General features: G+C 46.8%; 1 protein-coding gene across 1 annotated transcript; it reads left to right on the forward strand.

Annotated features, from left to right (window-relative positions):
• Positions 1-12,141: 12,141 nt before the first annotated feature.
• LOC138467355 (maestro heat-like repeat-containing protein family member 1) lies at positions 12,142-108,162 on the forward strand. The gene is made up of 4 exons (XM_069607320.1): positions 12,142-12,205; positions 62,688-62,810; positions 107,818-107,928; positions 108,013-108,162. Exons 1-4 carry the CDS (start codon positions 12,158-12,160, stop codon positions 108,160-108,162), a joined length of 432 nt encoding a protein of 143 aa, XP_069463421.1. The 5' UTR covers positions 12,142-12,157.
• Positions 108,163-144,179: the final 36,017 nt, after the last annotated feature.

The following is a 144,179-nucleotide window of genomic DNA, read 5'->3' on the forward strand; positions in this document are numbered from 1 at the left end:
TATTGCACGCTTGCAGGGTGTGTGGCGACAGGGTTTGTGGGGAGCAGGGACAGGCCAACAGGGAACATAATTCCACTACTTCTTTTCATACGCTTCGACCGCTGATGCCACAGTAAGAACACATTTACTTGCTGACTGCACAAGTGCCCCCAACATCCCCATGTAAGAATATAAGAACACACATCATGTTGTCCTTGCCCATTGTGTGAGTAATAAATGCCATGCTAAAGAAAGAAAAGGCCCAGTCTGTCGGCCCCATTCCCTATTGTGCTTTAAACCCCCACCCCTCCTCCATGCAAAAACATTAATCATGTTGGCTTAGCCCAAAAATACCAGTAAAAGATGTAAGAAAACATTGCAGATTCAATGCCCCAGCCTTGCGTGCACACATCCATACCCATTCAACCAGCAGCCACTCACCTATTGGCGGCTGAAGATTAAGTTAATTGGAAGGGTGTGAATATTTCCCTCAAATAGAGCATGTGAGTGTAGCGAGGGAGTCCGAACCAACCAAAAGTGGTTCAGGCTGGGTCAGGGTGCCTTGATCCCCGAAAAATATTTTTGAATGCTAAGATAAAATAGTGTGTTATATAGCACACTTTCTGTGCACAACTGGCTAAAATGCCATACAATTTTCAATTCGTTTTTATCCAAAAGTCCAACAGATGCAATTCACCAACAGTGCACAGGGGAATTTCAATAATGCCTTTGCCCACAATATATGCCAGTAATAAAATATGTTCACGCTGGCTGTGCCCATACGTGTCCACTTTGGCAGCACCTATGTATATGCCAGTACTCCCACATAAGAACATGCTCATTTTTGCTTTGCGCATAATGCCAGTAATGATACTATAAGGAAATATGCCCAGGCTGGCTCAGCCTTTCTATGCCAGTATCTGTGTGGTAGACATATGCCTGGTGGCTTCGCCATGCAACATGCCATGCCACAATGAGAACATATGTCCAGCTATCTGCATAAAAGTGCCAGTCTACTCACGTAATGAGACTTATCATGTAATAACATATCATGCTTGTTTAATCATGGATGTCCATTCAAAAATGTCATGCCACAGTAAGAAGTGGCTAGACTGACTGCACCCAAATGCCAGTCTAACCAAGTAATAACACTGCATCTTTAACCTGTTACCTTAGTTTGCACACAATCACATGTGTCTACCCTGTTTGTTGTTATAAGCTAGACCGGTATTGGGGACCCATCAACTAGCAATAAGAGATAACACAAATATCCTCCTGGCTAATGCTTGTCTCAAAAAGGTAACAACGACCAGCTCACAAATTGGTTTTCTACCCAGAGAAGATATACCAAGGCCGGTCAGCATTGTGCAAATTGTCCGTTAATGAAGACTTGAACCAATATTCTTGCTCTACTGTCCTTATAAACTGGACAAAAAAACATAAAATGTAGAGTATTCTCCACTGCCCCACAACCAAAGTAACACACCTTGCCCTCACTGTCCCCAGACCATCGGGACAATGTGGATCTTATTGGAAGGCAATTACATCGTACTCGGGTTAGGAGGTTTCTTGCACCAGGATTATTTGCCCATAATAGATAGTTTTGTATTGCATCCATTGAAATAATTGCCAGATTTCTATTGGTACCCTTCTCTATTTCCATATGTTCGCTCTCAGCCCTAGAAATAGAAAATGCTTGAAGCTTGAGCTGGGTCGCAACAGCTTTGGTAATTAGCTTAGGATTTTTCAGGTGATGTTCAACATTCAGTTTTACCAGCCACTTCCTTACCTGTGACAGCCATGGGACTTTCTTAGATCGACCTCTTGCTCTCAGATATTTAATCAAAAAGTATGCTTTCGGATTTGCCCAACATTTGAGCCAGTGCAGGATTGGCTCCAACTCTATTTCATCGCTCAAGAACAGCATCCCCAGCTCCGTATGGGTGCCAAAATCTGGAGCCGATTGAGGGAGCCCGAGGATGAGTTTTAAGAAATAGTTCTCAGCGACTTGGATGTGTCGTGTATTCCCTTAGCCCAAGAGTGATGCTCCATATTTTGCAATTGCTTTTATACACCGTCTTTATCAGATCTAGTGGCTTAGAACTGGACATCGACATAAATCTCCTTACCCCCCTCCAACACCCACTCCAAGAGATTGATTGAACCTGACCCCTTGCTTCTCAATATGAGCCTCTTGTTTCAAGTTAGGGGTGAGACGTATCCCCAAGTAGTCAAAAAACATGACTCTCAGGATTATTACAACCTTTCTACAAATTGGTACAATTTCTGGGCTCTTCCTGCTCAAATTGCAAGACATAATAGCCGACCTGGCAGCATTAATCTTCAGATCCAAAGATGACATAAAGTTTGTGTATTTTGTGACAAGGTCCTGCAAAGCTCTTGGCATGCGAGCGATCAGAACTGTATCAATGGAGTATGCCAAGACCGGCTATAGCTTCCCATTAATTTTCGGCACATCAGTGGTGGCTTGCATCAAGGCCCCCTTAACTCATTGATGTACAGAGAGAACAAGACATTAGCCGTTACACATCCCTGTCCTACTCCCGCCTGGACCTGGAAGTAAGCAGTAAAATGGCCAGAGGAACCACTTCTCACACAGGCCTGGGTACGTTTGTGCAAACCAATCAACAAGCCCATTATCTCCACCGGGCAACCCTGTGACCCAAGCACAGCCCACAACGTGTTCCTATTAACCTAGTCAAAGGCTGTGCTTGGGTCCATGAATGCAAGATAGATAGATTTGCACTTCAGAGTGAATTGGGCAACATCAAATAGAGGTTTAGGATTTGCTCACTTGTCCTGGAAGAAAACCCCATTGTATCTCATTAAGAGTACTGCTGATGTTGATCCAAGATTCGATGTTGCCCAGCCGCACTCTTCCAAATATTTTAAACAAGGAGTCAAGGAGTGAGATTGGTCTATAAGAGGACGGAGTGTTTTTTGGACCCTTTTCGTAGATGGGTTGAATTACTGCCTTCCCCCATGATACTGGGGTCCACAATTCTACCTCTTCTCTAAACAGGTCAGCCGGAATGCTGTCTGTCTGATCCTGGCGAGCGACCGTGTTTTTGATGGGAAATTGCAACTACTACTTCTTTTATTGAGAATTATACCAATTGCCCTTTCTCTCTCCATTGCCATGTTTCTAGCAGCTGGGTGCCTCATCAGGGGCAATGTTTTCCACGCCCAATACCACATTGAAGGGTTATAAAGGGTGGCAAAGTGCTCGATCCAATCTGCATTCGCAACGTTGGTTTCTAACCCGTCCCCCAATCTTTTATGTTTGGGCCCCAAAGAGACTACATTCCAGAATGTATTGGTATCAGTGAATTTGGCAGCCAGCACCAGCTTGTCCTATCTTCTATGTCCAGCTCTCGCTTAAGCTCTTATACCACCTGCTTATAGTTTGCTCTAGCTAGATCTTAGTCTCTTTCTTTTTTAGTTCGGCAAGCAAAGATAGTTTTGCTTTCTTACACTTCTTATTAAACCAAGAGGCCTGTTTTTTTGCAAGTAATTTTAGTCGCCCCTTTCTGGCACCCGGCCATCAGTTTCCTGCATAAAAGGTCAAAATCATCCAAAATGTTGGTTCTCCACCCCCTCCACCCCCCCGGGTTTATCCTTCTCCTCTAGCATATAGCTAAGGAAATGTGCAGCATTATTATAAATGCTCTGCAACAGTTTGCTTTTATTATCCAGGCACCACCTTATCATACGCTTGGCACCCTCCAATACGTTTGCCCCGAGGTGCCAGATGATGCTGTTCTCCTGCAACGTATTAATCGCAAGTTCCAACACCAAGGGATGATGATCACTCAGCTCATCCTCCAGAACATGAAAATCCTTGATCATGTTCCAAAAACGTATTGGGAGGCAACAGTAGTCAATAGTTGTGCTTCCATTGGTTCCTTTTGAAGGTTGATTTTCCTGGTCTTTCACCCTTGCTCCGGCCATTGGTTGTTCTCAGACCCCATTTGTGCAACCAAGATATTAGCCTAATCGCATCCCCACACATTTTGGGATCCATCATTTCTGGTTCTTGGACTCCCCACAATCAATCCTCTGTGTCATCTAGTAAGGGTGGTGGGGGCCCACGGCCACATTTAACATTAAAGTCCCCCGCCAACAGAACCATATGTGTCACCAATATAATCACCAACGAGTTGCTTAAATTGAATTAGGCACTGCCCCTTGTTGGATTTGTGTGGGCTGTTATAACATTTAACCAGGACTATACTGATATTAGCATCCAGGCTAGCCTTTACCACCTGCAAGCAGCATTTTCCTACATTTAGTTCAACATGGTCTTGAAGATTTGTATGAGGACTTGAAAAAAACTGCCATCCCCTGGTATGACCGTCCCTGTGTATTCTTTAGCGCTGCGATCTGGGATGATTGGAAAACATCCAAGAACCGTGTATCTTGTGTATCTTGTCCAGCCACCAAATAACTGGCTGGTTCGGTATGGGAATGTGGCCTCTCAGGATATAACCTAGGGTCCCTTCCTCGTACAATCCTGTTTTCCCATTCATGTTCAACCTCTTCTCTATGGACCCCTGCTCACCTAGAACTGCTTTTGTGACAAGATATGTGTCACAAATGCATAGACTTTCTCTCCCGACTGTTTAGATACTTGACAGTTTACAAGGGTGGCCTGCCTAAGCCTCTGATCTAGTCTTGTCAGGTCAATGATTAGACAGACATGCTCAACAGGTTTTCCTTTTTGCTCCTTCCCTCCCCCACTCTACGTTGGTTGTTGCAACTCGCCTAGAGTGCCACGTTCTATATGCGAGGAGTACCATGGCATGTTTATGCTTTTAGATCCTCGAACACCTCTATCCCCTTCATTGCCAATCCATATCTACAGTTTAGTATGCTCTTACGAAAATTTGGATTCACAAAGCAAAACAAAACATTGCACCCATTACAGAACATACAGTCTGATAAAATACGAATGTTCGAAAATAGCTTAAACGAAATATCGCTCAGACCCAGGGCCTCTGATAACGCCTTTGCCAATGCTCTTTTATAGCCATTTTTATTACCATGCGTAAGGCCCTTAAAACAACAAATTAAGTGCATATTCCTCCATCCTTCCAAGGGGACCAAAATGTCCTTGTTGTTGCCTCTTTTCTCTGTGTGAAAGCAGTTAGATTCCTGCTGTATGGGATGAGTTTTGGGCACCATCCTTGCTTGAGCTGGCCTTATACATTTTCTTACAGTCACTACTTACTGGCCAATTGCTATATTATTAGCTCCTTTCCTATGTTCTAGACTGCTGTAAGACATTAGTATTTTTGTTATCCTTTTCGTTCGAGAGTTTAATCCCTGTGGATACTCCTGCGGTTATTCCTGCATCCCCTTTGATTTGCCCTGAGCCCTCCTCTGGTTCAGAAATTGATGCTACCATGGCCTGGATCTTTAGGTTACCCATAGGACCCTCAGGTGGGTATGCATCAATAGTGTCACCCCCACCTGGACCCCCTTGGCAGCAGTACTTTCTCCTGCCACTATACTTGTTATACATTTTGGTAGGGTGCTGATAACTCCCATGCATGTGTCTAATTTCTCGGCATACCATTCAGACCTGCCCAAGAGCTGTCTATATACATCTTTCATCTCCAGGTATGCATCAGAGAGTCTATTAATGTGCCTCTAAAAGTGTAACATTCCCTCGATATTTGCACTCCTGCTCGGTTCTTCATGCGGTTCGCCTCCAAGGATCAGGTTTGGATCATGGGAGTCCGTAGGCATAACATTCTGGGAGACAGAGTGACAAGACAAACCAATTGATCTTCGCACCTCCTCTGCTATGCTTTTATTTGAACAGCCAATTATACCATCTGCATACTCCAAAAAGGATGACTGGCCAAAGGGTTGCACCAGCAATGGGTGCCCCAACAGTGTACGTCTTGCTCTATCCACTGAGTACGCACTTGCGTGGTAGTCACAGAATGGGTCCGTGATTATCATAGGGATGGGTGGAAGCTCTTTCAGGTGATTTCTCGTCCGCCTACTTCTTCCAATGCTATCCACCTCATCATCTATCCGGCAAACCAAGGTATTAATCAACACTGACACTGGCTCCATGGATGAGCTAACCTCCAGATCGTCCATATCCATGTCAATCTCATTATCTGGACCACACTTGCCTGCCCTTTGGGTTTGACACTTCACCTTCTCCAATGTGTCCCCAGCTGCCGTGTGCAAACAGTTCTCCGCATAGTAGCGGTCAATTGAGCGATCCAGCACTGCCAGGGCTGACCTATCCGAGTAACCAGCTACGGCCACCAAAGCTGCTGGATCCTGTGCCCAGGTGGGATCCACGTCGACTTGCTGGTCTATTTCAACAGGGCTGCATTCAGACCCTTGATTCTGTGTCAGGTCAGCTACCACATGATGTATGTCAGGAGCTAAAGTTACTACAGAAGGATCCATTCTTAGAAGTGGGCGCTGTGTCTTGTTGTTTGTATTGCTTACCCTCATCACCACCTCTTCGGGGCTAAACTAACACTTTCATAGAGTGCTTGTGCATCAGAGTTGAACAGTGCTTTACTAGCATCAGCGGCATCAATTGCGGTGGCAGCATTGCCCTCCCCCAATTAATTCAGGCATCCCATCCATCACCACTACATCGTGCTGGCAGGAAGCACAATTCGCCACCAAGTCTATTGTTGCTTGCCTAGACTGTTTCCCAGGTCATGTGATTGAGGCTCCTCCCTTTTTTACGATGGTCTTCCACACTCTGAATTTTGGCACCATGCTGCATCTCTATTTAGTAGCAGCAACCCTCTACCAGCTGCCAAACATTCGGACTACCGGCACAGCACATGCCGGGTCACCACCCTCCAACCTCCCAGCAAACTAGGGGGGAGTGATTGGAAGGATCGAGAGACAAGGAATGATAATAGAAAACAGGAAAACGGGAGCAAGGGAAAAGACAACAGTAGAGTTTTTTTGTTTTTAAGGACAGTTGCCTCTGGTTACCTTTGTTTACCTCTTGCAGAGAGTTTTGCCACTAGTTTTGTCTTTCCTTCTAGGGAGGGGGGCCCTGACCCTGTTTTCCTCAGGGTGCAGCTTGCACTCACCAGGACCAACACTCCAATACCCCTCTTCTTTACCACTTTAGCAACACCAGCACCAAGACAGCTCCACTCCCCTGAGCTGCTCCTCCTCGCAAGGACCTCAGAGATGTTGTGGGATGTGGGACATAGGTGTGGACCCTACGGCAGCCCGCCAAACAGCTGCCAACCTGGATGTCTCCCAGCTTCTGTGTCCCCGAGATGCAGCTCCAGTAAACCAGTGAGCGAGGGAGGGAGGAACTAGAGAAAAGGACCTCTGCTGATACGCATCAAGCCGTTGTGCAACAGGAGGGTCGCAAACCTAGCAGCTGCTTCTGACGTTCTATGAGATTTTCATGTTTGTCTGTGTTGTATGCTGATCCTTCCTGCACATTGTACATACACGGTGGTCCAGGCTTGCTTTATCATACATGCCCAGTACAAAATGTCATGCCACAGTAAGAAATTGCTAGACTGCTTGCACCCAAATGCCAGTCTAGCCAGCAAATAACGTATCATGCTTAAAGGTTGCTTTATCATGGATGGATGCACAACAATGCACATACTCCTTGCAACATACCAAACCTTTCCCTCCTGCCATCAAATCTCTCCCCTTAACCCCCACCTGTCAAAATCAGCTCCTCAGCAGCTGTCCCAGTAAAAACTCACTTACAGATGCACGGAATTAATTTGGCCGGAAAAAGACGAAGCTTTGCTTCGGTAAAACATGTTTTGCCAGAGCACCATTCAGCGTAGACCCGAGGCCAAAACCTCCCCAAGTTGAGGAAGCTTTATGCCGCTGACTACCGCGAGTCTGCTGATGATGTGAGTTTCAATTTGCAATGCGTACACCAATATCGCCTTCACAAACTGCATCTGAAAGCTGTTCTTTGCTCACCAGGACAGACCAAACTCAAACATTGAAATAGCACAAAGCTGTATGTATGTGATGCAGGAAATGCATTGGTGGGACAGGGCCTCCATGTCCTTGTCCTGTACTTCCTTATCATGTGTGTTCTGTGTTATTGTCTGCACAGGGGTCCAGTTGGGGGCCCTGGCAGTGCAGCTCCTCCTCTTCTTGGTTGTGGTGAGCAGAGACCCTTGGGATACACTTATGGCACCCATGGGTGGAGGCACCACCCTGTACCCCTAGTATATGTTTTTGGTCACCTGTGCGTTGCCTTCAGAGCACGGTATGGGCTGGTGGCAGGTTAATGCTGATATGACAGGAGCTCAGCGTATCCTCCATTGTGGGATACCCAGGCCCTGCCATAGGAATAAGTGTATTGCTGATAGAAGGCCAGATGGCCCCTGGAGACTCTTGGTTTCTATTGCCTGTTACCTTGTTTTCCCAATGTCCTCGGAAGCCCTGACTCTGTCCCTTCCCCTGGCTGGCTGTTGGGTGGAAGAACCATATATGGTATTGTGGGGAAGTCCAGGCCAGATTGACTGGAGCCTTGCCAGTGACTGTATGTTGTAGGTACACCCTTAGGGTGGGACCTGTGTGAATAGAGTGTGTGACCAATATGCATTACATTCTATATTATGGGTGTCTGGTTTCTGTGTGTGTGACACATTGAATGAGACAGCCCTGCCTGAAATTGACATGAATGCAGTGTGGTGTGCTAAAAGGCTGGGTGCTTGCCCCAATCCACATTCCTTGTTATGGTTGTCTGGGTTTAAGTGAATGGCCTGAATGCATGTGAGCCTGATTGGCTGCCTGCCTGCATTAATGCCCTTCTGTGGGATTGGCTGACTGAGCCTGGCTCAGCCACAGTGAATGAGGGACAAATGTGTATATCTGGGACCTCTCACTTACCAATTTGTTCAGAAGCGGAAGTTGAAACTGCCTGGAAGAAGAAGTATTGCTGCTGCATTTCCTTTGACGAAATCTAAAAGCTGTCGAGGACTAATCTGATTCGAGAGAGGACCTGGCTAGGCAACAGAGCCGAGCTACGAGGGACCATCGTGCAAAATCTGCTACTCTTCACCAAGGCACCCTAGAATCCAGTCCCGAAAGGCTGTCGACCGGAGAAGGGGTCCGCCGAGAATCTTGAAGAGAAGCGCCGTGAAATCGGGGCCATCGAAGTCCATTGCCGTAGACCGGGGGTCAGAAGATTTCTGTGACCGCTGGAAGCCTTTTGAATCATGTCGCCCAGAAGCAGAGACACCTTGATGCCATGCTGCTCGATGACCGGAGCCGCTAAAGCTCCACCTTTGCCTAAGAACTTTTGAACAAGGGTTCCCTTGCCACCACCGTCGACCACTTTGTCCCGCCGGAGAAAGTCAAGGTCGCTGGCCACCGAGGAAAGTCAGCTGGTGGATTTCCTGCCACCCGACGCTGACAAAGTCGTTGTGAGGACACTGACAGAGTGAAGATCCGAGGTCCAGCCCGTGGTCGAATCCCAATCGCCGGAGCTTTCCCGAGGTACGTGCTGCGGTCGCAGAAATGACAGGACAGAGGACTGACGAACGCGACACACGATGCCCGGTGCTGGGCCTACATTCATCACTGAGTCCTCCTTACGGCACCGAACACTTTGCATCAAGATGGACCACACGCCACACCTTCCCAGGACTTCCACGAACGATCGTCGAAGAGCACCGCAAAGGTCAAAGCTGCTGTCTCAACGCCAGTGTTCCACTTTTCTTCAAGGAAATCGACGCCCTGCAGGTTCCTGCTTTAAAGGGAGTCCACCCTTGAGGGATCCGTCGATGAACCACCGAAGAAACTCTAATCTAAGGAAATGGGCCAGAACAAGCTGCCACAAATTGTCTTGCTGGTGCACTATTCTGTGTAGACTTGAAGCCAAAGCCCCCCCCGCCCCGCACATCCCCAATTTGAGGAATCTCTCTGCCCCTGACTGCCGCCGGGCTCCTGAATGCACAAAGCTTTCAGGAAATTGCTGCAAGTCTGCTGATACCCAACCACCGGGATTTCCTGACGCAAAGATGTGTTCAGTGGCGGACTGGCCATGAAGCCTCGCCTGCCCACTGCAGCACGCTTGGGCTCACGAGTAGCAGCCGCGGTTGGTGTCCAGCGCTTCGGCATGATTGCGTTAATTGCAGGGCGAGCAAAGAATTGAATGAAATGTCTGTAGACAGCTCCATATCAACTCTGCTTGTTAAGCCAAGTAAATTTACGAGCAGATATGTTACCCAAAAGCTGCTCACGTACACCAAGCAAAAAGTCACTTACCACAGTGGCATGCCCTGCTGCGTTGCCGAGTAGTGCCGCTGCCAATGAAATCTTATTGGTTGGTAAGTCCTACGCCTATAGTTGGTGGACAAACATTCCCCAGTCGTTGTTCGGCAGGTAGTCAGATCCTCAGTGCCGGTGACACATAAGTCATCTATGCATATGTATCATACTAGCCATCATACTAGCCACAACTCACGCTGTAGGGTTTGATTATATGTGATTATAGTAAACATACCAGAGGAAACCCGGGTCCCTGTAGAAATCTATAGCTTATTTAACAAGGCATGTAATTGCACAATCTCCTGACAAATCAAAACACACAAAATGTAAGAGCTAAAGTTGAAATAACAGCTTCAGAAACCACGTGAGTGAGCACAGTAGGGCGAGTAATCAATGATATTGTTGGATTGCCTCATAGCTACGCTCAATCTTCCATCCCAATCATATTACTCAACATAGCACTCAGGGCTCCATTGGCCCTTTCGAATGCATTTCCTAAAAGTTGTCAATGAATCAACTATTACTTGGTTGAGGATTAATCGACATGTTAGAGCCAAGTCTAGGTGGAGATTTCCATTTTTAAATAACCCTGGAATAGGAGTTCCCAAAAATCAGATATTAGCAATCCCCCAAAATGTCGGACCACTATATGCTGTATAAATGGGGGCTTAATGGTGGAGATGGATGCTAATGGTCGTTGCAAAAGGGGAGGTGACAGGTCAGTGGTATGAAGGTGACACAATGGACAAGCCATGTTTTTTATTTGAACAATTTAAGGAATTTTCAGCTTGTTTGATTGTTTTATGTATTTATAAGATCCTTCTACACTACCTGAGATGAAGTCATTTTGGAGAAGATGGGGGAATGTTGAACAATTTGCCTAGCATTCGACAATTTCCTGTTTATGTTTGTATGGATTTGTTTCAAAGGTGATCTTGGTACCAAGCGGTGGTATAGCCAGGATTGTGCCGTGCTTTTACATCATGCATAAGATTGGTTTACTGAAGTAAGAGGGCTTTCCAGTGGCTCCTCCACATTCTCATCTAATTTAACGTCTTGGCCCTATTGCCCAACTTCCCTTCTGTATTTACTCTCCCTTTTTGTCACTCACTGAGATGCAATTTTTGGTTTGAGTGATATTTGCTCATTTTCAGACCCTTTTGCCAGATAAACTAAGTAATCCAGTTCCATGGACCTGGATGAACAAGGTCGTGTGCATGCTTGTTTAATAACCGGGTTTCCACTGGACAGACGCCATGCATGCCTGAATGTCTGTATTGTTTTGTAAGGATTTTCTGAAGTGATACATACATTACACACTGGGATCTGAGAAATCTTTAGTGTCAGAGATATGTTGAGGCAGTGGGGATGTGGTGAGTAGGTACATTGCAAGAGGTTCGCGCTGGGGGTTTGAGTTCTGTGAACCTGGTACTTGCCATGGCACTGTGGATTATGCTTCCATCGCCATGTCAGTTGTAGGGGCACTTTCCTGGTTGACATGGTGTCACATACTCCCTCTTTTCGCAATTATACACATCTCCACAGGGTGCAGAGGGTATTTTCCAGGCACTGCACTGAGGATTTTGGTAATCTCTTTAAAGTTAACCTGCTCAATATCAATAAAAATGGAGCACACTGTCAAGGCTCTTTTAGTCTTAATGGGTACCTATTGGGATAACTTTTTTTTATTTTTTCCTAAATTTCCAATCATTAGATTTACATCCTTTATAGTCTCTGTGGATGAATGGACCATCTTGGTATGTTCCGTTGCAGTGTCTGTACAGCTGTGCCCACCTATGTGAATTTTAACATGATTGACCTCTTATGCATTGCTCTTCTGCACCCTTGAGTGTCCTATCTCCTGCCTTCTCTTTCAGTGGGTGTAATAAGGAACAAGATGGTGGTCAAGTTGGTTAAGCTGTCCCTGCGTAGCAACATTCCTACGGTAAGGAGGACCAGAAGCTTGTCTTGTCTTATTGGTGAATGTGCTAAATGGTTTGGGCTTATAGTGATGTGTCCAGTATCAGCATGCTGCATTTAAGGAAAGCTTTGACGACTCATTTATTTCAGAAACCTCGCAGATATGCCAATATTATTTTATCAAATAACTTTTGGCTCAGTAGGTTTGGTGCAACAACTTTCAGTTTAGGATCCTATCAGGACCCTATAATATTCATGTAGAAATAATAGAATTCTAAAGAATTCCTTTTTAGTTATGTTTTCGAGTGTTGTAACTATGTTTGCAGAGTAATCAATGAATTTGGATTTCCCCGCTTACATTAAAGACGTTTCTGTTCTGAGAAGAAACTAACATGCACAACCATTCTGGAATTTCTTTTTTTTTATTTTTTAATAATTCTGTTTATTACGTTTTAGTAACACAACAACAAAACAGACATGAATCAAAGGCATACATCAGATCATGGTAGTAAGGCAGTTTTCAAAAAAGCAAAAGGAACCCAGTCGGGCCGGGAGCCATCAGGCATTTGTGGGATAAGGCAGGTAACCAATGTTAACAACAGTACATTTCTATTTTCAACGGCACATTTCAGTTAGCGTCCAGCCATTTACCCCATATTTTTCTGAATTTGCGGGGGCAACCCCGTGCATTATAAATCCGGCGCTCCGAGGCTGCGCATCTGTCCAGCTCATTGCTCCAGCGGTTCACAGATAGAGGGTCGGCAGAGCCCCAGCTAGTCGCGATCAATCTTTTGCCTGCCCCAAATGCCAGTGCCAGAAATATTTTTTCATATTTCGAGAGATCCACTTCACCTTGGATTCCCAACAGTATCATTTTGGGATCCCTGGGGATCGGTGTCGCCAGGGTGGCTGCGATCTTGTTGATACAGTTCTCCCAGAAGACCTGTAAGACTCGGCAGTCCCATAACATATGGTAAAAAGTGGCAGGTTCTGTTTTGCACCTGAGGCATGTCCCGTCTTCCAGTCCCCCCCATCTGGCCATGGCAGTGCGTGAATAGTATGTGCGGTGGAGGATCCTCAGTTGTATAAGCCTGAGTTTGGAGTCTATACCTATTTCTCTAGCGGACATCAATGCCTCTACCCAGTCCTCTGTTTCCATTTGACCTATCATTCTGGAATTTCTAAGAGGCAAGCAGTAAGGCTAGTTCTAATGAATTCCTTCCTCCCACAGATTTCTCATCTACCGTCAGCTCCAGCTGTCTTCTGAAATTCTTTTGCTACTAGGGGGCTCATGTGTCCATGTCAACAACGCCCGACACCGGTGCGTGCCCCATGCCGAACATGACATCAAGGCATGTATATATGGAGCCACCATGCCCATGATCTCAGTTCCTACGTTCCATGCACTCAGTAGACTTCTGGAACACGGCCTAGATGGTTGTAGCTTGCTGGGACATAGCTAATGGCAGATGTCTATGTCGGACCCACCCAGGGTGTGTTTATATTGCCTTGTGGAGGACCATTCCTGCCAAGCAATGCATTCTAAGGCCCCCAGAGAGCATGCTGCTAAATCCTTTACATATGGTGGAAAGCAAACACCTTCCAAGTACCATGGTCGTATCCGAGGAAAATGGTGGTTGAATAAATGGAGCCCTCCCAGTTCATGAAGAACAAGCAGAAGAAGGAAGGTAGGGATCTCCCAGTGACTCTTCCAGACATTACTCTTCTTTGTCTTCAAGGAATCCGCGTCATCACTCGTGCTCCAGAGATACCTCACTGGATTCGCCACCTACACCTAAGGTACCATTCCCCACTAAGTCTTTTACTCTGGAGGAGTGGTCGACTTTCCGCCAGCAGATACCTTTACATCGGCTCCTTCCTTCTCAGTACTGTTGGCGCTGTCGGGGTTGGGGCATCATTAGAATATGCCCCTCCTTTGAGGGGGCATTCTATGGTCACTGAAATCTTTGATCTGTTGGGGAGATCCGTGAGGTAGGAGAGAATCTTTGAGCTTCACTCAAGACCTCCAAGAGTAGTGGCTTGGGCATTTCTCATGAGCTGTATAGTCTTCCAGCATCTTTGTCTAGCAAACCCCACTGTTTTTTTCAAAGGACTTTTGCCAGAGACTTTATGGTTGTCCACACGTACTAAGCCAGAAGTGCAGTATGACCTGATGGACATTTTGGATGAGGGCCATCTACGAGAGACCCTCTTTGTCTTTAGTCCAGTTGGAACGACACCTATTTTGTTATCCTTGGAGAGGCTGTCGTTGGTCCCTGCGGCGGATCCGACCTTGCTAAGAAGCATTGTGTGCCCATCTCAGATCCCAGTTTTCTCTCATCACACCACTCACCAGAGACCTAGGTGTTGCAGCCCATGATAGCAGGCTGAAGACTACATCCTTCCCCTCCCTGCCACCTGACAAGGAGAGCAAGAGACTGGATGCTATTGGACACAAAGTCTTAATGTCTGGCAGCCTTGCTTTGGGGGCAGTCAATGCCACTTGTGCATTGGCTAAATATACATTTGTTCGGTGCAGTGTGATCTCCAAAGCAGCAGACAACTTGCGTAGTGAAGATATGGAGCATCAACCCTCTTGTTGGATAAGGAAGCCACACGTAAGATCTTGCAGTCCAGCCTGGCACTGCTGGCAAGGTGGCGCATGCAATAAGTACTGTGACTCTTCTTTGTTGGTAGTTCTGGATGAGATCCTTGGGGTTTGCTGCTGACGTCCAGTCCAAACTCGTGGACATGCTGTTTGACAAGAACACTCTATGTAGGACAATGACTGATGAATTTCTGCAGAAATTCCATGCCTCGAAGACCACGGCTAACTCCTTGCGATTGTCCATTTGGTAGCTTCTACCTCAGGTAAGAAACATCATTTTTGGCCCTCCCCTGCTTCCATTGATCATGGAACTGGTCAGACGAACCGGCTCTGCCATACCCCCATGGACGCCCAGTGGCAAGTCACTGTGAATTGGACTTCGTCCATTTGACTCCTGTGGGAGGGAGGTTACCTCAGTTTGTCAAGGAGTGGCATTGCGCAAACTGTAACCCATGGGCCTCACAGGACGTAATTCAAGATGTAACTCAGGGTTACAGTCTCTCATTGCTCATGCAACCACCTTGCCACCCTCCTTACACTGCTTCCTCTCCTCCAGATTCACCCCTGTTGTTCCATTTAATTTCTGGTTCCGAAGAAAGATCTGGTTTCTATCATAGATCTGGGGGTCTTGTTTACCCTGCTGAGAGCCTCCAGACCCTTGAGCTGCAGGACTGGTTGGTGTCCTTGGATTTCGAGGACACCTACTTCCATGCGCCTTTCCATCCCAACCAAAGGAAGTATCGATTGTTTGTGGTTGCCAATGCCCACTGCCAGTTCTTAGTCTTGCCATTGGGTCTTTCCTCAGTGATAAGGGTTTTCACCAAACTGTTGGTGGTGGTTGTACTTTGTCTTAGGAAGGAAATAATCCATGTCTTCCCCTACCTGAATGATTGACTCATTCAAGCCCAACTGAATGCCTGATGGTGGAACATATGTGCTTAATATACAGTCTGTTACATAGTTTGGACTTTTACCTGAACTTTAACAAGTCATATGTCCCACCGCCCCGGTCCCTCTGCTTCATTGGAGTGGTCTTCGACACCAGCTTGTGGAGGACTTTCCCTCCGGGGGTTGGGTTGTGAGCATCCTTAACATGGTATATGTCTTGCATGCTCGGAGGCTGGTCTCAGCCTTCTGGGCCTAATGACCTCCTGCATTTTGGTGGTGCCAGATGCCTAGTTGTGCACACGGTTGCTAAAGTGGCTTCTTCGATGTCAGAGGTCTTCGTTGCAGTGCAACTTGCCAGATCTTTTGTAGGTCTTGGACAGTGCATCTCGAGATCAGTAATTCCCTATTTTTGGGACCCGTGCCCGGTACCCGGTTTGGGGGTAGCCATGCCGCTAAGACCAGCATGGCTACCTCCAAACTCGTAATGAGGCCCATTGTGTATAGAATCCCCTTATGTCACTGACACAGTAAGACTGATACCAGCTTTGCTCTGGATGGCTGTCTGGGCCAGGCTACAAGTGGTGGTCAGTGGTTACATGGGTCCTGAAAAGCCAAAATTATATTGCTGGCCTGAAACCTTTTTTAGGATATAATATTGTGATGAACGTTGGATAGTGAAATTCCATCGTTCTGAAATTGAGGAAAGGGCACATTCGTGGGGAGGGGGTTCAGAGGGGTCTGAGCAGTCCCCCCGATCATGTAGATCAAGCAAAGCAAAAATGTAGAAAAAAGAAATTGCCAGTAATGCAGATTTATGTGCATAAACATCATGTGTGGTTTAAACGCCTCTAGATGGCAGTGCAGGATGGCATTTAAGGGATTAGATTTACTTGCTTGGAACGAGTGGAAACTTTTTCCCAGCAAATTTTGAACGGCATTTCTAGGATACAGTGGTTTAAAAACGATGAAATCAGATACTGCATGCATGTTTTATGCATTCCCTGCTAGGTGGGGTGTTATTCCCTGGGGCGGATCCTTAAGGAATGCTTACAGATCTTTGGGCTACGACAGATGGTCACAACATTCGAAATGATGTAAAAGGCATCATCCTTAAGGGCCACTGCTTGTCATTAAAGGACATGGCCAGAGAGTAGGAAAGACTCTGGAAGCCAGCACATCGATTATACTTTGCTTGAAATTCCTGTGCATTATACAAAGGGGACCAGGTTTTGGTAGCACATTCTATGCATTGGGGCATGCCTGAAAGTAATACACTAGCAGGTTACTGTGACCAGAAACTATACTGCAGGCCATTCTATTTTCTCTCATTGTTTCTGAAATTAGGAAACAATAGTTCACTCCTTTTTACAAAAACTTAAATGTACACAGTAAAGATGATGGGCGAACCTTTGACTTGTAATGGTATGGAATGGTAAATTTGGAATGCATTAAGAATACATAAGCACCTGCTTGGTGAAGATGTAATACTGCAATGCAGCCGTACATTTCAACGGATGTGTTTTAATTTAATACATATTATTTCATTTGACTGGAAAGTGCAAGTTGGCAGGGTATTCATTCTTTGGATAAGGAATGAAGAAAGGAGATTGTTTCATTGCAGTTTTCTTTACTGTGATAATTTCTTTAAGCATGATTTGATAGTGATTCTGCCACTGTGTTTTATTGCATGCTTTTTTGGTACATAATGTCTTTTTTCAAAGCGCACTCAATCATTCATTCATTCATTCATTCATTCATTCTCCTTCTCTGGGTCTGGTCTCAGCCACTGAGCTATAGCTCTCAGCAGGCTCCTAGCTTTGACACATACTCTCAGCGAGTTCCTTTCGGTACACCCCTCTCTTCTCGGCTCTTTCTTGGGTTTAACCCAGTCTGTGTTCTAGAATACCTCCCTTTATCCTTAAGCCCAGGACCCTCATTTTCAGAGCTCCGCGCTGTATGAATTCCTCTTCTGAGGAGGGGGAGAAAGAACTGGACGGCCTATGACTATGACGTGTTTGATTAGACACAGGGTGCTTATTATTATGGTCATAGCTACCCACACCTTGCCCTTGCCATCATGCCCAGATAACCTCTGGTAACTCTGTAGCTCAGATGATCCGACAAGCTGTTTCTGATGGCCTGTAGCTGGTGGAAGCCTTTTAGGCTCACTGCAAGAATTGAGAGTGCAGTGACCTACTCAAACAAGGTCCATCCTCCTTCAATTCAATCACAAGAGCCTTCATACATCATACAAGGGGTCGCTTCACAGGCCCGTAAAGACCTGCCTCTTCTACCCCACCCCCTGGTCATATGCCATTCTTCTTGGCGTGACCCAAAGTCACTTCAAGATGGAGGGCATACACCTGCTCAGTGACATTTTGTAGAAGGACAATTTGATGGTGTGTCTGGAAGGCCGTCTACCTAATGGTGCCTACATTTCATGAACATAGGCTTTTTCTACAATTCATATGAGAAAAGAATGTTTGAGAGATAGTAAGCCTACAAACACTGTGTTGCTTCAGGAAGCTGATGAGATGTGTGCCTATGGCCTTCAGAGCTCAAAACATGCAACTTATTATTTTTCCGACAACATTATTCAAGTCGCAAGAGAACATATCAGCGCTTCTACAAAGTCAAGCTCCATGATCAATTGCGTGAATTCATACTTGATCTCCTCCAAATAATGCAATGTGTTCGCTACCAAGTAGACCTGACTGCAGCTTCCTTGCATCTCAAAAGCAGGAATGTTCACAAGGTAAAGGGGGGTTTCACATCTTGATAAGCAGTCAGATAAGCAATATCTCCAGAGCCCTGCAGAGAATGGATATATACAACACGTCCACTAGATTCTGTCGCACAATGACTTGGTCCCTCTAGATCAGGAAACGAGGATGGAACCACACTGCTCACTTGACCAGATTGGAGTTTTGGAAGGTTCAGGCTATTTCTGTCTCTGAATCTAGTGAGACAGATAAGAGTAAGTTAGGCTAGGGCGCTCAATGAGGTGAGGCTTTTATGGTCAGCAAAGGGTTCACGTCCAAGCTAGCCTTCTGTATCATTTGTCTAGAATTCCTTGTGGGATTGCTTATGATCTGCAGGGATAGAGTGAATGACTGCATTCTTCTCAAAATGGTCAGTGAAATGAAATGAAATGATATTTTATTTATATTGCTATGACACTCACCTGTGTCTCTGCATGAGCGATGGACGAGCCTCCCTTGACCCAGAGTCTTCACTTCCCCTGTTTCACCCGGAGGAATACCTTGATCTTTAGTATGGTGTGCACTCCATCCTGCATTTGCAGGGGCGCGATTCACTCATGTGATTGCTGCCAATGTCTGTAGGCTGAGTTCAGATGCCAAACGCTGTTTTATGCCTTCACAGCGAGGCCGAGAGTTCAAGGCGCCAATTTCTTCACTGGCTAGAAAGTCCTTCCCACAAGTGAACGTTGCTCAGAGAATGTTGAGTGTCCAAAATTGTCCGTATTGTCTTTGTTTGCTGGTATTTTTGTGGGTGAGTATCGCTGTGTGTAGAAGCTAGCTGCTGGTAGGTTTGCGCAGCGCCTTCAATTTCAAGCGCGCCTGGTAATATCTCTCCCTTTCCCTTGCAGGAGAAATTATGTGGTATTAGCGCCTCGAGTCCGGGTTCAGCGCTACTGGAGACTTGGTGGTTAGGTAAGTTTGCACGGAGGCTTTTGGTAAGTATCACAGCGTAGAGAGAGAGCGCAGTGAAATAAGTGTCCGCGTAATTGTAGCGAGCGCAATGAATAATGTGTCTTCTTTCTTAAAGAGGTTTGTGCTCTCGTGCAACTAACCTGGATTCCAGCGTCACGGGAAGATTCGGTGAGTATGCGCAGCGTTAGTGATGTGCGCGTGTTAACACTGTTCTTCTTTGTTATTACAGGTGCCGGTGTAGAAGTCCCCTTTTGACTGGAGATAGCTGTGGCGTGGAATAGGAACCAGGTAATCTGAAGCTGAATGATCCGGAGCGGGTAAGCAGAAGGAGGGTGATCCGGAACAGGTAAGCAGAAACAGGATGATCCGGAGCAGGTAAGCAGAAGCAGGATGATCCGGAGCAGATAAGCAGAAACAGGATGATCCGGAGCAGGTAAGCAGATGCTGGCTGATCCAGAGCACGGCAAGTGTGTTGCTGATCCAGCTCACAGTAAGCAACACGAAGCACTGGAAGAATCTTGGGTGTGGCTTATATAGCCAGCCACACCCAAACACTAGAGAGCTCATGAGTTATCATGCACTTCCTGTTTGGCAACAGGAAGTGGTAACCAGGAAGTTACTACAAACACTAGGAAGGAATGAAAGGAGGGATTTCTTATGGGTTCTTTGTGTGCCTATGCCAGGCCTGCCAAGCCTCCACCCAGCTTGCCCCAACTACCTGCCTGATACCCATGACAGTCTTCCCCCTCAAGACCCCTCCCAATGGTGTGTATGAGGGCTTTGGTGTCTCAGGATGGTCCTGATGGAATTTCCGCATCAATCGGGGAGCATGCACCTGCGTGCTGGGTTCCCATGATCTTTCCTGGGGTCCGTACCCCTTCCAGTCAATCAAATAATACAGGGTCTTTCGTACTTGTTTGGAATCTAATATGTTCTTTACTTCATATTCTGGTGCTTCTTCACCCACTTGTATGGGTGCGAGAGGTGTGGAAGTTCTGGTTCTTGAGTGTGCTGGTTTTAATAGTGACACGTGAAATACGGGATGTATACCCATATGTTGTGGTAACGCTAGTCTCATGGCTGCTGGATTAATTACTTTTTCTATTGTATACAGGCCGATGTATCTAGGCTGACATTTATTGGGACCCTTTAAAGCAATGTGTCTAGTTGCCAGCCAGACCGAGGCTCCCACTTGATAATCTGGGGCTTTTCGTCGATGGCGAACAGCGTTTCTTTTCTGTGTTTCTTTGGCTTGCTGTAGGTTCCTTCTGGCTTCTCTGGCTGCTTTCATGATGCTGGCATGTAGATACTTTACTGCGGGCATTTCAATCTTTTCTGGCGAATCGTAGACCGACGTTCTGGGGTTTCGCCATATATAGTAAAGAAGGGTGTTGCTTGGGTTTATGAATGTGTTGAGTTGTTGTAGGCATACTCTGCCATCCATAGAATTTCTGTCCGGCTTTGGCTTGTTTGGTGTAATAGACAGCGCAAATACTGTTCCATGGTCTGGTTTGTGCGCTCGGTTTGGCCATCTGTTTGAGGGTGGTGACTAGAAGACAGATGGACTTCTACTCTTGTCAGGGCACAACATTTTTTCCAAAAACGAGATACAAATTGGCTGCCTCTGTCAGAAATGATTACGGTAGGGAATCCATGTAACTTGACGATTCGGTCTAGAAAAACCTGCGCCAGGGTCTGAGCTGAGGTAATACATTTTAGAGCTATGAAATGGGCCATTTTGGAGAAGAGGTCCACTACTACGAGGATGGTATTATAACCTGAGTTAGGAGGTAGATCAGTGACAAAGTCCATTGATACTGTGTGCCAGGGTGCTGGCGGAATGGTGATTGGCTGAAGGAGGCGGGCTGGTTTTTGCCTGGATGTTTTGTATTGTGCACACACCTCACAGGTGCCTATGTAGGTGGCAATATCTTCTCGCCAAGTTGGCCACCAATAAGATTTTATTACTTTCTTCATGGTTTTGGCTATACCCAGATGGGCTTCTAACAGCGAATCGTGGTACTCTGATATGATTGCTTGTTGCAGATCCTTAGTTGGAACGTAGAGGCGTTTTTGATAGTATGGTAGTTTCTCTTGAATGGTGAACTGATCTCCCTTTGTGTCCCAAGCCAGTAGGTCTTGTTCAGACATATTTTCTTTTATTGTTTCCTGCAGAGTATTTAACGGAGATGGGCCGATGTAGAGGCCAAAAATGTTATGGCTGGGTATGATCTCCACTGGGTTAGGGGCATTGTAGACTTCCTCTCCTGTGCCAATGCGGGATAATGCATCCGCTTTCCCGTTCTTAACTCTGGGGCGGTTGGTGATTACAAAGTGGTATTCCATTAAGGATAGGGCCCAACGGAGCTGCCTAGAAGACTGAGCTTTTGCTGAGTGTAAGTATTGCAAGTTCCGATGATCTGTTATTATTGTGATGGTGTGTTTTGCTCCTAGTAAGTAATATCGCCATTCACACAGTGCGCTTTTGATTGCTAGGAGTTCTTTCTCAGAAATTGCATAGTTTAATTCTGCTGGGGAAAATTTCCTTGACCAAAAGGCAATGGGATGAAGGCATCCGGTTTCAGGATTTTGTTGAGACAATACAGCCCCCATGGCAATGCTTGAAGCGTCAGTTTCCATGATGTACGCTAAATTGAGCTGTGGGTGTTGCAGAATTGGGGCTGAGGTGAATTTTTCCTTGAGAGCTCGGAAAGCTTCTTCCGCCGCTGGTGTCCATTCGAACTTTCTGTGTTTGCGCAGCAAGGATGTTATTAGATGTACAATATGTGAGAATCCTGGTACAAAGCGTAGATAAAAGTTTGCAAACCCTAGGAAACTCTGTACTCCCTTTACAGACGTGGGTGAGGACCAAGTGAGGATTGCCTCCACTTTTCTATTGTCCATCTTGATCCCCTGCGATGTCAGTACATATCCCAGAAACTCCACCTCAGTGACATGGAAGGAGCATTTTTCTAGCTTTGCGTACAGTTGGTTTTGACGCAGTTTGCAGAGTACAGCTCGCACGTGGGTTACGTGCTCTTGGGGAGTGGTGGAGTAGATTAGAATGTCATCGATATAGACAACTGCGCAGACATTGAGGCGTTCCGGTAACACATCATTCATAAAATGCTTGAAAGCAGCTGTGGCATTGCAAAGCCCAAAGGGCATGACCTGGTATTCGTACAAGCCATAGCGGGTACGGAACGCAGTCTTCCTCTCGTCCCCTTTCTTCATGCATACCAGGTGATATGCGCCGCGTAAATCTAGCTTGGTGAAAATCTTTGCTTGTCTCACCTGGTCTTTGAGTACTGGTATCAGAGGTAACGGGTACTTATTTTTTATGGTGACTTGATTTAGGGCCCGGTAATCAATACATGTTCTTAAGTCCCCCTCTTTCTCCGATACGAAGAAGAGTGGGGAGGCGGCTGGTGACTTAGATGGTCTAATGAAGCCATTGGCCAGGTATTGATCCAAGTAGGTCCGTACATGAGTGTTTTCTTCCTCGGTTAATGCATACATGCGGCTGCACGGTACTTGTGCCCCTGGTTGCAGATCGATCTGGCAGTCGTAAACTCAATGTGGTGGTAGTGTATTAGCTTGCTCCTTCGCGAACACATCCTGGAACTATTGGTATTCCTCTGGTAAAGTGCCCACCAAGCCTAAACCTGCTATATTTTCCTGTGAAGCTAACAATGGGCTTCCTTTGATCCCTCTGATGTCGTAACAAGAGGCGCATTCTGTGGAAAAGAGTAAGGTTCGAGCTCGCCAATCTATCTTTGGGTCGTGCATCTCTAGCCACAGTATCCCAAGAATCAGCTGGAATTGGGGTGCAGCGATAAGGTTGAATCTAATACTTTCTCTGTGGCCATCTTGGCAAATTAATGTGATGGTGGAAGTACGCTGTGTTACTGGGCCCGAAAGGAGTTGTGTGCCATCCACAGCTGTCACGCTTTCTGCGGTGTCCTTGCGGTGGAATGTTAATCCCAAGGTCTTTGCAGTGTTTATGTCCAGGTAGTTCCCAATAGCCCCGCTGTCTATGAAAGCCTTGAGGGCATGCATTCGGGTGGGCTGTGAAGGGTCTACCAAAACCACAGGAATACTGAAATGTGAGATCTGAGTGCTCCGTTCCTGGGTCGACAGACCGACCTCTACATCTGCCGGGCGTTGGAGTTTTCCGTTACTGCACCTGTGTCTTCCCCTGTGTTATCTAGTACCCCCATTGTCTTCCGCGGGGGTTTAATCATGCAGTTCCGGAGGAAGTGACCAGATTGGCCGCAATATAAGCAAAGTTTTTCCTGCCGCCTCCGTTCTCTCTCTGCCTTGGTAAGTGGTCCCCTGAGAACACCCAATTGCATGGGCTCTGAGGCCTGTCGATGGGACGCTTCCTTTGGTCGGACATACACTGGTCTATGCTCTGATCTGGTTCGGTCGGCCTTGCAATCCTGTAACCGGTGGTCTATTTGCATATTTAGGTCGATGTATTCACTGCAATCTTCAGGAGGATTAACTACTTGCGCCAAGTCATGGTTTAATTCTCCTCTCAGTCCTCGATAAAATAACGTTATTCGTTTCTCCTCTGGCCAACCTGATTCAGCTATTAAGCAATTGAATGTGGCGACATATGAGATAAGATCCTGACCACCCTGTCGCAGAGAGAGTAGCTCATCATCCAGGGCCTAACCTCGAGTCCGATGGGCAAATAGTTTTCCAGTTCACGCTGAAAACCTGGGTAATTTCTCAGTAAAGGGTCGTCCCTAAGCACTAACGGGACAGACCAGTCCGCCGCGTTCCCTCCTAAATAGGAGAGGACAAAAGCTACTTTAGCTTGGTCGTTCAGAAAGGTGTCTGGTTTGCATATGAAATGTAGCCAGCATTGATTCATGAACGCTCCAAATTTCTTGGGATCCCCAGAGAAGCGTTTCGGGGGTGCTAAAGGGATGTTGCCTGGAAGCAATACCAGAACGGGTGTGGCTACAGGTGCCATGGAAGGCTGCCCCTGTGGAACTCCACCTGGTAGGGGTGCTAGACAAGCTTGGGCCTGTAGGAGCTGTCTTGCCAAATCGTCTGTTTTATCCCTGTTGACTACCAGTTCACGCCTTAAGGCATTTGTCTCTGAGCGGGCTGCATGCACCTTGGCCCGTAGTTCACCTAACAATAGGGAAAGCTGGTCTACCTCGGAGGTTTCCATTGCTCGGGCAGAGGTGTTGAGGATGCTTCGTGTTCCGTCACACTCACCTGTGTCTCTGCAGGAGCGATGGACGAGCCTCCCTTGACCCTGAGTCTTCACTTCCCCTGTTTCACCAAGAGGAATACCTTGATCTTTAGTAGGGTGTGCACTCCATCCTGCATTTTCAGGGCGTGATTCACTCATGTGATTGGTGCCAATGTCTGTAGGCTGAGTTCAGATGCCAAACGCTGTTTTATGCCTTCACAGCGAGGCCAAGAGTTCAAGGCGTCAGTTTCTTCACTGGCTAGAAAGTCCTTCCCACAAGTGAACGTTGCACAGAGAATGTTGAGTGTCCAAAATTGTCTGTATTGTCTTTGTTTTCCAGTACTTTTGAGGTTGAGTAGGGATGCGTGTAGAAGCTAGCTGCTGGTAGGTTTGCGCAGCGCCTTCAATTCTAGCGCGCCTGGTAATGTCTCTCCCTTTCCTTTGCAGGAGAAATTATGTGGTGTTAGCACCTCGAGTCCGGGTTCAGCGCTACTGGAGACTTGGTGGTTAGGTAAGTTTGCACGGAGGCTTTTGGTAAGTATCACCGCGTAGAGAGAGAGAGAGAGAGAGCGCAGTGAAATAAGTGTCCGCGTAATTGGAGCGAGCGCAATGAATAATGTGTCTTCTTTCTTACAGGGGTTTGTGCACTTGTGCAACTAACCTGGATTCCAGCGTCGCGGGAAGATTCGGTGAGTATGCGCAGCGTTACTGATGTGCGCGTGTTAACGCTGTTCCTCTTTGTTCTTACAGGTGCCGGTGTAGAAGTCCCCTCTTGACTGGAGATAGCTGCGGCGTGGAGTAAGAACCTGGTAAGTTGAAGCTGAATGATCCGGAGCGGGTAAGCAGAAGTAGGATGATCTGGAGCAGGTAAGCAGAAACAGGATGATCCGGAGCAGGTAAGCAGAAGCAGGATGATCCGGAGCAGGTAAGCAGAAGCAGGATGATCCGGAGCAGGTAAGCAGAAACAGGATGATCCAGAGCAGGTAAGCAGAAACAGGATAATCCGGAGCAGGTAAGCAGAAACAGGATGATCCGGAGCATGTAAGCAGATGCTGGCTGATCCAGAGCATGGCAAGTGTGTTGCTGATCCAGCTCACAGTAAGCAACACGAAGCACTGGAAGAATCTCGGGTGTGGTTTATATAGCCAGCCACACCCAAACACTAGAGAGCTCATGAGGTATCATGCACTTCCTGTTTGGCAACAGGAAGTGGTAACCAGGAAGTTGCTACACACACTGGGTAGGAATTAAACAGGGAATTCTTTATGGGTTCTTTGTGTGCCTATGCCAGGCCTGCCACGCCTCCACCCAGCTTGCCCCAACTACCTGCCTGATACCCATGACAATCGCGCTCGTTCACAAGTGTTTCAGAGCACGACCCGGCAAAAAAGGGAGGGGAACAAGGGAGAGAAAAAACTGAAAAGAACCGCGATCTTACTAGGCCCAGTGACATTTAAGAAAACGCAAGTGCAAGGGAAAGGAAAATGGGGGGAAAGTGAAAGGAGGGGGGGAGTGGAAAGTGCGAAGCAGAGGAGAGAAAACATCAATAAATATTAAATAGAATAAATAATAAATAAGGTTTTAAACCATGGTAGTGCAGCTAGCAAGTGGCAGGTGAAAGTTAGTCAGAGAGGTATATCTGATAAGTGTAGAAGAAACGCGGGAGGGGGACTGTATGGGTACAGATACAGAACCCTAGTGCAGATGGTGGCCTGGAGGTAGTACAGGAGGGTGGCAGGGTGAACAGATACCTGGGCCTGAAAGAACAGAGGGTGGCCAGGTGCACAATGCCATGAGAAGAAACAGATCAACAGGGGAGAAGGGGGGCAAAGGCAGAGGTAAAGAGGAAGGTCTTGAGAAGTTTCCGGAACCAAAGATGTTTTTCTTCAAGTTTCAAGGTGGCCGGGAGGCTGTCCTAAAGGGAGGAACCAGCCGAAGACAGGGATCTACTCCAGCTTGTTTTTTTGCAAAACGACTAACCCTGAGGGAGTTAGAAGTAGAGGAGCGAAGGGCTCGAGAGGGGAGGTACTTTTGGAGGTATAATGGAAGGTATTTTGGACTCAGGCCCCAGAAAGCCTTGTGGACAATGCAGAGGGTTTTAAATTTAATCCTTGCATCCACTGGGAGCCAATGAAGGGATTTCAAGGCTGGAGAGATACGATCCCAGGGCTTGAGGCAAAGGACAAGTCTCGCAGTCCTGTTCTGGGTTAGTTGTAGAGGGCGGAGAGTGGAGGCAGGTAGATTTAGGAAGAGGCTGTTACAGTTATCCAGTTTGGAAAGAAACAGAGCTTGGGAGACAGTGAGCTTTTGAGGGAAGGAGAGGAAAGGTAGAGTACCTCTAAGGAGGTGAAATAAAAAGTTAGATTTTTTGGAGACATCAGAGATGTGTGTGGAGAAGGAAAGTGCAGAGTCAAAGATAACCCCAAGGTTCTTAGCCGCACAGGTGGGGGTGGGAGGAGGGCCAAGGGAGGCCGGCCAGAGAGTGAGAGGAAAGGATGGAGATGGTGTACCAATAAGGAGGATCTCAGTCTTGTTGGCATTTAAACATAGATCATTGGCGGCACACCAATTTTGAATGGCTATTAGGCAGTCGGGGATGAGGGAAGGAGAGGCGGAGGCTGAAGGAAGCCTGAAAATGAGTTGGGTGCCGTCAGCATAGCACTGGAAAGTTGAGCAGAACATTGAGATGCAGTAAGCAAGAGTTGCCAGGTATTGGTTGAAAAGCCAGGGCGAGAGGATAGACCCTTGGGGAACACCACATGTGGAGAGGTGCAAACACCAACCACCAGAGTCGAACAAGGTTGAGACTGTTGGCAGAGTTGGTACTATTGCCTGCAATGCCACTTAGCAGTCACCAAACCATACCTACCGTTGCTCTCCAATCAGTGTATTGGTGAATTGGCATTCATGCTATCTGCTGGACCTGAGCAACCAGAGATTAGACCCTAAGCTATTCAGGATTTTACTGACCACCAGGTGCCCCCTCGATTCAGACTTTTTCACCTCTAGATTCAACATGCAGTTGCCCCACTTTTTTCAACTGTGGGCTCAGATGGCTTCCTCCATCCTTCAGGTTCAGCGACTGAGTATGCATGTCCCCCTTCGTGATAACACAAGTTCTGGCAAAGGTGAGCTGAGAAAAAATGGTACTAATACTAGTGTCCCCCAGATCTGATTTCCAATTTTTCTAGAACTTTCCTTGGATGCTTCTCTTCTAATTCCCCAGGCTAAGAATCTTGTGATTATATCTCATCCAGAGAGCTCCGCCCAATGATGGTGAACCAGACTCTGGATCTGGTGTCCTGGAAGGTTTCAAAGCTCACTGGGCACTAACAGGACTATACTTTCAGCTAAGCCTCTTATCAAAAACTCTAGGGACTCTTCCACATCATGGAGCTGTATGGACCATGTAGCAGAACTGGTGTTTGGAACGAGATATCAATCCCATTTCAGTTCCGGTGGTGAATGTGGTGAAATTCCTTGCAAACTTAATGGATTAGAGTAAAGCATCATGTGCTATTGGAGTGTACGGATCTGCTCTTTCATTGGTTCAAAACCTAACAGGCGGGGGACTGTTGGGGAATGACCCACTGATTACCCGCCTCAATAAGAGCATACGATTTATGAAGCCTCATTGCTCCAAATATTCTTAATTTTGGGAAGTCAATGTAGTCTGCAACAATTTGGTGATTAGGGTGACTACAGTTCTCTTTCCTACAAGGATTGATCTTGGAAACTGGCTATGCTTCTTGGTTTGATATCCTGTGACCGAGGGCCTAACATCAGGGTACTGGAACCGTCATGGCGCATTGCTTTCACCCAAAGGAATGACCTTTTCAGTTTCCCTTTATAGCAAAACCAACCTGACGTCAGTTGAGTACCCCCATTCCCAGGGACCCCTCACCTTTGTGTGGGCTATTGCCGTAAAGAATATGAAAAGATCACGCAGGCTTTCATACTCCGTGGGGCATCTAGGTTTCTGTTAGATTTGAGACAACCGTTTCTACTTGTTCAGTGCCCACAGTTGAGTATTGGATCAGATGGATTATGGAAGAGTAGACTGGCATCGGAAACAGCTGGAGCTGGGGAACACAGAAGACTCTGAATTGCTGTGGGCCACTGCCACGAGGTTCACAGGTGACGAGCATTGCTCGCTGTAACTCCCGATGTGTACCCGTGAACAAGTGGAAGCCGGAGAAAAGAAGGAACCCACCCAGATGAGCAGCTGAGCACTGGTGGGTGTGGAAAAGGGAACACTCGTACCGGGGTGCTCAGGGGCAGAAATTGGACATTTGTAATTACTGATCGAAGTGAAACTTCTAAGAATGGGCTTTGGAGACCGAACAGAAGAATATTGAATAACAAACAAACTGCCAAGTATTTTGTGAAATGCAACAACATTTATTAAATACCGAACTAAAGAGAAGATATGGAAATTATGTGAAAATACAACACGGGTGGAAAGTTGATTATATGCTGTTATGAACACAGTGAAGAATGTTAAGAAGCATTTTTGAACAACGTTAAAGCCTTTCAATGAGCACTTGTGACTTAAGCGAAAAGCAAGTGTGAAAGGCAAGTTGATGAACTTCAATCGACAATGTGAAAGCAAGGTGGTGGAAAAGGATGAACACTTCAGAGTGAATTGAATACAAGTTGTGGCCAAGCCAAAAGACTGCCAAGGAGAATACTACAGCAAATGTTGATTACTGACACAGGTTCCGAGAAGGATTTTGTGATGGCAAAAGGCCAGACAGAATGTCTGAAATACGAATTGTATTAAGCAAAGTCTGAACCAAATGTGAGCACAGCGATATTCAAGGAATAGAAAATATGTGGTGGCAAAACCAGGAGACTGTTAAAGAAAAGTGGCATTGAATGTTGACATTTGATACTGGTTGACAGAGAAGATACACAAGTTGATAACAGGGTATCACGAGTCATTGGTTGCGTGACCTGTAATGGGTGAACAGTGTGGTTCAGCAACTGTGCCTAGACCGAGTGACCCTCTCTTTTTTTGGAACGAACCAAGAGAAACACAAAGGCCAAGGGTTATTGGTTGCGTGACCTCTCATGGGTGGACCGTGTGGTCCGACAAATGCGCCGAGACCAAGCAGCCTCTACTTGAGAAAGAATGAAGGAAAGCCAAGATACAGAAGCTGTGTATTATAATAAGCGCTGAAGTGAAGGGCATCATCTGTATGAACTGTTAAAGAGTCCAAAGGATTACAAAGTTAAACTGGAAATATCATTGAAAGTTAAGAGTCTTAACAGTGTTGAACTTGGGCAAGGGAACCCCGAGATATCTTTGAACTGTGTTGAACCTGGGGAAGGGAACCCTGAGACTGCTTGCAAGTATGTTGAACTTGGGGAAGGGAACCCTGAGACTGCTTGGAACTATTTGGAACTTGGGGAAGAGGAAACTGAAACCAAGCCAGATCTGGAAGAAGCTCAGAACTTTATTTTGAACACTGTTTCTACACATTGTATTTCTTTAGTTGTGTGGCAAGTATATGTTTTGGACAGACCTTTGAATTGAACTTAATGACACGGATTGTCCTTAGTTTCTTTAGGTAGGGCAATCCCACCTTAGCATAGGGCAAGTTAAGCCTTACTCCATCCTGACAATTAAGATAAATAAAACCTTTTTGTTAAGAAACGTGAATCTGTTGTCTGTGTCATGCTTCATGAGGCCTTCACAGCTGTGTGACCTAGAATAGGAGTTATCATTACATGTTAACAGATGAGAGAAGGTGTGATTAGAAGGCCCGGGAGGATACCTCAGGGGCAACGCGTTTGCCTTGGAAGCAAGACAACGCAGAGCAACAAAGGTTTGAATCCTGGTTCCGTGCTTATAGACTGGTCTCCGGTACTAAGCGCATTAGAAAAGATTAATTCATTATTAAAGACACAGATGCTAGTAGTATCCCTTTCTGCATTAATAAATGTACAAATAATCTTTGAATATGTTATCTACTTTGTTATGTTATGCCGGAGGTAGGCATTTGTTCGCCGCCCATTGCCAATTATTGTTTGGTATTTGTAGGCTCGGATCAAAAGGGCACTGGCTGAGGGTGCCTGTTCGTCTTTTACCCTGAATGGAATGGTTGAGTTTGTGACTGGGTTGACACAGGTTGGATGCCTAGTGTTGCGATTCCTCCTGATTGTGTTTTCCTGGTGGAGTTCCTACCCAATGATCTACTGTTGGACTTATTTGGCGTCCCGTCACACCCAAGAAAGAGGATGTACAGTGAACAGGCTGTGAAGTTGGAAGGATGGCCTGAAAGAGACTTATTAGTCAGCACCATGTGTTTGTTAAGTTCAGGTACAAAACCTTCCAGCTGCGGCTTCATATTGTAATTTTGTGGAAGTTTTGCTTTGCTGCCAAAAGTTTTAAGGAAAGAAAATGAAGCATTATATTCCCTTATATTAATAAGTAATGGGAATTCCTATTGTACTTTGTATTTTATTGCTGAGAACACTGGCAGAAGAGCACATTCATGTTGGTCCCAACAGACTAAACAAACACGGGTGAATTATTGTGGCTTTTATATTGTGAGCATGTTTTACAAGCTGCTAGGTTTTGCTATCAAGTACTCATGACATTTGACAGCTCTTGTCATCTTATCTACAGGTACAGTTAACATTCCCTAGGTTATGCCATGATAAGCCCCAGTACTAAAATCGGAAGGGATGTCTTGCCATTACATACTGGGTAATGCCATTCTATGGCCAGGTACTCGTCATAGACAAGTGTTGCCTTCATATGCTCAGAAGTTACTCCCGCCATTGCCAGGTTTTTACCATCAAATGGGACACCAGCGATGGGCTTGGAGTATAGAGCATAGCATACAGATGGCTTCTACAGCACTGGCCTAGCACATTAGTACAACAATGGTTCATACACCACTCTGCAGGTTTAGGTATCATGATCCAGAGTGTCCTAGCATATTAGTACAGTGATGGTTCATATACTACTCTACAGTTTTAGTTATCATGATGCAGAGTGTCCTAGTACATTTTAGTTACCATGATCCAGAGTGTTCTATTACATTAGTAATTGATGGTTCTTATACTACTCTGCAGATGTATACCACACCGCTGAACTAATTACCATGATCCAGAATGTTGTAGCACATTAAAACAGTGAAGGTTCTTATACTACTCTGCAGATTTTGTTACCATGATCCAGAGTGTCCTAGCACATTAGTACAGTGATTGTTCGTATACTACTCATCAGATGATTTAGTTACCATGATCCAGAGTGTTCTATTACATTAGTAATTGATGGTTCTTATACTACTCTGCAGATTTATACCACACCGCTGAACTAATTACCATGATCCAGAATGTTGTAGCACATTAAAACAGTGAAGGTTCTTATACTACTCTGCAGATTTTGTTACCATGATCCAGAGTGTCCTAGCACATTAGTACAGTGATTGTTCGTATACTACTCATCAGATGATTTAGTTACCATGATCCAGAGTGTCCTAGCAAATTCGTACAGTGATGGGTCCTGTAATACTCCGCAGGTTTAATTACCATGATCCAGAGTGTCCTAGCACATTAGTATAGCAATGGTTCTTCAACTACTCAGCATATTTAGTTACCATGATCCAGCGTGTCCTAGCACATTAGTACAGTGAGGGTTCTTATACTACTCTGCAGGTTTGCTTACCATGTGTCATGGCCACAGGCCAGAGAACACAAAAACCACACCATCTAGTGATGGGGGAAATGGGTCACTTGACTCACTTATGTCCCTTTGGGACCCACAGGGGCCCATGTCTGGACACAGTCCTGGCACCTTTGGCGCCAGGCTCATATAAAGATGTGAGCAGGAACACTTTATTTCAGTGCAGGAGTGCTTTTACTTTATTTCAGTGCAGGAGTGCTTTTATTTTACAAGAACTTTCCAGGAGCTGAAAGCCTTTATTCCAGAGAACATCCTCATGTGCTGACTCATCGTGTGTGGCTCCCTAGGCCTGGTCTTCATGTGCTGACTCATCGGGTGTGGCAGGCAGGCTGAACCAGGTAGGCGTGGCTTCCGAAGCTCAGCTATATAAGCTGCTCTATCCTTAAGGCCGGGGCTTTGCATTACTGTGCACTCGCGTGCAATGTGACGCTCACCACCGCTTGGACCAGTTTACTTACCTTTGAAACCAGGCGTTCTCTTGCATACTCACCTCCAGGAAATCGGTGCTTCATCGCTTCATCTGCAGACTCATCTCCTGACATCCAGTGATCTTGAACCCGACACCGCAGCACCGCACTACGCATCCACGAGCTCGGACCCTGTGAAGAAGAAGAAAGACAAGGTTAGAACATGCGTCCTAGGGCTGCGCGGCATTTGAACCCCGCACGCCTCCTAGTTAACAGCTTACCAGCTACTGTACCACTACAGCTTCGTTCCTCATTCCCTCCGGATGCCGCCTCGAGCTCCGCAGCTTCTGCCGGGCTTCTAACTTCACCTGCAAGGGAAGAAAGCAAAAGAGCAAACATCAAAAGTGGAATGGACAGCAATACAAGACAACAAACTTTACAATATAACAAAAACAGACGAGGAAAGACAAAGGCAAACAGGAACACTTACCTGAAGTATAGTGGCTTAGTCGCAGCAGGACTGGACTACCACGTGCAAGGGACCAGTGAAGGAACTCAGTCCAGATCACACAAGCGCCCCTGCCAGAAGCAGCAGGACGGAGTTCTCCCCAAAACTAATCAACAGCTGAGCTTTCCAGGGACAGCGCATCCCACGGGTACAACGGTTTGGGAGAAGGGGTCTGGAAGGGGATCAGGTGCACAACCTGGCATACTCACGCCCCGTATTCTCCACGCAAGAGCATAAGCGCAGAGGGCGAAGTCGGACCCGAGCGACCTCACCCCCAGGAGGGTTGCAACCGTGCCCCAACGCCTCCGCAGAGACCAGGTGAGCGTAACAGAACGCGAAGCCTCTTCGAATCTCTACCTGGGCGTTATGGAAACTTCTGAAATGGACCAGTTGGCCTGATTACTGTGAAAGTAACGGGCGGAAGTTCATGCCTCAAGGCAGGAAACCAGTGCCCTAAGGAGGAATCTAATTGTGAACCGGGAGCAGACAGATGAACTAGCAAGGCAAATGCTCCAGGCACAGGCAGGTCAGGTCCCACTGCCGGGGTATGCCCATCCTGCCCCGCCTCCACAGCTCACGACGGTACAGGTGGTTCTTCCAGGGGAGGTTCCCCTGGCACCACCAGAACGCTTCACAGGCGATCCGAATAAGTACGCCATCTTTATGAATCAATGTCACCTACATTTCTTGTGCAGACCTGGGGCATTCCCCAACGATCAAGCGAGAGTGGCATTTGTTCTCTCATATTTGGGAGGTAGTCCAGCGGACTGGTCAATACCCTTGGTAAACCAGGATGATCCTTTGCTTCGAGACTTTGGAGATTTCCAGCGTGAAATGGAGAAACCATTTGCACGGCATACTCAAGGACGGGCTCTGGACAACGAACTGTTATCACTACGGCAGGGTACTCAAGACCTACTAACATATATTGCTTCCTTCATTCGTCTGCTAGCACAAACTAACTGGCCAGAGGAGAAAAGAACTATGCTCTTTTACCGAGGCTTGCGAGGGGAACTTAAGGACTTATTAGCCCAAGTAGTAAATCCCCCGGAAAGATGTGCTGAATACATCGACCTGACAGTGCAGCTCGATCACAGATTGCAGGATCGGAAGATGGATCGGGCGAAGGCTGAGGGGCGGTCGGTCTACGTGCGACCCCATGAGAATCAAACCAAATCACATGATCAGTCCGAGCCAATGCAAATCGGAAGCTTGCGGAGCAACTCACCAAGGCAGAAAGGGAGAAAAGGAGACATCAGCAGCTTTGTTTGTACTGTGTTAAGGCAGGTCACTATCTGTGAGAATGCCCGATGAAACCACCCAGGAATGCAGTTGGAGCAACAGACAAGGGTGAAGAAGAAGAACAGGACTCGGGGAAACTCCAACGCCCGGCAAGTGTAGGGGTCCACTTGTCGAGCGGTGAAAAGGAACCTATACAGACCTCACATCTAGTCATCCCTGTGCTCCTGGTAAACCACAAGCAACCGTCGAAAATCCATGCCTTGGAGGCATACATTGACAGTGGGGCTGTGAGAAATTACATGGACCAAGATCTGGCTATAGGCCTTTCTCTCCGACAGAAGCAGGAATCGGAAAACGTCACAGCAGTTGATGGATCTCAGCTATCTTCCGGCCCAGTGACGCATTACTTCGTCCGTCCAACTCCCCAGCATCCTCGCCCCTCTTTTTTGTGCCTAAAAAGGAGGGAGACCTGAGAACTTGCATTGACTACAGAGCACTTAACCAGATCATGGTAAAAAACCGGTACTCGTTACCGCTTATCCCCAAGCTCTTGGATCAAGTCAAAAACGCTCAGATATATACAAATCTAGACTTACGAGGGGCCTACCATCTAGTAAGAGTAAAAAAAGGAGACGAGTCGAAGACGGCCTTTCGCATGAAATATGGCCTTTATGAATATCAGGTTATGCCCTTTGGACTATGTAATGCCCCAGCGGCGTTCCAATTTGTCATCAATGACGTGCTCCGCGAACTGTTGGACGTCTGCACTCTTGTCTATATTGATGACATTCTTATCTATTCGACCACCAAGGAGGACCACGTCAACCATGTCCGGCAGTTTTGGAGAAACTGCGGCAACACCAGCTATATGCCAAATTGGAGAAATGCTTCTTTCATGTGACAGAGGTAGAATTGTTCGGCTTTATTCTCACACCACAGGGCGTACGCATGGACACGCTCAAGGTAGACGCTATCCTTAACTGACACTCACCAACATCCATAAAGGGAGTACAGAGTGTACTCGGGTTCGTCAACTTTTATCGTTGGTTCATTCCCGGGTTCTCCCAGATCGTCCACCCAATCACCTCTTTACTATGGAAAAATAAACAATTTGATTGGTCCGCAGAGGCGGAGAAAACCTTCCAGGAGCTAAAACAAGCATTTACCACAGCACATTTTCTACGGCACCCTCGACCAGAACTACAATACGTGGTCGAAACTGATGCTTTCAACATAGCAATGGGAGCAGTCCTGTCACAACAAGACCCCGAAACAGGTCAGTTGCATTCCGTGGCATTCTGGTGTCGCAAGGTTTCAGCCCCTGATTTGAATTATGCAATCACTGATAAAAAACTACTAGCAATTATGGCAGCGTTCAAAGCCTGGAGACATTATCTTCTTGGAGCTAGACATGCAGTCACCGTCGTCAAGGATCATCGCAATCTAAAATATCTGAAGACTGCTAAATCGCAATCATCACGCCAACTCCGCTGGGCTCTCTTCTTTGCGGCATACGACTTTGTCATCACCAATAAACCCGGAGTACGCAATGGAAAAGCAGATGTCCTGTCTCCCATGAGTGAGGGAGAAGAGGCATTCACTACATCAGACCCCGTGGCCATCATCCCTGAAGGACGAATCCAAGGCATGATTGCCGCAACCACCACTCTAGACAATTTAAAATCTGACCTGCAACACTTGATGAGTGCACTAGCGCAACAGGAATGGCTAGGGAAGGGAGACTGGTATATGATCGTGGACAACCTACCATACTACGAAGGAAGATTGTACATCCCGGATAAGAAATTACAGAATCAGATCATCGCAAACTATCACGATTCACTAGTAGAAGGGCATCCGGGAATAGCCAAAACCCAAGCTAAAATAAAGAAATATCACTGGTGGTCAACTTGGAAAAAGTCCCAAAAACAAAGTCCTGCAGGTCAGCTACGTCCTTTAGAAGTACACCCAGCACCTTGGCATACGCTATCAATGGATTTTATTACAGACCTTCCCTCCTGTAACGGATACAATAACATCTCATTTGTCGCAGATCTGTTTTCCAAAATGGCCCACTTTATTCCCCTGAAAGGTCTCCCAACTGCTTCTACTCTGGCTACCAGGTTTTTGGAACAGGTTGTCCGGCTACACGGGTTCCCATCAATATTGATATCAGACCGAGGAACTCAATTTGTCTCTGCATTCTGGAAAAGGTGTTGTAAAATTGCCAAAAATCGACCTCTGGTTATCTACAAGCCATCACCCCCAAACCGACACCCAGACCTAACTGACTAACCAGACCCTCGAGCAATACATAAGGTGTATGCTGCAACAAACCAAGGATACCTGGAAGGACATACTTTGGTTAGCAGAATACGCATATAACAACTCAATTCACACCAGTACGGGTCAAAGTCCATTCTACATAGTGTACGGTCGACATCCACAGACATCTGTTTTTCACCCACTCGAATTATTAGAAATGCCCGCTGTAAAGACCTTACACAAAACCATCACCCAGGTTTTTAAGGAAGCAGCAGAGCATCTTGCCAGAGCCAAAGAGAAACAGAAACAGTTTGTGGATTGACACCAAAGGGAAGCTCCCAACTACCAAGTCGGAGACAAGGTTTGGTTAGCATCCAAAAACATTCCCCTGAAAGGACCACGGGCGTTCCGTCCCAGATATCTGGGACCATACACTATCAAGGCTGTGATCAACCCTGCGGCCATGAAATTAGAATTATTGGCCCACATGTGGATCCCCTGATGTTTCATGTCTCTCTCCTAAAACCATTGAGACCAGGTACGCAGATCGATACTCCACCAGATCCTGAAATAGTTGAAGGAGAACCAGAATACAAAGTTAAAAGGATACTAGACTCTAAAATGGTCCGGTCCAAGTTATACTACCTTATAGACTGAAAAGGTTAAGGACCCCAAGATCGGACCTGGGAACCCAGTGAGCATGTGCATGCTCCACAATTAATCAGGGAGTTCCACCGCAATAACCCCACTAAACCAGGGGCTAGGGGGGAACCACCCATGAGAGGGGCCTTGAGGGGGAGTGCTGCCATGGCTACAGACCCCAGAACACAAAAACCACACCATCTAGCGATGGGGGCAATGGGTCACTTGATTCACTTATGTCCCTTTGGTACCCATAAACACAGGGGCCCTGGCTGGACTCAGTCCTAGTGCCTTTGGTGCCAGGCTCATATAGAGATGTGAGCAGGAACACTTTATTTCAGTGCAGGAGTGCTTTTACTTTATTTCAGTGCAGGAGTGTTTTTATTTTACAAGAACTTTCCAGGAGCTGAAAGCCTTTATTCCAGAGAACATCCTCATGTGCCTCCCTAGACCTGGTCTTCATGTGCTGCCTCATCGGGTGTGGCAGGCAGGCTGAACCTGGTGGGCGTGACTTCAGAGTCTCAGCTATATAAGCTGCTCCATCCTTAAGGCCGGTGCTTCGCATTACTGTGCACTCGCGTGCAACGTGACGCTCACTGCCGCTTGGACCAGTTTATTTATCTTGGAAACCAGGCGTTCTCCTGCATACTCACCTCCAGGAAACCGGTGCTTCATTGCTTCATCTACAGACTCATCTCCTGATATCCAGTGATCTTGATCCCGACGCCGCAGCACTGCACTCCGCATCCACGAACTTGGACCCTGTGAAGAAGAAACTAACTTCTGGGGTGTTAGTCTGTTTTCTCCCAGAGCGGGCTGTCTGTGTGAATGTGTTTGTGTAGGAAAAGGGGGGGGTAGAGTTCCCACTTATCCTACCTGGTAGGATGGAGTAAAGGTATTACAGGGAAGGGGATACCACGTCTCGCCATCCGGTCTCCCACTCCCCAAAGAACCCTCACCAAGGTGATCCTCCTGCACTGGTCCACCCCCAGGAACTGGATACAAAACGATGGCCGTGTCCTGGCCACCGGAATGACAGATCCCGGTGTTTGAATATTCCCCATCATCAGCCTGGGAATCCTAGGTAACATTAAAGCAGTTTACCTTTAGATTGTAAACTGCTTGTCACTTTAGTGCTCTATTAGCGTCATTCTTAAATCATATTGCCCACAGCAAATTCAACAGGTCCTATTGGCTCCTCCACTGGACCACCTTTTCAGATTTTTTCCCACACATTATATGTTAGTAGTCCTCGAGAAACCTATCTTCAGATATTTGATGTTTTATGCCTATTTTTGCTTTGTTTTTTAAAAATCCTTTTCATTTTCTCACCAGCTGGTGTGAAACCTCTCCTCATTCTCTCACCTCTGTGGTTGCTGTCCTGATTCCATCCGATTGAGGCCTTCAAGTGTCTGGGTTCATCATGGCAAGCACGAGAAAGAAAAGCCTGTTCAAGACCTGGTCAACTTGCCACCTCAAGGACATGTACATCAAGGATCTTCATGAGGAATGCCTCTACTGTCTGTAACTGGACAATTTGAACAGCTGCACCATCTGCCAGTCATTCTCATTCAAGACCCGCAAGGACCACCACAAGAGGTTATATGCGTGGTTGGACGATGGTGCCTGGAGCCTCTGACTCAGCCTCTGTCCGCAATTATGCATCTGTCAGGCACAGCAGACCCCTTGAGCGTACTCACTTATCAAAGAGGCTGAGGTCCCATGAAGATTCTTCCTGGGGGAAGAGGGCGAAAAAGGGACTTGGATCACATGCTTGGGCTCCTTCATCAATGGCTTCGTTGATGCCTTCGCCCACACCCACTGTCTTCTCAGTGACTACTACAGTGACGAGAACACCTTCATCATTGTCTGAGCACTCTACTTCGGAGAAGCGCTGCTCGTCCACTACTACGACTCCTCCATCTACACCATCCTTGACGACACCCCTGTTGACGGCCAATGGATGGCCAAAGGCCTCGTCAACGATGACGACCATCTTGTCGACGTCTGCACCTGCTCCATCGATCACGTCAATTCCGGCTCTATCGATCACCAAGTCAATCCTGGCCACCTCGTCAACATCTAAGTCAATTTCACCTACATTGTTGCCATCTAGATCCACTCTGTCGACAAACACATGCTCGTTGATGGGCAAGTCTGCTCACAGACCCTTCATTTCCTCTTTTCCAATGGGAGGTGCAGTGGACCGTGAGGACGTGTCGTCACTGTCGTCCCTTCCTAGGCCTACGCATGCTCAGCCATTTTTTACACTGACCCCATACGCACCACCTGCTGTTCCCTGCCCGGGCCTGGGCTCCCCTGAGCAGCTGCTGCAACAGGGAGATGAATCTGGTCATACAAGAAGAAGTGGTTTGCAAAGATGATGAAGGCGGCGTGCTTCCACTAGCTAGTAAGCCACCACCTCCAGTTCCTCCTAAGCAAGTGCCTGGTCAACTGGAACTTTAACCCAGTACAAGTTCTAAGCAGGCGCCTTGTCAACGCTGCAAACGCTGGTTTCAAAACAGATAAGATTGGATCTTTTCATGCTCTCATATCGCAGGCAGTGAAATTATCTTCTCCCAGACAACCAGAAAAAGGAGTGTTCCTTCACTAAAGGAGAGAGTCTACCAGAAAGTCAGTGGTAGCCATCCCCGTGCTAGATGATATTTGGGAGGTCGGCCTTCTGGTGATGAGAAATCATTTCTCAGCGCCACCCAAGAAAGATTGCTTAGAGAAGAAGTACACGGTCCCGGATTCCGCAGCTAAATGTCTCTGCTAAATGTCTCTGCACTCAGCCCAGCCCTGAATCTGTCGTCTCTGCAGCCGCCTGAAAGGACTCTGCAAACATTTCAGACCCTTTTTTTAGTGCCCCAAGACAAAGAAGACAAGCAACTGGACGCTATTGGCAAGTGGGTCATTTCTCTGGCCGCACACCCATCAAAAGGGCAAACTCTATGACAGTTCTCTCCTGCTATGACTGGGAGCTGTGGTTCAAACTAGCTCCTTTCATCGGGTAGCTTGACTTTTACCCAACGATAAGTGCGAGGACCGCTTGCACTTCTTCGTGAGGTGGAAGCAGCGTCAGACAATGCATTTGGTGTGGCTAACCAGCACATGATATCAGGAGGGCAGACATTCTGTGAGTGTGCTGAACCCGCGGCCCTGCAAGCTGTCGGTGTGACTTTCCATAACAGAGGCTTGCCTGTAATCCTGACTCAGAGGCCCCTTTTCATAACCTGCTTCCAGGTGCATATGTGTGCATTGCTCGAGGAGCAGATGAAAGGCATTTCTCACTCGAGTGTCCGAAGGGAAGGGCAGACAAAGAAAAAGGCAATTCTTGTTTGAACCTGTTCGGACCGAGGACCAGAAGCCCTTTTCCTCTAACAGGTAAACTCCATCGAATATGTGTTTCACCCCTCTCTCCCAACAGCCCATTCCTACCATCACCACTCATTAGTGATGCAGCAAAGCCCTCACAGGACAGGGCCACTGTGTTAAACGACACAGGTGTTTGGTGGCAATGGGGTAGCAGCGTAGATTGTGAGCGCGTCCAACCTCACCCTCCTGTCTGCAGCCGCAAGATAACAAGGTGCGGGAAGTGTTAGCTTGCTACACACCACGCAACCCCCCTGACCTTGTACCCCCTCTCCCGCTTGCATATGCATTGTTCCCCCTGCAACCTACCTTCGCACCCCCTTTCCCACTCCCCCCACATGCTCGCGTCTTCCCTTCTTATGTGTGCTCCCGCGCAACTTAAGCCGTGTGCGCTCCCTCGCAACTTAGGCTGCGAGCCCTCCCTCGCATTGTAGGTCTGCACACCGGGTTCGCGTCCGTGCACTCCCTCACAACTTGGCCAATGTGAGCTCCCTAGCCACTCCAGCCACATGCGTGCCCTCGCATCATAGGGCCCCGCACTGTGTTGCTTGTGTTCCCTTGCTTCTCCAGCAGCGTGCACTCCCTCGCATGGTAGGTCCATGCATCCTATTCCGCCCCCGCGCCCCTGCGGTCCTTGCCTTCCTTTCGCATCATGGGCCTTCCCTTCCTCGATCTAATGTGTACTGTTTTGACACTGTGTTGTGCTCCACTGTTTCTTTCTTCTAGGTTCCTGTTGTGTTCTGTGCCTTGTTGATGTATTGACTTTGTGTTGATCTCCATGATTCTGATATTGTTTTGTTCTCCACGGTTGTGACACTACATTGCATTGCCTGCATTCCTCTCTTCTAGGTTCCCTGTTGTGCTCTGTGTTTACATTTGATTCTGTATTGCATCTGCATTCTTTACTTCTAGTCCCCTTGTGTGCTCTGTTCATTGCTTTTGGTTCTGTATTACATCTGCATTCGCTACACCCAGGTTCCCTGTTGTGCTCTGTGCTTTGCTGTTGGTTCTGTATTGCATCTGATTTATAGGCCGGCTGTTATTGTTTTTTGTTGTGCTCCCCCTCCCTTTCATGTCCCCCCCTTGGGCCTACCTCCTGTCTGCTCCCCTACCCTGTGTAACCCCCCTCCCCTGCTTGGGCCCCCCTGTGCGGCACCCGTCCTCTCCCCTCTTGAGCTCCACTCCCTCTTTCCTCCCCGCACTCTCTATGGTGCTCTCTATCTCACCTATCTTCTCTAGCTGCTTTTCTATTGACTATCCTATCCATCCCACTAAGACTGGGAAGAAAAACCTCAAAAGGGACATCCTGGTCTCCAACCCAGGCCTCCCTATCGCTGATACCTACACCATTGCTTCCTCCAGACAGACCCTTACTAACATACTCTTTGTTGTTCCCTCTCCAGGCCTATGGACCCTCCATATGTTCTCTGTTCTCTCTCCTTTTTCCTCTTCTCCCATTAATGATGGCACCCGGTAGGAGGCCCTCCTGTCCCCCTTCCACTCCTCTAAGACCATCATTAATGTCTTCTTAAATTGCATTGTCTTGGTTCAGGGCCCTCAGGCATACCTCTCAACCATTTGTCTCACAAAGGCGGGTGAAATCACCCGATTTTGTTTTTGGCGGGTGAGACGCCCATTGGAATGAATGGGCGTGCAGGAGGCTTGGCGGGTGAGTCAGCCCTTTGCAAGGCGGGTGACACCCGCCAAAAGCGGGTGAGTTGAGAGTTATGCCCTCAGGCCAATCTCCTCCTTTTTGATAGACGCTTCCCGCTCCTCACAATTTCCTTTCCTCTTCTGCTACGCCTTCTTACCCCTCTCTGGCTACTTTGCCGCCTCCTTCCTCAACCACCTCTTCGGCACCCCCTGCTGCCTCTCCAACCACCCTGTTGCCTCCCTCCTCTGCCACCCCTCTGGTACTCTCCTCTTCCTCTCTGACTTCTCTGCCTGTCTCTGCGGCGTCTAACAACTCGGCCGAACATTTCAAAATCTGCAAGGTGCTGCAGTCTCTACCTCTCCTAGTCCGTCACAGGCCCCCTGCACAGCCCTGGCTTCTCATTTCACCATTAAAACTCAGGACATCCTGTTCACCCTCTCATCCTCTACCTCCACTTCTTTCACCTCTACCACTCCTGGCCCGCCTGAGGCGGTCTCTCCTCCTCCTTTCTCCTCCTTTCCCCTGTTTACCCTTGACGATGTTTCTAGACAAGTCCGATCTATGAAAGTATTGTCAAAGCAGGTTCTCCCCTGCTTATCCAGAACCATCAAGGACCACATCGACACTCTTGCTTCAGCCTTGTCCGATTTCTGTAATCACAATTTGCCACTGGAACTTTCCCCTTCTCCCTCAAGCACTCCCTTGTGCACCCCTTCTAAAGAAACCCTTGGCAGATCCTTCCTCCACGGCTAACTATCGCCCGATCTCCATCACTCCTTTCCTGGGAAAACTCCTGAAAAAGCTGGCCATCTCCCAGCTTAATCTACATACTAAATCTGTTGGTTGTCTCCACGACCATCAGTCTAGCTTCAGAGCTGCCAGATGCACGGAAACTGCTCTCCTAAACACCTGCTCTACAATCATGACTCTAATCTCACTCTGTCCTCATTCTCCTCAATCTATCCTCTGCTTTTGATATGGTCAACCATGCCATCCTGCTCAATCGCCTCAGTGACAACCTGGATATCACCGATCAGGCCCTGACCTGGTTGGCCTCCTTTCTCACCGACCGACCCTCTCAGGTTCAACTGGGGTCTTTCCTCTCTTCTATTTCTCTCTCTACTTGTGGTGTTCCCCAGGGGCTTAACCTCTCTCCCTGACTTTTCAACCACTACTTGGCACCTCTTGCCCATGGCATCGCTACTTTCTGTTCCAATTTCCAGTGTTATGGCGGATGACACCCAGCTCTCTTTCAGGCTCCCCTCAGCCACCTCTTCTTTTCTCATACCAGACTGTCTGGCCGCAATTCAGGAATAGTGTGCCACCAACAATCTTTGCCTTAATGCCAGTAAGACTGAGATCCTCGTCATTGGGACACCTGCTCCCTCCTTTCCTCTCTCTCTCTCTGGCTGCCCACTCTGGGCCCTCTTCCTGCTCCTTCCTGTGAGGCTAAGAACCTTGGTGTCCTCTTTGACTCCACCCTCTCCTTCTCTCCTCACATATCTGACGTCTCTAAGAAGTCAAACTATCAACTTCACCTCCTCTGAGGTATTCTTCCTTTTCTCACTTTCCCCCAGAAGCACACTGTCTTCAGCGCTCTGGTCCTCTCTAGGCTTGACTGCTGTAACAGCCTCTTTCTTAATCTGCCTGCCTCTACTCTTCGGCCTCTACATCTTATCCAGAACAGGACTGCTAGACTTGTCCTTGGCCTCAAACCCAGGGATCTTATCTCTCCAGCACTAAAATCTCTTCACTGGCTCCCTGTGGCTGCAAGGACCAAGTTCAAGACCCTCTGCATCATCCACTAGGCTTTCTGGGGCCTGGGGCCACTCTACCTCCAACTTTCTCTTTCTAAACATCTTCTTTCACAAGCTCTCCGCTCATCCACTGCCAATTCTCGGAGGGTCAGACGCTTCTCCAAGCAAAGAGTTGGGGGCATATCTCTCTCCTCGGATGGGGCCTCCCTCTGGAACAGCCTCCCTGCCTCTCTCAAACTTGAGCAGAACTACCTCCGGTTCCGGAAGCAACTCAAGACCTTCCTTTTCGCTTCTGCTTTCTCTCTTCCTCTCTCCTGCTGACCTACCTGACTGCTCTACGCACTGGTCACCTGGATACCTTCTGAACTCTGGGATACCTTCTGAACTCAGGCCCAGGCTCCTGCATGTCCAGCTGCCCTTGCACTGCCAGCACTTAAGGGTCTGTACCTGCAACCCTACAGTCCCTTCTCTTTGCACTTATGAGCCATTCGCTGGCTGCAATTATTGAGCTATCTGCACTTCTTCCCACCCAACCCCCGGCACTTCTTCCCTTCTTTTTTCCCGCACTTGTACGATCAGAATGACACAAGGCCTAGTAAGATTGTTGTTTTGTCTTCCCTTTGTTTCTCCCTCCTTGTCTTGTCTGAACTAGAAACACTTGTGTACAGGTACGTTATAAATGCCACATCATATCATCTCCTTTGCTGTAGACATCGCAGACGCGGGTTCCGACAGATGGGTAACAGGGCTGTGTTACGCTGTCAAGTTTGGCTCAAATCCACCAACCTCCGGGGGAAGATCAGTCTATGGTGGTGGACATGCCATTCAACTGCATTGATTTATTTGTCAAAAAAGTGGATGAGACCCTACAGGCTATCAAGGCTGGTACGGATACCGCTCGTTAGTTGGATACTCTGAACAGCGATGGCAGTCTTTTCTCTCAGGGAATTCAAGATTTCAAAGGACTTGGAGGGATTATAGATCCTTCTACCGTCCGCACGCGTCCTGCTCCGGCAACGCCCAAGAGGGCTACAAGGGGAGATTGCAAGCGTATCATGGAAACCAGCAGTGGCGCAGTGTTTCCTCCAGAAGCCAAGTGCCAAAGCAAGCCTGATCATGCTCCGGCCCGACCCCCCACTTCAACACCCCATTAGTTGGGCGGCTCACCGGCTGCGTTGCTCAGTGGAAGTTCATCACCAGCGACGAATGGCTGTTAGGCATCATTCAACACCGCCATACCTGGAGTGCATTGTGCCTCCACCTTCCATTCCTCCCCTTCCAAAGGAGAAAAACACTTGCTCCAGCTCCTGCATCATGTGCATTACCTCCTAGCAAAGGGAGCAATCAAAATCGTACCAGCACATCTGCGGGGCATCAGAGAATTCTCCAGATACTTTCTGGTAAGGAAGAAGTCGGGAGGCTGGAGGGCCATACTGGACCTGAGACTACTCAACAAATCCAAAACCAAATACACACAATGCACATCCACAGTAAGACAAATGTAGTCAAAGATTGAATCAAATGTTAAAGGAAATAATTAGAAAAACAGGTAAGGTGCAGAATAATTGGTCCTGGCACATGGACCAAATATAACAAGAAGACAGAAAAGGTTCCCATAAATAATAGAACTCTCGTCTCCTGCACTCTATCATCGGCCGTTCAACTAAGCCAAACAGTTATGAATGTCTTTCAAATCTCATTAATATGGTTAATCGAATTATTAAGATATCGAGCAAGGTAAATAAATTTAAGCCAATCAACTGGGCATTCAACAGTATTTTTCACTTTTAAAGCTTTTTATTCCATCGCAAAAGGTGACCCAACGTGTTTCGAGACAATAACTCTTCATCAGGTGTCTTCAAGTCAACATAAATCTAGAAAATCATCAATTCAACATATTGATGATATAATAGATTTCAAAAGATACATAATTCTCATCATTTGAAAAACAATTTCTGCTGAAACAATAATTTATAGCCATATGCACAGAAGTTAAAAGGCACAAATAATGCATAGTTCTGTGAACAAAGCTCTGTTTAGACTGAGGTATTCCTCCACAACCTGTATTGGAAAAACACATCCCAACTCATTAATCAATGTCGTTATAACCAAAATTGCAAATAAAGAACAATTACCAACCTTTAAATATTTCTATTAGTTCAAAAGTTGTTTAGCTCTCAAAAAAAGAAAAAAAATTGTGTAGTACCCCAACAAGTGTCCATCATAGCCAGGATGGTGGCTTGTCGATGAAAGGCAAACATGACACTCCAAAAACAAGCTTTCTATGTGAGTAGAAATTCTAAATGGAAATGTGAAAGTTGTCTAAGTATATACCTGTCAGGAGTCTGTGCAACACTATGTGCTAAGTGTCTGAATCAGAGGACACTCACCTCCCAAAGATAGACAATAACTGTGTTATCTGGGTGCTGTCATCAGATAGTTCATTAGACAAAGATGAGAGATAACATCTCTATAGAACTGTGAGGAAAAGAGAATTCTTAAATGTAACCTGTGCTAAATATTGATGGGCAGCAATAAATACAGATACAAAATATAAAAAATAAATTGTCAGCTGCTTACACACGGGATCCACGTGGGTCTTTAATCACAATGGAATACATGGTCCTATTTTTTCCCAGGCTCTGTTAGTCTGAAAAAACGAACATGTACAAATAGTAGTGGAGCAAGTAAAATGAATAAGAATATGGAGTTTCAAAATGTAGAAAACCTACAGGCTTACCTCAGTGTCCTAGCACCCTCTTATGTGACAGTCACTGCGGAAAGGGAACTCGCGGTACTGGGCAGAGACGCCATTTCTGTCCTACACCACGACCCAGCCCCCATCAACTTGACGGCCTGGTTCCCACAGGCCTAGAGTTCCAATACGTATCGCTACCTCCTGACTGCCGAAACTTCTTGGCCATGGCACGAAGGCCATCCACACTGCCCTGCTACAAAAGCAAATTGAAACGCTACTCTGTCTGGTGTTTACATCAACATCTGGACCCATTGCACGTTCAGGCATCAGACGTCTTGCCATACCTCCTGTCGTTGGCCAATGCTGGTTTAGCACACTCTTCTACCAAAGGGTATTTAGCAGCTATTTCGTGCTATATGCGTTACCCAGTCACTCCTCCACTTTGGTCCCACAGGTTGGTGAAAGAATTCCTTAAGGGCCTATGTGACGCTTTTCCCCTTGTCCGTGCCCCGTCTCCAGCTTGGGAGCTCAACATGGTCCTCTCAAAGCTGATGGGCCCTCCTTTTCGAGCCTCTCCACAGAGCTTCTTTAAAGTTTCTCTCCTGGAAAATGCCATTCCTAGTTGTCATTACTTCTGCCAGATTGGTAGGCGAACTTTTGGGCCCTCTCCTACAAGCCTCCCTACTTGACTTTGCATCAGGTTAAGGTGGTCCTTCGCACAGACCCTTCCTTCATGCCAAAGGTTCCTTCTTCTTTCCACCTTAATGCACCCTTGATTCTGCCGGTGTTCTTTGGCTCTCCCTCATCCCCTTGTGTCGGGGTCACCTCGGGACTCACCAGCACAAAATTACAAAAGTAGTCAAAAAAGGAGTGTATGCAGGCAAGAAATAACGCAGGTTTATTCACGGCCCAGACACAGCTGGGACAGCTATATTCAAACAGATTGTGGAACAGAACTGTTAGAAAAGGCCATGTCAAAGAAATGTTCATAACAATTGAGCTAATTAACATTAGTAACTTTGCAACATGAACAAATCTCCCCACACCACGCTGACTGGTGCTCGCACATTATACCCTTATAGAAAAACATACATTATGTTCTGTAATTAGATCCACAAACCTTCCCACACCGTCCTAAAGTACAATGTGTGATGTCACAATCCAACCCCCACTTCCCACGTTGTAATGACAATTTCAAACCACTGTGGTTCTTTTGACACCATCTAAAAATCACGTTTTGCAAATATTTTTGAATTATAAAATGGTTATGCCCACCTTGCCTATCAGAGGGACCCATGGGTTTTAATCTGTGACCTCAAAAAATAGCAACTATTGTTTGCTTCTTACCATACAATCCAGGGATTGTGGGACCTGTAATGTCATTTCCAGTTGACGACTCTGCCTCTTCTTCAATACCATGATAAAAACCTTCCTCATTCAATAAACTCCTTTTGTCCCTATTTATATTTCCATTCAATGGTGTTCCACCTGTTTCTCTTAAAACCAAATAGACCAAATGTATTAAGCATACACTAAAACATATAAATGTCATCACACTCCAAAACACTGAAAACTTCCTTTTTTTCTTCATTAAAACATTTTCTTTGAAGAAATGGTCATCATATTCTTTAGCTGGTTTTCAGTATAGTCTAAAGCCTGAGAAAAAATATAAAGAATTCTCCCATATACTTCCCATCATTTTGTGCTTGGTGAAGCAGAGCTCTTGTCCTTTCCCAGGTTTGTGATGTGCACTCATCCTCGTTGCCTTTTTCACCGCTGATCACGGTATGTGGGCCGGTGAAGTACTTCTGCTTCCATTTGCGAACGTGATTCTTGACGAATACCTTCTCCCCCGGGTAAAGAGGTGCTGCTTGTGGGCATTTTACTGATTGTCCGGTTTGAGTTTTTGGCCTCGTCTGCAAGGATATGTAGCGAAGGAATTTTGTAAGTTCTTTGAGATACGTGTCAAATTCCCCCCCAGAATGCAACAAGAAGAGTGTGAATCAGAAATTGTACGCAACAGCAGAATAGGTGCATGCATTCTCCGACCTGTAACAATCTCATGTGGAGTCAAGTGATGATCTCCTCCAGGCGTATTGCGCAGTGCAAACAAAGCAAGAGAAAAGCAGTGCACCCAGGATTTTCCAAGCGTTTGCATAAGCCCTGCCAACTGCATTTTAAGCAGTCCATACATATTCTCTACCAAACCATTGGCTTTTAGATGGTAAACCGTGCATAGTTAATGCTATATCCCCAGGAGTGTTGTTATTTCCTTAATTAAATAGTTAGCAAATTGCTGACCGTTGTCAGAACAGATTTCATCTGCAATCCCCCACCTTGGGAATACCTCCATCACAAGAAATTTGGCCACAGAGCGGGAGTTATTATGGGCACAGCGGCCAGCCTCAAGCCAATGTGAGAATGCACACACCACTACAAGCAAGTACCCGTAAGAGGTACATTACTCTTGCATATCAACATAGTCAATATGCAAGTGCCGGAAGGGGCCTTCCAGTCGTGACAATGTTCCGTGGACAACTCTCAATGTGTGACCTGGCAAATTCTTCTGGCATATCATGCAGTTATTCACAAACTCTACAACATCTCATACAAATTTGGCACAAACCAGTCTTCGCGTATCCCTGTAGCCACATGCTCATTCGATATGTGGGCAGGGTAGTGAAGCTGTTTCAATGCCTCCCGCAACAATATCTTTGGCATGACCACTTTTCCTGTGCTATAATGACGCCATACCAAATCAGTTGGGGATAAAGAACATCCTCTCCTCTTCCATAACTCTTTCACATCATCTGATGCTTCTCCCTGCAACTCAATGATCTGCTTTATTGGGGTTGCAATAAAGTTTTCTGGTAATGCATCTTTTTCTTTGCTCACTTTTAGCACTGCAAGTAGCAGTATTTGTTCCTTTTCACCAGGGAACAGTACTGGTAGATATACTGCTTCTTTTGCTGCTCTGTCTGCTCTTTTGTTTCCTAATTAAATACAATATTGCCCTCCTGTGTGGTCCTTGCACTTTATTAAAGCTAGTTCTATTGGGAGTGGTAACATTTCTAATAATTTACTCAGTAATCCTGCATGCTGAACATGTCTACCATCACTTCTTTTGAACCCTCTCCTTTCCCATCTTGCTAGCCCTGAGTGCACTGTGGAAGTAACATAGGCCGAATCAGAGAAAACGTTCACTACCTGGCCCTCTGACATGTTCAGTGCCTCAATCTAGGCTACCCATTCTGCTGCCTGTGCAGAGTAGTAGTCTGGTAGTCGCGTCGGAGAGTACACTATCAACTCCTCCCCTTTGTGTACACCATGTCTGTGCCCTACCACTGCGGAACCTGAATGCCCCTGTCCTGTGGTCTGATCGAAACTAGAGCTTCCATCAATGAAAATCATGGTCCCCCTTAATCACCTCCTCCTTAACCATGGGGTTACCTTCACTCCTTTTTATGCACGCTATGCAGTCATGTATGCAATCTCACTCCTCTATTTTTTATGCAATGAACTCGGCTGGATTTATAGTCCTGCATCTCACCACTTGTATTGATGGGTTTGTCAGTATTACCCCATACCCTGACGATCTCCGAGTTGTCAATGTTGATTTTGCTTTTTCCGGTATTGCGAATAATGCATGCTCCACGTATAAAATTACAGGTCACCACATAGTTATTTTGGAAGCTTTCTCAATTGCACATGCAGCAGCACCAGCAAGTGGCTGCTCACATGGGAAATGTCCCTGCATCACTGTATCTAGGGATCCACTATAATATGCAAGTGGTTTGTGTCCTTGTCCCTTCTTCTGTTTCAGCACAGCTGTCATTACATTTCCATCTGAATGGGAAAACAAGTGAAACTTTTCTTTGTAATTGGGTGTAGCCAGTACCGGATCATGTCTATTTTATGTTTGTTTTGTGATTCTGAGCTTCTTTTGATGCTTGCAGCAAAGGCCTAGTGTAAGTGGAGTAATCAAAATACATTCCCTGCAGTAGGCCCTATAATTGCTGCATCTCTTTCACTGTTTTTGGCCATGGAGTTTTATGTATGGTCTCTATTCTTTCTGGTGTTATTTTTCTCCCGTCTGCTGACACAATCTGACCCAAGTACACCACTTCTTTTTGACAGTACTGCAATTTCTCTTTGTCCACTTTGTATCCTTTGTCAGCTAGCAAAGTCAGAAGAGTCACTGAGTCCTTTCTACACTCCTCTTCTGTCGAGCTGCACACAAATAAGTCGTCAATGTACTGTATCACTGTGCTTGCAATCTGTAAGTGGCTCAAATCCATTTGTATAACTCTGTTAAAAATTATAGGTCCCTCACAGTACCCTTGGGGCATTTTAGTGTGTTCGAACCTGGTCACGCGAAACGTAAATGTGATGAGATACTTGGAATCTGGGTGTAGTGCGATGGCGAAAAATGTGTTCTTCAAATCTACCACAGTGAAATAGTGTGCATCTGCTGTAATGCTGAAAACAATCGTTGTACGATTTGGGACCAATGGATACTCTGCCTCAATGATATTGTTCAGAAGATGTAAATCCTGTATAAAATGCCATGCCCCTCCCTTTGCTTTCTTGATCGGATGGATAGCCATGTCGCAATGTGATGTGCTCCCCTTTATTATGCCTTGCTGCCATACGGCATGCAGTGTCTCATAAATGCCTTCATCTGCTTCTCGAGAAAGGGGTTACTGCTTTACTTGTGGCAAAAGTGTTCCTTCTTTTAAGTGGATATGTACTAGCCCTGGGATCCTGCTGTCCATAAGCTTTTTGGCACTTTTCCAAATCTTCCTGTAAATATTTTGTATTCTTTTATGTTATCTGAGTCATCTGGAGAACTGCCCTTTCTTTTATGTGTACTGGACATGGTATGCTTGATTCAAACACCACTTCTCCTTTTCCAATGTCTTTTGTTGCGAACAACCCTGTGTCACTTGCTCGTTTTAATGTCAGTGTGGGCTCAATACATAATAGTGAACGCCATTCCATGTTGTCTTCATCAGTGGCAACCAATAAGATCATGTCCTTCCATACCACTATTTCCTCTAGGTACATCAGTGTGTGTGTGCCTGAACTAACAGAGGAGGGACACTGTGGCCTGAATAAAAATGTGTTGCAAAGTTGAAACACCCTTCCTTCATTTCCTGGTAGCCATCCCAACAACACGTGCACCCCGTACAAAAACACCTCCATGTTTGTGGGTAGCCCTCTCATGATGTGTGCGTAGTATGCCTGTATCAATACTGCCACTCTAGCTGGATACATTCCAGCACACCACCCCTTTCTCTGAAAATGAAATTGTGGCATTCAATTTGCTGAGTTAGTCTCTTCCCAGAATGTTGATGGGGGTATCTTTCAAATACAATAATGGTGCTACAATATTCTGTGTCCCTATTGTCAATGGTACATCTTTTGTCAGAGGAACTTTCAAAAGTGTCCCTGAAAAGCCTTGTGTGTCCATACTTTTGTTAGATAATGTAAATCCTTCTTCCTTTATGCATGATCTGGTTGCTCCAGTATCTGTAAGAAAGGAAAATCCCCTCTGTCCTATCTGAACTGCTACCTCATGTTCCTCCTCGGGATCCTCAGTTACTGCTAGAACAGGACACACTTGCACTCCCCGTGGGCAACCGTATTGGGAAAAAGTATTGGCGGATGATATAAATGGAATACCACCCATCACTGTCACGTCCGGTGTATTTGGGCTCGGTCTTCTGCCCCAGTAATGTTCCCCTTTCTTGTACTTGTGTCTGTACTGGTGCCTGGAATATGCTTACTGTACCCAGGGTTCCTGCCATCTCCGCACTTGCACTTGTCCCTGGGTGGATATACCCTGTGGTTGTGTGGGCTGTATCTGCAGTTGCTGCTGCAATATCACCCGTATTTGTTGAGGTGCCTTTGTATAAGGCTGCTGTTTTTGCCCTGCTTGTTCTACTAGTGGGCATGTCCGTGCAAAGTGGCCAGAATTTACACATGCAAAGCACTGTCCCCCAAACCATGGCTCCATGCCCCTGTACCCTATTCCCCTTCCTTTTATGTAATATCGTCTTCCTGTCTGATACTGTCCCATGTAACCTTTACTCCACTGTCTGCACAAACCCTGGCTGTTGCTATACGTTTATAAATGCAGGTTGTTGCTGCATCTGCACCGTTCCCCACTGCTGATTGGGTGGTACTTGAGTGTACCCTCCTGGTTGCATTACTGTTGCCACTGGGAGCCCACCTTGCTGCATCTTTGAAACGACAACTGGCCCTGTGAGCACTGCTCCTTCCAGTTTCTTCTGAACTAATTTGTTTTCTGCTCTTGTTGCATTGTCAGCTGTCTCCTTATCCTTCTTTCTTTTGTAATAATGTACGATTGTTGCCTGTATCGCAGGCCACCCTTTTGCCTCAATTCTCACTATCTTCTCTAGAGATGTCTGCACATCTGCGGGGAGCCCCCTTGCAAAGATGTGGTAAAAGAAAGGTATTATGTCATCCCAAGATTGTTAATTTTCCTGTGTCCACATTTATTGTATGGGCCGTATATATTCTGCGGTGTCCTCATCAGACTTCATTTCATGAGCCAATATTGGACCCATGTCTGACGTATCTGGATACAGCTCACTTAGAGCCTTCCAAACATGTGCTCGATAGTTATTCGAGGGTGCTCCATCATGTATGTTAGAGCTTAATTTTACCCCGGCATATCCGGCCTGTTGCCATATTTTGTCACTTCTCTACGCAACGAACACTGCCAAAAAGCTCTTTATATCTCCTATGGCCAATGGGATTCCTGCTGTCTGTTTCTCGGAAATATAAATACATTTGCTGGCCCCCACCATTAATGAAGGTGAACTGTAAACCAAATTGTCGCTATCCATTATCTGTCAGGGTATGTAGTGAACCTCACCCCTCGCTTTCTGCAAAAGGGGTATATGTGTGCGAGCTCTGCGTTTATTACCATGTTGTGGTCTTTTCACGACTGCTATCCTTGTTTTTCTACTCAGAAGTCTATTTTGCCAATCTTCCAATGACTCCTCTCTTTCCTCCTCTTCTCTCTCATTTCGTCTCCTTCCCCTGCTCATGTCCATCAAATTGCACGTGTCTAATATGTCATCCCCATGATCGCTGTCACCACTGTCCTCCCAATCTGATGCAGTGCGCACACCTTCTGTCGTGTCATCTTCACTGTTGTCCGAGTCCTGTCCCCAATTGTCGATTGTAAATTGTATGCGTCCTGCTGTCCACCCCTGTTCATCAGCTGCCTTTCCTTGTTCTTTTCCTTTTTTCTCCATCTCCCTTTCCATTGCTTTCTCGGCTTCCCTGAACCCAGAGTCAAGTTGCTGCTGGGTGCTCTTTTTGATGCTGACTATATATTCCTCATCCTTTTATAATGGCACTCACTTCACCCATATTTTTCCTTTTATGTGTTCCTTCCTTATCTTGAGACACTCGTTTAGGATTTGTATATCCTGCAGCTGGTTTTAGTAATGGGTATATCGTATATGGAGGGGGTGGTGCACTTCTCCTCTTTCTCCCCCTTCTCCATCTCTTTTTCCTTTTCTTCATACAACTTCCAAAGTCCTAAAATGTTCTGGCTCTTTTTAAGCTTTGCATCTTTGTAGGTAGCTGACAAACATGAATATATACTGTCGATAATATTTAATCGAACGTTCCCTCTCCAGGCCATTCTTTATAACATTTCCCCACTGTGTCATGTACCCACACAAAAGGGTACTTTGTTATCTTGTCACGATATTGACACAATTTCCTACACATGCGATTAAGCGGTGCATCCATCCAATAGGACGTCATTATCCAACTTTAATCCTTATTGTCGCAATACTGTTCCCTCCCTTTTTCCTCTTTTCCATTATAATTTAACCTTTGTATTCTCATGTCTTATTCAATCAATCCCACTCACTCAATGTTATACCTACCATCTACTTGTTAGCCCTATTTTTATCCACTCTGGTCTTCTCCAGAGGCCCACACTTTCACACCTCGCACTCCACACTTACATACACTGGACTTCTCCACAGGCCCTTCTTGTTATGTTGTATTAGTACACAAATGGCCTTCTCCCTAGGCCCAACACCCAAACAACAATGCCCTACGTTAGTACATTAAAAGCGCAGTTACTCTTCCCTTCAATCGACTGCACCTTTAACTTGTGTACGCATCTCCATAAATATTTACACGTTATTTTGGCTCTGGCCCTTCCGTCATCGCCATTGCCAAATTAAACAAATACCACAATCACTTTCCACAACACTAAAAAATAAACTGCTGCTACTCACAAAGAATGTGTGTGTATGTTCCTCTAAGATTTCTTACCCAAAAAATAAAATGACTCTACTGTACCAATTGCCTGTACTACGCGCAACTCTTGTCTAACAAGGTCCGCCTCTTACTACACAACCCCCTGCTCTAACGCAGATGTGCCACCTGCTCCCTATCGGATCGGTAGACCTAAAATCTATGACTAATACGTTCAATCGCCCTCCACCACTTCTGAGGTAGCGTAGCTATGCACCATAAAATAGTCCCTCCCACCCCGTGCACTTTTATGCATGAGTACACATGTATCCTTTTAAGAGATTTTTCACTTCTCTTGATCTCAGAGTCTCCCTTTAAAGGCCTGTACTTCAGTCGGAGTGAAGGCAGCGCCGGACCAGGCGGACCTTGGGGACCTCAGTGTCTGCAGGCCTCCTTGTTGTTTGAGCTCTTAGTACTGGCCAACGGGCGCTGTTCCACACTCCTGCAGGAGCACGGCTGTAACCCCCATGCCTGTTCCGAAGGCTGAGATATATTGCTGAGGCCTCTAAACATGTGTCAGGGTAACCTTGGGACTTACCGATATAAAATTACAAAAGAAGTTAAAAAAGGAGTGTACACAGGCAAGAAGTAATGCAGGTTTATTCAGGGCCCAGACACAGCTGGGACAGCTATATTCAAACAGATCGTGGAACAGAACTGTGAGAAAAGGTGCTGTCAAAGAAACTCCCCTGAATCTAAAACTTTTATAACAATCGAGCTAATTAACATTAGTAACTTTGCAACATGAAAAATTCTCCCCACACCACGCTGATTGGTGCTCGTACATTATACCCTTATAGAAAAACATACATTATATGCTGTAGTTGGATCCACAAACCTTCCCACACTGCCCTTAATTATAATTTGTGATGTCATACTCCAACCCCCACTTCCCACATTGTAATGACAATTCATTGAAACATTTGAGATGACCAGTGGAGCTTTGTTCATCTGTCCCGGTCATCTCATCAACGTTCTCATGAGAAACGCTCTCTACCATGGCACTGTCAGAGCCTTTAACCACAGACATACTGCTATACAAATGTTGCATATTAATAACTCTTTGACCTTCTACCCAAGCAAAACGTACTAAGGGGCAATTTGAAACCACTTAATTATAAAATTGTTATGCCCTCCTTGCCTGTCGGCGGGACCCATGGGTTTTAATCTGTGACCTCGTAAAAATAACTATTGTTTGCTTCTTACCATACCAGCAATGTGTTACCAGCCACTGCGGCTTCGTGGCAGATTTATAAAAAAGCTAATACGTTTTCTGCAAAAGCATGCTGTAAGGCCTATTAACCGCATTTCAGCCAACCCCTAAGTTTGGTTATACTTACCTGTGCCCCTGCATTTCTTTCATATATAAATTACTTTTATTTTGGACTTGACTGTCTAACGATAAAAAGTATCCCTCTCCCCTTTTACCGTGCTACTCTCGCAATTGATAAGTGCGTACCTTTTCACTGCGCAGAACTTGCATTTTTATTACACCCTGCAGAATGATCCTTACATACCCTGGATGTTGCCCGAGCCATCAAGTTCTAAGTGGCTCGCACTATGCACTTTCGCAAGTCATCACAATTGTTGTGGCTTTCCAACCCTCTGGAAACAGCAGCGTCCTTTCGAAGTCTTCCATTGCTAGTTGGCTGTCAGCGTGTATTTCCCACTGTTATCATATGGCCAGCAGGGTCCTTCCAGGAACACCAAGAGCACACTTGACAAGGGCTATGGCTTCTACTATGGCGTTCTTGTCTGGTGTTCCCCTGCTCGACATCTGCTGGGCAGCCACATGGAGGTCTCCCCATACCTTCACAGGGTTCTACTGCATCGATAGGGATTCCACGGAGGAGTCCCGGGTCAGCCTGGCAGTGCTTTGCAACCTGTTTGCATGAGGTGAGTATTCCAGAAGTTAGTTGGTTATGTCTGTTGAGCTATGCCTACGCCTATTTTGGTAGCATGTTGGTACTGTCAGGGTCCGGCTTGACTGAATTCCACAGGAGCTGATGCTGGCCCCACAGACCCTCACCAGGAGTTCACCTCTCAACCCTTAAATATAAGCTGAGCTGAAAACCCCAAGAAAGAGAAAGGGGAATATGGAGAAAATAACAACGGAGACACTGCAGCCCTGCAACCGTCTGGTAGGCTCTGGTATCTGTGATAAACAAATACACCTGGTTACTTATATGATAAGAAAAACTTCTTTTCTAAAATTATTCTAAATAAACTCTAAACTCTTTACCTCTTAAACCTCAGTAAAAGACCTTGAGGCTAGTAATCTGTGTGGAATATCTTGTAAATATATCTTGTGTTGTGCATATAGTTCAAGCCACTCAAGTCTCTTTAGAATCCTAAAGTGATGGCCTTTGCAAACACCTTATCAAAACTAGATATTCTTCTTGCTTCAAAATTCTTTTAACCTTATGTAGTTTTCAATGCTTTCATAAAGTGCAGTCTTTCTCTGAAGTATTGAATTCCATTTGCTTAAATTACATTAAATAATAATCTTTAACTTCCTGGAATACTGCTTTCCTTCTGCGTGTGAATTGTTTCCTTATTTACACAAAGAACGTATAGTTTCTTCCATAATAAGCGTGTGTGATAAACACGTGAAAACAGAAGACGTGAAGAATTGTCCTCGCGTTTAAAATACACACACGATTCTTTACAAAACCCGCGCGCGTGAAAAAATACGTAAACGCGATAAAAAATAACACGCGCTGGTCAAAATGGACTTGCGCTCTATCGCTACCGAACTCACGTGGAGAAACGAAAAATATTTCACGTAAAACAGTTCACGCGTTTAAAACAACTCGCGCTTCATCAAAATGGACTCGCGCTCTATCGCAACCAACACGCGCTTTCTCATGAGACGTCTTTCACGTTAAAAAATGTACACGCGCTAAAATTCACTCGCGCAATTCTTTTGGGCACGCGCTCTATCGCAAAACAACACGCGCTTTCTCCTGAAACGTCTTTCACGTTAAAAAATGTACACGCGCTAAAATTCGCTCGCTCAATCCATTTGGGCACGCGCTCTATCGCTCTGAATACCTGCGTGCTTTCAAAAACACGTAAACGACGACTTGCGAGCTCGCGCACACATTAAACAGTCTTGAAGAACATTACACGCAGTTAATTAACTTTAAACTCCTACGCACTATCTTCAAGCTTGTTTTCCTTATAATAACTTTAACTGTAAATGTCTCTTTTCTCAAATGAATTTGAAACTTGTTAACTCTTTAAGTTTTCTTGTAAAAGATAATGAAAGTTCACTGTGACAATCTTAAAATCTTTAAAAGAACGATCCCACCTGATGACTTCTTGTTCAAACTGGATCAGCAAACGATATTCTTACTTCTTTGGTAGATTTTCTGAGCTCTGAAAAGGCCTTACTTAAGGAGCTTAACTAATGTAACACCAGCCACTGAATTTCACTGGATGAAAGGCAGTTTAGAATCTTGCTCACCTCCCAAGAATCAAACCCATTGTCCTCTCCACCAATCAGGCAAACCAAACATATCATTGTTCCTTTAACCAATCAGATTAAGTTTCTTTCGCTCCATCTTGACTTGGGCAAGCACAATGTTAATTCTATGTACAAACTGTTCCTGTTACTAACCCAGCCAGTTCTGAAAGCACAACTAACCCAGCCAGCTCTGAAGGCACAATGTTAATCTTGTTACTCTTCCTGTTACTAACCCAGCCAGTCCTGACAGGTACTGCTGTGTAACTTAATTTAAAAAGCATGTAAATCTATGAAAGATCCAATGCTGGAGAAGGAATAAATTACTTACCTGCAACTCCTATTCTCCAGCATTGGTATCTTTCTTAGATTCACAAGCAAGTCTCCATCTTACCCCTCTCTGGCTCTACTTGGCGCATACTGCCACATTACGTGCGCTGCCAAATCTGAAGATGGCCTCACGGGAGGAGCTAATAGGACCTGTCCTAGGTTTGAAAAGATCTGACCAGATGTCACTAGTGAAACGGGAATCTCACTGGCTGCCGATCAAGGATTGTATTGAGTTTAAAATCCTCTCAATCGCACACCGGTGCATTCACAACACCGCACCCATCTACATCACCGAGCACATATCCAAAAAACCTAATCCGCGCTGCCTGCGATCTTCCACGTTCACCTCCCTTGTGATACCTAGATTCACCAAACAAAGAGCAGGAGGAGCTAGCTTCACCGCCATAGCCACTACCCTCCTACCCTTTGGAATGCTCTCCTTACATGTATGCAAGAAGAGCCTTCCTACCTGATCTTCCGAAAAAAGCTAAAAACTATGCTATTCAATAAGTACGCCTAACTATTGTCCTACCATTCATACTGTATTATCGCTACTGCCCTCTACTGTAACCTAGTACCTTGACTTTAAATGCTTGTCCTGTTACTCTTACTGTGCTATTTGTATTGCGACATACTGTAACCTAGCGCTGTGATACTTCTGGGTTTGGGCGCTATCAACAAATGTAATAAATAAATAGATAAATTGGCTGTGGGCAATGTGACCGAAGGCTAACTCTAATAGAGCACTAAAGTGACAAGAAGTTTAAAAGTTACCATGATCCAAGAGCGTCCTAGCACATTAGCACAGCAATGGTTCTTATACTTTACTACAGGTTTAGTTACCATGATCCAAGAGCGTCCTAGCACATTAGGACAGCAATGGTTCTTATACTTTACTGCAGGTTTAGTTACCATGATCCAAGGGCGTCCTAGCACATTAGGACAGCAATGGGTCTTATACTTTACTGCAGGTTTAGTTACCATGATCCAAGAGCGTCCTAGCACATTAGCACAGCAATGGTTCTTATACTTTACTGCAGGTTTAGTTACCATGATCCAAGAGCGTCCTAGCACATTAGCACAGCAATGGTTCTTATACTTTACTGCAGGTTTAGTTACCATGATCCAAGAGCGTCCTAGCACATTAGCACAGCAATGGTTCTTATACTTTACTACAGGTTTAGTTACCATGATCCAAGAGCGTCCTAGCACATTAGCACAGCAATGGTTCTTATACTTTACTACAGGTTTAGTTACCATGATCCAAGAGCGTTCTAGCACATTAGGACAGCAATGGTTCTTATACTTTACTGCAGGTTTAGTTACCATGATCCAAGAGCGTCCTAGCACATTAGGACAGCAATGGTTCTTATACTTTACTGCAGGTTTAGTTACCATGATCCAAGAGCGTCCTAGCACATTAGCACAGGAATGGTTCTTATACTTTACTACAGGTTTAGTTACCATGATCCAAGAGCGTCCTAGCACATTAGGACAGCAATGGTTCTTATACTTTACTGCAGGTTTAGTTACCATGATCCAAGAGCGTCCTAGCACATTAGCACAGCAATGGTTCTTATACTTTACTGCAGGTTTAGTTACCATGATCCAAGAGCGTCCTAGCACATTAGCACAGGAATGGTTCTTATACTTTACTGCAGGTTTAGTTACCATGATCCAAGAGCGTCCTAGAACATTAGCACAGCAATGGTTCTTATACTTTACTGCAGGTTTAGTTACCATGATCCAAGAGCGTCCTAGCACATTAGCACAGCAATGGTTCTTATACTTTACTGCAGGTTTAGTTACCATGATCCAAGAGCGTCCTAGCACATTAGGACAGCAATGGTTCTTATACTTTACTGCAGGTTTAGTTACCATGATCCAAGAGCGTCCTAGCACATTAGCACAGCAATGGTTCTTATACTTTACTGCAGGTTTAGTTACCATGATCCAAGAGCGTCCTAGCACATTAGCACAGCAATGGTTCTTATACTTTACTGCAGGTTTAGTTACCATGATCCAAGAGCGTCCTAGCACATTAGCACAGCAATGGTTCTTATACTTTACTGCAGGTTTAGTTACCATGATCCAAGAGCGTCCTAGCACATTAGCACAGGAATGGTTCTTATACTTTACTGCAGGTTTAGTTACCATGATCCAAGAGCGTCCTAGAACATTAGCACAGCAATGGTTCTTATACTTTACTGCAGGTTTAGTTACCATGATCCAAGAGCGTCCTAGCACATTAGCACAGCAATGGTTCTTATACTGACGTACAACTAGGTCACCCTTCTCCCTGGCATATCAGACCTCAGAGAGGTCCTGAGAAAGCAGTGCGACATCTAGCACTTTCCAGAACTAACATAGTCCTCATTTCTTCAGAGTTCTGTTTGATTTTGTTTTGTATGAGTTTATGTAACATAGGGATGACACCTGGACATGTGAAACACAGACATGTACAGTCATCTGCCATTGGTTTATTTATGTTGAATGCAATTGTTTCTGCACTGTCTATTGTGTAATCGTTGTACTATGACAATTGAGGCAAAATGGTCATATAGAAAATAGAAAAATATTTTTTCAAAAAAAGCGTTGACAAAAGAAACAGAAAAAAGAAATAAACAGACTCACCAGCAAAATAAAAAATGCTGTGTGAACTCAAACCAGTGTAGTGTTCTTCTATTAACATTAAGGTTGTAGTAGACACAGATATATGTGTCAAGTGAAACATGAAAAAATTAAATATATTTGCATGAATAATGTGTAAATACCCAAATGTAGATGGTAGGACGCCCTCCCTTTGTTTCAATTCTTATACTTCCCAGCAGATTTAGTTACCATGGTCCATAGTGTCCTAGCACATTAGTGTGCAGTGATGGTTCTTATACTACTCTTCAGGTTTAGTTACCATGATACAGAGTGTCCTAGCACATTAGCACATTGATGGTTCTTATACTTCTTAGCAGATTTAGTTACCACGATCCAGAATCTCCTAGCACATTAGTGTGCAGTGATGGTTCCTATACTACTCTGCAGGTTTAGTTACCATGATCCAGAGTGTCCTAGCACATTAGCACAGTGGTCGTTCTTATACCTATCCTCAGGTTCGTTGCCATGATCCAGAGTGTCCCAGCACATTAATACAGTGATGGTTCCTAGACAATTTTGCAGGTTTAGCTACCATGATCCAGAGTGGCCTAGCACATTAGTACAGTGACAGTTTTTATACTTCTCCTCAGGTTTATTTACCATGATTCCAAGTGTCCTAGAACATTAGTACAGTGACGATTATTATACTTCTTCTCAGGTTTAGTTACCCTGTTCCAGAGTGTCCTAGCACATTAGTACAGTGATGGTTCGTATACCACTCCGTAGGTTTAGTTACTATGATCCAGAGTGTCCTAGCACATTAGTAAACCTATGGTTCTTATACTTCTACCCAGGTTTATTTACCATGATCCAAAGTGTCCTAGCACATTAGTACGGTGATTGTTTCTGTACAGCTCTGCAGATTTAGTTATCATGGTGCAGAGTCCAATTTTCCAGCTCTATTATTCTATGAGGCTAATTAAAATGAGAATGTTTGGAAAGGGCCTCATATTGCACAGCCCACTGGAAAAGAGGTACTGTGGGTCAGCACATGGCTTTGCATATGTGCAATCCCTTAACTAGGTCAGTGGATTGACAGGGAGATAGCTTGCCACATCACATCATGTTGCTTTTACAATAAATTCTGAATTGATCAGCGTGTTTTGGATCTTTTTAGGTAAAGCTGACCATCCTGAGGGTTATATACGAGATGGCAAATCATGGGTTTCTGAATGGGCCCCACGGTTTCTCCATGGTGGAATACGTGATACAGCAGTGCGCAGCCTCCAAAAAGAGCATGGTAAGGAACCCAGTGCAATGCATCTTGTTAAAGCTGGAATAACTCATTGGAAGCAGAGTATGTTTTAAGAAGAAGGGTTATGTGTTCATTATTTGTGATAGCCAGGGGTACATGAACAAGCTACTCAAGGTTCTATCCCCATGGGAGTGCAAGTTCTAGGGAAGGATAATGTAAACAACAGAGACTGCACCTTTGAGCTGCTTTGTGGCCGATGCGGTATACTGCAGCCTGTTTTCTATAACTGGCCGCCAGTGCCCTACATTCCTAGTCTGTGTAAATCAGATTATTTGGATCAGAGTCATACTAAACTATTCTGCTTGCTCTAGCATTTATTTTATTTTATTGGGCATTTGTAAGGTTCTTATAATCAAGAAATTGTGTTTCAAAGCACCCACAGGGCAAAGGAAATGGAACGAGGGAACAGTAAGACAATGGAATATGATCATAGTGATGAATAAAATAAAAAAGCAATCCTATTAGGCTTTGTGAACATTTGGAGCGTGCAAGTGCAGAGAGAGAAGGGAACGGGAAAGGTGGCAAGTGCTAGAGGTTCCAAAGAGAGGGGAAGTGTCAGTCAGTCAGTTGCAAAGGCAGCAGGTAAGTGCCAGGCAGTGACCACTTGATCGAAGAGGGGTCACCAGCCAATACAACACACCATTTAAGAGGGTGGGCATTGACATTGCCGGTTCCCTTGACCCTCCCACTTCAGGTGGACATCGGTTCATCCTGGTCTTGGTGGATCATGCCACCAGGTACCCTGAGGCTATTCCCCTTCGGACTGTTACTGCCAAGGTGGTTGCCAGGGCTCTCCTGGGCATTTTTACCCTTGTTGGATTCCCTAAAGAGGTGGTCTCTGACAGAGGATCCAACTTCATGTCGAGTTATATGAAAACCATGTGGAAATAGTGCGTGGTAACCTACAAGGTCTCTACCTCTTAACATCCCCAGACCAATGGTCTGGTTGAGAGATTTAACAAAACTCTTAAGGGCATGCTAGGTGCTTTGGAAGAGTCCCTAAGGAGGAAATGGGACCTCCTCCTGCCATGCCTGCTGTTCGCTTACAGAGAGGTACCTCAATAGGGTGCTGGTTTCAGCCCCTTTGAGTTACTCTTTGGCCATCCAGTGAGGGGGACCCTTGCCTTGATCAGAGAAGGTTTGCAAGCCACCCCTCCAGGTCCTGCCAAGCAAGTGGGGGACTATGTCTTAGGCCTCAGACGGAGGATGACACAGATGATGGGTCAGGCACAGCGAATCTTAAGGCCAGCCAGGAATTGAACAAATACTGGCATGACCTTAAAGCATGATATGATATGATATGATATGATAGTCTATTTATATTGCGCCTATACACAATGTGTTTCAAAGCGCTTCAAGGCAAGGGAGGGAACAAGGGAAAATGCAATGACATTCTTACAGGCCATGAACAGTAAGGATGTGAAATTAACTATCGTACTCGGCCAGACGACATTTCAGATAGTGCTGGAGAGGGCCTGGGGGGGAAAAAAACAGTAATAGGAGGGTGGAGGAAACAGATGAGGTTGCTATCATATTAGGTCCAGGGACAATTCTGATAGAGTAAGTGAATAGAAGAAGGTAAGGGGAGGAGATAGGAAAAGGGAGAAGGGAAAGGAGGAGAGAACAGAGAGTAAGCAGTCAAAAAGAGTGGAGAAGCAAGAGTGGGGAGCGAATACAATTGCAGAAGTCAGTAGTAACACATAATGTTGAAAGCCAGGATACAAGATGAAGATGGGAAAAGCATGAATCAAGAAGGCACCAGGTGGGCGGGGCTTGCTAAGTGGTGAAAAAGAGCGGCAGGCAGGAAGGCACCAGGTGGGCGGGGCTTAGGCCAGGTGATCTAGATCCACTTGCACCTGTTCCCCATCTGTAAAGGCAAAAAGGCTGGAGGGCTCCTTAAGTAGGGAAACAGAGCGGCAAGCAGGAAGGCACCAGGTGGGCGAGGCTTGCTAAGTGGTGAAAAAGAGCAGCAAACAGGAAGGCACCAGGTGGGCGGGGCTTGCTAAGTGGTGAAAAAAGAGCAGCAGGCAGGAAGGCACCAGGTGGGCGGGGTTTAGGCCAGGTGACCTAGATCCACTTGCACCTGCTCCCCATCTGCAAAGGAAAAGAGGCTGGAGGGCCCCTTAAGTAGGGAAACAGAGAGGCAAGCAGGAAGGCACCAGGTAGGCGGGGCTTGCTAAGTGTTGAAAAAGAGCGGCAGGCAGGAAGGCACCAGGTGGGTGGGGTTTAGGCCAGGTGACCTAGATCCACTTGCACCTGCTCCCCATCTGCAAAGGAAAAGAGGCTGGAGGGCTCCTTAAGTAGGGAAACAGAGCGGCAAGCAGGAAGGCACCAGGTGGGCGGGGCTTGCTAAGTGGTGAAAAAGAGCGGTAAACAGGAAGGCACCAGGTGGGTGGGGCTTGCTAAGCGGTGAAAAAGAGCGGCAAACAGGAAGGCACCAGTTGGGTGGGGCTTGCTAAGTGGTGAAAAAGAGGGGCAGACAGGAAGGCACCAGGTGGGCGGGGCTTAGGCCAGGTGACCTAGATCCACTTGCACCTGCTCCCCATCTGCAAAGGAAAAGAGACTGGAGGGCTCCTTAAGTAGGGAAACAGAGAGGCAAGCAGGAAGGCACCAGGTAGGCGGGGCTTGCTAAGTGTTGAAAAAGAGCGGCAGGCAGGAAGGCACCAGGTGGGTGGGGTTTAGGCCAGGTGACCTAGATCCACTTGCACCTGCTCCCCATCTGCAAAGGAAAAGAGGCTGGAGGGCTCCTTAAGTAGGGAAACAGAGCGGCAAGCAGGAAGGCACCAGGTGGGCGGGGCTTGCTAAGTAACATCACAAGTGGATTGGACTCCAGGTCAGGAGATCCTTCTGATGGAGCCTACCAAGCCTCGAGCTTTGGCAGATAAGTGGACTGGACCCTTCAGAATTATTTTCAAGATGGGCAAAGTCAATTATCTGGTTGACATGGGAGTCCCGGGTGTAGCCCCTCAGGTTTTCCACGTCAACAGGCTCAAACCTTTCCATAGGTGAGCAGAAGTCTCATGCCTCTGGCTAGCTTCAGAGCAAGAAGAGGATGAGTGAGCCCCTTCCTGATTTGCTGCATAGCAACCCTCAGGATGGCTCAGTCGAGGGAGTGCATCTCTCTCCAGATCTGACTCCAGAGCAGCAGAGGGCCTGCAGGGCTTTGCTCCGGCAGTATGCCCCTCTGTTCTCGCTGACACCAAGCCTCACTCCATGGTGCAGGTACGAAATTGACACTGGTGACAGCGTACCTATCAAAAGTAGATGCTACAGGATGCCATACACTGAAGAACCACATCCAGGCTGAGGTCGCCAAGATGTTGGATCTGGGTGTTATTGAACCCTCAACCAGTCCATGGTCCAGTCCAGTGGTCCTTGTCCCCAAGGCAAGTTCCCAGGCAGGTACCAAGGATTGGCGGTTCTGTGTGGACTACAGACTGGTCAATGCCGTCACCAAAACTGACGCGCACCCATTGCCCAGGGCTGATGAGCTTGTGGACACCATAGGTGCTGCCAAATTTGTGAGCACCTTTGACCTTAGCTCAGGCTATTGGCAAATAGCTCTGACGGACCATGCCAAGGAAAAGACTGCATTCTCAACACCTGATGGGCTCTACCAGTTTCGAGTCATACCTTTTGGATTGAAAAATGCACCTGCCACTTTTCAACATTTAGTCAATCATGCACTCGGTGGGCTGGATGCCTTTAGTGTGGCCTACTTAGACGACATTGCCGTCTACAGTTCCACTTGGGAGGAGCATTTAACTCACTTGGATAAAGTGTTGCAGGCCTTGAAAGGGCTAACCTCACTATCAAGGCCACCTAGTGCCAGAGAGCTCAGGGAAAAGTCACTAATGTTGGTCATGAGGTAGGAGGGGGTCAAATCCAACCGCTGCCCAGTAAGGTACAGCATGTACATGACTGGGAGAATCCCACTGCTCAAACCCAGGTGAGCGCCTTTTTGGTCCTCACTGGGTATTATCGCAACTTCATGGCGGACTATGGAACCATAGCTGCCCCTCTGACAGCTCTGACATTGCCCAAACAACAAGGAAGGTTAATTGGACAGAAGACTGTCTGAGGGCCTTTGTTGGCTTGAAGAAAAAGTCTGTGTAGGGCACCTGTTTTGTGTGCACCTGATTACAGCAAGCCCTTTATTGTCCAGACGGATGCCTGCGACACCGGAATTGGAGCTGTCTTGTCCCAGTTAGATGACAAAAGAAGGGAACATCCTATCATATTCATCAGCAGACAACTGAAGGATAGAGAATTTAGGTGGGCTATTGTTGAAAAGGAATGTTTCAGTATAGTTTGGAGCCTTAGGCGTTTTAGGCCATACCTTACAGGATCTACCTTCAAGTTCCAAACAGACCATAAGCCCCTAATGTGTCTTATGCAGATGAAGGGTGAAAACCCGAAACTGCTCAGGTGGTCCATTAGCCTGCCAGGGCTAGACTTCACCATTTAGCATAGACCAGGGAAGAGTCACGATAACGCATATGGCCTTTCCAGAAGGTATGTTTACCGTCTGGATGTGGGAGTCAGTCTCGTGGGAGATTAGACGCCCTACCCTCAGTCTGGGGGGGCAGACTGTTTTGCTGTAAATGCATTGGAGGGACCTGGCCTCCATATCCTTGTCCTTTATTGCCTTATCATGTATGTTCTGTCTTGTTTTCCGCGCAGGAGTTCATGTGGGACTCCTGGCGGTGCAGCTCTTTTTGGTTTGGTGAACAGACCCTTGTCCCACCTTATGGCACCCATTGGTGGGAGTACGACCCTGTACTCCTAGTGTATATTTTTGGGAATCTGTGTGTGGCCCACATAGCATGGTATTGGCTGGTGGCAGCTCCATGCTGAATTTGACCTCCATTTTGGGATACCCAGGCCCTGCCATTGGAATCAGTTGATTCCTGATAGGAAACAAGATGGCCCCTGTGGCCTGTTGCTTTCTATTGCCTGTTACCTTGTATTCTCAAAGTCCTGGGAAGCCATGACTCTGTCCCTTCCCCCTGACTGGCTGTATGGTGGAAGTTCCATGTATGGTGTTGTTGGGAAGTCCAGGCCAGACCGACTGTGGCCTTCTGTAACGCTCACCTGATTCCCACGGAGGCGCGGGTCTTGGCAGGAAGGTGTCTGTAACACGAAACGTGATGTGCAGGATTTGGTTGGCTTCTGGGGTCGACCCTCTCCGCACTGTGTGTCGAACTCGAAGGGTGAGGTTTCTGCAGGTGAAATAATATGGGGATTAAAGGCCTGGGTTGCTGAACGTCCCTATCTCTCTCCTCCCAGCCTGTCTGTTGAACCCCCCTCCCAGGTCAACGTGCTCACCTTAGATAGGTGAATGCTGGGCTCTCCATCTGCGTCTAGTGCAGGGTGCCGTTGCCAGTTCCTTCACTGGTGAAACGTGGGCCTCTTGACTTCAGAGGATGGGTACCGTCGTTGACTGCACGACCGGTAAGTTTCTGGACACCTTTAGTCTTTATAGTCTTTTATGCGTGGCACTGAAGCGCCTGGAGTTGCGTAAGTATGGCAGCGCTCTTACTGTCTCTTTCTTTGTCTTTGCAGGAGACGATGCAGAATGAAGAAATCCGGAATTCACCACGTGCCGGTAAGTGTGACACTGCTGTTGTCTTTGCAGGTGAAGATGCGGCGTGAAGAATCCGGAATGCACTGCGTGCCAGTAAGTAGAATAATGCTGTTTATCTTTGCAGGTGCAGATGCAGCGTGAAGATTCTGGAGTGCACAGCGTGCCAGTAAGTATAATAATGCTGTTTATCTTTGCAGGTGCAGATGCAGCGTGAAGAATCTGGAGTGCACAGCGTGCCGGTAAGTATAATAATGCTGTTTATCTTTGCCGGCGAAGGTGCAGCGTTAGACACGGCCGCTGCCGATGGATCAGGTAAGCAAGCACTGCGTGTGAAAGTTCGTTCTGCTAACCTGTTGTTTCTGGTCTTTTGCAGGTGCTGATGTTGCTCGGGTACAGGAATGGTAAGTATAATTCTTGCAGGTTCAGGATCCCAAGAAGAAATGCTGGAACAGACTCGGTGAGCGTTCTGCTGCAGATGCAGAATAACGCGAAGCACGTTTTGTCAATCGGGTGTGGTTTAAATAGCCTTGGAGTGATGAGGCGTCTCCTTCCACGGCCCCGCCTTGGTAAGAAAAGAGTTCCTGCTTCCAGAAGAGTTCCAGTGCTGTATCCAGGGAGTGGAGCTGCCCCACCCAGGTAAGAAAGTAGTCCCAGTTCACCGAGGACTTCTAAGAGTCTGGCAAGTAAGCAGCATGGTCTGCCGCAGGTAAGTCCACCCAAGCACCTTCACACCAATGATGAGCCCGGCGCTTCCAGTGCCGGGACCGATGCTTCTGATGAGCCTGGTGCCACCGGCGCCAGGACAAGGTCCAAAAGGTCCCTGTGGGGACCGGCTGGTGCCTAGGATCAGGGTTAGGGGCCTGCTTCCAAGGACGTTGGGCTGATCCTGGCTCCTTGGAAGCAGTGATCATGACAGTATCCCCCCTCAAGGCCCCTCCTAAGTGTGTCTTCTCCGGGGGCTTTGGCTTGTCGGGGTGATTCAGATGGAATCTCTTGACCAGACGAGGTGCGTGGACGTGTTCTGAGGGTTCCCACGACCTTTCCTGGGGACCGTATCCTTTCCAATCAACCAGATAGTATAATTTAGACCTGGAAATCTTGGAGTCTAGGATGTTCTTCACTTCAAATTCGAGTTCTCCGTCTACCAAAACGGGTTCTGGGAGTTCAGTCAATCGGGTTTCTGGTTGTACTGGTTTTAATAAGGAGACATGGAATACTGGATGTATTTTCATATGCGTAGGTAATTCCAATTTGGCAGCCACCGGATTGATTATGGCAGATATGAGGTAGGGCCCAAGGTATCTCGGAATGAAAGTGCGGGGTCCTTTTAAAGGCAGGTGCTTAGTGGATAACCAGACCTGATCTCCTACAGCATAGTGAGGGGCCTCTTTACGGTGCCGATCGGCTGCCTTTTTGAATTGAGCTTTAGCTCTTTGCAGATGGGCAGTGGCTTCCTTAAAAGCACAGGTAATCTCCGAATGCAAGTGATCCACAGCAGGTGCTTCAATTTCTTGGGGAGGATCCAGGTTGGAGGTTCTAGGATGGTGTCCAAATAATAGGAAAAAAGGAGTCTTCCCGGTTCCAGAATGAGTCGAATTGTTGTACGCGTATTCAGCGATCCAAAGAATGTCCTTCCAGGGGTTTTCTGTTTGTTGGAGCATGCAGCGTAGATATTGTTCTAGTGTCTGGTTTGTCCTTTCGGTTTGTCCGTCCGTTTGGGGATGGTGACTGGTTGAAAGTCTTACATCAACTTGGGCTAGACGACAGCAACTGCGCCAGAAGTGGGAGATGAATTGACTTCCCCTATCGGAGACTAAAACCGAAGGAAAACCGTGTAAGCGAACGATGTTCGCCAAGAATTCCCGGGCCAATACTGAGGCTGAAGGCAGACCCTTCAAGGGTATGAAGTGAGCCATTTTCGAGAATAGATCCACGACTACTAAAATGGTAGTATATCCCAAGCATGGAGGTAAGTCCGTGATAAAATCCATGGACAGGGTATGCCATGGACAGGGAGGGATGTCAAGTGGCTGTAATAGGCCGGCTGGTTTTTGCTTTTGACTTTTATTCTGGGCACACACACCACAGGAGATTACAAAGTCTCTAATATCCCTTTTCCACGATGGCCACCAGAAATTTCTTTTAATCTTTTCCATGGTTTTGGTAATGCCAGGGTGCCCCTCCATTAGAGAATCATGATAACCGGAGATTACTTGTTTTTGTAGTCTCTCACAGGGCAAGTGCAATCGTCCTCGGAAATATGGTAGGTCTTGATCTACTGAGAACTCTTTTCCCTTTAATTGCCAGTCCTGCAAATCGGTCGGAGTTAGGAGCGATTTCACCGTGTTCTTGATGTCTTCAAAAGATTGAGTGCTGACCACACCCAAAATCCTTTGTTCTGGGATTATGGGTATTGGATCTGGATTGATCAACTGTTCATCTACTCCCATCCGGGAGAGGGCATCCGCCTTTCCGTTCTTACTACCTGGTCGATAAGTAATTATAAAGTCAAATTCTGCTAGGAACAGAGCCCAGCGAAGTTGTCTGGAAGACTGAGCTTTGGCTGTCTTTAGGTATTGTAGATTGCGGTGGTCAGTCATTACGGTGACTGTGTGTCTGGCTCCTAGAAGATAATGCCGCCAGGCTTTAAAGGCCGATCTGATGGCCAAAAGTTCCTTGTCCGTAATTGAATAGTTGATCTCAGGAGGCGAAAACTTGCGGGACCAAAAGGCAACCGGATGTAGTTGGTTTGTGACCGAATCTCTTTGTGATAACACTGCTCCCATAGCAAGACTAGAAGCATCCGTTTCCATCATGTAAGGAAGTTCTGGGCGAGGATGTTTTAAAACAGGTGCAGAAATGAATTTAGCTTTTAAGTCTTGAAAAGCTTGTTCCGCTTCAGAAGACCACTCAAAACGTTTGTTCTTTTTCAACAGAGCGGTGATGGGCTGGACTATCCGGGAAAATTCAGGAATGAATCTGCGGTAAAAGTTAGCGAATCCTAACATGCTTTGAACTCCTTTTACAGAGGTTGGTGATGGCCACTTGATAATTGCATCAACCTTCTTTGAATCCATATGGACTCCGTTAGGTGACAATATAAATCCCAGGAACTCGACTTCTGTTGCGTTGAAGACGCATTTCTCAAGCTTAGCAAAAAGACTATGTTGACGCAATCTCTCGAGAACCTTTTTAACATGTCTCTGATGTTCTTCTTCCGATGATGAATAGACGAGGATGTCGTCAATGTAGACAACTACACACACGTCAATGAGTTCCCTAAGGACATCGTTCATAAAATATTGGAAAGCAGCAGGAGCATTACACAGTCCAAAGGGCATCACTTGATATTCGAATAGCCCGTACTTGGTGCGAAAGGCCGTTTTCCATTCATCGCCCTCTTTGATCCTTACCAAGTGGTAGGCTCCTCTGAGATCCAGCTTTGTGTATATACGGGCATCTTTGACTTGGTCCAGGAGTTCAGGGATCAAAGGTAACGGGTATCTGTTTTTAACAGTGATCTGATTCAGGGCGCGGTAATCTATGCAAGTTCTAAGGTCTCCTTCCTTTTTCGGAACGAAGAACAAAGCCGATGAAGCTGGAGATTTGGAAGGACGGATAAACCCGTTAGCTAGGTATTGGTCCAGGTACTGTCTGAGGTGAAGGTTCTCTGGCTCGGTGAGGGCATAGATCCTGCTGCAAGGAGGAGTTGTTCCAGGTATCAGATCTATTTGACAGTCGTAAGACCTATGAGGGGGTAGGGTGTTAGCTTGATCCTTCTGGAAGACGTCTTGGAACTCCTGGTATTCGGGAGGTAATTTGAGAATCTCCTCAGAAGAGATCGCCGCCAGTGAAACATCAGGTCGAGGATAACAAGTGGTAGAACACTCTGGAAACTGAACCGTCTTTGCTCGCCAATCAATCTGAGGATTGTGCTTCTCCAACCAAGGGATTCCCAGAATGATCTGGAACTGAGGGGCCTTGATTACATCGAACACTATTCTCTCCCGGTGTCCATTATGACTCAACAGCGTCACTTCTTGGGTGGCATGCGTTACTGGTCCGGAGGCTATCTCCGTGCCATCCACAGTAGTGATGACGTCTTTTACTGCCTTAGGGACAAGGGGTAGATTCATCCTTGACACCATTTCACGGTCCACATAGTTACCGATTGCTCCGCTGTCAATGTAAGCTTCAATTGCGTGTAAACGATCCGGACGTTCAGGACTAATGAGGACCATGGGTATCACGAAATGCGAGGTCACGGGACAGATCTTAACGCTCGGCAAGAGGACCTCTACTCTTGTCGGGCGAGGTCGTTTCCCTGCTCAGAATTTGTGGTACAGGTATCCGCGGCTCCTACAGTCTTCTTAGCTGGTTTCACGGGACAGTCCCGAAGAAAGTGTCCTGAATTACCGCAATAGAGGCATAATTGCAGCTGCCTTCTTCTTTCCCGCTCTTTCTGGGTTAAAGGTCCTCTCATGCCCCCTATTTGCATGGGTTCCGCAGTGTCAGCTCCCTTATTCGGGGTCTGTGGTTTGGAAAACACTCGGGTATCAAATCTGGAGCGATCTGCCTTCCTGTTCTGTAGTCTATGGTCTAGTTGGACAACTAAGTCAATATAGTCTGAACATTCTTGTGGAGGATTCACAACCTGCGCTAGCACATCCTTGAGCTCTCCACGCAGACCTCTGTAGAAAAGCGTTATTCTCTTGTCCTCGGGCCATTGTGTTTCCACTATGAGTCTATTGAAAGAGGCTATATAAGTCAAGAGGTCTTGGTTACCCTGTCGTAATGAGAGAAGTTCATTGTCCAAGGAGTGCCCTTGTGCATGTCTTGCGAACAGTTTCTCCATGCTGGCCTGGAAGGCTTGAAAATCGTGTAAAACCGGATCATCCTGGGTGACTAAAGGGATCGACCAATCTGCAGCGCTGCCACTGAGATAAGAAAGCACGAAAGCCACCTTGGCCTGGTCAGTTGGGAATGCAGCTGGTCGACATAAGAAGTGCAGGCGGCACTGGTTGATGAACACTGCGAATTTCTTTGGATCACCAGCAAAGCGTTCGGGCGGAGCCAAGGGCACATTACCGGGCAGATTGATTTGCACTGGATTTGAAGCTGAGGCAGAAGGGTAACTTCCTCCTGGAATGGGCAAAGATGTCTGTCCTGCCTGCGTTTGTAACAACTGGCTAGCAAGGTCCTCTGTTCGCTCCTTAGAAATTATCAGTTCTCTTCTTAGAGAGCTCGTTTCCTGGCGAGCTGCATGTACTTCTGCTCTTAATTCCCCAAGAAACTGGGCTAGTTGATCAGTATCTGAAGTTTCCATTGCGCCTGGGTAGGAGTTTAGTGGTGGGCTTCGCGTTCTGTAACGCTCACCTGATTCCCACGGAGGCGCGGGTCTTGGCAGGAAGGTGTCTGTAACACGAAACGTGATGTGCAGGATTCGGTTGGCTTCTGGGGTCGACCCTCTCCGCACTGTGTGTCGAACTCGAAGGGTGAGGTTTCTGCAGGTGAAATAATATGGGGATTAAAGGCCTGGGTTGCTGAACGTCCCTATCTCTCTCCTCCCAGCCTGTCTGTTGAACCCCCCTCCCAGGTCAACGTGCTCACCTTAGATAGGTGAATGCTGGGCTCTCCATCTGCGTCTAGTGCAGGGTGCCGTTGCCAGTTCCTTCACTGGTGAAACGTGGGCCTCTTGACTTCAGAGGATGGGTACCGTCGTTGACTGCACGACCGGTAAGTTTCTGGACACCTTTAGTCTTTATAGTCTTTTATGCGTGGCACTGAAGCGCCTGGAGTTGCGTAAGTATGGCAGCGCTCTTACTGTCTCTTTCTTTGTCTTTGCAGGAGACGATGCAGAATGAAGAAATCCGGAATTCGCCACGTGCCGGTAAGTGTGACACTGCTGTTGTCTTTGCAGGTGAAGATGCGGCGTGAAGAATCCGGAATGCACTGCGTGCCAGTAAGTAGAATAATGCTGTTTATCTTTGCAGGTGCAGATGCAGCGTGAAGAATCTGGAGTGCACAGCGTGCCAGTAAGTATAATAATGCTGTTTATCTTTGCAGGTGCAGATGCAGCGTGAAGAATCTGGAGTGCACAGCGTGCCGGTAAGTATAATAATGCTGTTTATCTTTGCCGGCGAAGGTGCAGCGTTAGACACGGCCGCTGCCGATGGATCAGGTAAGCAAGCACTGCGTGTGAAAGTTCGTTCTGCTAACCTGTTGTTTCTGGTCTTTTGCAGGTGCTGATGTTGCTCGGGTACAGGAATGGTAAGTATAATTCTTGCAGGTTCAGGATCCCAAGAAGAAATGCTGGAACAGACTCGGTGAGCGTTCTGCTGCAGATGCAGAATAACGCGAAGCACGTTTTGTCAATCGGGTGTGGTTTAAATAGCCTTGGAGTGATGAGGCGTCTCCTTCCACGGCCCCGCCTTGGTAAGAAAAGAGTTCCTGCTTCCAGAAGAGTTCCAGTGCTGTATCCAGGGAGTGGAGCTGCCCCACCCAGGTAAGAAAGTAGTCCCAGTTCACCGAGGACTTCTAAGAGTCTGGCAAGTAAGCAGCATGGTCTGCCGCAGGTAAGTCCACCCAAGCACCTTCACACCAATGATGAGCCCGGCGCTTCCAGTGCCGGGACCGATGCTTCTGATGAGCCTGGTGCCACCGGCGCCAGGACAAGGTCCAAAAGGTCCCTGTGGGGACCGGCTGGTGCCTAGGATCAGGGTTAGGGGCCTGCTTCCAAGGACGTTGGGCTGATCCTGGCTCCTTGGAAGCAGTGATCATGACACCTTCACAATGACTGTATGTTGCGGGAACGCCCGTGGGGTGGGACCTTGGTGAATGGAGTGTGTGACGAATACACATTTCATGTTATGGGTGTCTAGTATCTGGTGTTTGACACAATGACTGAGACAGCCCTGCCCGAAACTGGTATGAATGCAGTGTGGAGTGCTGAATGGCAAAGTGCTTGTCCGAATGCACATTCCGTGTTGTGAGTGTCTGCATGGAGAAGAATGGCCTGAATGCACTGTGAGCCTGATTGGCTGCCTGACTGCCTGAATGCCTTTCTGAATGATTAGTTGCCTGAGTGTGACCCAGCAGGGTGAATGGGAGATCAACAGTATATCTGGGGGCCTCTCAATGATGGAAATCGTTCAGAAGCTGAAGTTGAAACTGTTGCTTAACCTTGAAGCCCACTGGAAGAAGAAGAACTGCTGCTGCTGTCCTTTGCTAATCTGAAAGCTGCTGTGCCTTCAAGGAACTGATCCAGGAGAGGGCCTGGCTAGGAGACCTCTTCCTGAGCTTCGAGGGACCATCGTGCACCAGCTGATCTTTGCCAAAGCTCCCTGGAAATCAGACGCTCGAAAGGCTGCCGACCGGAGACAGGTACCACCGCGGAATCACAAAGAAAAGCACCCGGACCTTAAAGTCCATCACCGTTGACGATCGCCGTCGCCGACCGGAGCCACAGTGCTCCTTTGCCTAAGAACGTTGAAACAAGGACTCCTTTGCTCATCCTCGTCGACTGCTTTCATCCTGCCAGAGAGAGTCCAGGCCACCGACGACCAAGGAGAATCCGCTGGTGGATTTTCCGCCACCCAAAGACTGCAGAGACGCTGACGACTTGACGCCCTTGCTGGGCCAAAGCTCTTCATTGACTCCTTGCGGCAACGAACACTCGTCGTCGAGGTGCACCGCAGGCCTCCGCTTGCAGGACATTTTCAACTGATCATCAACGAGCACTGCAAGAACCAAAGCTGCTGCCGCATCGACAGTGTTCACCCTTTTTCCTCGTGGGCTCTCGATGATCCGTGGCTCCTGCCTTAAAGGGAGCCGCTCAAGAAGGATCCGTTGACGACCCGACGTCAGACTCTGCTATTCCCGGTACATTGGGGTGTAGAGCTGTTATAGAAGGAAATAAGACTCATATGAACAATATATGGACTGGGCTTTTATTCTATCTTTATTTACAGGTTGCCCAGGTGGGGGGGGGATCCTCCTACAGAACGGTGCCTAGTGGTAGGGGCGCATTATTCTGCCTATTGTTTTAACTAACCTGCTTTCCTCCTATGTCTATTGTTGGTTCACTTTATTAATTGATTTGTGTGTTATTGTATTTGTACATAATCAAAGCCTTATTTATATAAAGACTGTGTTTTCACTAACATAGTGTGTGGACATTCCTTTGTGGGTGCTTGGGGACTACACTGTACTTAAGAATCAGCCTGGATCACCTCCTGAGAGCTTAAGCCTTGATTGCTCGCCCATAGCTACCCTATAGAGAATCATGACTGGGGTACTCTGTGCTTCCACTCTGCCATATAGAGAGCAGGAGCAGAGACACACCCCCCTCCGGTGCTTTACACCCCTCAATGCTTTGCCACATGTTTGACCCTTCTTCAACTGACCTCACACACCGTTGTCCATAGGGTGTGTGTCTCCCGTCCCCTCCTGCTTCTCATCACTTCTATTCCCTACCTCTCCCTGAGACCTTATCCTCTAAGCCCCTCCTCTCTCCCTCTCAACCTCAGGTCTCACTCCCTCTGCTTTACCTTCTACCTCCAAAAGCATCCTCTCATCTCCCAGCCTCTTCTGCTCCTTCTGCATCTCCTCTCTACAACCTCTGCCAAACTCGCACTGCCTTCCTCTCCAAACTCCCACACTGCTGAAGTTCTTATGCAGGCTTTTATCCCACATGACCCTTCCACCTGGGCCAGCTTCTCCAGAATGGCTTGTAGCCGTGTAGAATTCATTTGACCTTTGCCAGGTCCCCTCAAGGCAAGAACTCTAGGAGGAGCGGTTGGCTGGTCCATGAGGCGGGATGTTTCATATCCAGATATTATAGAAGGGTTTAGTGGAGGAATGAATGTGGCTGTGGAAGTGTGGTAATGAAATGCACTGAATTATTGAATTCTTTTCATTAACAAACATCCATGCAGGAAAGGAAGGCTGATCCCTTTCTATAACACGCTTAATACCGGAGATCAGTTACTAAGCGCAAGACCACGATTCAAACCTGTGTTGCCATGCGTTGTCTTGCTTCTAAGACACAAGCATTGCCCCTGGGCTATCATCCCGGCTCAGGCCCTAGCTAAGATCAGAAACAAAGTCACTATCTGTACATGACAAAATATACTGCGTGGCCTCCAGGGTTGTTCTAATGTTCTTACAAATAAAATGGTGGTGCAAATACCTCCTCCTTAGATCCAACAACAACTTACATATTAATATTGAGAGAACCGCTTCAACACTGATTGACTAGAAACCCAAAAGTGAGTTAGTGTGGAAGCTTGCAAAAGGTTCTAGTCTGCCTTTCATCCCAAGGCTTTCAACTACCAGGTCACAGTAGTTTTGGGCTTAACAATCACAGCCAATTTTTGAAGAAGAAACCAGAGAATCTCTGTAGTTAGAGAATGAATCCAACGTTTTTGCAGAGAATTCAAGCATAAGATCATCATAGAACATAAGCAAAGTGGTTTTGTTTACTAGGTAGTAGATATTTAACTAACTGTTGGCAAGAACTGCAAGTGGGAAATCAGGTAGTTCAGTGAGAAAGTAAGCGGCAAGGAACGCATGTGAAGAAGTCTTCAGTAATAAGGTGTATATAGTTAAACAAAAAGCATCAATAGATGCTATTAATGGATATTCTTATAGCAGCTGGCACACGAAGCATGTCTTGCGCTGTAGGTAGGTCATATTTTATCCGGCTTTCGCCATTTCGCACCTAGAAACAATTGTGTACAGGCGCGTAATAAATGACTTATCATATCATATAATTTACATTTAGTACAAAATTCGAAGTACATAAAATTGAACCAGGCATTTGCACATACAAGTCGTTAAAACATAGAAAGCGGAATAAAACATTTACAAATTGAACAGCAGTTAAAGTATATAAATAGCTAAGCTTCGAATATAGGAGGCATATAACTACATTAATTCTTTCTGCCCAAACACTTAAAAGAGGCGTTGATATACTCGCTAAGATCAGTAACAAAGTTACTCTCTAAACATGACAAAATATACTGCATGGCCTCCAAGGTTGTTCTAATGTTCTTACAAATAAAATGGTGGTGCAAATGTCTTCTCCTTAGATCCTACAACAACCTACATATTAACAAAAAGTGGGGTCAATCTTAATCAACCCCTGCATCACAAGAACAGTGCTTCTCCTTAAACTGCCAGGACATACATGACATACATGCTTTCAGTGGTAATCTATTTAGCCTTACCATTGCCATTATGTGCCTATGGGACAGGGATCAAATTGTGCAGATTGCGGTATATTCAGAAGACAAACTGCAAGCAGTAACCACATGCCTCAATGAGCGCACATTCTTAATATTATTTAATGCCTTAGCAAGCTCTAAATCGTTCGCTTTTGTTTTGAGCTGTTGTTTTTTAATCATACCCTTATTCAGTTGCTCAATATTTATTCCTCACTTTGTGCATGTCGAGGTACATCTGTTCAGATAGAGATAAATAACCTGGGAGTTTTTTGACAACATCTCCCCCTTAGCATTTATGATGCTTGGGTTTTCTGACATGTTTAAGAATAGTTTCCGACAGAACCAGGGTTCCGAGGAGACAAGAGCCGTTAGCTGCAAAAACCACCCCCAGATACTGATAGGTATTCACTACTTCTATCTTAACATCATAGGACAAACTACGATTAAGGCCTTTCATGGTTAAATAAAGCAATATAGTGTTGTCAGCATACAGGAGTGAACGCTAACTGACGCCATTATTGGTTGGAATAATACATTGTGCGATAAACGGGGATAAGATCATAATAAAAAGCAAAGGGGCCTTGGGCAACCCTGTCTTACCACTTTATAACTGACCTAGATGACGTACAACAGAGGCCTTAGAACCTGAATAAAGGCTGATGATCCACTGTAAAAAAATACCTCCACCTCTCTCTTGGGGAATACCTTCCTACTGGAGCTCTTCGCACCTTCAGCTCCTTGAGGGTCAGACGCTTCTCCTAGCAAAGAGTCAGAGGCAGATCTCGCTCTTCTGCTGGCGCTTCTCTCTGGAACAGCCTCTCTGAAACTCGAGCAGAACCATCTCAGGTACCCGAAGCACCTCAAGACTTTCCTCTTTGCTTCTGCCTTCTCTCTTCCTCTTCCCTGCTGATCTCCTGTCTGAAAATGCACTGGTCACCTGGTTACCCTCTGAACTTCGGGCCCAGGTCCCTGCCCGCCCAGTTGCACACCTGCACTGCCTCCTGGCAACCCGTGCACTTGGGTCTGTATCTGCAACCCTAAAGTCCCTTTACTTGCACTTATGAGATACTTGTTGTCTGCACTTAACCCTTGCACTGCCATCTGCTGGCCCCACTACTTGTTTTTGATCCTGTGTCCTGCACTTGCCCTTCCTCCCCTTCACTTGGCACTTCCCCACCACCTCTTTCCCCTTCACTTGCGGGATCTCAATGTCACAAGGCCTAGTAGGATCGTTGTCTTAGTCCTCCCTCTGTTTCCCCTACCTTGCCACCTCGTGCCTTGAAACACTTGTGTATAGGCGTGTTATAAATGTCATATCATTTCATATCAAAGAGGAGCAGGTACTCCTAGTTTCTAGAGTTTACTCCCCAAAAGAGCACGATCTACAGAATCAAATGCCTTAGGTAAATCTAAAAAGGCTGCATAAACTCGACCATCTCTAATGAAAACATAGTTAAACCTTTTCTAAAAGCTGCTTGAGAGGGAGGCATAATATCGTTATCCGCTGCCCAAGAAGCAAGTCTAACTCCCAGACAGCTAGCAAAAATCTTTGAAGCGCTTTAAAGGCGATATTGTTGGAGGCGGCTGTAACGTTCTATGTTGCAGTGTGGCCTGTTGGCCTGCCTTAACAGTAGGGCGTTTCCTCTAATCCCAGGCTGCTTGGATCCCTCGTCGCTGGGTGGAAACCAGCTCCCCCAACGGCAGAACGGTTCTGCTTTCTCATAGCTGAGCAGGCGAGTGGCTCTGCAGGCGGTCCAGGCGCTGGGCTGCCTTCCTTCTCCACCACCGTGCTAGTGAAGCACAGGGCATGATCGAGGAGTGGATAATTTGGCTTGTCAGGTATCCCTCGCTGCATATAATCCCAGTGGTACACCCATTGCATGTTTTCTCTTTTCTAATCAACGGCGTCTTTTCTTTTTATACGAAATGTCTGTAACACCACATTCTGCCTCATACAAACCCATGTACCCTGGGATTGAAGCTTTGTATGCCACAACGCTTTTCAATCAGGATTCTTTGCTTCCTAAGACTGGGGAAATGTCACCAGTACCCAGCAAAGACCGCCTCTCTGAAGTATTGGCATCAAGCCTGCGCAGGAGGCAGAGACTCTGCGCTAAGTTAACCATGTTGCCCTCCGACGCGTGTAGTGGTCCTAATAGTGCCACAGATTTGCTGTCTGCGGCTATCATCGCCGAAAAACCATCATTGGCCTCTAATTCTGGTAGTCTCTTGGAAAGTGACACTGCCTTATCTGCCGGGGTCCTCATTGCTGAAAAACGCTCAGCGAATTGCTGTGTCTCTTTGACGTCCCCCTCTACCGGAATCCTCAGGCGAAGATAGAGTTAAAATCAGTGCTGACCACATTTCACATTCAGACTTGAACCCTGAGAAATATTCAATGCCTGATTCCTGGAAGTTTTTTTCAGGCTAAAATAATCTATGAGCTCAACAAGTGTACCGATTGCTGTGATTTTAGGGTATGGTGGGAATCTATGGAGAAACCTGTTAAGAGACAATAAGGTTGCTGGTCCGGAAACAACAGTACCAGCAAGCGTGCCGATACCGTTGTTTCCCGACCGGCAAACTACGAGTTCTGCAAGCAGGTGCATTTTCGCCCGCCAGGTTTGACCTGTTTAGCTGGCATGACTGGCTCTGTGGCTATTACCCCCAAACCGGCTAATTTACAGAGCCTATGTTTAAGAAAGTCTCATGTGACAATGCCAAGGATGGTTCAAATAGTGACCTGATCAATGACCATAGGAACTTTATAATTCCCAATGTTGAAGAGCCTGGGGGAAGTGTTACGAAATAAAGTACTGGCATGGCTTCTTCTTAGAAAGGGTCTGGGGTAGTCAGAAGTTTCGAGAGCTACACTTGATGGCTGGTGCGCGCTGAAGAATAGAAACTGTGTTCTGCTGGGCTGTGGAACCAATAATCCTCCTGGGTTTTAAGTACCTGTAATTATCTGCCAATGATTCCTCCAATCTAAGACTTGCAGTTTGCTACCTTACCACTTTCACATGCCTTTTGCCCATGGGGAACCCCTTGATGCCTTCTGTTTTTTTTTTATATTCTTGTTTATTTATTCTGTCTATCATGTTGGTAAGTGTTGTTTTGTGGTGCTTTATAAAAAATTCGAATAAATAACAAATAAATGTCCAACAAAGAAATGGGACGGAAACAGTGTGGACCAGCATGTGAGCCTTTATTGAAGATGGGGGTAATAATACTCTTATACCGTGTAGCAGGAAAGACCACAGGGCGCGGTATAACATGAAATCATTTCTGCAGGATTGGAGCCCACCAGCCCGGAAACCATACATAAATATCTATCCTGACACCGTCTGGGCCGAGAGCCTTACCCAACTTACTATTATTAATGGCCCACAAAATCTCTTGCAATGAGAAGGTCATTTCACTATTGGAACACATCTGTTGCCAAACCCCAAGTGCAGCTGGTGCTGCTGCTTTGTAAAAAACAGCCTTGTAGTGGGATACCCACTCTGATGGCGAAACTAAGCTACCATCACTTCTTAGTCACCTTTCTCAAGGGCAGGATCCCTAACGTGCCTTCCACAGCTGCAGGAGCAGCTGTACATCTACGCGGCATCCGAGCTATCTTTTTCATGCAACGACCTCCAGCCGTGTGTGCAGCCGCTGAAACGAACTCCTGAGTGAGTTTGCCATAATCTGCTTCCTTATCTGGTCTGCCATGAGCAGTTCAGCACCCTCTCCCCATGCAGAGCGTTTATACCGAAACCCTGGTCCCTAAAATGGCCGCCGCAAGAAGTGCAATACCTTTTTTTATTTTGGTGGCCTAGCAACCCAATCAACGCGACTATTCCTCCAATCGGGTGCAACCGGAGTTGGAAGCCAGCCCCACACAACTAAGGCCCCCGAACAAGGCCCCACCTGTCGGTGCCTGTCTGTGCCGGGAGGGGTCGAGAGAAACTACGATCAACCAGCACTCAAAGGGTAGGTATCATACCTACACCGTCCGGGCCTCCAATACTCTACTCCTGTCACTAACACTTCTCCGGGGCTATCACACTGTAACTCCGCATTACATGTACTGCGCCTGCAACCATTCTCTAGCTACAGCAGCATATGCAATATGAACAAACAATCTTAGCCACAATTGTATACATTTCGGTGCGTTTATAGTCTCCTCATCCTAACTCAAAGCCCTGCGGTCGGCACACCTAACTCAATGTGCAAAATCTTTGTCTTGAACCGTGGCCTACACCCCTTCTTATTCCGATCCTATTTACCCCTTCTACAATGCTGCATGCTACACCTAAGTGCCACATCTAAGTGCTTCATCTCAACCTGAAAAGACCATTGTATGCCCCGTGCCATACCTAACGTACCCATGGAATTGAACTGCCCACTATGCATTGCAATTATCTTAATTTTAAATGCCTACTGTACCGTAACATGTCACAACAAGTGCACCATTAAATCTGTATCGCCCGTATCACATTGTTTTGTGCTGTAGTGAAATGTCTAATAGTGTCTCACCAAGTGCATTATTCAATTCGCATTGCCCCCTTCACATTGCTCTATGCTGTAGTTAAAGGCTTAATAGTGACTCACCACGTCTGTGCCGTAAAGGCTTAATAGTGACTCACCAAGTGAATTATTCTATTTGCATTTCCCTCATCACATTGTTCTGTGCTGTAGCTAAATGATTAATAGTGTCTCACCAAGTGTACTATCCAATGTTCATTGCCATCATCGCATTGTTCGGTGCTGTAGCTAAATGATTAATAGTGTCTCACCAAGTGTACTATCCAATTTGCATTGCCCTTATCACATTGTTCAGTGCTGTAGTTAAAGGCTTAATAGTGATTCACCAAGTGTATCATTCTATCTGCATTTCCCTCATCACATTGCTCTGTGCTGAATGATTAATAGTGTCTCACCACGTCTACTATCCAATTTGCATTGCCCTTATCACTTTGCTCTGTGCTGTATTTAAATGCTTAATAGTGGCTCACCAAGTGTATTACTCAATCTGCATCGCCTTCATCAGTGTTTTGAATGGCTACACTATCGCTATTGCCATAACATGTACGCTGTCTGTCGCCTCCTAGGCACTTTACTGCTTAGCCTAGCACAGGCGTTCCTTTTAGTTACTGGGGCCTTTCACCCTCTCCCAGAGTTCTCAAAAATAACCATAAATATGACCTCATCCTCATTCTTAGGGATCAAACCTTCCAAATCCCTGCCTTCCCTGACTATCAACTCAAACTACCCCAATTTCAGACCTACAACATTCCTACCCAAACTGTGCCTTAATTACAAGGCTACCAAAGATAATCTAGATCCCAAATCGGAAATAGTAGCTACATTAACTCCTTCACAATGGATTGACCTTAATGCTAGGAAACCTACACCCAATAATCCTTGCAATATCAGGGATAGAAACGCCAGGCTCGGCTCTAGACTTAATAGAAACCTCTCTCTACAGTCTAAAGCTTAAGTCAAATCTTGTACTCCTAGAACGATAAACAACTCAAAATCTAAGACCTCAACAAAAAAAAGAGACAAACTAGGAAAGGTTGGAACTAACTCCCTGGACGTGACTAGTCCCCACCTAAAAGGTGCTTTAATTAACGCCAGATCGCTGGTAGCCCAAAATAGGAGACCTAGACTTCCTTGCCGTATCTGAGACCTGGTTACATGAGGCAGCAGGACCTTCCCTCCTCTTGGCCATTCCTGATAGTTATACTATTGTGAGAGCTGACAGAGGCACATCGAAAGGGAGCGGCATTGCCCTCATCGCCCAGTCAAGCCTAGGGTTCAGAGTAAGCACATCAATTACCTACAAGTCTTGCAAACTACTCACAGTTAAGCCCTCCACGTCTAAAACAAGTACATTAACTATTAATCTAATCTATAGACCCCCAGGCCCTGGTGGCTCCTTCGAAGAAGATGTCTTTACCTTACTCTCAGACAACACTAAACCTATGTCGCAAATTCTGCTTTTAGGTGGCTTCAATCTGCTCTATAACAACCCTAACGACCTACATGCTAAGTCTTTATCTAATGTCCTAACTGAACTTGGCTTCACGCAAAGAGTCAATCAACCAACCCACAAGAAGGGTAGAATACTAGATTGGGTAGCTGACCTCAACTCTGAGACTACTATCTCGGCTATTCAACCTTTAACTTGGACTGATCACCATCTCATCTCTTTCACCACTCAAACCAAACAAATAGACACCAAAATTAATAGGAAAGCACCTCCGATCCTAACTAGGAGCAAACAAAATATAACTACCAACAAGCTCATGCCTCTTCTAACACCAACCTTGAGCGCCACACCAGAATCAGCCGACCCAGTCGAGCTAGTTGAACTGTACATCTCTTCGATGACTTTAGCCTTAGACACTATCGTGCCACTGAAATTGCGAAAAAGTAAACCAAAAGCTCATCTCAACACTTGGTTTACCCCCCAGCTAAAAAGCTTGCAGGCAGAAAAAATAAAACTGGAAGCTCTATGGACAAATCTTCCGTCCAAAGAAAACAAATTCAACCTAACTGAATGAATGAACAAATACAAAGCAGAAATTGTACGGAACAAGAGAGAAACGTACAACGACAGGATTAACAAAGCAAGTTGCAGCACCAAGGATCCTCAGGGAACTGGAATCCCCTATAGTTCCTGAAGACCCTTGCATCAAGGACAAAGCATGGTGCACAGACATGCAAGATGCTTTATCAAATAAATTTACTACCCTCCAAAATTAAATTGCAGCCAAAAGACTTAACATATCAAAACCAGACGTAGACTTAGAAGTGGTAAAACCCCCTAATAGCATTCCCGAATTCAAATGTTCCCAGGTCTCGACCGTAGAGGTGAAAGAAATCAAAGCATCACTCAAGCCCTCTAGATCCCAAGGCGACACTTGCCCGGCCCAAATAATTAAAGAAGCCGCTAGAGATCTTGCCCCATTCATCACAAAATGAGTCCCAACAAACCTCAAGGACACTTGGGTCCTACCCTTGCTAAAGAAATCCTCACTAGACCAAACCATCCCCACAAATTACAGACCGATTACCACAGTCCCATTCCTCCTTATAATCATAGATAAGGCGGCATACCTCCAGATCCAGCATTACCTAGAGACTAATAACTTCTGAGGACTGAGACAATTAGGCACCAGACCGCTTCATGGTACTGAAACCACACTGATCGACCTGAAAATGCAAATTGACTCACTCAAGGACAAAAGGCAATCTGCCCATCTCCTCCTATTAGACCTTTCGGCTGCCTTTGATCTTTTGGACCACTCCATTCTTTGCGAGCACTTGTCCTCTGTGGCCAATTTCTCACAGGAAGCCTCAGACTGTCATGATCTCTGCTTCCAAAAGGTCAGGGTTTTCCCAACTCCCTTGGAAGCAGATCCATAACCCAGGTTCCGAGTGCCAACCAGTCCCAATTGGGACCTTTTGGACCCAGTCCTGGCGCCAGTGGCACCAGGCTCATAAATATGCCCAGTCCCAGCGCTGGAAGCGCCGGGCTCATAATGCTTGGGTGGACTTACCTGCAGCAGACCATGCTGCTTACTTGCCTGCCAGTTGAGCCTCTGATCCTCTTCTGTTTGGAACTACTTTTCGTGTTGGGTGGGGCAGGAGCCACTCCCTAGGTTCAGAACACTGGAACTCTTCTGGAAAGCAGGAACTCTTTTCTTACCTAGGCGTGGCTGTGGAAGGAGACACCTAAGCACTACAGGAGGCTATTTAAACCACACCCGATGGATGAATCTTGCTTTGCGTTATTCTGCATCCTCTGCAGCAGAACGCTCATCGTGTCTTCTGCATCTGATCCTGGGCCTAAGGAAAAAGGCTTACCATCCTGAATCCAGTCTTCAGCAACACCTATAAAGACAAGAAAGAACAGGTTAGCATTACGGTCTTCAGTGACAGCGCTTCACTTACCTGGTCCATCGGCTGTCACCAACGCCTCGCGCTGCATTCCGGCATCTGAAAGACAAAGGCTTACCTACTCTTCGTGCGCTCCGGAGGTCTTCGCACTGCATTCCGGCATCTGAAAGACAAAAGCTTACCAACTCTTCGCACGCTCCGGAGGCCTTCGGCGCTGCATCCCGCATCTGAAAGACAAAACAAGGTGCGTTTAAAGACATTGGGGAACTTTAATACTCACGTGCCATTACTCCTTTCCACATCTAACCCAGTGGGTATTCCGCCACCCTGCAGCCGCTCCGAACTTGTACCTGCAAAATAAAAAGACAGTTAGAGCGCATCGTGAAGCAGGCAACAAGCACTTACTTACGTGCTTCCAGGCGCTTCTATTCATCACACGGGCTCCATCTTCAACTCACTTCAGCCCGTCATCCGCCATCGCCGGAACCCTGCAAAACAAGAGACATCATTACTAAAGACTTTTAAAGACATTAGAATTACTCGAAACTTACCGTTCGTGCAGTAAACGACGGACAGCAGTCCTCTGAAGTCAAGAGGCCTGCTCCCCTTATCCAGTGAAGAAACTGGTTACAGCACCCTGCCCCGAGGCAGATGGAGAGCACGGCGTTCACTTACCTAAGGTGAGAGCGTTAACCTTTGGGGTTCTACAGGAGAAGAGAAAGGGAAGAAGAGAGAGACATTCAATGACCCAGTTCATTAATCCCATATTTTCTATCTGCAGACATCTTACCCTTCAAGTCAGACATACAGTGCACAGAGGTCCAGCCCAAAGAGCCAGCCGTGTGTTACACATCACCTTTGAAGATACGGTATACGCCCAGTCAAGACCGGCGCCTCTACGGGAATCAGGTGAGCGTTACAGAACGCAAAGACTACCGCAAAACTCCCGTCCAGGCGCTATGGAAACCTCGGATACCGACCAGCTAGCCCAGTTACTTGGGGAACTAAGGGCAGAAGTGCATGCAGCCCGTCAGGAAACGAACGCTCTAAGAAGGGAACTGATTATTTCCAAGGAGCGAACAGATGATCTCGCTAGACAATTGCTACAGTCACAAGCCGGACAGACCCCGTTACCCGTATCTGGGGGAAATCTTCCTTCTACATCCTCTATGAATCCAGTGCAGATCAACCTACCTGGGAATGTACCTCTGGCTCCGCCCGAATGATTTTCTGGTGACCCAAAGAGGTTTGCAGTATTTATCAATCAGTGCCGGTTGCATTTCTTATGCCGGCCAGCAGCCTTTCCAACTGATCAAGCTAAAGTAGCTTTCGTGCTTTCGTACCTTAGTGGCAATGCGGCAGACTGGTCGATCCCTCTAGTAAATCAAGATGATCCGGTCCTCCATGATTTTCAAGCTTTTCAGCTCAGTATGGAAAAACTGTTCGCAAGACATTCACAGGGGCAGGCCTTGGACAATGAGCTTCTTTCGTTGCGACAAGGTAATCAAGACCTTTTGGCTTATATTGCGTCTTTCAACAGACTGATAGTGGAAACTCAATGGCCTGAGGACAAAAGGATTACGCTGTTTTATAGAGGTCTACGTGGAGAGCTCAAAGATGTGTTAGCCCAAGTAGTGAATCCCCCACAAGATTGTTCGGACTATATAGACTTAGTCGTTCAAATAGATCACAGACTGCAGAACAGGAAGGCCGATCGTTCCAAGTTTGATGCTCGAGTATTTTCCAAACCGCCAACTCCTTCCAAAGGAGTAGACTCCGGGGAACCCATGCAAATAGGGGGCCTGAAAGGTCCTCTAACACAAAAGGAGCGGGAAAGGAGAAAACAGTTGCAATTATGCCTCTATTGCGGAAACTCAGGGCACTTTCTTCGAGACTGTCCGGTGAAACCTGCCAAGAAGGCAGTAGGAGCTGCAGTTACCAAAGTTACAAACTCTGAGCAGGGAAACGACCTCGCCCGACAAGAATAGAGGTCCTCTTGCCGAGCGTGAAAACCAGTTCCGTGACCTCGCATTTTGTGATACCTATGGTCCTCATTAGCCCTGATAATCCGGATCGATTACATGCAATTGAAGCTTACGTCGACAGCGGTGCCATCGGCAATTATGTGGATCATGAAATGGTTTTGAGGATGAATCTAACTCTTTGTCCCAAGGCTGTAAAGGACGTCATTACTACGGTGGATGGAACGGAGATAGCCTCCGGACCAGTAACGCATACCACTCAAGAAGTGACGCTAGTAAGTCAAGATGGACACCATGAGAAGATCGTGTTCGATGTGATCAAGGCTCCTCAGTTTCAGATTATTCTAGGAATACCTTGGTTAGAGAAACACAATCCTCTGATCGATTGGCGAGCAAGAACGGTCCAGTTTCCAGAATGTGTCTCTACTTGTCACCCTCCACCTGGTGTTGCACTGGCAGCAATTTCTTCAGAGACTCCCCAGTTACCTCCCGAATACCTAGAATACCAAGATGTTTTCCGGAAGGATCAGGCTAACTCTCTACCTCCTCATAGGTCTTATGACTGCCAGATAGACCTGATACCTGGATCTACTCCTCCTTGTAGTAGAATTTATGCCCTCACCGAGCCTGAGAACCTTCACCTTCGACAATACCTGGATCAATACCTGGCAAATGGGTTTATTCGTCCTTCCAAGTCCCCTGCTTCTTCAGCTTTGTTCTTCGTTCCAAAAAAAGAAGGAGACCTTAGAACTTGTATAGATTATCGCTCCCTGAACCAGATCACCGTCAAGAATAGATATCCGTTACCTTTGATCCCTGAACTCCTGGACCAAGTCAGAAAAGCATGCATATATACAAAGCTGGATCTTAGAGGAGCCTACCACTTGGTACGAGTAAAAGAGGGCGATGAATGGAAGACGGCCTTCCGCACCAAATATGGGCTATTTGAATATCAGGTCATGCCCTTCGGACTTTGCAATGCCCCGGCCGCCTTTCAATATTTTATGAACGATGTCCTCAGAGAGCTCATAGATGTGTGTGTTGTTGTTTACATTGACGACATCCTTGTTTATTCTTCATCGGAATCTGAACATCGGAAACACGTGAAAATGGTCCTCGAAAGATTGCGTCAACACAAACTTTTCGCTAAGTTGGAAAAATGTGTTTTCAACGTGACTGAAGTTGAATTCTTGGGATTCATATTATCACATAGCGGAGTGCGTATGGATTCAAAGAAGGTCGATGCAGTTCTCAAATGGCCATCACCATCCTCCGTAAAAGGTGTGCAAAGCATGTTAGGCTTCGCTAACTTTTACCGCAGGTTTATCCCAGAATTTTCTCGAATAGTCCAGCCCATCACTGCCTTGTTAAAGAAAAACAAACGTTTTGAATGGTCTACCGAGGCGGAACAAGCTTTCCAGGATTTGAAGACTAAATTTATCTCTGCACCAATCTTAAAACACCCTCGCCCCGAACTCCCCTACATCGTGGAAACTGATGCTTCAAACCTTGCCATGGGGGCAGTTTTATCACAAAAGGACCCGGTAACCAATCAGTTGCATCCCGTGGCATTTTGGTCCCGCAAATTCTCGCCTCCTGAAATCAATTACACGATTACTGACAAGGAACTTCTGGCTATCAAGTCTGCCTTTAAGGCTTGGCGGCATTATCTGCTGGGGGCCCGACACACCGTTACTGTGATTACGGATCACCGAAACCTGCAATATTTGAAAACCGCAAAAGCCCAATCCTCTAGACAACTCCGTTGGGCATTATTCTTTGCCGAGTTTGACTTCATAATTACCTATCGACCTGGTACAAAAAACGGTAAAGCTGATGCCCTTTCTCGGATGGGAGTGGAGGAACACTTGATCAACCCTAAACCTGTACCAATCATTCCCGAACAAAGAATTCTGGGTGTAATCGCCACACAATCCATAGAGGAAGTTAAGGATAAAGCCAGGCAACTTATAACTCCAGCAGACATACAGAATTGGCATCTGCAGGGAAAGGACTTTGCAGTAAAGGACAACTTATTGTATTTCCAAGAACGATTATACCTGCCCAGCACAGATTTACAGAAAAAAGTAATCTCTTGTTATCACGATTCTTTAATGGAAGGACATCCCGGTATGGCCAAGACCTCAGAAAAGATCAAGCGCTACTTCTGGTGGCCGTCTTGGAAAAAAGATATCAGAGACTTTATAATGTCCTGTGGAGTATGCGCCCAAAACAAGAGTCAAAAGGAAAGACCAGCAGGCCTCTTACGCCCTATTGACATCCCACCTCGCCCTTGGCATACGCTTTCTATGGACTTCATCACCGATCTACCTCCATGCTCCGGATACAATACTATTCTAGTAATCGTGGACTTATTCTCCAAGATGGCGCATTTCATTCCGCTCAAAGGCTTGCCAACAGCAGCAACTCTGGCCCGAGAATTTCTCGAAAACATCGTCCGACTGCACGGTTTTCCTTCGGTTCTAATTTCGGATCGAGGTAGTCAATTTATTTCTCATTTTTGGCGAAGTTGCTGTCGGTCGGCTCAAATTGATGTGAGACTATCGACCAGTCACCACCCTCAGACCGACGGACAAACCGAGAGGACCAATCAAACTCTGGAACAGTATTTACGCTGCATGCTGCAACAAACTGAAAAAACTTGGAAAGACATCCTTTGGATAGCCGAATATGCCTACAATAACTCTGTCCATTCGGGAACTGGGAAAACCCCGTTTTTTCTTTTATACGGCAGTCACCCTCGAACCTCGGAGTTGGATTCCTTCCAAGATCTTGAAACACCAGCAGTAGACTACCTGCATTCTACAATCACCCAAGCCTTTAAGGAAGCTGTTTCTCACCTTCAAAGGGCTAAAGAACAATACAAGAAAGGAGCAGATCAACATCGGAAGGAAGCCCCTCAATATCAAGTAGGGGATCAAGTCTGGTTATTCACCAAATATCTACCTCTAAAAGGGCCACGCACATTCAACCCAAGATACCTTGGTCCCTATTCCATCACTACCATAGTAAACCCAGTAGCGGTCAAGTTGGACTTGCCCCCGCACATGAAGATACATCCGGTCTTCCACGTCTCTCTATTAAAACCCGTGCAACCTCAAACCCGACTAACTAAATCTCCAAATCCCATCCTAGTTGATGGAGAACTCGAGTTTGAAATCAAAAGCATTCTGGACTCCAAGATCTCCAAATCTAAACTATTTTACCTAATTGACTGGAAAGGCTACGGCCCCCAAGAGAGATCCTGGGAACCTGCTGAATATGTCCACGCTCCTCGCCTAATCAAAAGATTTCACCGAACATTTCCTGACAAGCCAAAACCCCCGGAGAAGCCCGGTTTGGGAGGGGCCTTGAGGGGGGTACTGTCATAATCTCTGCTTCCAAAAGGTCAGGGTTTTCTCAACTCCCTTGGAAGCAGATCCATAACCCAGGTTCCGAGTGCCAACCAGTCCCAATTGGGACCTTTTGGACCCAGTCCTGGCGCCAGTGGCACCAGGCTCATAAATATGCCCAGTCCCAGCGCTGGAAGCGCCGGGCTCATAATGCTTGGGTGGACTTACCTGCAGCAGACCATGCTGCTTACTTGCCTGCCAGTTGAGCCTCTGATCCTCTTCTGTTTGGAACTACTTTTCGTGTTGGGTGGGGCAGGAACCACTCCCTAGGTTCAGAACACTGGAACTCTTCTGGAAAGCAGGAACTCTTTTCTTACCTAGGCGTGGCTGTGGAAGGAGACCTCTAAGCACTACAGGAGGCTATTTAAACCACACCCGATGGATGAATCTTGCTTTGCGTTATTCTGCATCCTCTGCAGCAGAACGCTCATCGTGTCTTCTGCATCTGATCCTGGGCCTAAGGAAAAAGGCTTACCATCCTGAATCCAGTCTTCAGCAACACCTATAAAGACAAGAAAGAACAGGTTAGCATTACGGTCTTCAGTGACAGCGCTTCACTTACCTGGTCCATCGGCTGTCACCAACGCCTCGCGCTGCATTCCGGCATCTGAAAGACAAAGGCTTACCTACTCTTTGTGCGCTCCGGAGGTCTTCGCACTGCATTCCGGCATCTGAAAGACAAAAGCTTACCAACTCTTTGCACGCTCCGGAGGCCTTCAGCGCTGCATCCCGCATCTGAAAGACAAAACAAGGTGCGTTTAAAGACATTGGGGAACTTTAATACTCACGTGCCATTACTCCTTTCCACATCTAACCCAGTGGGTATTCCGGCACCCTGCAGCCGCTCCGAACTTGTACCTGCAAAATAAAAAGACAGTTAGAGCGCATCGTGAAGCAGGCAACAAGCGCTTACTTACGTGCTTCCAGGCGCTTCTATTCATCACACGGGCTCCATCTTCAACTCACTTCAGCCCGTCATCCGCCATCGCCGGAACCCTGCAAAACAAGAGACATCATTACTAAAGACTTTTAAAGACATTAGAATTACTCGAAACTTACCGTTCGTGCAGTAAACGACGGACAGCAGTCCTCTGAAGTCAAGAGGCCTGCTCCCCTTATCCAGTGAAGAAACTGGTTACAGCACCCTGCCCCGAGGCAGATGGAGAGCACGGCGTTCACTTACCTAAGGTGAGAGCGTTAACCTTTGGGGTTCTACAGGAGAAGAGAAAGGGAAGAAGAGAGAGACATTCAATGACCCAGTTCATTAATCCCATATTTTCTATCTGCAGACATCTTACCCTTCAAGTCAGACATACAGTGCACAGAGGTCCAGCCCAAAGAGCCAGCCGTGTGTTACACATCACCTTTGAAGATACGGTATACGCCCAGTCAAGACCGGCACCTCTACGGGAATCAGGTGAGCGTTACACAGACTGGATCCAATCCTTTCTCAGCAATAGGTCCATGAGGGTTGCCGACCCATGCCCGATCACATGTGGTGTACCCCAGGGGTCATGCGCATCCCCCACCATGTACAACATATTCACTAAGCCCCTATTTGATCAATTGGACCATCTGGGGATTATCTCTAACTACGCAGATGATACCCAGATTCTCCTACATCTCTCAAGGTGACTACGACATAGATCTAGCCCTCTTAAACAGAATTTACCAAGTCATTCGGACATGATGGCAGCCCACGGACTATGCCTGAATGACGATAAGACCGGAATCCTAATCTTAGGTGCTCCAGGCCACCTTAATAAACTTGACACGCAGTACACTGCATTCACTATTGATGGCATTACCATAAAAGTGGCTACAAAGACCAAAACATTAGGTTTCTACCTAAACTCCACCTTGAACATGGGCAAGCAAGTCAATGCCACGTCCTCTGCTACAGCTTACACATGTAAGCTGATCCATGCTTGTAAACCTTACCTATCCACCAAGAGCCGTACTACCGTAGCAAGAGCCTTAAAATTGTCAGAACACAACTATTGCAACGCCCTATATGCAGGAAGAAAACAGACCACCAATAAATTACAAATATTACACAATAATGCATTGAGATCTGAACTCAGCATTCCTAAGAGAGAACATATTTCTGCAACCAGAAGAGAAACCATTTGGCTCTCCATCAAAGACAGGATTCTATTCAAACTAGTCTCAATTACCCATAAATTCCTAAACAATGCTGCCCCACAGTACCTCTAAGAAAACATTATCAGAAAATCCTCATCTTGCCCCATGAGAGCTGCCCAATCCCGCTGTGTTATTATACCCAGATTCAACATGAAAAGAGCAGTGGGGAATAGCTTCCCGGTCTTAGCCGCTCAACAATGGAACGCACTACTGTCAGAATCCAGTTGCCCACGTCGTGTAGCCGAAGAGTTCTTCCTCCCGATGGAACCCTCTGGCCCCAGGAACGGACAGCCAGAGCGATCAATCAGAGGAAAGAACGGATACCTGATGAGACCCAGAGGACGCAGGAGTTGTAATGTAGAAGTCAGGGTGGTACGAGTAGCCGAGGACAGGCGTTGGATCTGTAAGTGAGGAGTTAACACAATACAGATAATATAACAACCGCCCTTCTGACCAAACCCGAACACAACAGAAAGAATGCAATACGTTGATCCCAATTCTGATTACAACCACTAGGCTTACCGTTACTCCGGGGAGAACCAGATGGAACCAGGAAGAGAAGAACTCCGAAGTCCACAATGCAGAATACCAGCAAAGCTCAACCACCTATCCCGCCGGCACGAGGACGCCTAATACACACTAGATAGTGTGCGTCACAAGGAAACCCCAGGTTGGAAGTTCATAAGTTCCAAGTTCAATAATCCAAAAGTTCAAGAGTTCCAAGGTCAACAATCCAAAGTTCAAGAAAAGTTCCTCAAAATACCCAGATGCAGTCCAGATGATTGATGATCCAGAAGATAACCGAAGAGCAACCAAAACCAATGGGCGAAGGCTAGGAAATCCGTGAGCGGTCCGAGGTCGAAGAATGATGCGGGCAGCAAACAAGAACAAGGCAGTCCAAAATCCAAAGCCAGGTAAACGGTCCGGGTCGAGGCAACGAGGTAATCAGAAATGCTGGAGGGAAGGGGAAGGGAAAGGGACAGAACCGGGATGATAAGGAAAACTGGATACAAGGTACAAGATACGAGGCGCCACCAATTCTCAATCAGAAGCACCGATCTGGAGTGTAGGCGGAGAATATAAAGGTGAGGTCACATGACAGCGTTCCGCGGCTTCCAGCGTCGACCGTGGGAAACGCTGAGAGGACGCCAGCGTTGCCATGCCAACTTCCAAGCCCCTGGTTGTAGTGTTCTTAAAGGGCTATGCATCCGTTTCTTGACACTGCTTACACGCCGGTACATGACAGTTTCCTCCCTCAAAGGGGGTGTCACCCCCCGAGCAGACCAGAAACGAGACAATAGGGCCGGAGCATGGATGTTTCCCACAGGTTCCCACGTACGGTCTTCGGGACCATAGCCCTTCCAATCGACCAGATAGAGGCGTCTGCCCCTTCGGACTTTGGTATCCAAGATCGCACCCACCTCATATTCATCAAAACCACGCACCCTAATCGGTGGCGGCTGAGCAGGAAGTCTGGTAGATGGGTGGCATGGTTTCACTAGAGAGACATGGAATACCGGGTGTACCTTCCATTTTGCAGGAAGAGCCAATTGGAGGGCCGCAGGGTTAATAACCTGCAGAATGCTGTAGGGACCCACGAACCGAGGCAACAGGGATCTTCGACCAGGCAGGCGTAGATTTTTTGTGGACAGCCAGACCTTCATCCCCGGTCGGTAGTTAGGAGCCGGTGAGCGATGTGCATCTGCCGATGACTTAGTACGTGACTGGGCCTGTAATAGTTGACTCTTAACTATAGCGTGGGTATCTGATAGGTTCCTAAGACAACCAGAGGCAGCCGGATTTTGTAATGGCCAATCAGCAATACTGGGCAAAGAACGGGGGTGCTGGCCATATAGTGCAAAGAACGGAGATACACCTGTCGCCGTATGCATAGAGTTATTGTAGGCGAACTCGGCCAGAGGTAGAACAGAAACCCACGTATCTTGGCGTTGGTGGGTAAGACATCGTAGATACTGTTCCATGGTGGCGTTAAGCCTCTCTGTTTGCCCATCGGTTTGTGGATGGTATGCACTAGAGTACCTGCCGTCTGTACCCAACGTTGAAGTCACGGCTCTCCAAAAACGAGAAGTGAACTGTGGTCCCCGGTCAGTAACAAGAATGGAAGGCAGACCGAATCTTCGGTAGACGTTCTTCAAGAACAGTTCCGCCAAAACCGGAGCAGAAGGAATCCCCTGGCAGGGTACAAACAAGGCTGATTTAGTGAAATAGTCCACGACCACCCATATAGTGTCGTAGCCATCGACTACCGGAAGCTCTACTACGAAATCCATAGAGACCATAAACCAAGGCTTGTCTGGAATAGGCATGGGTTGAAGCAGGCCCACCGGTTTGCCCGGTTGATGTTTACACTGTGCACAAATGGCACAAGAAACGATGTATTCCCGAACATCGTGTGACATGGAGGGCCACCAGCACCACCTTCTCAAAAGGTCAATAGTTTTCCCAGTACCTGGATGTGCCGCTACCGCTGAATCGTGACACAATTGTATGGCGGTGTGTCTTGTGTCGGAGTCAGGCACATATATTTTACCCTTCTTATAAGGCAATGAATTGATGACCTCCAACCCCAGGCTAGAAATCTCGGAGGGAATAGTTCTCACCCATTCTTGTATCCTTGTTTTCAGAGAGGGGCGCAAGGTACACCCACACACCACTTGATTGGGTAATAGAAGAGCTCCTTTAAGCTCGGATGGTTCAGGGACTCCATGGATGCGGGAAAGAGCATCAGCCTTCGAATTCAGAGAACCAGGGCGATAGGTAATGGTGAAGTTGAACATGGCGAAAAATTCATGCCACCTGGCATGACGTGCCGTGGTACACTTCACTGATTGCAGTGCCAAGAGATTCCGATGATCAGTAAACACTTGAACTGGTTCGGAAGACCCCAAAAGATGATGTCTCCATACCATAAAGGCGTCTCTTACAGCCAACAATTCCCGTTCTGTGATCGTATAATTCCTCTCGTAGGAGGTGAGTTTTCTGGAGTGATACGCAACAGGATGTAAACCAGCGGACTCGGGGCAAAGTTGGGACAGGATAGCTCCCAGTGCAACATCTGAAGCATCTGCTTCTACAATGAAAGGCAAAGCGGGATCCGGATGTTGAAGGACGGGAGCCGTGGTAAAAGCAGATTTTAAGGCCTCAAAAGCCTGTTGAGCTTCCTCGTTCCATTCAAACAAACTTTTAGTGCTGGTTAGTTTAGTAAGTGGAGAGGCAATGGCTGAAAAGTCTTGGATAAACCGCCGATAGAAATTTGCAAAACCTAGGAAGGATTGCAGAGCCTTCAAGGTATCAGGACGAGGCCACTCCAATATCGCGGTGATCTTAGACTGGCTCATTTGCACTCCCCGGCTAGTGATATCATAGCCTAGGAACTCTACCTCGGTTTCATGAAACCTGCACTTGTCCAACTTAGCATACAAGTGGTACTCTCTTAGACGTTGCAAAACGTTGGAGACATGGATGACGTGAGTGTCCACCGAAGGAGAGTAGACCAAGATGTCATCTAAGTAAACGACTACGTACTGGTCTAGCATGTCATGAAATACGTCGTTGATGAAGTATTGGAAGGTCGCCGGAGCGTTACATAGGCCAAAGGGCATAACGCAGTATTCGAAGAGGCCATGTTTGGTTTTGAAGGCCGTCTTCCACTCGTCGCCTTCGCGAATCCGGACGAGATTGTAGGCTCCCCTCAAATCCAATTTAGTGAACACCTTAGCTGCACCCAATTGGTCCAATAAGACTGAAATCAGAGGAATCGGATACTGATTTCTGATCGTGACGGCATTTAAAGCACGGTAATCGATGCAAGGACGCAGGTCCCCTCCTTCTTAGGGACAAAGAACATGGGTGAGGCAGCAGGTGAGCGGGAAGGACGAATAAAGCCAGTACTCAAGGATTTGTCAATATATTCCTTCAAAATCACGTCCTCTTTAGGGGTCAGGGAATATATGCGCCCAGACGGAATCTTAGCTCCAGGAATCAGCTCGATAGGGCAGTCATAGGGCCTGTGGGGTGGAAGTATCTCTGCCCCACGTGCGTCGAATACGTCCTGATATTTCCTGTACACCATAGGAAGGACAGTGTTAAGTACTGCCCCCACAGTACGGGTAGTTTCAGCAAGAGCATGACTTGGATTGGTGATCTCCGAACTGATAGTGAGGCATCTCCTTTCACAGTAATCCGACGGAAAACATACCTCCCCAGAATGCCAATCCACAGAAGGATTATGCAATCTTAACCAAGGTAAGCCAAGAATGAATTTAAACTGTGGTGCCGCAATGAGATCAAAGTAGATGCTCTCTTGATGACCGCAGTCAGTGATCATGGTGAGGTCAGTAGTCCGCTTCGTCACTAACCCAGAGACCAAGGAAGAGCCATCTACCGAATTTACCACTTCAGGACATGATTTGTGCATAACTGGCAGACCCAACTCCTGAGCATAAGTGGCATCCACGTAATTCCCTGTGGCGCCTGAGTCCAGGACCATCATCACGGCCCATTTCTCAGAACCGGGAGACGACAGGGAAACAGATAGACAATAAGGACTGTATATGGTAGGGTCTATCGAAGAAACACCCGGCATCTGGACCCCTTCAGTCACCGGGTTTTGGCGTTTCCCTGTTTCTTAGCTGGTTTTTTGGTACATTCTCGGAGCAAGTGGTCTGAACCTCCGCAATAGAAACATAATCCATTCTTTCTCCGGTGTTCCCTAACTTCAGCCGAGAGAGGGGTTCTAAGTGCCCCAATCTGCATGGGTTCCGTGGATCCAGCGGCAGGTAAAGGAACGGAGATAGCAACAGGAGGAACCGTTCTCTTTTCACCCCTCCGTGCTGCTTGTCGGGAATCGATCTGGAGAACCAAATCCAATAGTTCCGAAAAAGCAGTAGGTATCACCGGAACGGTAGCCAGTGTGTCTTTTAGGGAGTCGGATAGCCCTTTATAGAAGAGAGAGGCCTTCTTCTCTTTGGGCCAATTCGTTTCCGCCACCAGCTGATTGAACTTGGCTAGATAGGACAGGAGAGGTGTACTGCCTTGTTGGAGACCAAGCAGTTCTAAATCCGTAGCTTGTGTGGCATAACGTGTGTCGAACACACGACTCATAGCCTCAATTAGGGCGTCACAATTGTAAAGAAGATGACTGCCCTCTTCCAACAACGGATTAGCCCAGGCAGCCGCGGTACCCCCTAAATGAGATAACAGAAACGCCGCCTTAGTAGTGGAATCTGGAAAAGAGGCAGGACGACACAGAAAGTGTAGTCTACATTGGTTCAAAAAGGTCCTAAAGGTCTTGGGGTCTCCACTGAAGCGTTCCGGTGGAGCCAAAGGGAACTGGGTAGTCATATAAACTGGTCCAGCACCCTGTTGGGATGGACCAGCACCTGCCCCAGAGACACTGGCCAAAGGTGGGGCAGCTGCCACAAGGGGTTGGAACCCTGCTTGCAACTCATCAATGCGTCGCTGCGTGGCTGAATGAGCCGCAGTCATATCATTACGTAAATCGGCCACCAATTGTAAAATAGTGGACAGCGTCTCATTGGTATCCATATTGAAGGGCTTCTGATTATGTCAGAATCCAGTTGCCCACGTCGTGTAGCCGAAGAGTTCTTCCTCCCGATGGAACCCTCTGGCCCCAGGAACGGACAGCCAGAGCGATCAATCAGAGGAAAGAACGGATACCTGATGAGACCCAGAGGACGCAGGAGTTGTAATGTAGAAGTCAGGGTGGTACGAGTAGCCGAGGACAGGCGTTGGATCTGTAAGTGAGGAGTTAACACAATACAGATAATATAACAACCGCCCTTCTGACCAAACCCGAACACAACAGAAAGAATGCAATACGTTGATCCCAATTCTGATTACAACCCCTAGGCTTACCGTTACTCCGGGGAGAACCAGATGGAACCAGGAAGAGAAGAACTCCGAAGTCCACAATGCAGAATACCAGCAAAGCTCAACCACCTATCCCGCCGGCACGAGGACGCCTAATACACACTAGATAGTGTGCGTCACAAGGAAACCCCAGGTTGGAAGTTCATAAGTTCCAAGTTCAATAATCCAAAAGTTCAAGAGTTCCAAGGTCAACAATCCAAAGTTCAAGAAAAGTTCCTCAAAATACCCAGATGCAGTCCAGATGATTGATGATCCAGAAGATAACCGAAGAGCAACCAAAACCAATGGGCGAAGGCTAGGAAATCCGTGAGCGGTCCGAGGTCGAAGAATGATGCGGGCAGCAAACAAGAACAAGGCAGTCCAAAATCCAAAGCCAGGTAAACGGTCCGGGTCGAGGCAACGAGGTAATCAGAAATGCTGGAGGGAAGGGGAAGTGAAAGGGACAGAACCGGGATGATAAGGAAAACTGGATACAAGGTACAAGATACGAGGCGCCACCAATTCTCAATCAGAAGCACCGATCTGGAGTGTAGGCGGAGAATATAAAGGTGAGGTCACATGACAGCGTTCCGCGGCTTCCAGCGTCGACCGTGGGAAACGCTGAGAGGACGCCAGCGTTGCCATGCCAACTTCCAAGCCCCTGGTTGTAGTGTTCTTAAAGGGCTATGCATCCGTTTCTTGACACTGCTTACACGCCGGTACATGACAACTACCCTTGCACCTCCGAACAGACCAAACCTTCCTAGATTTCAGGAAAAACACGAAAACCTGTTTGGTCTCCAATGACATCTGAATGAAACCTGTGTGTGCTCCAACCTCACTTTGTGCCACACCATATTGTACTTTACCTGTAACCTCTCATGTACTGTAAACTGTAATCTTACCTGCAATTAACCTGTACCTGTAACCTCCCATGTACTGTAAACTGTAACCTTACCCATAATTACCCTGTACTGTACATGAAAACTGCATTATCTTGTTGAGCCCAGATACCCTTGGGTGAGGCACGCCTTACAAATAAATAAACAAACAAACAACAAACTTGTGGATGATCTGAAAACCCACAGGCTACTAAGTTCCAAAATCCCCTTACATCATTATCCTTACTTGTCTTTTTCAGAAGGTCCCATTGTAACACAGCAAATACTTTTTCCTTCTCCTTAAGAAGTTTCTTATACTCTTGTTTCATTTTATACAACTGATCCTCTGACAACTTGTTGTTCTTATATGCAGCCCGCATTCTTTGTCAAAGCAAGCAGCCTCTTTGGGCTCGTCTAACTGAAGGCGTGGGGGAAAGCTAAAACCCTGTCAGTATTTACCAGCGATGAACGTAATTAAGGAATTGCCACTGCTGAAGCCTCCAACTGAACTTGAGAAAGAAACCCTTGCCTTATCGGACTCAGCCTCTACTAAAATGGAAGTTTATTTGTCCTTAGGTAGTTTCATTATGCATGAGGCTTTAAAAGGGGCTGCTAAAACATTACACAGGCGTGCGTTTATGAGAGCCAGCTCAGGGGCAAAGTGCTCGCCTTGGAAGCAAGACGACACAGAGCAACACAGGTTTGATCCCGGGTCCGCGCTTCGAAACCTCTGGGTATTAAGCACGTTATAAATAACCTATCATATCATATATCACAGAAGCAGATCATGGTCACTTTCTGGGGGCTCATGGACTGCAAATCCATTACCCGATAAAATGAGTAACAATCTACCAGGCAATAATTAATTAAAGAGACTCTAATACACCACGTGAAGGTGGACTTAGGTGGCATGTCATCAGTACACCTTCCATTTAATTCAACTAATGAATTTTGTAATAAAATGTGATAAGGGAGCTCACACGAGAGTCTGTCTGTTTTAAGCACTGATTCCACCTTAGGATAACACAGGCAGCTTCCAGAGATTTTCTTTCTTTGTCAGTTCCGTTGTCCCCCAAGTTTGACATTAAAGCCCCCATAATGAATATACTTGCATCAGCGAAGGTTGCCTTCCTGGCCTTCCATCAGGCATAAACATGTTTTTTAAATGATCTTTCGGGTACAAATAAATGTTGGTTATGAGAATCGTATAGTCTGCGTCTGCCGGGACCTACAGGGACTGCCAAAACTTGATCTGAGTAGCTGGAAATCAACTTTGGGCACCAGTTAACGGACCTACAAATGATAGTTGCCAGACCCTTTATCGGACGACTGGTTCCCCAACGCAATGCGTCATTTGTGTAAACCCAAAGCTCATGAAAAATAGTAACAAGCAGGGTGTCATCCTCCAGCCAGGTCTCCTGTAGACACAAAGTATCATGAGTTTTCAACCAGTTTATCCAATCAGGATCACCCAAATTGTTGCCAAATCCAGCAATATTCCAACTCAATAAGCACACACTAGCTGTTGGTGATTGCCTCTAGTCCATTATCATCACCTGGCTCTGCTGCCTGGGTAGACAGTAGGGCAGGAGGGAGTCTACAATGGTCGAAATCGACATTGTTCCCACTGCACCTAAACCTGCGGTGTAGGAATGACCATAGGAGTACAGGCATAAACCTTCTCAGGAGCCTGAGCTTGTTTTGACAAACTAAAGTTTAGAGGAGTTGGCCTAGACAGCCTTTGCTCTAATTCTTCCCAGGTCAAATCTATAATAAGACGATTAAAATCTGAATGTGTCCATAAGAAAACATAGTATGTACCTTTCTTTCTCCTGGTATAGCCAGACCCGCTAGCTTACGGGGAATATAGTATATATCATGAAGGTGGCAGATATCTGATCTGACATCCTCATGTACTGAGGATGAAACTAAGCAAATCTAAACCTTTACCCATCTCAACACTTGGTTAACCCCAAGCCTAAAAGCCCTCCGTAAAGAAAAAAGACAAGCAGAAGCCTGCTGGAAAAAAAATCTCTCTCTTCATAACAAAAATCTCCTCATTGCCCTCACAAGAAACAAATCATTCAGGCAAAAAAAGAAACTTTTAATGACAGAATCAAAAAAGCAAACTCTAACACTAAGGAAATCTTTTCCATTCTCAGAGAATTAGAATCCCCTATCGCACCTGTAGACTCTTGCACCAAAGATAAAGTTTGGTGCACTAACATTCAAAATGCCCTATGCAATAAAATCACCATGTTACAAGACAAAATATCAGCCAAAAGATCCTCCCTCCACAACATTGCGCTCTCCACTCAAGAAGCCATCCTACAGGAACTTGCCTTCAACCAAACTAAACCACACAACCAATTCAACTTTAGAGCCATCGCCATTGTAGAAGCTAAGAACATCATCACATCTCTTAAACCCTCTTGTTGTCTTGGCGACACCTGTCCAGCCCCAATGATCAAAGAAGCTGCACAAGAACTAGCCCCTTTCATCACCTCCTTTATCAATTAATCTTTTAAATCATGCTCTTTGCCTACCAACCTTAAAGATGCCTGGATATTACCCCTCCCAAAAAAAGCTAACCTAGATCCTAATGTCCCAACGAACTACAGGCCCATAACGACAGTTCCGTTCCTCCTTAAAATCTTAGAGAAAGCTGCCTATCTACAGAATCAATCCTACTTGGAGATTAATAACCTACTGTGCACAAGACAATCTGGATTCAGACCGAGACAGTACTCCTTGATCTCAAAAACCAACTAGATGAGCGTAAAGATAGAGGAGACACGTCCATTCTTCTACTCCTAGATCTGTCAGCCGCCTTTGACCTGGTAGATCATAAAGTACTATGTAACCATCTCAAATCGGCTGCCAACTTCTCTACTAAGTCCACTGTGTGGATAAATTAATTCCTGTACAATAGAACTATAAGAGTCTTCTCGCCAACTTCAGCTGCTGACCCAGTTCCCATCACCTGTAGTGTTCCTCAGGGGTCATGTGTCTCGCCTACTTTGTAGAATATTTTTACAAAGCCACTCTTCGATATCTTGGACAAAATGGGTGTCTCAGATACTAATTATGCTGACGAAACCTAGATCCTCATCCCAATCCAAGGAGACTATGACAAAGACACTGACCTCATAAACAAAATCTATCAAATCATTCAAACCTGGATGTGGCCACACACGGTCTAAGTCTTAATGACGATAAAACCGAGCTTTTAATCATTGGATCCACCAGTAAACTAAACAAACTATCCCACATGTACAAATCCATCACTATTGATGGTATCAAAACCAATGTAGCCAAGAAGTTAAAACCTTAGGATTCTACTTAGACTAAGCTCTCAACCTCGACAAGCAAGTAAATGCCACAGCGACAGCAACTAGTTACACCTGCAAACTAATTCATGCATGTAAACCATTTCTGTCTACTGACAATTGCATCACCATTGCACAAGCCCTTATCCTATCAAAACTAGACTACTGTAACGCACTTTATCTAGGCACTAGTGAACACAACACCAATAAACTCCAAACCCTGCAAAACAACGCCCTTAGAACAGCACTAGGCATTCCTAAAGGACAACACATATCTCACCAAAGAAGAGCCGCCAATTAGCTGGCCATCAATGACAGAATCAAACTAAAAACCCTGAACATTACACACAACTGTCTCAATAACAAAGCACCTGCATACCTCACAGAAATATTCACTAAGCATACATCCGAACGCCCCATCAGAAAGGCCCAAGCCAATAGTATTAGAATCCCTAACTTTAATCTGAAAAGAACTGGAGGCTCAAGCTTCCCAGTATTGGCAGCTCATCTATGGAACTCTATACCGGATTCACTAAGAGCCACACCCTCCTTCCACTCGTACAAAACCAATGTTAAACTCTGGCTACCCACCAACGACTGCTGACGCTTTACCTTTGAATGACCGGTCTCCACCTACCTAGACACTTCTGTCTTCTCCCTATACCTCTTCTAATCCTTTATGTCACCGATTACTTTAAATATAGTGCTGTAAATGTAGTGCTGCCTCAAGCTGTTTTTCCTTGTAAATACAAACATAACCTCAATTGTAACTGATAACCTGTATGTAAATGTAAGATACTTATGTAACTGTAACCTAAGAATTCACAAGCGCCCGGTGCGCTCTACAAATAAAATAAACAACAACAAACTGCTATTCCTTTACTTTGCAAAACATCACGACAATCACATTTCTTTCACGCCAAACAATAAGAGGGTCATCACTAGTAGAAAGCCTTGGACCAAATATACTGTGAGGTAGGCTCTGAGTCTCGAAGGAGCTACTTAAACCCATGCTCTCAGGCTGCGGTACATAGTTGGCTTTATTAAAAGAGACTTGACATTCAGTCCGGCTTTTAACTGCCTCCCATGCAGGCACCAGTCTATGATGGAGGGTAGACTCCTTACAGATGACACACTTTAAAGGTGGTGAAGGCGGTGGGTTCAGTACAGTAAAAGTTGAACCACTATCGGGGCCTTTCAAGGTGGCCAAAATGGCATATCTAGCTCTTCCAGAAGCTCTAACAGAAGGGACCGGATGCACACAAGGAGTTTAGCTCGCTAGATCAACAGCTAGATAGCCGGTGACGACACCCCTGGTCATATTAGGCCTGTTGTTACACAGTTTACTTCCTGATGCAGGCTCCAAGACACTTAGACCAGAGTTGCAAGACTCCATATCGCTCCCTAGCACAGTTATCGTAGATAAATCATATAGCATTCACCAGGAACCACTTATTTTAGAATATGCATTCTTGCGGCTGTTAACACAGTCTACCAAGAACCGTGAATTGCCGGGAATACGTTGCTCATCGTCTAAAGCACAGTTAGGCATTGGGCCTCATTCCGAGTATGGAGGTAGCCATGCCGCTTTTAGTGACATGGCTACCCCCATACCGGGTACCGGGTCCGGGTTCCTTGAATGGGGAAATACCGGACCATTTCGACCATCCCATAGGGCTCAATGGGAATGGGGAGGATGCTAACAGGCCCGTTAATAACGGCCCCATTGTTAGCGTCCTTAGCGGGACCCGCGAGCAGACCTCGTAATGAGGCGGTAGGGGGTTAACAGCTCCGGCAGCTCTTAACCCCCTACCGCCAGGGTCGTAATGAGGCCCATTGACTTATTTGACTGTTCTAATAGGGAGACCGGCCGTGAAGAGTACGGAGAACCCATACAGCATGTTAAATCCTCAGAGTGCTGGTCTAGGGATATGCAGGGTGAGGCATAATGTGGAAAACCCACGGCTGGGTGTACGCCCCCTGTTCTCTCCCTTAGATCGCTTGCAGGACATGCTAAGATATCCATGATTGCATTAGATAAAACCAGAATGAAAGGAAAGACCTTGACAGTAGCAGGGTCTATTATTGAGGCTTCGGACTGAAACACAGTAAGGCCAGAAACTGGTGCTAATTCTAGCAAATCCCTTGTTGATGCTGACATAGCGCCAGAAAGCGGGGGCAAGCTTACTGATGTTCTCCGTATACAGGACTCCTCATAATGACAGTCAATTGAATTGTCAAGTGCCTCCAGTATTGACCTATTTGAGAAACTACTTCAGGGACTGTCGAAAAGGGAGTTGGAAGTGCAAGTCCACAGTTGTAGTGCAGGATAAGTGCGCTCTTTAGAGCCCTTATGTGGTGTGTATGAGAGAACTCTGACCATAGCTGGAATATTATTTGATGTGCCCATGGTGCGAGAAGGCAGCAACACAGTCTTTGGTTCAATATTGAAAGGAAATCATGGGACGTATTTATACATGAAAGAGTCAGGAAGTAATTCAGTTCGGTGATTGCGCCTCCGTTTTAGCCGCGAGCGTGTTATAAACAGAAAGGTCTCCTCAGAGACCGACCAGACCAAAGAATGCATTTAGGAGAAGGAAAAATTGACTTTGACTCTTTGAGGAGAAATTGTTAGATGGTGTAAAATAAAATAAAGAGTTACAGGTTGATATGAAATCAAGTATACAATGCAGCTGCAATACCCAAAAAAGAAAAACACATCCAATGCTAAGTGAAAACTGTGAGTGAAAATTCCTCACAGGAATGTGTTCTAAATGCATTGAAATAACAAGCATCTAAGCTCTCAGAAGAGGTTATCTGGTGCAAGAGAATGTTATGACTCAGTAAAGCGAGGAGGGGATGAGGGGAGAGGAAATAGGGGAGAGTTCATTTTTTGGGGCAGTTATATGATTTGGTGTCTGTTATTGTTTTTGCAGATCCACAAGCTAAGTCCCAAGCCAAATGGTGTGGACAAGCACAAGTTTCTTATTTTATCCACTTTCACATGCTGCTCGGGATGTTGTCGAGAATACGGCAGCTGCAGATCAAACATCTTGGTGGGGCTTAGCAGGGCTCAGCAACCTCTGCAGGACAGACCTATTGCAAGAATCATTGTTTTTGAATAGACGTTGCACCCGAGGTGTTTCTGATAAAGCTTTATGCTTCCTCTGGACCACGGGTTCAACAAGCCGGTCCACCATTTGTTGTCCCACTCGCCTACAGCTTTCACACTCAGCAGGTCTGAGCTAAGTGCTTAAATTAAGTTTTACCGAGCAAACACAGAAGATATTTCTGCAAAGCAGAACCTTTATGCCCATTTACACTACTGCTTGTACTTGGAGTTGCGCTCTGCAGTGACAAGCCCATGCTCCTTGACCCGGGTGTTGGTGGCGTGAACAGAGATCCCTTCTCTCACCCCCTGTAAGCCCTGCATCAGGGGGTGAGCATCTGCACCAGACCCCATGGTCACCTACCCATACACTCCAAGGCTCAGGCAGGGGAAAACACCACATCCAATAGTTTCAAGGTTTTTCTGCTGAACCACTTGATATATGTGTTTACCTGGCACAGCTTTCTTCACAGGACAGCTATTGTGCCAAAGCCCACTTAATTGCTGCAGAACCCTCTCTTCGTTCTTCCAACAGCTTCATCAGACTCAGCTGAACTTGCCACCTGCGCCGCAAGACCAGGAGATTCTGGAGATGTCTGTCAACCTCTTGGAACATCTCACAACCTCTGTCCTCTCCATGACTGACGTAAGAATGCCATGCATGTATTTTAAATAGAGCGCTACAAATGAAATTCTCCTGTTCACGCTGCCTGTTCCCTTCTCCCACTAGGTACTATGGCCCAGGCTACTATCCGTTGTGGTTCTCCCAGACTATACAACCATCTTGACTCCTCTGTGTGGCTGTCTAACTCATCTAGCTTTGAGGAAGCAGCAAGAGGGTTTGGACGCTGCTCAACTGGATTATCGAGGAAAAGGTTAGGCTCCTATGTGTTTTTGTGACTTGTCCAAATGACTGATTCACAGTTTTGCCAGAAACAACAGGACTAAATCAAAAGCACCTTGATTGTATGATTATTGCCTCTAAGCATCGTCCATTTAGATCCCTTTCAGGAGTATGATGGTATTGATAAAAATGTTTTATATTTTAATATCTCCTTTTTTTTAAACTGCTAACTATGAGATTGGATTGCATTGGATATTCTATGCATGGGGGTGCATAGATGGTTGTGCATGTTATGTTATGGTATGTTATGTTAAACAGTCTTACATAGCACAGCTTACACCCAGGGGCATCATGGTGTTATGGAGATCCAATAAGAGGGGGAGGAGAAAAAGAAAATTCATGATTCCTGGAATTGAAAGGTTTTGAGATGGAGTCGAAAGGCCAAATGATCTGTAATATTTTGTAGATTGAAAGGAAGCTTGTTCCATATTTGTGCAGCTGCGACAGAAAAGGCTCAGCCGCGTATCTTAGCTCGGCGGACTCTAGGCACTAAAATACAAAAGTCCAAGGAGGAGCGGAGCGGCCGAGCCGGCACATAGCAGTAAAACCTTTACTGCAAATAGGCAGAGCCTTGGTCATTAAAGGCACGGTGGACTAGATATGGTGCCTTGAACTCAACTCAACGTGGCACCATGAGCCAGTGGAGACTGCGCAGCCCTGACATGGCATGGGCACGAGAGGAGAGCCCAAGAACAGCATGCGCTGCAGTATTTTGCAGCACCTGCAGTCAATCCAAAAGATAAGCTAGCTAGGACAAATAAAGCACATTGCAGTAGTGCAGTGTGCCCAAAATCAGCAAAGACACCACTGGAGCCCATAGAGAAGTGGGAAGAAACGGTAGCACTTTGCACAACAATCGGAGTTTGGAATGGCGTTGCTGACAAACCTAGCTTACCTGTGCCTCCATAGAGAGGGATGCCTATATTTTGACACCAAGATTCTTTACCACAGGCTGCGGAAAAGGACCTAGGGACGGAGGCCAGTAGTCAGGTGTCCAGAGGAAACGGCAGATAGAGAACCAATAATCAAAACGTCTGTTTTTTCGCTGTTCAGTTGAAGCCAATTCTGGCACATCCAGTCCCAAACAGATTTTAGACAGGTATTAAAATTGGCATACATATAACAGCGTAGACCAAATGACTGGATAAGGTAGGTGAGCAAGATGCTGAACGTATATATTTAAAATAGGGGAGAGCGCAGGCCCCTGGGGGACAACGCAAGTGAGTGCACAGGCGGGTGAAGTGAAAGGAAGTAGCGAGAGAGGGTGTGTGTATGACGAGCCAGAAAAGACCAAAACCAGTCCAGCACTGTGCCGGAAATGCCAGCCAACGACAATCTTTGAAGCAAGATGGTGTCATATATGGTGTCAAAGGCGGCCGACAGATCTAATAATATCAGGACGCCTCCTCCACCCAGATCATCTAGCCTTGCAAGATCGTCTATGACTGAAACCAAAACCGATTCGGTGCCCTGGCCAGGCCTAAAGCCTGACTGGAATGGGTTGAAAAAAGAAGAGCTTTCCAATAACGAGTTAAGCATAGGAGTAACTATAGATTCCATTAGCTTCATCAAGTAACTAAGCAAAGAAATAGGACGATAGCTGGATGGAAGTAAACGGTCAAAGTAGAATCTCCATGACATGCTTAAGCAGCGCAGGAATACAACCAGAAAGAAAATAGTGGTTAACAGCTGTGGCAACCAAAGATGCAATGTGAGGTATCACTTGTTTTAAAACAGTAAGAGGAATAGGATCAAGAGGGGAAGTTGACTTAAACTTCTGTGTAGCTTAAATTATGTAACCTGAGCCCACCAGAGGAAATGCAGACCAGGAGAGGAGAATGAATTAGTAGAGTCTGCTATTAGAGCGGAGCTATAAGCATAAAAGCTAGGTGCAGATGTTGATATAGTTTGGCGAATGAGATTGATTTTGTCAATGAAAAAAATGGATAGTGCATCCCACAGGGATTGGGTGGGAGGAGTAATACTGGGAGGAGAGGGCACAACTGATAGTGACTTAACAATCCTGAAGAGTTCTCTAGGTTGATTAATAGCATGTGTGATTTGGCCGGAGAAGTAGGAGCATTTAGCTTATATTACGGCCTGCTGATAGATACATGTTGCCCTTCGAAAGATAGATCTATTAAGGGGAGAGTAATCGATCTGCCATTTCCTCTCAGCTTGCCTGCAAAGCAGGCAAAGCTCTGCCAAATGGGGGGAAACCATGGCTCGGAGGGTCGTGCATGGGATTTAGAGTGCTTTAACAGAGTTAAGAGATCAGCAGTGATATTAAAGGCTGATGCCAAGTGAGACAAATTAGTGTTTTCCTTATCACAAAGTGAAATACACTTTAGCTGAGATAACAGTAGGGCAAATAGCAGTCCATCTTTTCTAGAGTGAAGAGGTTGAGTCATAAAAACAGGAAGGACAGCACATTTAATTTCAGTTGGAAGCACAAAGTGGTCTATCCACAAAACCTTATATGAAGGGAAAGGAGTGATCAGTGTAGGAGGCGCAAAGGCAAGATCTAGCCTATTGCCCAGTATATGAGTGGAGCCTGAGATATGTTGCAGAATTTCTAGATCATCGATAGACTAAGAAACTATCAATCCTATCAGGCACAATTTTAGGGATGGAAGATCGAAGTCATTTAGGATCACCAGATCGGGGTGCAGGTGTCTGAGATCAGCGGCGAGGTCAAAAAACGAGGAGCAAAATGTCCCAGTAGACCAACAGCACATACACTGTTTGAGTGGGTGACAAGGTAACACGTAGAAGCAATGCCTCCATTTGAACATCATGTTGAAATGTTAACAAAGCACAAGACAGTGTTGCTCAAAAAACAACAACTAGACCTCCACCTGGGTGGGCAAATATCCTATCAACAGGCAAAATACCATACTCTGACGGTATGGCTTGAATTAAAATAGGATCGGATGTGTCGCGTAGCCATGACGGTGTAATGAAACAGAGATCGGGGGATACATCAATAGACAGCTCGTGTAAATCAAGAGCATGGCCAGGAATCGAGCGTGCATTCAGTAATAAACTATAGTTTACTGACATCTTGAATAACAAGTGCTGGGTCCCTAGAAGTAGCAGTAAATTACATCGCTTCGGTAAATTACCAATATTTACACTGTGCAGTACTTTCTATGAGCCCCTATACTGTGAAATACCATATGATAATTAGGTAGTATTTTACAAAGAAGTGGTATTTAAAAATCTTATGTTTTTACTGTTATCACCTTACCCCAAATGAATCCCTTAGTAGCTATATTTCTTTGTGATTAGATTCCTTTTCCATTTCCCTATGTTGGCTCCCAGTTCATTAATGAGAGGTGCAGATCATAGAGTATACTGTGGCCATAGGCCAATATGTGTTGCACTGCTTGGATATCTTTCCCTAAATCAGTGGTCTTCAAACCTTTTTGGCCTGGGCCCACCCTAAGCAAAATGTGGCCAGGCCGGGCCATCCCAGAAATGCCAAAGGGACAGTATGTACAAATGGCTATGAACTATTTTGCGCCGTCACCGCACCCTATTACAAGTATGTCCCTGGGCTCCCCTACATGCTCCCAACACAGTTGCTGGGCTCCCTCATCCCACTCCTACCCAGTCCCTGGGCTCTCCCCACCCCATCACAGACCCTAGGCTCTCCCCACCCTGCTCCCACCACTATCCCAGTGCTTCCACCCATCCTGCTCCCACCACAGTCCCTGGGCTCCTACCACCCCTTTCCCAACACAGTCTGAGGGCCATTGGCAGCTGGTGAATATTTTAAGTGGAGGTGCATAAATATTTCCCCCAAAAATGCAACAGCGACCGAGTGCAGCGAGGGAGGCCGAACCAATCAAGGGGGAATCGGGAGGATCCCCCCCCTGAATTTGTTTAAAATAATGGGTTAAAATGTTGCACACACACGCACATTCACACAGCAATCATTATCATTCATACGAGCACCCATCACCATGCACTCACTCATAACACAAGCATCCAGGCAATCCATACACATATTTAAATAAAAACTAAATGAACATAAACGTACCTTCTGCAAGGGCCTGCAGAAATGCCCCACTCCAGGCTGCTCTGTCCGTATGTTCGATGGGGTGCAGGAGCTCCCCCTCACACATACAGACATGCAGTGCCCAAGCCAGCATTTCCAATCACCTATGCAAGGCTGGCGAAGCAAAACGTCCCCAGCCTTACATGGCTCAGTGAGCATGTGCAGCTGGGGAACTGAACTGTCAAAGGGAAACACTGTTTCCCTTTGACAGTTCAGCCAGCCCAGGAGCACTCCCTCAGCTGTCACCCCTTATGGATGAACCACCAGGCTTGTACTGGCCTATAGGGCAATAGGGCTATGCCTGTAGCAAAAATGCAAAATGCTAGTGTGGGGCAGTCAAAATGGGCCACTTTTTTGGCCAATGTGGGCTAGTTTGATGAATTACTTCACTATGCAGCCAGTAGTTTTGACCATTGCTGCTGAATAAATATTCTTTAAAAATCACAATTTGCTTACATTTTAACAAAAAACACCCCCTTGGGTACTATTCAAACAGTCTGTGACTAAAGGAATGAATAGCCATTTGCAACTGCGGGCCACTTTTTTTCATTGGTGCCTGGACAGTTTAATGCTCCAGTCCGACCATGTGAGTCGCCCCTGCCCATGTCCTCCAATCTAAAATAAACAAAATATATATATATATATATATATATATTTTACATTTCATGCTGGGCTCTCGTGTCTTCCCTCCCGCCCCCCGAGGATGCGGCTGCCGCCCCCCACACCCCAGGGGGGGGGGGGGCGCCCCATGGGTGGAAGACCACTGCCCTAAATGGTATGATGCGCTGCAATCTTTGTGTTATTTTACTTGTAGAAGCACTGTTTTTCACTGCATGCTTTTTATCCAATTCCTTGAGTGCAAAGTTGTTTAATCTTCAAATGCCTCTTTGGACCAATTGGAGACCAGCTTGGTAAGGAATATACTTTTATTATTTGGGGCTTTCTAAAGCCTGAACATGATAGCCAGGTAATTCGTATACCACTTTGTGTTGTGCAGCTTTTCCACTGATTTAATGTACAGGCCAGAGATATCCCTGTCCGAGGTGCAGTGGTTCTGCACTGACAAGAGGCAGATATATACATATATAGACATGCATATATATTTCTCTTTCGTCCTGCTCTCCCTCCTCCACAACTGGTTGGGATCATCTGCATATCTGTAGGATGTTCCAGCAAGATGGCTCCAAACGTCTCTCTGCCACTTCAGAATGTAAGCTTGCATATAGAAGTTCCTCGGTGTGTGTGCATCCCGCCACGCACCTTCTTAGCTCTTCCCAGCAAGCCACCACACCCCAGATTTTTACTGCCCACCATGGGGGTCGGGTTTCGTTGCACTCCTTAACAACTTCTTTTTTTGGCTTTTACTTTTCAGCTGCCACTTTTCCCTTTTGGCGTTACCCAGTCAATTTTCTTCCTATTGCTCTTTCAATACTATATTTATTGTGTACATACTGCTGGTCCCTCTGATACATGCTGTAGATGACCGTCTTCATGCACTGTATTGATTGCAGAAGGCAATTCTCAGTGGCTAATCCAGATCATGTGTGTGCCCAGTGGATCCAAAGCATCACCCTCTGCTTTGTGCGAACATATACACCTGACCTTAGCAAAGTGATGCAAGACTCTCTGGGATACCGCAAAGAGGCCTGGCATGAGTAAAGGAGCTGCTGTCTCACCTCCGGTACATGCAATGTAGACCTCTTTCAGTGCCGCAGTGAATAATGCCAGAGAGCACGTTAGTAACACGCTATAAGAAAGCCACCAGTGCTTTGTACCAGAAGGTCTGTTTACTTCAGACAATAATGTCAAGGCACTTAAAAGAAGCTCAGTCGCCTTTGTACGAACCTGAGCAGGCAAGCACACTGCCCGTTCCTTTTATCAGTACTTCCCCCTTATACCTGTTAAGTGCTCCTTTGCTTCCTGGAGCCAGGTCCGTGCTCAATAAATACTGTAATAATATTAATGCTAATGAACACATCGGTTAAATCCGCAAGCCTTGCTGTTACTGACGGACTCAGAATGCAAGAAGTTGCTTTCTAACCACCACGGTGCTCTGCTTTGGTAAGGGCTGGCTCTGAGAAGGTAGAGAAGGTCATTCACATGCCTATGGCTGGATTAAACAAGTCTCTGATATTGGGCTTGGTGCCAAACATGCCTAAATACAGTAAGATACTAAGGTATCAGAAAAACACTAAAAGAGGAGCGATAAGACACCTGCAACTCATCTTTCCTCAGATAATTCAGAACCTGATTCAGTCAACCTTTTATCAGATTTGGAGAAGCTGAAGCCAAGATCTGTACAGTTCCTCAGGGAAACCTTTTTAGCACCATGGTGGCTTCCACTACCTCTGTGCTTTCAACACACCAGATTTACTTGGTGCACGTCTATCTCGGAATGCCAGTGTCCAACCACCTCCTCTGTCGTTTGCAAAAGGTCATGCAGGTCCCTAGAGTCGTTGTATTTATAGCAAGAGGAGCACTGAGCAGGCTTCACAGTGTACTCCTCTCTGCTTCCATTTCCTATGGCTTTGCCGTCTCCACTGACTGAACCTTCAGACATGTTAATACAAAAGCTGAAGGATGAAATGTCCTCACTCCTTCTCCTCCGCCTCCTAATAAACATGCTCCCCTTTCTGAACATTTACCAAAAAAACAGAAAATATAAGTTATTCTACATACACTGATGAGGATGAATAACTGCCTTCGCCCTCTAAAATATGGCCTTCCTCCTAGATCATGCCAGGCTCAGAACCTTTTCTATCAGAGGAGGCTGAACTGGCAGGGGGGTTTGCAATCTCTCTGCCCATAGACAGCTCAGCAATAGTGCAGGACGTTTTACTGTGGCCTAAACTGCACACAGAACTCACTATATCTAAGGTCCTATTCAAAGTGTAAAATCCCTAAAGATGACCTTTAGTTTATGGTGGGCAATCTTCTAAAACACTTTACTATTATTCCAGCAGCGATGGGTATCACTGGCACAGACACTGCACCATCTTCCCTCTTAGAAGAAAATGCATAAGCTTGTCTTGAGAATGAAAATCTGCCATGACACTCTGTTTATATAACAATACATACTTTGCATGTACAAGCCTCCAGAGCACCGTGCACCACACACACATATAAACGAGGTGAGTCATTTCAGAATTTAAATATCTATCGGTTACAAATGCCATGCTGTTATTTTTGGAAGGTCTTGAAAATATAGCAATTGAAATGATAACTGTTAAGACAAGCCTCTAAACTCTCTGCTCAGTTTGGCCGTGAGGGCTTGGAATGATTGTAGAGCTCTGCTTGTTTTGAAACAGCAAAGAAACAGAGGTACTTCCATGGGCAATGCAGCACACATGCCAGGAAAGTACTGGCCTGATTCCAAGTCAGTACTGTTCTCCATGGAGAATAATGGAGCTGTAATATAGAAACAGTGCATGTGTTTCCCATGTCATTCACCAGAGGCCATTTACATAGGTCACTGGGACAAAATGGCGAATGTCTGGCGGTACCGAAACTGAAAGAGGAAATAGTAAGAAAGAAAAAAAACCTGCTCTTTAGAAGGGTGTTGTTCTAAAATATTACTTCAATAAGCTTTAATCTTGCATTAGATAAGAGTGTGTGCAAACTAAGAGTTTGAAGGAATTGACTTGAAGCCAGATATGACAACCGTCAGACATCTTGCCGGTCACTATAATTTAAAAGGCATATTCAAGCTGAAAGAGCCATCTGGGTTTTTTTTTTATATGTAGGGATTCACCCGGAGGTACCTGGTCAGCAGTCAGTGGCCAATTATCAAAAGCTACAAAAAGTCCCACTTACTTAGCAAGTTTGTTACCTTGATATCATGCAAATTGTAGAATCTGAAGGCATTTCTGGCTTAAAACCTCCTCAGCAGAAATACTGAATTTAAAGCAAGAAGGGCACTTGGAGAATAGCACTAGCAGGTTCAAGATCTAAGCTAAGCAAATAGTGCTGGGAATGGATGCCATTTAGTCAGCCCCAGCTAGAAAGGCATCCAGAATCAGACACTTGTGACTTGAAAGAATACAAGATTTGAAAAGAGGCTTTTGTGGCATAAAAAATAAATGGAATTGATTTTAGAATATGAGAGAATGACAGCAAACAATGCTAGAAGTGCATAGTATATACATATCTATCTATATATATAAAATTCAAAATTTGTTTGTGGTGTGATTTGTTGCGAATTGCACCACACCAGTGTGGGACGACAGGTGGGGAGAGAGCACAGAAGGTCCCAGTATGCAGCAGCACACCAACTCTCGCCTCCCCCCAGCATCTGCTCCGGGGTATATCAGCCATCCACACGGGCCTATTCTCAGTGCAGCTTACTTCAGGGTGCAAAGCACATCAAGCGATAAGCGAATCGGAACAGCAACCTACAGTATTAGTGTTATCATGTCTGTCTACAGAGCCTGGCAAAATCAGCACGAACAACACACAAAAAAGGCACACAGCATCATCAGTGATTTAAGTTACATATGTTACAAATCCGAATGGCTGGTTGGCGAGACCCTATACATATGCTACCTGCTCCATAGGGATGCCAGGCCATTGGTCCCAGCCCTTCTGTCCCTGTTCATCCACGTGGGCTCCTCCTGCATGTCATCAGACGCTAAGCTACAAATAATTGCTCATTATAAAAAGAAAAACAATACATTCCCTAACCTAATGTGCACCTGGTAGTGCGGTCATTGTAACTGCCAAACCCCAGCTCGATTCCAGACACGTCGGTGCCCTTCCAAAGCTCTCCATCCTCGTTTTAGGTTTATTGTTTTGCCCCTCCCGGCACCTTGCAGCACAAATGACATGGCCCTCGGTGAAGGCAGCCTTTCCTTGCATTCCGATCTTTTCTGATCGATTGGGGGGGTCTAACAGCTTTATGGTCGGTAATCTGGTACTGACTGCTGCCTTGGAATACTGGGGTCTTGGGTTGAGGGCATCTGGCCGCTATGAATCAGAACTTGGACAGGGGAAGGTTGGAGGCTCGTGCCCTCCTTCTCGTCAGATAGCCTTTTGGAAGGAACCCTCAACCCCCTTGTGGCCTTGCCGGGCGCATTCATCCTGGGATACAAAATGCTGGCAACATGAGACATTGATGCTCTATGAATCTCTACAGTTATCCATCACGGCTGCTGTCCCTTTCTTCAGGTCTGGGATGAATAATGTCTTATTGCACATGCTGTTGGCCCCCACAAAGACGCTCCCTTCATTGTAAAAACACAGTTCATTTTCTTCCTGCTTTTGCACCTTCACTGGTTTCTCCATTGCCTCAGTCCACCTCATTTTTGCGATGTGCTCATTCCAGTACCCACTACATAGAGCTTTCACCTTTTGAATCACTTCTTCTCCGAATCCTACGATTCCTCCTGCCATGCAGCTCATTGTAGTTTCCTGCTATCTGCTCGCCACGAACTTCACGCCTTCCAACTTTAGGGCACGGTCTTTGCCAGCACTGCACACTTTTTGGGTTGTAAAGTGCATCGCAATCTGCACAAGGCCAGATGAACTAAACATTGAGCCTCCAAAATTGGAGTTTCCTGCGGCATTAAGACCTTGGGTGCTTCTGACGCTTGTGGAATCAAGGAACAGAGATAACAGCTCCCATTAACCTTCTTTTTCCTCACTGAGTTCATATCTGCATACCAACTATTACTTAACTCAGGTTGGTGCACATCTTCTATTGTATCTAACCCAAGTCCTCAGTACTTGGCCCTTCTAACTTGTCTTTTAAAAAGTTTTGAAACAATACCATGTGAAATAATGATAACATAAGTAAATTTAAAAGCTTCCCCGCATGTTGCTGGGTGACAGATGTATCAGATGGGTGACAGATGTATCATTTGCAGTTGCATTAAACTTTGTATCAAGGACTGTGGCCGCAGTATTACAGTTACTTTTTTTGATAGTGACATATTTGCAGCATTGTCATATGTTAAGGAACCATTAGTTAAAGGACCATTAGTAATGTTTGCATTTGTAAACCCCACCCCTTTTATATGACCACCCCATATAAACGTACATCCTAAATATATACCTAGTCTAAACATAGAAATAGCAAATGGACCAGCTACAGAGTGCATAACACTGGTGTTTGTGGACGGAAACAGATATAAGAGAGTATTCCTGGACACAGTACATTTTTATAAATGGAGTGGATGGAACTGTGTACATCCATTTGCAAACCAAGAGAGAGAGGGAGAGAACACTTTTTGTGCAAATAATGCATAGCAGCGTTTTTATTTATCATAAACGTTGGTCAGTTGCAAAATACCTGGAGGATAGGGGACCGGTATTTAAGGTGCAATTGCATGTGTTTTGTTCAAGAATGTGAATATGGTGAGGGGGTCAGAGTGCAGGACTGGTTTTACGCCTTTGTAGTTTACAGAACCTGGGCGTGGGTGTGGCCTGTGGTGCTTTGTGAACATCAGACAGATGCACTCAATATTGCAGTCCTCAAACTTTCACTGCAAGAGGAGTGGCTTAAAAGACCTCAAAGGGGCTGTTATATATGAGCTCACTCTACCGACAGCCATAGCTCCTTATGTACACAAGTTTGCCTGGGAATAGCTGGAAGAGGAGGTGATTTTGCTGGTGTGTCAGATGCAGCACTGGTAGAGTCTTCAGTCCTTGGTGGCGCTATCTGTTGAGAGATAAATTTTATGGCTTTTGTTAGAGCAAACAGATAACTTTTGAATTCGTCATCCAACACTGCGCAGCCCTATGAGCATCAGAGGCTCTCCTGATGGGGTACAGGGGAGCATGCATCTGCCGCCCTGTTACCATCTAGTGGGGTGATAAATGATGATCCTTGCAGGACGGCATGCGCATGATAAACAGCGCAAGGGGCAAGCAGTGCAGCCAATGTTTCTTTAACCTAGTGCAGAGCTTGGACAATATACTTTTTAATAGCCCGTTGATCCTCTCCACAATTCTGTTGGCCTGATGGTGGTAAATTGTGCACATGCGATGATTGATTTCCAAATATGGCTGCACATTTAGCATCTGGGTGTGCACATGGACCAGCCTCCACTCACCGTGAAAAGGGATCCATTACACCTTTCCCTCATAGCCACATAGTCGATGTGTAATTCACGTAACGGGCTGGTACCGCGGGGCAGGGTACCTCTGATTGTCCTTAGGGTAAGACCAGCGCTGTAAGTTTGGCATGTAGCACAATTAATAACCATTTTAGTTACTACCTCCTGCAGATTGGGGACAAGCCAGTCCTCATGTTTATCTGCAGAAATATGCTGACTTGACACATGGGATGGATGATGCAGCTGGTCGAACGTGACCAGCAGCGATTTGTGCAGCAGATTGCTTTGCCTGACGTCTCCTGTCACCACAGTGAATCTTTATGAGACTACTTGCATCCCCATTTCAACCATAGAGCCTTTTCAACCATGGACCCCTTTCTTCCTGTGGCACAGCAACTCAATCAGCTGTGCAATTGGTAGGGAATTGTAGGAGTCTGGCTGCTGTTCTTTACTCTGTGCTACCACTGGATACTCAGACACATTTGCCATCAGGAGATACTATGCTTGCTTGGCCTCCACTGCAGCGTTACCGAATGAGATCTCATCTGTGCTGGTAGTATGATTGACGTATTGCCCCACCCCCTTTCAGAAGGGGATTGAGCAACGGTAGTAGGCACTCTCCTTAATGCTAGGCTGGACTACTGCAATGGCCTCCTGGTAGGCTGCCCTAAATACCAGTTGCAGCGCCTTGTAGTGGCCCAGAATTCAGCAGTTTGCTTAGCTTTTTCTCTATCATGGAAAGAGCCTGTATCAGAGGAAACTTCATTGGCTACCGGTTCATAAACGGATTCAGTTTAAACTTTTGTGCCTGGTTTTTAGATGTCTGCATGGCCTGGCACCTCTATATCTTCCTGCTAACATTAAGCCCTACATCCCCACAAGAGCTTTACATTCTGCTAATCAAGATCTACTGGTAGTTCCGACCTCTAGATCTGTTCATTGGTGGGGGATAGAAGGTTTTCAGTAGCCGGTCCTCGTGCATGGAATTGTTTGCTGCTTCAACCGAAGAAGATAGAGTCTCGGACTGTTTTTAGGAAACAGCTTAACACTTTTTTGTTTGAGTGAGATCGCACTGAGTAGTCATTACAATGATCTACTGTACTGTAATTTAGATCTGCGCCTAGATGTGGCTTGCCGCTTGGTCCCCGCTGGGATTTGCACGTTAGGACTTTTAAAATCAAAATCAAATCAATTGCCAACAGGGGGGTGGGGCAATGTGTCAATCTGTCTTTCTTACAATGCTATATGCTGTACCGGGGACCAGCCAGCCCTCCTAAATCCCCTTTTCCTCCATTGAGTGAGTACTGCGTACACTGTGGTGGTGAAGTAGCCCGAATCAGAATAGATGGTCATGTGGCACCCTTGGCGTTATAAGTTCTCCTGCTTGGGCCGAATAGTGCATGGGTAATCTTTTTTGCACCAATACTTCGCAGACCCCCATCTACTAGGTGGACCACTGCCTCCCCAGTATGCCTCAAACCAGTACCCTGGTAGATAGTTGCTCACCCGTCAGCAAAAAGCATTCCCCCATGCCCCCCAAGTAGGCTGTTCCTCGCTGTTGGGATGTTGTCTTCCTCCCCCTCAAATGTCACACAGTCATGTCTCACAAGGTCTTTGTCCGTGCACAGCTCTGTCAAAAAGGCGGCCGGATACACTATGTGAATGTTTGGGCTGGACAAGTTTATCTCATATCCAGTCATTTCATTGCAAACCTTACAGAGTGGTTCATAACAGAGCGGACAATAACACTGAAAAACACTGAAAAGATTAAATACATATATAAAGGGAAGTGGGGTAAGTGGTTAAAATGGGTCGGGTGGGGTTGGGGTGGCGTTATAAGGTTAAGGAATCAGGGGGCTTGAGAGGGACCACCAAATAAAAAAAAAGAATAATAATTTGGGGTTTTCCAGTGTTTTGCCCAACATGACGTGTACCACTCCGTAATTGTGGTCAGTAAAATGACATATAACTGATTATCTCATACAAGGATACTCACTGTCTAGTCAACATTGAATTTGATAGCTCCAGAATGGCAAACACCACGTGCTCCACATACAGCATTACGGAACACACCATGGCTATTGTGGATCTTGTCTCAATTGCAAACACAGCAGCAGCAAGTGTCCGTTCGCATGGGAACTGGCCTTCCATCACCGAACCTAACACTCTGCTATGGTAGGCCAATGGCTTGTGGCCCATAGTGCTCTTCTGCGTAAGTACTGCAGTCATCAGTTGACCATTGGAATGGGAAACAGATAAAACTCTTGGTTGTTATCAGGAGTAACTAGTACTGGAGGAGTAGAAATTACCGTCTTTCAGGTTATTGAAGTTGGTGAGCATGTCTTCTGTCCATGCAAGTTTGTGGTCGTTTTTCTGAGCCTCTTTGAGGCCCTGCAACAGGGGCCTAGTGTAAGCCACATAGACTAGAATCCATGCTCTGCAGTAGTTACACAACCCTAGAAATGTTTGCATTTCTTTGACAGTCTTAGGCTGGGAAGTGTTGCTCAATGAAATGGTTCGATCGGGTATAATTTTCTTCCCGTGCATAGATATCAATTGAGCACTTCTTGGAGAGAATATTGCAGCTTTGCTGTGTCTACCTTATACCCTTTGTACGCTAGAAGCTACAAAAGGGTGACAGAATCCTTTCTGCACTGTTGCTCACTATCACTACACACCAGCAGATTGTCAACATACTGAATGATGGTACTGGGCACCTGAATGTTCCCTAAATCAGCAGGTAATATTCTGTCGAAAATACTGGGGAATTCACAGTACCCTTGTCACGATTACTGGCCCTACCAATACTGGCCTTGCCCTTTGCACCTACCCTAGTGTAGTAGCAGGCACACAGCCCAGGGTTTCCAAGGCACCACTGGGGTTCTTGGACCAGGTTGAGAAAGAACAAAAAGAGACAAAAAGAGTCGGGACCAAGCTTGGCGTGCCTGGCACCACATTTCTTATTCATGAGGTGACTATGCCCTGCCACTTCTTATTCCTCCAACATGGAGGCAGAATAAACCAAGCAGCACTTAAAATGCTGCAGGACTGCCTTTGGGTGTGGCTGGCTCTGCCTTTTGGGTGGGTCTGGGCATGCCTAGTCATTGGGTGGGGCGGGACATGCTTAGTCATTGGGTGTGGCTGGGTATGGTTGGCTATTTAAGCCACACCCAGGCAAGGGTTTCCTGCTTCACGTCATTCTGCCACTGCAGCGTGATGCTTACCGGACTTTCTCCTGCTCTCCGGACCTGAAAGAAGAAAGGAACAGCTGTTAGAAAGAGCTCCGCTCGATGGAAGCGATCTCCGATCCTCGGCAGCACTCACCTGGTTATCCTCGTGTGAATTCTTGGCAGCAACGCTTCTTGGCATCTCAGCTTTTCGACTCCTCCATCGCCGCTCCTGCTGGAAAGAGAAAAGAAACAAGACAACAGTTAGTAAGTGGAATTACCGCGCAAGGTAGCAGCGTTATGAACAGTATTAACATCGCGCATACCATTAAGGCAGCAATTGAAGAAGGTGAAAGCAGCATTGCGCTTGGGGAAAAGCGGCACTTCAGAAAGCACCAGCATAGTGCCTTCAACGCTGGCAGCTGCTAGACAATACACAACAGAGCACCATGCAACAAAGTGGCAACTCTCTGCATCATGACACTATACAGAGCGCTGAGCATAGAAGGAACAGGGCACAGCCAGGACGCTGTGTGCCCCGAAGCAAAACTGCTCAGAACTCTTACACGACAAAAGGACACAAGTGCATACAGCTCAGTGCACAAAGCCAAACTGAACTTTAAAACCACCCTTTACAGACAATTATCTACGCTGCAAGGTGAAAGGACACTGATCCATGCCGCAGCAGGCCTGGGCTGGATATAGACCACCACAGTCAGTGACATAACTGACTCTACACCTATTGCGACCCTGCTCAAGAAATAGCAGGATGGATAGCTTCTCTTCCGAATACATCAGGTGAGCGGTGACCACGAAAGTTGGGAACCCAGGGGGAGGGGGATACAGGGTGGAGGGAGGAGCCCTATCCACCACTCTCATTAACGCAGTGTTGTGTATCCCTTTTAGGATCACGCCTAAGGGTTCAGTTCCACCGGAGGGTCCTGACACAGATACCACACGGAAGAGGTTTCCTGGTGCCCCCGCAGAGCTAAAGTGAGCATTACAACCCTTGAGGGAATCTCGTGAGCTCAAAGCGCATTCCTCCATGCGTAAACGCAGTGAGGTACTGCGAGTATGGATGCAGAGGTATGGAAAAGAATGCGCTCTTGAGATCCACCACTGGGAAGTGGCTCGCCTCTTTAGGGATGCTACACAGAATTGTTGCAGGGTTCGTAACTACAGGAAATTCTGCCTGTGCAATGTCATTTAGAGTGCAGAGATCTTGTATCATTCTCCAGCTCCCCCTTTTGCCTTTTTTTATCGGATAGATAGATAGCCGTATTGCATGGGGAGGTGCATGGGGAGGTGGAGGGTACAATTATTCCCTGATTCAGGAGTGCGACAATAGTGACCGATATTCCCTCCTCTGCCTCTTTGGAGAGTGGATACAGCTTAGCTCGGGGCAACACAGCACCTGGCTTGAATGTTATCTGCACTGGTGCCACCCCCTGCAAGAGCCCTACATCGTGGCCATTTGTTGTCCATAATCTTTTCGGACCTGCTCTAAGTCTGATTTAGAAAAGGGGGCGAGGCCACAGGAGCCATCAAGGAACATTGCACTTTGCGATATTGCACCATAATCTCGCAACGGATACAGATTGATAACACTATTTCGCCATCATCACCCCGATCCTTAAACAATTCTGCATCAGTTACTTCCTTAAGGGGCACCGTTGGATTAATACATAATACAGTATGCCACTAGCACCCATCAGGGTCTGTCCCAACCACAACAGTCCTTTTAGCTGACACGACCAGGCCTTGTAAATCTAGGTAAAGTTCCTCCCACAAGCTCTGGGGTCACCACAGGTTGAAAGATGAAGTCAGATGGCATACGCCAACACGCCTTGCCAATCTGGGGCACTGTATCAAACAATACAGTGATCCCTTACACAAAAATGTCAGGGTCTACAGGGATGCTGCGAATCACCACCTCCCCCCTCTGGCCTGTATGGTGATCATTGCCTCAAGGCACACATCCCGAGGGTGGCACCAACCACCCCATGGTCTGTGAAGGAGATGGTCATGTTCAGTTTGCTCAACAAATCCCGCCCCTAACAAATTAATCGGGGTGGCCTCTGAATACAATAAGGGTGCACACACCACTTTTCCTCTTATTTTGATTGCTACCTCTTCTGTGTACGGAACAGTTGTGGCGACACCAGAAAATCCTTGCGTGTCGAGAGTTTCACCTGATCATGGAAAGCTTCCCTCACTGATGCATGATTTAGTGGCACCTGTGTCGACCATAAAGATTAATTGTTTATTAGCTTTCTCAGCACCCACCAAGGGTTCCTCGTCAGGGTGGGTAGTCATAGACAGGACTGGGCACGCAAGAGCGTTCTGTTGGCTGTCCTTCTTGGGGTACATATTGATATCTGGGAACGTGAAAGGGTTTCCTCCCATGATATGATATGATATGATATGTTATTTATAACGTGCTTAATACCCAGAGGTTTCTAAGCGCGGACCTGGGGATTGAACCTGTATTGCTCCGTGTCGTCTTGCTTCCAAGATGAGCATGTTGCCCCTGAGCTATCCTCCGAGCCATGACACTGACCCCTTGATAAGGCGCTACTGTTCCATTTAGCACTGCATTAGTTGTGGACATCTGACTACTGACCTTCATACGAGGGGTGCTGCTGGGCCGCGTGTGGTTGGGCACTAGGCAGTGCTTTGGCTTGCACGTGGGTGGGGTCTTGGTGGTAACTGGGTATAAGCCTGGTGTATTTCCTAGGGTCTGGAGGTGGGCATCAGTGGTGGGAAAAAATATGGCTGCGGTGGTGCAGGAGCAGGATGATTGTATGGGTTATACCCCGCCCCCTGCCTTCTTTTAGACTCTCGCAAAATGCCCCCACTTCCCACAACCCCAACACTAAGACGGTCCCATACCACCTGTGGGCCCCATTCCCCCAAATCCTCCTCTGCCCCTTTGAGACATTCCTCTTCCCTGCTGCTGACCTCCTTGTTGCCATTCAGGGTACTGATGCTGAGGTATTTGCCGTTATCGCCCCTTCAACTGCTATTTTAGCAAATGTTTTCTGCACCAGTTTCGCTTCCTCAGCCTGCAGTCTTTGAGCCGTTTCCTTTTCTTGTTCTTTAATCCTTTTACAATGGTGTATAATTATAGTCTGAATCTCAGCCAACCCTTTGCCACTACGCCTGCTATCTTCTCGAGTGCCCTCTGCACTTCTTTGTGCAATCCCCTCTTAATGACAAAATAGAAAAGAGGAACAGATCAGTCCCACTGGTCACCTGTCTCTGCTCGCCACATCTCCTGCACTTTTAAAATGTACTGAGCTCGGTCTTCATCGTCCCCCATGGTGTACTGCTTTATGGACTGTAAGTCTGGCGTGTCCGGAATGCTGTCGCAGCACGTCCCACACTTGTGCTCTGATACTGTTGAAAGGGTCCCATTGTGTGCGTAATCAACTAGCTTCTCTCCTGTATACCCTGCCTTGACCCACGCGTCAAATACAATACGGGTGTCCCAACAGGAAAGATGACAGATTTACAGTCAGCTGAATAACTGTATGTGTAAATGAGTGTAAGCATTTAGTAATATTATTTTACACGTCTTGAACCTCAGTAAAACTGCAAGTCCTTATACTTGTTCTGTATCGTATCAGAACAAGGCACACTACACTGTGTCTCCAATTTCTTTGGGCCAAATTCATATTGATTAGGTATAACAAAATTGATCCGGCAAAGATAACATACACAAATTGTGGTGCACATGAAGTTATGCTAGATGCATGTAACAGATAGGACATTAGAAAAGTACAAAGCTTAAACACTGTAAAAAAGCACATAGACAAAATGACAACACACCCTGATACCATTGTCAAATGTGACATAGGTGTCTCCAGACTATATGCTGCCTTTCAGAGTGGGATATCCTCACAGCTCACTAGGCTGAGGGGATTGTGGACCATCGATCTGGGAACCGAGATATCCGATCAACGGTGGGAGCATATGTGTACCAGCAAACATGACATCTCATTCAACTCACGTTTTAAACTTATGCAATTTAAGATCCTACACAGGTTGCACTATACACCGATCAGGCTTCAGGCTTCACTGCATGTTGCGGGACCACCCCACCACATGCCCAAGTTGTAATTCTGATAATGCAGACTATATACACATGCTGTAGTCATGTCTGCGACTTACCCAATTCTGGACCGAAGTGTGTGCGTTTCTTTCTGAACTGCTGGAGTGTACCATCACCCCATCCCCCTTGACTTGTCTCTTTTACGAACTTCCCACATTAAACCACAGCTCTAGGAGACGGAGGAGTCTGTGCCTGCTTCTCGCCACCAGGTGCATTCTCTCACACTGGCTCCGACCTAGATCCCCCTCGCACGAACAATGGCTGCGCGTGGCCACATGGGCTGCTGATACCGAAGAGTGCTGGCTACTGCTACAATAAGAGCTAGACCAAGTAACATGTGGGGCCATTTCCGCTCATACATCTCCTCCCTGCCTGCCGGTTCTGGGGACGAGGTCAGCGAGCCATCATCCCCTTGCTTAGTTCCTTTGTATTGCTACACTTGTGTTACTTGTGTTGATGTCATTTCCCTGGTTACCTTAAACAATTGTTCTGCTGCTCATGAACGATTTGTGACTTTATATGTACACCAGATGTATACTCACTGATCAGTCATGTGCTGTCTGTTTCCATTGTTGCGTTGCCAAGCGCATTAATAAATAAAGTTTAAAAAAAAATGTGACATAGGTGGAACTACAAGTTAGACAATAAGTCTTAATGCAAACAGTTCATCCTGTATACAATAAAGCTAGAACATAGCAATTCTATTGTTCCACTCATAGGCAACTGTAAAATTAATGAGCAAGTTGTTATACATTGATTAGGTATTGATAGTTCAATAGTTCAGGGATCTATGTAGTCCGCTGCTGTAAGTCTGAATGCAGCGCGCCGCACATGCGTGAATCAATCAAAGCGCAAGGGCCTTACGTTTCGGCGGTTTAGGTAGATATGGCCGCCTTTCTCAGGGCCAAAGGACTGAACTTGTATGGTGACCCCTGAGGAAAGACAAGTTGAAAGAAAAGGGGATATCAGGTTATAGGTCAACCTGTGTTTAAAAACCCTTTTCCCTCATAGTGAGGTAAAAATGCCCTTACTCGGGCATAGTGACAGAATTACTTATATCAAGGCAAGAGGTGCTTAGGTGTACCCTTCACCCATCCACAGTTTGCAGTGTGTGGGAGAAGGAACTAAGTGCGGGCGCTTGGGTGGGTAGAAGAATGGCAAAGAGAGATAGGAAAAACATGCACTGTAAGAGTCGTGAGGGGCTCAAGATATAAGGAAGTCCATGACTCAGTGCAAAGAGGATTGCTATATCGTGCAAGCAATGGGCGGCTCACACTGTATCAAGCTTACTCCTGTGTTATCAATCCCGATGTGGGTAGCTGGATTTTGGGGGTGGGGCAGAAGTGGAAACAACTTGTGCTCCGCTGCCGTAGTGCGGTGGTTGGTGGCTGCCTGTTGTAAGGGAGCACATAATGCAAGGAAAGTAAGTACATGCTAGGCGTGGGTTACATTATGTTTAGATGACATGTTCCCATAGTAATACCTCAGTGCGAACAGCCGGTATCCTGATTTAGTCTGGCTGTGGCCTCGAGAGGGTTCACGTCTCTGCCAGAGGAAGCGCTTCATGGAAACCACTGTTTCGCAAGCTGGAGGCGGGGGTGATCGCCTAAACAAAAGTATAAAAGATGCGAGCTTTTGTAGCAGGTGGGTATATTTAAGAGCAGTATGCGAAGACGATCTATCGTGTCATTGATCGCAGTGTTTTACGTAGTGGGGGACACTTGCTCGGTGTGTGTACTGCAAGCTGCTGCTGGAGCCGTGTTTCATCGAGGTGTGAGTTGTGTTGCTTTGGAAACCTTCCTGCAAGTCTCAGGTCGTGTCTCATGTGAGAACTAGGGGAGAAATTAGAAGCACTATGGCTGAGATATGCGCCATGGTGCCTGTAGTGTTGGGAATGGAAACTGCACTCCCTACTGCCGTGCCCGTGTTAATGGTGTGCGAGTGCCCTGAATCTATATGAGCAGAGTCTGCGCCATGGGTGAGTGAAGAGCTGTAAAAAGTGGCACGTGAATGAGTGTGCCTGTACCAGTTGGAGGAGGAGAAGGGGACAGATGGGGACAATTGTGTCTATGTGGCTGGTCTAGACAACATGGGCATGTAGCTAGTGTAGCAAAAGGAAGGTTAAAATAGATAAAAGCTGTATCTCTCATTTGCTGAGTATTCGGCTGTCTAGGGACACACATCCCCAGCCTGATCACCTATAGTTGCAACAAGTAAACTCTTCATGTCTCCCACTGCCAAAGAAATTCCTGCTGCCTGTTTTTTTAATACATATATCCACATACCAGCCCCCGCAGTGAGGGGAGGGAGTGGTTTGATCAAATTATTCTTATCCATCTGAGCCCAAGGCACGTAGTGCGCTGGACCGTTATGCAATAATGGCAGTTGCGTGCCCACCCATCGCCTCGCTTTCTTTCCATCACTTCCCTTTTTCCTTGCCCCTTATACCCCCTGAACTTGCTCCTCAATCACGGTCCCCACAAGCTCCCTACTCTCTGTGATACTTCTGGTGCCTCCTGTGCGTCCCCATTATCATCCTCCAACTCATCCATGGTGTCCCAATCTCCTTCCCACAGATCTCTGTTCGCGTCCATGTCCGACCTTACTGTCCCATAACCTACACTCTCCACCCCTCGATCATCACCATTCCCCTTCCCAACATGCACATCCTTTATTACAGTGCTGCCCAGTCTGAGCAGAATGTCTCAAGCCCACCACTCATCCAAACCACTACCCGTTTGCTATCCGTCCTTTACGGCCCTCAAGCGGGCCAACTCCATTTGCATTGCCTCCAATGCTTCCTCTAACTCCTTCTGTGACTTGTTATCCTGTGGCTTAATAATATTAGGTGTAGGCCGATATGGGTCTGGGGCAGTGGCGGGGGTGGGCAATTTTGTTGGGTTTGTGTATCCCATTGCTGGGCTGGCAGTGAGTGGGTACAGCACCCCTCTAGGCACAGGCTGCAGCCTTTCCTCTGGCGCTGTTGTGTTCCCTACCTCTGGGGTGGCATCGTCTTTGCGCTGGGGCAGAATCCTCAATATCCTCTATCATGTTCCATAAATCTAAAATCTCCTTTCGCTTCTGAAGTTGTTTACCCTTATATCTGGCTGTTAGGAGCGTGCTCATGTGTTCAAATATCTCTCGGTTGTTAGTACCCTGCTCTGGCCAGAGGTGGGGTATTCCCCCCTGTGTCTCTGCCACCCACTGTTTGTGATAATTTTCTATCTTATTCTTGTACAGTGGCAATGCACTATACTTATACTCCAGCTGAGTCATTAACCATATGTTGACAATCGTTATATTCCAAAGAAATGTGTAATTATGTGTCATACAGAACCTTATAATCTTCACTACCAGTCCTCCCCCAGTCCGCACCGTGGCCCTCGCACATACTCACCCACTTCGCACAACCAACACCCATACTGCCTCCGCAGGACCCCTCTTCGCCTCCACCAACTATACAATAATATTTCAACACAGTAAAACAATAAACTAAAACAATAAGCTAAAATAACCACTACCATGTCTCCTTCCCCCATCTGAAATATATTGTGCACAAGAATTCAAGCTCTCTAATTATACAGAGCTCCTACTTTTGGTATCCCCTTATCACAATAAAAATATGGTGCCACCTTCTCCCCTTATTCGTAAATGATCCCACACTCCTGTTTTTCTCCTCGTTATCCTCCCAATAATAATAGTAATAATAAAAAATACAAAATCCGCCACGAGGCCTTTCACGCTTTCCCTTCACACACGCATACTATGCCTCCCCACTCAATCTTGCCCCTGTTTTTGTCGCTTGCAGGATGTGTACTTACATCTGCGCATTCACCCGAGTTCCTCCATCACAGGGTCCCAATAACGGCCTGCACCCTCCTATAAGCCGCTCCCCACTCCAAAGAGCAGACAGGAATTCTGTTTAAATGGCTCCTGTACACCACTGCAGTTTGCATGCTTGGGACTGGTCACTGCAGGTAGGCGCGGCCCCTCCAGCAGGGCTTGCTGGGATCACATCGGGATCACCAAAAATATAGAGACGTCCCTCAACGCTCACACCAGAAAATATGCAACCCATTAGGAAAACAGGCCCAGCACACTTCTTGCATGGAGAACAAAATGTATTTCCAAAAATAAAGGTGCGCTAGCAAAGAGCTCAGCTGCCGCGGAACATTCTGGCCAAATCAGCACGAACAACACATTAAAAAGGCACACAGTGTCATCAGTGATGTAAGTTACATACGTTACAAACCCGAATGGCTGGTTGGCGAGACCCTGTACATAGGCTACATGCTCCATAGGGGTTGGGTTGCCAGGCCATTGGTCCCAGCCCCTTCTGTCCATCTTTTTCCAAGTGGGCTCCTCCTGCACGTCATCAGACAGAGCTACAATTAATTTCTCATTATAAAAAGAAAAACAATACATTCTTTATCTCTAACCTACTCTACACCTGGTACTGCAGACAAGGGCTAAGAGGATACTTCAAGGTCATTGTAACCAACAAACCCCAACTCAATTCCAGACACGTCAGCACACTTCCAAAGCTCTCCACCCTCATTTTAGGTTTGTTGTTTGCCCCTCCTGGCACCTCGCAGCACAAATCATGTGGCCCTTTGTGAAGGCAGCCTGTCCTTGCTTTCTGATCTTTTCTGATCGATTGGAGGGTTTAACAGTTTTATGGTCGGTGATCTGGGACTGACTGCTGCCTTGGAATGCTGGAGTCTTGGGTTGGGGCATCTGGGCGCTATTACTTAGAGCTTGGACAGGAGAAGGTCAGAGGCTTGTGCCCTCTCCTTCTTGTGGGATCGCTTTTCACAGGGAACTCTCAACCCCTTTGCGATCTTTCAGGATGCATGTCCTCCTTGGATGGAAAATGCTGGCAACATGGAGACAATGAAAGGTCTATGAATCTCTACAGCCCTGGCCTTTCTCACCGGTGCCCGCAATACACCCTATTTTTACAAACATGCACTTATTCCCATGTTTGTGGCCTAGGCCTGCAGTCCTGGCTGCAGCAGCGAGTTAGGCCTCAATTTCAATATGGCTGCTGGCATTTGATTCCCAGTGTACCGTGAAGCCAAAGCATGCACTACCCTCTCTACTCTACAGCCTCTGCCGACGCCCACCCAACCCCCTGTATCGTCCCCAAACCTCTACAGTACATGAAAGCGCTTGGGGTCTGAGACAATCGTCCCCCTTTCCAACATTCCCCCCTTCGTTAATACCACATTAACAAACTCCCAGGTGAGCTTCTCTCTGTCTTGTTCATTCTTTTCCTTTCTAATCTTTCAGCTTCCAAATATGGCAGTGACCCTTCCTTTAGTACCCAGGCTCTATACATGGATCATAAACCCTCCCCTGCTTGTGCATATTGTTCGGGGGTACAAGTCACATATATACACCCTCTGTCTCCTGCTTTAGCACAGCAATGAACATCCAGCTGGCAGGTACAGAAGATCACAAACACAGTCACAGGAACCACCAGCTTCAAGATCGGCACACGTGCAACCTTCATTCAATGGTGCTCAGGAAAAAAGGTTGTCGACCCAATCATTCTACTGTACGCCAGCTTCTGTCTGCATGTGCATGTGCAGATGGTGTGCAGGGCCTCTATTATGTTGGTGAGGGACCTGTTGTCTGCATCATTAGGAGGCTTGTAGGTGCAACAGGAATCACCAATGTTCTTACAGACCCCTCCTTTCATGGCCGTGAGGAGCTCCAGCACATAGCAGTTCTGCAACATCATCAGGTGAATCACGCACATCTCCATCTTGATCCCATTGAGGCCTTGTTCAGTGTCATTGACCAACGGGATCACTTCCAAACACACGATCTGAAGCCATTTGGCATTCGCAGCAGTTTGCACTCCTGGTAACAGTAACAATGGAAAAAATGTTTCTTCCTTGCTGTATAGTCGCTATTCATCTGATATTTCTTTCATTACATGTGAGGAATCTTGGGATAGATAGTTGGGCCTTCTCTGCAATTTTCTTTTTTGTTCTTTTCCTGCTGGATGCGGAATATAGGCCACTGCGGCAGCACTGTGGTGGGGACATCGGGCACTGGTGTTGTGTTGATGCCGACAAGCCACCTGGTCCTAGTATCAAGAGTTCTGCAGGAGGTCCGAGTGCAATGAGGCCAGCGAGCGGTGTCCCTCCAAAATGGTGGGAGGTGCAGACATGCCTGCTGGCTGCACACCCAATAGTTATCCATCACAGCTCCCTTTCTTGAGGTCTTGACTCCTGTATGATACCTTGCTGCCATAGGGAGTGCAGTGTCTCATATATACTAAAATCTGCTTCTCGTGAAAGGGGGTATCGCTTCACTCGTAGCAGCAGTGCCCCTTCCTTTATCTTAATGCACACTGCTCCCGCCCCTTTCAATATTTCTACATCATGGTGTCCATAGTGCCTTTGGAACTTTTTCCAGATCCTCCTGCATGTATTTTGTCTCTTTTTCACCAATGTGTCATCTGAGGCACTGCACTTTCCTTATCTGTACTAGACAGGGTATGCTCTACCTCTTCCTCCTCTTTGTCTTTTGTGGCAAACTACTCCGTGTCTGTTACTCCTGTCAGTGTGGGAACAATGCACAATATTGATCGCCACTCCATGTTATTGTCACCTGTTGCAACCAAGATGAACATGTCTTTGCTCACTACCACTTCCTCTTTGCACTCCATACAAGAACACCTCTGTGTGTGTGTGTGTATCCTTTTTAACGTGCTATGTGCATAGTATGCTTGTATCTACACTGCCACCCTGGCTGGGTACGTCCCAGGTGTGGCGTGTTAGGCAGAAACCTGTGCAGTTCCCTTAGGGACCACTGCAAAACGTTTAAGACTATAGGTGTTAGCAGTAAACCCAATTGGTAGCAGTCTGCACCACCCAGATTTACCTGGTAGCTGTGGCTGAGCACTCTCAAGAAGAGTTAGGCAGTATATAGACTTTACACAATAGGGCCAGAAATACAGTAGTACAAGCAAACACTGACCAGAGCTTTGGTATACATTATGTAATTATTTATTTAAAAACACACTTGTAAAAATACACTGGCCCTCATTACGACCCTGGCGGAAAGTGACTGACCGGACCGCCACAGCGTAAATAGCGTTTCCGCCATTGCACGAAGGAGCAAAGTGCGGCCCATTCCGACCCATCGGGCACGAGCACCACGGCATGGCGGAAGTGCAAAGTCCGCGATGGCGGAAATGACCCCAAAACGGCCCACAACGCCGCCGTACGGCGCCCTAGGTGCAATACCGCCACCCATCACAGCGGACACCGCAGTGTGCGCCTACCGGAAAGTACGGTGACCGTAAATATACGGAAACGGAAGTAAAAACATGGGCCCGGAACGGGAAACATCCCGCCGTACACCTATAAAACCACAAAAACCACACAACCACTAAAAACACTACCCCGAGACACACCCCAACCCGTCATCCACCCTAGCGAAACCAAGAAAAATGGGAAAAGTAGCGAAGAAAGCGTGCGACCGCAAGCGGCAGGTCCACTTCTCCCGTGAGGAACTCACCGTGCTAACAGAGACCCTCCAGGAGAATGCTGCCGTCGTCTTCTCCACGCAAATGACCAGGACGGCACTTGCGAACAAGAAGGCCATATGGGCTCTGGTGGCACAGCGGGTAAGTGCGGTGGGGACCGCACCCCGCAACCCACAGCAATGCAGAAAGCGATGGGACGACCTGCGGATACGCGTCCGCAGCATACTCTCTGCCAACCGCAACATTGCCACAGCCACCGGGGGAGGTCCTGAATCACCCATCAAGTTGACCCCCTGGGAAGAAATCTGTGCCTCCACCATCGGAATGGAGAGCATAGAGGGAGTCGGAGGGATGGAGAAAGGAGTGCAGACATCCGAAGATTCAGGTAGGTGGGCCAGATAAAACAATGCTAAATCCACAATGTCCAATCATGTGAAGTACCATGTGTCCACATAGTGCAACATAAACACATGTCCAGGAGAACGTCCACACACATCGCCCTGATAGCGCACTTTAAAACTCACAATAAATACATAAATAATTAAAAACCCCTAAAACACCCACTACACGTGCAGCAGGCACACCCTAACTGCAGGCTGCCAAACAACGGCACCCTCACTCCACACACAAATGAAAGCACCTCCAAGGCCCCGACCCAAATCACCCTCAGGTACCACCCCATGCATGTGATACAATGCCATTCCAATACCCACAGACCCATTAATAACCCTCGCCCTCCTTTACTCCACCACAGGGTCCGATCCAAAAGACGAGCATCAGGACACCCCTACCAGCACACCTGCAAAGAGGGCCAAGACCAACGGCCAAAGACCCTCCACCTCAGCTGTACGCATCAAGACACGGCAGCAGCACACATCAGGTGGCAGCACAGAGGAGGGAACATCAACAGGCACCCCAGCAGCCAGCATGCCCACAACACCACCACCACAGGTCCCCCCAACGGATGCCACAGAAGGCACTGCCTCTGGTGGCAGCAGCACCATAGGTGACACCCCATTGATGGCAGCATGCTCCGACACAGAAGACGGGGATGTCGAAGTCAGATCCATCCATGACCTGTCCCATTCCCCCTGTCTGTCCCATCCCGTACAACATGAGGATACCACGCAGGGGCACCCACAAGAATACGACTGGCCATCCCCCACAAGCCCTGTGGCAAGGCAACATGAGGTCAACAGCCCCTCTGTGACACCCCCGCAAATGGCCATGGCCCAGCAGAGGCAACAGTCCCTCGACCAGTTAATCGTGCAACAGCAGCAACTGGCCACGCTCCTCAAGGACCATGCCGATGAATGTGGGCGCACTAAGGCAGACATAGAAACATCAACTGAGACACTCAGGGCAGAAATGGAGAGAAGTACAGAGACACTAAGGGCACAAATGGAGAGTAGCACCGAGAGCCTGAGAGTCCAAATGGAGAGAAGCACCGAGAGCCTGAGGGGGGAACTGCATGCGACGTCCAAAGACGTATGTGCCGAACTTGCCGCAGTGCGCCGTGTGCTCACTGAGCTCTCACAAACCCTTAGGGACATGCATGGACGTGAGCAGGCAGAGACATCATCCGTTGCAAGTTCCGTCCAGGGCAGCCCCCAACGTAGATCTGGGAGGAACCTGCGCTCCACAGGCAGGGGTGCCCCTGATACCCGCAGAGGGGGCTTGCAATAGCGACAGCCCACTGACAATGAGCATCTTTGGACACTGGTGTTCGGGGGGGAGGTAGGAGGGTGGAGGGGGTGTGTTGGGCTCACTTGGGTGGCGGGTCGATAGGGTGTTCAACATGATATCACATATGCCATAAACAGTGCACGATCAACCAATGAGATGTGTGGACAATGATCTTTGTGTACTAGGCCATCATAGGCGTACAGTCCATATTGTGCATGTACCAGACACACACAGTGCCACGAGTCCCGTGTCCATGTATCAGCCACCAGGCGTGAGTGCTAGAAGCATGCATCAATGAGATGCTGACGAATGTCACGGCCCTCCGGTGCCTCGCAGACTCCTTGAGCTGCTGCCACATCCCCACCCTCATCATGACCATCATCAGGTGCTTGCAGTTCTGCGTCAGGGGGCATGGGCACATTTCTACGTACGCACATGTTGTGGAGCATGACACATGCCATGACCATCTTTGCAACCTTCTCATGGCGGTACAGGAGTGCCCCGCCAGACCTGCTGAGGCAGCGGAAACGAGTCTTCAGTAGGCCGAATGCCTGTTCAATGACTACACGGGTACGTGAGTGGGCATGGTTGTAGTCCTCCTCATGCTGGTCCCGTGGGTTCCGGACTGGTGTGAGGAGCCATCTCTTCAGTGGATACCCAGCATCACCTGTATGTGGACGATAAACGTATGATGTGGAATGCCATTGCTACGTACGCACACCCCCCCCCTTCCTGCCAGGTCATTGCCGCATCACATACCCCACATCATCATGCATGAAATGAGACTCACCGAGTAGCCAGGATCTGTTCCCTGTGTGTCGCTCCATGTAGCGTGGTATAGTAGAGTTCCTCAAGACCATAGAATCATGGGTTGATCCAGGGAATCTGGCACAACAATGTGTAATGATCCTGTTGGAGTCACACACCATTTGTACATTCAGGGAATGAAATTGTTTTCGGTTGCGGTACTGGGCCTCCATGGCATGTGGGACGACCAATTCCACATGGGTGCAGTCGATGGCACCAATGCAACCCGGTATGCCGGCAAGTGCATGGAATCCCACTTTTGTGTTGGTAATTTCCTGCTCCGAGCGTGGTAGAGAGATGTAGTCGATGCGTGCTGCAGGAGGGCATCGAGCACTTGCAATAGTGTCCGTGAGAACAGTGGCTGAGAAATGCCATGCAACTGTCCAACTGTGTGCTGGTAGGTGCCTGTGGCCAGGAAGTGGAGTACAGACACCACCTTCAGTAGGGGTGGGATGGCGGTTGGGCTATCTATCATGCTGACAAGGTCAGCGTGTGTCATGTCCACAATGGCGGCTATGGTGTCCCGGTCCAAACGGTAGAGGGTGTGGATCTGCTCATCAGTGAGGTTGAACGGATGTGCTCGGAGGCGTGGGATTGCGGGCTGCCTGCGTGGTGGTAGTGGCTGTGCTGGCGGCCCTTGCTGGCCCTGCCTTGGCCTCCTCCTCCTCCTGCGTCTCCTCCGTGCGGCCGGTTGTAGTTGGTGTTCGTCTTCTTCTTGGAGTTGGAGTACTTGCAGTGCTATCAGGTCCCCCAGGGCCAACATCGCGAGTCCTGCCGGTAGCATTTCGGAGTGGGTGTGGTTGTGGGAGGAGACTGGGTGTGCAATTTATGTGTTTTCAGGCTGTATGGCCTCCACCTGTGGTGATTCATTCCACCTGTGCAAGCTGCTCTCCCCTTTGGGCGAGCACGTCCCGCACACAACGCTGCAATTCGAGGAATGGCATCTTGCTATTGCAATCATGTATTTGTACCCGATGGCCGTGTAACATTTGTTGATATGTACATTCGGCTATGGTCCCATTGTTTCACATACAATCTTTGCAGTCGCGAACAGACTTGTGATGGGTCAGTGGAACGTAGTACTCGAGTAACGGTGGGCCCTCATGCATCACTGTACCGAGTTGCAACGACGGGCGGGGCGTCCCATTAGTGGGTGAAGGCAGCTGCCATTTTCACACACAGCCACACTAGATGGATTAATTTGTGATTTCAAACGGCCACAGATGCCTTTTCGACGTGATGTTGCAAATGAGGAATTCGAAGGGCGGCGCTTTCGGTTTTCAGCTAGCGGCGAGGAGATGCCCACAGGTCTGACTGCAAATATAACGTTCTATTGTTCAATGTCCTTGAGACAGGGGCCATGGCGAGGATGCAATGATTGATATGAATAGTTTGGGATGCGCAATAGCGACGTGGGCGATGAGGCCGGACGTTCCCAAATACATGTTACTTCACAACACTGGAATTACGGGCTGGGGCACTGTGGATTTTGCAGGCTGCATAACGCACAGACTCAATGGAAATTTCTAATGTTATGTGAGTAAATATTCAGGCGTTTTTATACCGGGATGAGGGAATGATGAATGGATGCATGGGCAGGTGATTTGATACAGGATTTGCCATGTACAGGGCTTCTTGGAATCTATCCGCCTCCCCTGCGCTATGTGATGCAGGGCTGCCATAGTGGGACCATCGTCTATCTGGCCTTGTTGAGCCCTCCCTGTCTCGACGCGCCTTCAGACACTTGTGTCCATGCACGTTAACATTCCCATCTGATGGAATCTGTTTTGACAGACGCATGCACAGGTATACTCGTTTGTGATGGTGTTTACACCTCGATATAGATGGTTATGAGTCGCAAGTGGTTTTGGGGTGGTGATGATCCTTTGGAGTGGGCTAGCATGCATATGGCTGTGGATTTAGTGTGATCATTGAAGTGAGTTGTTCGAATGTAGTTCTGATGGCCATTCTGTTCTTTTTCTTTTCTTTTGGTTGACAGGTATCTCCTCCCCTTTTGCCACTGCCATCTGTATGCCACTCCTGCAGATGGCTTTTACTCCCGACACCTGCTGCTTCGTGTTAATCAGTGGAGCAGCATTACGATCTTATGGGACGATCGCCAATGGGCCACATGCCCTTACGCAGTACTAGTGGCTCGGAGCAACATTTCGGCCTTTCAGCTGGACTAGTGCCTCCCCATTGCGACGGCCCTGTGGTTCTGTGCGCTTCCATGTTACCTTTTCGTACGTGAATGTGGCTCTGTGTACCATGATGGAACAGGGCGTCACACAAGTAGTAGCTGGTCATTCCTTGCGGATGCAGCCCACAATGGTGATATGTGTTTTGGAGTTCATGGACTAATGGCTGTATGGGCTTGGTGATTTTGTTGTGCATTAAATTTCTATTCTGATATGGGCCGTGTAGCGTTCTTCTTTGCGAGTGATGTGGCATATTCCTATTTGGGGAGCGATGTATTGTGAGGAGATCTGCATTGGGTTCCAGCTTCGGAGTTTAGTTGCGTGGTACTGTGCTGGGCGCGTTTGCCTACGGAGCCCAGTGAGGTCAGGGATGGGGGCTGCCAATATGACTGTTTGAATGTTGTCATGCTCAGGGGCGGGGGATTGGGTTTTGTGTAACAGATGCCAGTCAGCCAGGTGGACTGGTGGAATGTTGTGATTTTCGGAATATTGCTGGTCACAGGTGCCTGTGTTTGCGTGCGTTTCTGGGGGGGGACTGTGGTCATGTCCATTGGAATGGCTTCTGTATTCGTGCCATCTGTGCCCTGCAGCTCCCATTGGCCCCTCTTGTGATTCTTTTGTTCTTTGGCATGCATGGGTGACTTGTACATTTCACTGGTTGCATTTTGACTTCATTGCACCTACGGGGAGTTGTACTTTGTGGGCAGGGAGCGGTGTACAGGCACTCAGTGGGGCCGTTTACGGTTGATTCGCGATGCCGTACTTCTCACCATGGCGGAATGGTACTTTCCGCCATGCTTGATGGCGTTAGGTACATGTCCGCTAGGGTCGGAATTCGCGTACCCTTGCGCCATTGTGGTATTTACGGTTTGGCATGGCGCGCGCGCGCGTACTTGGTGCAGTTAGCGTTGGCGTTCACTACGGTGTCGCTAATGGCTTCGTACTTTGCGGTGACGGGTCATAGTCGCACCAAGCGCTATTCGATGGCGGTATTGCATTTCCGCCATCGTTTTCCGATTTCCGCCAGGGTCGTAATGAGGCCCACTGGCACTAATATGTCAAGCAAGTTCAAACACAGTCACTAGAAATATATAAACCTCCCTTATTAATTATTTGACAAGTCTAGGTTAAGACACCACTTATTTAGCAAAACAGAGGTGAGCGCCTAACCATAGATGGCACTCCATTAATTGATTTAAAAAGGGAGAGAAAAGGCAGAATAGGAAAATCACACAGTACCAATACTTTTAAAGAGCCACAGCACGTCAAGAAAGGCAGGGTCTACTGTAGAGCTAAATGTTCATAGGCCAGGCCCACTCTTGGAGAGAGCAAGGCAGAATGTGCCCAAGATCACACAGTGGAAATGCACTCAAAGTCTTTGCAGGAAAGTCAAAAAGAGGTTGGATCAAGTTAAAAAGGTAATGTTAACGGGTCCAAGGTCACCCCAGGATAGAGAGTCATGGATTTACGGGACACCTTGGACAGTCTGTTGCAAGGGAGACCAGGCGGGACACAGTACCTGAAATGGTGAGAAAGCTCCAGCGGGGGCAGTTGTTCCTGGCAGTGAGTGCAAGTCAGTGCTTCGTCTAGGGGAAGAGAAGATCTCAACGTGGAGGAAAGCTGGAGGTCGTTGCACTGCCAGGGAAGAAACCAGCCGCGGAGTTTACCGGTTAAAAGGTACTACCCTTTTATTTGCGGTAGTGGTGATGCGTGGCTATCCGGCCGCCGGGGTGCTTGGCACAGGCGATTCGACCACGAGACGATCCAGGAAGGCGAAAAAGACGAACTGGTTGGTCCCACCAGCTCAAAGGGAAGAAGACTCTCCTGGAAGAAGATCTTCTCTGTCGTCGGGAAAGTGGTGAGTTTCGTACAGCAGGGCTCCACCGGTGGTGTCGTCATTGTAGATGGCTCAGCCTCTCCCCTCTTCGGATTCTTTAGGTCCTGTGGCGACTTCTGAAGTTCCAGTCCCCAAAGCACTGCTTTTATGTAGAAAACCCCATTCATCAGCCTACCTGTCAATCACACATGCTAAGTGGTGAGCCGGGCGGCTCACCACTGTGCCAATCACACAAGAGTGCAACTTGAGTTGCCGAGGCAACTCAGTCCAGGGTGACTATTCCCCCCTCCCACACATCCTGTAGACCCAGATAGAGTGGCACCACTTTTGGAGGCTTCTGTGCAGAAGCCCGCCAAAAGTGGAACAAAGGGCTCGACTTGGGTTGGAGTTAAAGAGGCAAACACAACCGCCATTTTAAATCTGAGTCCTGGTGAAAAGACCCAAGCGGGGAATAAATATTAAATAAATAACCAGGCGGTATCTTTAACATCGCACCAAAAAAGTGGTGCGTTTAGAATGAATGAGAAAATCCCATAGGAAATATTCTCGTGGAATATTTCGCGTGGTAACCACTGCCACCAGCCAGAAACTCGACAAGGGGGGACTGGACAGTGCCCCCCTTGGAAAACAGACCCAGGGCAATCGAATTACCCCTACCAGTGCTTCCACAATATGATGGTTTGTACTGGTTCTGTCCACAATTTAAGACTAGTAAAGTCAATGGTGACTTTACATGCCCTGGGAGACAGTAGTCAGTCCCAGGGTATGGAGTCTATGTTTGAGGGTCACTATGACACCCCTGTGTTACTGCACTGAGGGTGCTGTGTAACACATATACCAAAAACACATGAAGCCCTATGGAGTAAAAGACCCCACAGCCCATAAAACACATTGCAAAGTCAAAGGACATTCTCAAATCATGTCTGATAGTGGGAGAAAAAGAGTCTCACTCTTCGCAGGAGAAAAAATGAAACCCCAAAAATCCAGCAAAGCTGCTGGGGGACTCACTAGGTTTGGGAAATTCTCCCTAACATGGCGCACACCATTCCTTTCTCTGAAAATGAGATTGTGGCGTTCAATTTGCTTAACAAATCTCTTCCTAGTATGTTGATTGGTGTGTCCTTTGTATACAATAATGGTGCTACAATGTGTTGCATCCCTATTGTCAGTGGTAAATCTTTTGTTAGAGGAACGTTTGAATTGTCCCCTAAAAGCCTTGCATGTCCAATTTTCTATTCTATAATGGGAATCCCTTTTCTTTTATACATGATCTGGTTGCCCCAGTATCTATGAGAAAGGAAAATCCTCTTTGTCCTGCTTGAACTGCTACCTCAGGCTCCTATTCAGAGTCTTCAGTTGTAGGTGTAAAAACCCACAGGCTTTTCCTTATCAACCCCCTTGGTATCATCTTTGGGGGTGGATATGGAGGGGTTATTGCTGTTGCATCCGGACCCAGGGAGTGGGCCAGAGAGGGAGGAGGAGTCCCAAGGTGAGACATGGTGCCCCCCTTTCCTTAACACCTCCCTACCAGACATTCCCTCTTCTACAAAACACCATTTTGAATCCTATACCATTGCCCCCTCCCCAATTCCAACAGGTAACAATGCAAAAGGGAGGCATAGGAGAACCAGTAAAAGGAGAACACACATAGCATCCCATGTTTTACAGCACCAAGATTGTTCCCCTTCTCCTAACAGCATTTTTTAAATAATTTTTTAACACTACAACTCACATAATTCCTCCCCACTGTTTTTTCCCAAAACCACTGGGATGAAGAAGAGGAAAACTGGAGCTATGCCGATTACCCATAGGAACCGATGTAAGATGTTTTCCTATGGGCAGTCTCAATCTTGTCCTGTTAACCAGTTCAGGCAGAGTCAGGCAGGGCTGGACAACCAATCCTGTTAATTGTCCCAGCCAGTATAAAAGATGGAGCACACAGGCACACTTTGTCAGCGAGCTGGAGATGCTGGAGGAGGCAAAGAGGCCAAGATGAAGAAACCTGAGCTCGAGAGACTCTGTGAGGTCAGAAGCAAGGAGGACTGCCAAATAACTGGTCCTGTGAGTACAGAGGAGGCTGCAGTATGGCGAGGGAGCTCTGACTCCAGGGTGCCAAACCAGGGGCAGCTGGGGTTACCTGGCAGTGCCCAAACCAGAGCTACTCCCCTTGGTGAAACAGGAAAGCCGAGGCCTTTGAAGGGCACATTGCAAGACCCTGACCTCAACAATCAACCACATCAACTCCTGCACCTCCTAAAAACCCTGGAATGCCATTTAAGGGAGCTGGTGAAGTGGAAGCAAAATAAGAACATTGCATTATGGGACTTGGCGTCCAGAGACATTTTCTTGTGGTTAAACTCATAGCAAGGCGATGCACGAGAAGGAGTAGTTCTTCCAGGGTGACGGTGCACCAGGCGCCGTAGAGCGACAGGCCGAGGGACGGAACCGAGGTACGCAGAAACCTTAGACACCCTGGCGAGAGATTGTTACCTCCGAAGGGCCTGGAAGGTTGCGCAATTGAAGCCCAGCTAGAGAGAAGAGACAAACCTCTTTTGTGTTTCAAAGATACCAGCCATCCTCCCGGTTTAAAGGGCAGAGTTGGGTCTGTGCAGTGGCAGTTGTGGTATAAGCCTTGACTTCAGGATCAAAGCTGTGAAAGACGAAAATGAATTAACACAGCCGGTGAGATGATGAAAGCAATGAAAGTCCAGTCTGTGTTAATGAAACTTGCTGGCAACGGTATCCGACAAATGAAGGTTGCACGTGTGCCGATAAGACGCGAGAGAAAGCAAAGCATTGTAAAGAACTGTAAATTAAAGATACAAAGTAACAGATTGGTCCAGCAATAGAAGATTGCCCAATCGAAAGTCTCTGTTAAATGTCTGATGCAGTATAAATGGCAGGAAGAGAAAGAAACTGAGATGCAAGATTTGAACTGTTGTTAGGTTTGATCCCGGCAGAAGGAAACCTAGATGTGAGGGATATCTTTGAACTGTGAAATAAGTACTGTGTTCGAAACTACATTAACCAAGAGGCCTTGGCGTAGGAGAGAAAAAGTGACTTTTGAAGATAGAAGGTCGAAGTGGTCATGCCGAGGTAAGAGCAAAAGCTGTGCAGTTTCAAAAGTCTTCGACAGTGGAAGGAAAGTGAGCCCAACAGAGGGAAGCCTATGAAGGTGTGATTATAGCTTGGGGAAGGGAACCCCCACAAAATGTGATTAAAAGGTTTGATCCCGGCACAGGGAAACCTGTACTAAATTGTGGTAACAAAAGGAAACAAACTTTTGGTGAACTGTATTATCAGCTAAATGTTGACCTGGGCTGGAGTGAGAGAAAGCCGAGAGGTTCAGCGGATAAACTAGTGACTTTTCGAGGAAGGCCAAGTGGCCTTGGTCCACAAAACAAACTCTATCCTTGTGTCCGCAGCCAGAGTGTGTGCCAAAGTCGAAGAGTGCCACCTTAACTCGTGCTACAAAACGTGGGGAAGGGTGTTTACTCAGCCATACTGACATTTCTTTTGAACACTGATTTTCCTTTTTGTATTACACATTCCCTTTACACATTTA

The sequence above is a fragment of the Ambystoma mexicanum genome, chromosome 4q, assembly GCF_040938575.1.
Source record: "Ambystoma mexicanum isolate Mex_15411 chromosome 4q, UKY_AmexF1_1, whole genome shotgun sequence".
NCBI lineage: Eukaryota > Metazoa > Chordata > Amphibia > Caudata > Ambystomatidae > Ambystoma > Ambystoma mexicanum.

Excerpts from the sequence above, each read along its gene's own strand:
- LOC138467355 (XM_069607320.1), top strand. The coding sequence starts at position 12,158 with ATGGTGGTCAAGTTGGTTAAGCTGTCCCTGCGTAGCAACATTCCTACG. Across the intron at positions 62,811-107,817 it reads CAGCCTCCAAAAAGAGCATG|CTTCATCAGACTCAGCTGAA; the intron begins GTAAGGAACCCA and ends TTCTTCCAACAG. Across the intron at positions 107,929-108,012 it reads CTGTCCTCTCCATGACTGAC|GTACTATGGCCCAGGCTACT; the intron begins GTAAGAATGCCA and ends TTCTCCCACTAG.